The sequence below is a fragment of the Ovis aries genome, chromosome 6 (genome assembly GCF_016772045.2).
Source record: "Ovis aries strain OAR_USU_Benz2616 breed Rambouillet chromosome 6, ARS-UI_Ramb_v3.0, whole genome shotgun sequence".
NCBI classification, from domain to species: domain Eukaryota; kingdom Metazoa; phylum Chordata; class Mammalia; order Artiodactyla; family Bovidae; genus Ovis; species Ovis aries.
In genome coordinates this window covers 113,979,079-114,100,974 of record NC_056059.1, presented here as the reverse complement: position 1 = coordinate 114,100,974, position 121,896 = coordinate 113,979,079, and the positions used below count along the sequence as shown (strand labels likewise).

Sequence of the window (121,896 nt, the reverse complement as noted above, 5' to 3'; positions counted from 1 at the left end):
CCCCCTGCGTTGGCAGCGAGTAGCCGCTGGACCATCAGGGAAGTCTTTGGTAGAAGAGTCCTTTGTCTCTTTTACTCTGAAGGGCTCTCCCTTGGTTTTTCCTGAGCCATGTATTTGTTGATGACCTTGCATTATCTGTCTTGCAGAATTTTCTGAAGTATGGATTAGTGGATTTTGTACGTGTGGTGGTGTTCAACAAGCTCCTCCTCTAGCCCCAGGATTCCCTTTCAACTTGGTTTTCATCTCAAGCAGCGGTTCTCAATTTTGCCCCCAGGGGAACATTTAGCAGTGTCCTCCAAAGAGGGTCCCTTAGGAGGCACTGAGCTGGAGACGGGGGCAGGCCCAGGGGAAGGGTCACTTCTAGGGGTCACTCCCAGCATCCCCACGTGGGCACTGGATACAGGTCCATCAGGAGTGGATGGCTCATCCCCTGTCTTGGTGATGATGTCACCTGGGACCAGTCAGTCCCGGTGCTGAGCACGTGAGCTGATGAATCTGCAGCCATTGGTCATCGTGGTCTTGATCAGCCATGAGGGTTGCAGAACGGTGAGGCCTATTGCTTTGTGTGTGTGTGTGTGTGTGTGTGTGTGTGTAAGATAAAAGGAGAAGGGGACGACAGAGGATGAGATGGTTGGATGGCATCGCTGACTCAATGGACCCGAATTTAAGCAAACTCAGGGAGACGGTAAAGGACAGAGAAGCCTTGCGTGCTGCCGTCCCTGGGGTTGCAAAGAGTCGGACACAGCTGAGCGACTCAACAACAACCATTATGACTTTAACACTTTCTCATGTACAGTTTGCAAAGGGCTTTCCCATCCAGGATGGAAAAACCAGGCTCTGCTGGAGGGAGGTCTGATATTCCTCTAATAGCTTTCTGCAGACAAGGAGACAGCTCAGAGGAAGGAAGCGACACAGGACCCTACGGCTTAGTAAGAGCACTAGGCTGAGCCTGAGCGGGACCACCCAGAGGGCCACTCTCAGACATGTACTCAGCTCACCCAGCAGCAGGGTATGGAGGAAGTGGTCTGTGATCTTTTTTTCTATTTTTTTGCCAAGCCTCATGGCATATAGGATCTCCTGTGTGATTTTCTTTAAAAAAAAAAAAAAAAAAGCTACAAAAGTTCTAAGAGATTCTCTAAAATCCCTCTCCAACCTCGGAGACCACCGCTCACCCAGGACACAGTGGTGCCCGAATCACCCCTCTTCAGGCTCCCTGCCGCCTCCAGGCTGAGTCCAGACCCTCTCAAGGGATGCTCAAGGCCCTCTCCCCACTGTCTCTCACCTCACTGCCCCCACCCCAGCCAAACCCACTGGGACAGGGAACTTGGGTTCTTGTTCTGACCCTGTGGGCCCTAAGGAGGGGATTAGCCCCTGTTCAGCACCCACAGGTGCAGGCACGTTATTCTTTTTAATTCTGGGATGTGGATTTCACCTTTCCACTTTTTTCAGACGAGAAAACTGAGGCTTAGAGAGAGTGAGTGTCTCTTCAAAGGCCACACGGTGGAGGCCGGGGCTCTGGGGGAGATGGGCGGGCTGGCCCCACCCTGGGCTCCCCTGACGGCCCCAGAAGGCCATCCTGCCCAGGGCTGGGAGGGAGGCAGAGGCCCCCCCGCAACATACTCGTATCGGACCTCCCAGGGAGGCGCCTCTGTTTCCTGTGATCCGCAGAGGCCCTGGAGGGCAGATCACCACCAAGCAGGAAACCCCGTTGTTAACGGCCAGTCTGCAGAGTCCCGGGGTGGAAACGGAGCCCCGAATGTTTCTTCCAGATCAAATGGGACCGTGGGAAGGCCCTTTGAGGGTGTCAAGCTGAGGACTGTACCTCCTTCCTCCCCAGCCTGCCCTGCTCAGGGACACCACGTGGCCTTGCTAAGGCCATCGGACCATTCAGGGCAGAACTGGGTCCTGATGCTTCACCCAACACCCCCGACCCACCAACTTCCGAGGCCGCTGAGTGGGGTGGAGTTTGGGGGCTGCCAGGCAGGGAAATTGAGGGGCAAGATGAAGAAGAACCAGGCTTCTAATGGCACGGCTGCCTGGGCTTGGTGTCTTCCCCACTTTCTTTCAAACTGCTGAAAAATTCTAGATGTTTAGAGCTCAGGCAGGCTGGAAAGACCCTCAGAAGTTTATCTTGGAGAGATGGAAGAGGAAACTCTGGTCTCCTTATCATTGCACAGGTAGGGCCGAGGGAGGCTGACTGGCTTAGGAAAATGAAATTTATTTCCAGCATCAGGTTCAGGGTCTGGCACATCGTATGCTCTAAACTGGAGAAGGAAACAGCAACCCACTCCAGTATTCTTGCCTGGAGAATCCCTTGGACATAGGAGCCTGGAGGGCCACAGTCCATGGGGGTCTCAAGAGTCGGACACGACTTAGCAACTAAACCACCACCACCACGCTCTAAACATGTTTGTCGAATGAATGAATGCAAGTTTCCAAACCAAGACCCCGAGATGTTCCTTTCTTCCTAATTGGTAGCTTAATGCCTACATGAAAAGACAGTGGCCCCCAGAAGGCCCCAGATTGTCCCTCCTTCCATGTGACAACTCAGCAAGGTCCAGGTGTGGACTCCAGGGTCCTTTGCTCACCAGGCTCATCCAGTTAACAAAAGGCCCTCCGAGCATGATGCCACCAGGCCTGGGAAAAGCGTTTTCGAGTGAGGACCAGAGTTCAGCATGAGGACAAGACTCAGAGGCTCAGATCTCCCCACTTCCTCCCCAGTTCAGGAAGGGGAGGTCTACGTGAGGGATGACCCTGGAGAAGTGAGGAGCCCAGAAGGATCCTTGAGATGCTACAAATACCTGCATCCTGGGAGAGAGGCCAGACTCACCCAGCACCCTGGTAGGGCCTTACTGGGGCAGGGGAAGGTAGCCAGCTGGAGGGAGCGCCTGGCAATCTTAGGCTCCCGAGGCTGGGCATGGAGATAGGAACAGATGTGTGTGTGTGTGTGTGTGTGTGTGTGTGTGTGTGTGTGTGTGTTGGGGGGGTGACCGGTGCAGTGCAGAGAACCACGGTCTGCCACAATGAGGGCGTCTCTCCAGGGTCCCCAATCCCTCTAAGCCAGCCACCCTGGGGCCTGGACGGCTGCTGGGGGGAAGCCAAGGGTCCAGGTGAGTGTTGGCTGAGCAGGGCTGCCTGCGATCGCTGGGGAGCAGCTTTTGGGGTGTGGGAGCATGCCGCGGTCACATCTGACGTGTGTGACAGGCAGGAGCTGGGTCCTGAGCGGGGCCGTGGGAGGGGCCCCAGGCCTGGGAGGAGAAGAGCTGGGAGGCAGGCCCAGAGGAGCGGATGTACTTGACCCTCAGTTAGCCTGGGGGGCTCAGCACACAGCCAAGCATCCTCTTGGGCAGAGGGAGGGCCTGCCCCGAAGTTGGGCACCTGGCTTGGACCTGTGCTGCCTGCCCGGTCTCACAGCCTGCGGCCCCCAGGCCTCCCTGAGCCCACGGCTCAGCAGTCAGTTCAGCTCCCCCTCTGGGGGGATGGGTTGGGAGGGGGGCGGTGCAAAGGATGCTGAGGGTAGGGAGGGGACCCCACCCGGGGGTGACCTCACAGGTCTGCTCACTCAGGCGAGTGGGTGATGCTGCAGGCCAGGTCCCTGGATTTCCTGGGCCTTCCCAAGGCTGGAGGGGGCGGCTCAGAACAGGAGCCCCACCCCCAGGAAGAGAGGAGCAGAGGGGAGGAGCTCAGGTAGGCTTGGGGCCTGTCCCCCCGCCCACACCGGGGGTGGGGTGGGGAGGACACAGGGTTACCTGCCCGTCAGCGGGGTGGCCCAGCCTGGCCCTGGGAGCCTGGGGAAGGGGGGTGTCCTCAATCCGTGGTCAGGGAGAGGGTACCCAGCCCAGGGTCACAGGCTAGCCAGGCACCTTCTTGGGTGGGCAAGCAGAAGGGAGGTCCACCCCCTCATGTAGTCCCCTCTGGGACGAGGCTGGGGGTGGTCCAGGGCAGCCAGGAGCTGTTAGGGTGGCAGCCCAGAGGGTGGGGCCTCCTTGGTTCCCCCTGAAACAGACCTCTCCTGCTTGGGGGGCCCCCACATGACCCCTGGGCTGTGGCAGGAAGTGGCCAGCTCCGGGTCTGAGCGGAAGAGGGCCGGGTGCCTGGAGCCCTCCTGCCCGCCTGGTGGCCCTGAACCAAAGGGCACACTCGGTCCTGCTGCTACCCACGGATCCCCTACCACCAGGAGGGGCACGGGGGTCTCGTGACGGGTGAGGAGGGCTAAGGCGCCGCCTAAAGGCCGCGTGACCACGCTGAGCACCCAGCCCCCCGTGCTCTGCAGGGCCTGACCCTGAGGCAGGGCTGGGCAGCCACTAGGTGGAGGGAGGGCAGGAGGGGTACCCGGCCGTCCCAGGCTGGGCATGCCAGCTTCCACTGGCAGCCAGGGCGGTGAGGCGTGGACGCTCACCCAGGAGTGCGCGGGCAGTGAGGGCGGGAGGGGTGGGGGGCTGGGCTGGGACCTGGCCCCTGACGGCCTCACTGCACAGCTCACGAGGACCAGCAAGAGACTGTTGCTGGAAGCGGCTGGCCCCACACGCTTTGTAAAGCGAGACACAGGCTTTCTTTGGGATGGGTTCTGTGGTCAGCGTCCACTTGGAATGCTGGCTCCACCGTCCGCCAGGTGTGAAGAGAGGGAAAAGAAAATGTTAAGCCGCTCGGTTGCATCAGACTCTTTGTGACACCATGGGCTGTGGCCCACCAAGGCTCCTCCATCCGTGGAATTCTCCAGGCCAAGAATGCTGGAAGCCATTCCCTTCTCCGGGGAGCTTCCTGACCCAGGGATTGAATCCAGAGTCTCCTGCAATGCAGGCAGATTCTTTAATCATCTGAGCCGTGTCACAAGCTGTGAGACCTTAGCAAGTGATCGCTGTTTTCTCATCTGTAAAATGGGGCCACTCTACCTACCTCACAGGGTTAAACCCTGCTTAGACAAGTGCCTGGCACGTGGCATGCCCCCAGCACTGGCTGGTAGTGTTCCTGGCATGGACAGGGTGATCCCTGAGCCCCACCACATGGCCAGGTGCTGCCGCTAGTTCGGTAAACCAAGGCAACAGCCCCTGAAAAAGCTGTTAACTCCCCACCGGCGATGAAGGCCAGCTGCAGTCTCTAAAAGCAGCACCTCACGTCCTGGTCTCTGTGTTTCTTACAGCTCAGCCAGGGAAGCTGGGCCCCGCCTGCTGGCCCCCTAGACCACTGTGCAGACAAGCTGGCCTCCAGGCCCCAGCCTCAGCCACTCAGCCCACGTGCCCAGGCTGCTGGGTGGCACCTGTAGTGGTACCAACTGAACCCCAGCTCTGCAGGCACACACCCACACAGGGGCCACCACATCTTTGCCGTCCACTTGGCTGTGACGCCTCAATTCCTGGGAACAGAAAGTCTCCAGGTGACTAGTTACTGTGCCCAGGGCACCTCCTCCCCAACCCTGCTTCGGCAGGTGGGTGCCCTTGTGAAGCTCACGGTACTTTGTGAAAAGGTGGAGCTGATGGCTGGTGTGGCCGTAAGGCACACACCTGTGCCGGGAGATGATCGATGAGAGAAGCCCTGGACACAGCAGAGGGCGCGCTCCCAGGATACCGCCCGTCTCCCCTGATACACGGCCCCTGCCGCACTGACCACCCAGCCGGTGCTGGGGCCACACGGAGGAAGAGTTATGGTCCAGCCGGCGAAGGTGATGAGAGCACGCCAAAACAATGCCACCCGGTGCTGGGCCTGCAAGTTGGCATACTTGGGGGCTCACCTGGTACCAGAAGCTGGCCCCTAGGCATCCCCTCACAGATGTGCTGTCAGATCGGGCTGCCTACAGACTTCACAGAAAGCGGGGTTGAGGCGGGCTGGGAAAAGTGAGGCTGACCCCTTTGGCTTGTCTACAAGATGCATGCTTCAGAGATCTACCCTCCATAAATATGGGGAGCAGCTCTACCCTCTTCAGAGGGACATGTACGTGTGTATGCTAAGTCGCTTCAGTTGTGTCCGACTTGTTGCAACCCCATGGACCGTAGGCTCCTCTGTCCATGGGATTCTCCAGGCAAGAACACTGGAGTGGGTTGCCATTTCTTACTCCAGGGGGTCTTCCTGCCCCAGGCCTCTGACCTGAGTCATCGGTGTCTCCTGCACTGGCAGGCAGGTCCTTGACCGCTGCACTACTTGGGAAGCGTGTAGGAACATGCCTGCACATCCCAGAAGCCAGGACAGGCTGAACACAACTCGAATCCTCTGTGCCGACAGAAGGCGAGTGCTCAGCGTCCGGATGGTGACAGAAAAGGACGTCTGGGCTCACACGTGTCCACAGGACCTCGCGTCTGTGTGGATGTCCGTCCAGCGGCAGGCGTCCTAAGGGCTGGAACTGGCCTTCCAGAGCCACTGCCCGAGAAGGCCCATGGTTAAAGGTCGTCAACAGAGAAATGTGACTTAGGGTACTGAACAAACATGAGGGGAACTTTCTCCATGTTGGCAGAACTTATTAAATCCATGTACTAGAATGATAAGCTGTAAAAGTGATGCAGGTCGTTACTGACAATGAGAAGATCTCTTGAAGAAAAACCTATTTCTGAAGCTACAGAAGAGCAAGCGTAGTGCCACCCTGTACTGTGAATGTCTCTCTATACATACATCCACATACCCACTCAGCTGTCTAGGAAGGTGTTCACACAAAGCTTAGAAGCTACCCTCTCAGGGTGATGGAGGTATGGATGAGTTTTCTTTTATACTTTTAAAATAATATATTGCTTTCTTGAAATGTACAGTCATTATGTTAATATAAATACACATTCCCCGCCCCCCCCGCCCCCAACCCACAAAGAAAAAGACTAAGCTTTTTCTACCACCACAGGACAAAAAGGTGTTTTTCTTTGCAAGATTCAGGCAGTAGTTCCTACGGGTGGGAATGGGGAGGCGGGGGTAGGCTCTTTTCTCAGCAGGATTCAGGCAGTAGTTCCCAGGGGTGGGAATGGGGGGTGGAGGGCGGGGTAGGTTCTTTTCTCAGCAAGGCCCCAGCCACTTTCTTCTCCAGCAAAGCAGACGCCAGCACTTTCAACAGTGCCCATCTTCAGTTCAGTTGCTCAGTCGTGTCTGACTCTTTGTGACCCCATGAATCGCAGCACACCAGGCCTCCCTGTCCATCACCAACTCCAGGAAGAGCTAAATAACCTTCACCTGGAATTTAACACATTATTAACTCAGGGTGATCTCTGCGGAAATTAACACCTGTGGGCGTTAAGTCAGTGGGGGTTACGTAACGGGATTTGTTACATAAGGGAATATGGACTTGGTTTCTGGTCAGTAAGTTGCTAAGAGGAGGCTGGTGTTCTTTAATAAAAGAATCTTTGCTGCGATAAACAAAGACAACCAATGGCTTTTTAACTTTTTTATTTGGTGTTAACTCCACAAGAAAACAAAACAAAACAAAAAATCGGTTACTCTGGTGTACGTGAAATCAGAACGATACAACCACGGGAAAAGAATCTCAGCCCAGGAATGGGAAACTGGTGCTTCAGTGCTAAGATGTGCAACGCGCTTCATACCACAGTACGTTTCAGCGTTTTGCCAACTTTTTAAAGAGATGCTTTTTCTTTGTGATCACTCACTTACAAAACTGAAAACCACAACTTTCAACTCTGTCGCTGAGAGCCTCCGGGCTTCAGCCACTTAGCTACGAAAACAAATAAATACGTAATCTGTTCACTCCCTCGCCCACTTGTAATCCCTTCCCGTTCCCGTGGGAGGTGCGTCGCCTTCCCACCAGCGTGAGGAAGTCTGCACGTGACCACCTGGAGCCTTTTCATGATAAAAAAAAAAAGCAGCTGTCCGAAATCACCGAGCTAAAGGTTGTGTCTGAAATCTATTTATTTGGTCTCGGCTACATGAGCAACGATTTCTAGAATGATCGTCACTGTAGTGATTTTTTTTTAGGAATTTTACAACTTCCAATTCTTTTTTTGCCTTTGCTGTTAAAAATTATATTTCAGTGCAGATGCTAATCAATTTTTAGGAAGCTCTGGAAGAAAGAAAAATACATAAACCCTTATAAAGTCTATAAATAAATAACAGCAACATAAAAACCTTACACACGCACACACACACACACACACAAACCCACTTTAAAGTGTCAAAGATGTGCTGTATAAAAACAAACCCTGACGTGTGGTGAGACCAAACCCCACGGCCCATCAGGTTTCCCACAGTGAGGACAGAGAGTGCCGGGGGAGGGGGTGACTCCACGGCCCTGGAGGGAGTTTCCTGTGTCATCATGAAGGCAAGGCAATGAAACCCAATGCTTGAAGCAAACCACGTATTCTTGGCCAGCTCAGCTCCCAGCTAGTACATGTTACGGGTCTAGTGCCCGCCAGAATCAGTGGTGGAGCTGTCTCATCCAGTTAAGACTTCCCGACGTTACAGACACGCTCAACTGATCTCACACGTCGGTTAAAAGAAGAAAAGTAATTTTAAACATTTAGGTTTTGCAAATATTGCTCCTTCTAACTTCAGCCTGTTGCCTGGCGGCGTGAAAAGCTTGAGGAAGTGACCGTTGTGAAACGGATGGGCCTGGACGAGACGGACCGAGCCCTGGCTTCTGCATGCCACTGGCGGGTGGGCCCCGTGGAGCCGCCACAGCGGTACGGGAGAAACCAGGACTCTGCCCCCGGCCCGCCACACACACAACTTGCCCAGAACATTCTCTCAAACACAAAAGGAGATCTAAGCTATGCTAAGTCAGAGCCAGGAGCGCAGCCAGCTGCTGCAGCCAAGGTCTCTTTGGGGTCGTGAGGTGGCCTACGTTTCAGGTCAGACGTTTACAATCTCAAGTTCTGGGGCGGAGGTGGGAACGGGGGGTGGGGGGCGGCTTGGATTCCATGTCGGTCACTGCAAGAATCTCACCCGCAACTCAGGTCCTCACCGAGTATTGCCAAGACTCACCGCAAACAACCCTGACTGGTGTCTGCGGGGGTCAAAGAGACTGCGACGAGAGCGGGCTAGGGTGCCCCGCCCCGCCCTCCGCCCCACCTGGCCTCACATGCCACCCCACACCTCCAAGTCCTTGGCTGCCTCAGCTAGCGAGGAGGTCCCCGACCATGGCACTGTCCATGGTACATACTCTAGGGGAAGATCCTAAGATAGAAAACACAGTATTTTTGTTAAGTCTCTAAAAGCACACCCTTGCAGTTCCTACGTTAAATGTACATGAGATTTTTTTTACTGAATGGAGACCGGGGATGAGTCACCCGGGCTGCCCTCTGGCCTCCGGAGACAGGCACTGACTCGCTGCGGGGGTATGCGTTCACACCCCAGTTCGGAGAGGACAGAGCCTGCGTGTCCCCGAAGCTAGAGTCTCTGAGGAGTGAACGTGGGCGCTGACGCTGCGGTGCTAGCAAGGGGGGGGCGGTGACGGACTGCGGCTGGAAGTGGGGAGGGCTGCGGCAGCGAGAGGACGCGGAAGGCAGTGATGCTTCAAGACGAGCACATGCACACCGGTTCTAGTCTAGTTCAGAGAGCCAAGAATTTTAACAGCTTGGAAGAAGAAAAAAAAAGAAAGAAAGAAAATCTTCAACAGGACAGCTGTCCTCAACTCTAAAATAAGCAAGAGAAAGAGAATTACTGATCTGAACCAGTTAATTGAAGAAGAAACCTAAGTTGTTGTTTTAGATTAACAGGCCTCACAAAAGGGTACTTTCCCCCCTCACATAGCAATTAAAAAAAAAATAACTTGTACTGCTCTGCGGGGGGGCGGGGTTAGAGATGAGTTCGGGAGAAGAGCGCCTCCTCGCCGGGGTCCGCCCACTCGCCTCCACCTTCCGAGCCTGAGTCCTCCGCGGCGGAGCCGGCGCTGGAGCACGGCGTGCGGTGGAAGCCGTTGGGCTGGGCTCCGGCGTCCCGCTCTGCTGTGCACCTCGCTTCATAAACAGAAGACACCTGAGGGGAGAGGGACAAGGAACGAGTTTTCGAAAGGTCACAGAAGGGCCGGGGGAGGCGCTTTTTTTCACATACAGAGGTTAAGGAACACACTATTGGTGGATATTTTCCGGTGGAGAGTTACCAGACTGAAGTTTTCCTGTTTGAAAGCAAAACGAACAAGCTCTCCCTCCTGACCTATAAAGGACCCCGGACCCTGATTCTCCACGTTCCCGCCTTCTGGAGTCTCAGCGCCGCCTTGCCCTCCTGGGGCTTCTGTTCCAGGGGCGGACAGCAAGCAGACCGATCGGCCCACACCTCTGCCAGCTTCCTGCTGCGCTGACCAGCTGGGGTGGGCAGGGGAGCGCTGATGGGGGTCCAGACAGGAGTGGCGGGGACAGCGGTTCTTTTGAGGAGATGCTGAGAAGAGAGCTGGGCCACAGAAAAAGCAGAGCTGGCAGGGACCCTGGGGGCGGTGCTTCTGAACCGGGGGCCCACTGGCATGAGGGGCGTTTTAGAGAAACTCTTGGTTGTGTGGGGCTGCCCCCCGCCCAGCAGACAGGCAGCTTCCTGGCCCTCGGGACACTAGCTGCAAGTGGTGGTCCCTGCCCAGTCACAGTACCCAGCAATGCTTCCCTGCACCCGTCATGGTTAATTAGCCACGCCACCCTCCCCTGACAGTGGCTGGGTAGTTCTTCCCGTTCCCCCCGTGATGAGCAATGCCCCTCATTCATAGTAACTAACAAGCCGCTCCCCCCTCCAGTGGCTAGCAAAAAGCCCCTCCCTCGCGGTGACCAGCACCCCCTACTTACTACAGTAACTACCCATGCCCCGCCAGTCATAGTGGCTTAGCAACACCCACCCCCTGCCCCCACCCCCACCTCCAGATGGCAGTACTGTCCCTGGTTCAGAGCCCCCCCACCCCCTACCCCGAGGAAGGAGCACAGAAAGACTGCCACACCAACGGGGGAGCAGAGGCGCGCGAGGGCAGACACACAGGCCTGGCAGGGAGAGCGCATCCACTCCGTGCACAAGGGCGGAAGGACGTGGGGCTGAGGGCGCGGCTCGATCGACACGCAGGCTCTGGCTGTGCGACTTCAGAGGCGTGTTTGGAAAATCTGTGCTCATGTGTGCTCGGCCGTGTTGGACTCTCTGTGACCCCATGGACTGAAGCCCCCCACCCCCGCCCCGCTCCTCTGTCCAAGGGATTCTTCAGGCAAGGATACTGGAGTGGGCTGCCCTGCCCTCCTGCGGGGGGAAATCTTCCTGACCCAGGATCGAACCTGCGTCTCCTGCCTGGCAGGGGGGTTCTTTACCCCCTGAGCCAGCGGGGAAGCCCCTCGGAATCTTTCCGGGCCTTCTGTTCTCTGCAGGCTGGCAGAGCAGCACCCGCCTCCTGGGCGACCGAGGTAACAGAGCGGGGGTGCTGTGCCTTGTGGTGGGAGAGAGCGGGGGTGCTGTGCCTTGTGGTGGGAGAGAGCCGGGCTGGAGGGGCAGGTGGGAGCAGGAAGCCCGCTCGCGAAGCGCAGGCAGCGGGCGGCAAAGGGGGGCGGGGGAGTGTGAACGCGGAGGCGGGAGAGCCCGGAGGCCTGGGGTCGGCTGAGAGGAGGGCGGGCGGCGTGCGGACGGGCTGGGGACTGAAGCTGGGGCGGCGGTCGAGGGCAGAACGGCCACGGAGCTGGATGCAGAGAATGCTGGGGACGCCCCAGACGCCTGTCTTGATGCGTTAAGTCCAGCAGGTCCACGGACACAAAGACCACGGGGGCGCTGGGGGCGGGGGCGCTGGGGGCGGGGGCGGGGGAAGGACGACTTCCACGAGACTTCGACTGACACTGACAAATCACGCCGAGAAGCCAGAGGGGCTCCTTTGGACTCATTCAGCTGCCTGCCTAACCAGGCGAGATCCGGGCCCTCCCTGAGCTGGCGCCCCAAAGAGCTCGGGCAGGGCAGAAGGCAGGGGCGGCAGACACACGGGGCCTGCCTTCAGCTGCGGCAGGGCCACAGCGGCGCTCTATGGGGGCGGGGGGCGGGGGGCGGAGGGCAGGTGTGAGTGGAGGGGCTCCTTTCTGCTGTGCATTTTGAAAGATGGAAAGGGTGTCCACCCGAGCATCTTAAGGGGGAACCACGGGGTCAGACGTGTGTGGGGCAAACACGCTCTGGCAGGAGTGAGGGATGGACTGCAAGGAGAAGGGGGCCGGGGGGAGGCCTTGGCAGTGAGTGGGAGGCAAGGCAGACCAAAGGGTCGCAGCCGCAGAGCTCGGGGCCGGGAGAGGCAGCCGCGAGACTACCGGTTGTGCATGGCGCTGGCGGCTACTGCGAGTTAGTAGTAAGGAGGAGGACAGTCCACTTACCCTATTAAAATCTAACAGACGCTCTTCATTACTGGGCATTTCTTTAACATCTGGATACTCTTCTATACCATTCTCTCCCTTGGCATTTGTATAACATTCTTAAATCATTTTGAATGGAGAAGGGAAAAGAGGGAAAGGGGGGGAGATTGCATTAAGACACAGTCATGAAACATACCATTCTTGTTTCATTTTTTTTTGCTGAGCAGTCAGATCACGAAAAGCAGACATGGTCAGCATCAGCTAGCCAGGTGTGCGCCAGGAAAACGTTAGGCCAGTTTAAAAAAAATGTTTCTAATGAGTTGTTCATGGAGTAAAAAAAAAAAAAAAAAAAAAAAGAGGCCAACATAACCTCACAGTCTTGTTAATCCCACCACGAGACACTCTCTCAACAACATACTCACACCTCTCAAGTGACAGGCCCTGGTAACACAGGATTAAAAAGGCCCGCAAGGCCCCGGGGGTGGACATGGTGTGGAGGGAGACGGATGACGCGCCATGAACACGCTGCTGGACAAGGGGACAAATGCATCTCAGACGAGACGAGGGGTGACGGGAGAACACAGAGCGGGCAACAGCCTGTCTGTCCCTCCTCAGCTCAGCACAGCCTAAGCCATCTGACAGGGAGGGGCAGGAGGAGGGGGCTCGCAGGCTGACTGGGGGGCTTGGGACTGCATGCTGGGACTCGAAGGCATCAAGTGCCAGTCACCTGGTCCCATGGTTCTCAACCCTGCTTTCCCGTGCAGATCACCTGGGGAGCCTTAAGACCAGCCTGGAAGCCCCAGGCCCCGCCTGAGACTTCGCACTTGATCTGGGGCAGGCTCTGGTTTCAGCTGTTTCCGGCGGGGCTCCCCGGTGATCCTGATGCATGGCCAGGGCTGAGGCCCACCTTAACTCAGATCAGCCCCCAGGCACCTTCGCTGTGTGGGAAGGGTGCAGAGGAGGAGACCTGACCTCCTGTGAGTCAGCATCCTGCCGGCTGGCTGGCAGTCACTGCGTGGCGCAAGATGAGACATCCCCGATGAGATGGGGACCCGCAGGGCCCATGGCGGCAGGGCCAGCTCGAGGACTGCGCCCTCCCACCACCCCCGGGGGAGGGCCTGTGCACCCTGTTTGGCCTCCCCAGGAAAGGCTGCACTCTCCGCAACCTTCAGTTCTGACAGCCTGGGGCCCTCAACCTCCCTGGTGCACATTCATGAGAAACCCCAGGCTCTGATGAGACAGGCTGTCAGCTGACTCGGGGAGATTCTACTTAACTGTGCTGTAACTAGGGGCTAATTACTGAAAGAGCCCCAGTGCTCTCATCTCTAGAGAAATTTCTATGCAAGTTAAGACAGGTGCGCGGCCTCAAGTGCAAGGCTGGTACACACGGTAAACGTCTTCTCGAGTGCTGCTACCCAAAGCCTGGCTTTGGGCCCACCTGCCTTGGGACAGCTGGTTAAGACGCTCCACCGAGGCAGGAACCCAGCACCCAGCCCAGGCCATCAGCTTTTCTCAGCTCGCCTGCCAAGCTCTACCATCCCGACGCCCCACGGCACTCAGCTGCCCCTTGGATGAGGTGGGAAGGTGACTATGTCCTTGGCTGGAACGCGCCAGGAGGTGGAGTGGGTCCCCCCCAACCCACCGGCGTCCCGTTCTCTTCCTGCTTTAGGGTTCTATGCGGACACAAGGGGTCAGTGGATGCCCCAGGCATCAGGAAAGGGCAATGCTGACTGTTGTCAGGGTTCTTCATGGTCTCCATGGCCCTGGTGACCACAGGCCAGGCCAGTTCTGGGCATTTCAGTCTTTACAACTATTCTCTAAGAAAGCCATCTCTTTCAGCCTCTTTTTACAAATACAGACTGTGGAGCACAGAAAGGCTTGTCATCACCTGAGGTCTAGCAGCTGGAGAAGGGAAGCACTGGGTTCCAGCCCAGCTCTGTCTGCTGAACCCTTAACCGTCACCTGCACTGAGTCCCTGCAGGGCCCTCTCTCTAAGACCAAAAGAACATGCACACTTTTCGAACTGAGTGTGTGAGCCCTGCAGGCGGAAGCTCAGGACAGCCCAGGGGAGGCACACAGTCCGCTTGGCCCTCGTGGCCAGGGGCCCTGGGCGCAGCAAGTGCGCTCCTGCTCCCCGCGGCGGGCGCCCCGGTGGGCACCTCTGTCCACAAATGGTCTCGGCTGTCACACGCCACCTGCCCCGGCCCCTGTGTGGACTGCGCCTGCAGGTAGTCCCGGCTTGGGCCCTGATTCCCTGGGGTCCCTGCATTTCCAGCGCCCAGAACAGCGCCTGGCATGAGATGAGTGTGCAAGAAGGCTTTACCAAAGGAGCGTGTGTGTGGATGCACAGCAGGGCAAGGGAGGGGGTTCCCTCACTGCCCTCCGGGGTCGTGCTGCTGCCCTCCGGGGTCTCCGTCTCCCGACTCGCTCGGAAAAAGGGACACTCCTCCTCCCCCACAGGGAAGCTGGGGCTGCCTGGTCAGGCCCTGACTCAGAGCTGCATGGGCTTCTTATGAGGCATGAGCGGCGTCAGAAGCTTCAGGAGCGAGGGGAGTCGGCAGGCCTGGCTGCTGAGCAGGTGAGAGGCCACTTGCTCTCCGGGCTGAGCTCCTCCTCAGACTGTGCCCTGCCCGCCCCCACCCCCCCCAACCCCGCCGGGCTGGAAGAACCGGGCTTCATGACATCACCACCAGGGGTAGCTGGGAGTGGCAGGTCATCTGAAAGCCTGGCTACCATGCTTTGTCCACTGAACATTCCTGCACGCCACACCGCAATTACAAAGAGCTCTGTGTGCCTCAAGCCGCGTGCAGCACCTACAACGCACGGCACGGAAAACCACAGGCCAAGAGCTGGAGCGGCTGCCTCGCTAGTGACAGGAAACCAGGCCGAGGCCACCAAGACGTCCCCGTGGCCCAGGGAAGCCCACCCGGGGTGCTTAGGGGTCACCCTGTGCAGGCCCCCGCCCACCCCCCGCTCCGGGCAGGCGCGTCCTGGGGCGGGGCCCCCTGGCCCTCCTCATCTGCATTCCCCACGACTGCAGCTGGGACTCGCTCAGCCAGGGCAGCCACTGGACTCCGGTCAGCATCCAGTCTGCACTCCTATTGTCCCTGTGTCTCCCGGGCGCCGCGTGTGGAGGCCGCTGGAGAGCACGCTTGGACCTCAGGGCTACAGCCAGCACTCAGGCCTGGGCTGAACAGCTGGAGCCATTCAGACGGATGCACCATCTGAGGCAAAACCAGGCTTTCTGTGGGGGCTATAAAGACTGAAGCACCTTGGAAATAATGAAGAGTGGCTACATATTAGCTAATGGCAGAGGAGCCAGCCTTCAGTAGAGGCTGTTAAATAAAAAAGATGCTGGAAATGAAGACTCTGCTGCCCTCATGACCCTGGGGAGGCAGGGGTGGGGAGCCACTTCTGTGCCCACAGGACAAAGAGAAGACGCGGACAACCTCAGGTCCCCCGGTCGGCTGAGGCCAGGCTGCGAGGGCACTGCCCCGCGGGCGGGGAGGGGAGACGGGACGCACAGGCGAACACGCGAATACCAACTGGAGCCCGGCCTCCTCCCAGGGCCCTGAGTGGAAAGACCTCGAGACCAGTGCTGCAGCTGGCGGGGCCTAGGCGACCACAGCAGGCCGCACAGGCTCAGCCCCGAGCTGACTGCTCGGCCGCTGCCTCGGTTCTCTCCTCCCTGAGAATGGCAGGCCCGGGCTGTTTATCGCTTCCGAGGAGGCGCCCCCGCCGGGAGGTTCATGGATGAGAAGCCCTTTCCCAGTCTGCCCCCACGTCCCTCTCCCTGGTCTGCCCAAGCGCCCTCCCACGGCTCGCGGTCACAGAAAGTCACTCAGCAAACTCTGGCCTCTGCCACACAGCCCCCTGGGGCTGCTCTCTGCTCTCCTTCCCCCCCAGGGGCCTTTATCTTGTCATACCAGACCGTGACAAGAGGCCAGGAGCCCAGCAGGTGCCCTCCAGTCCTTCCCCACTCCGATTCTCTTGCTAGAATTGCTTTAGGAAAAAAACGCACCCGACCTGACACCCTCCAACATGAGCTCTTGCAAGCAGCCCTCTCCTTCCTGTTCAAACTCCACCTAACTCGGCAGAACTCATGAGCCTGCTGACCAACTCGGCTCATCCCCTGCTGGTCTCTCCAGCCTCGGCTGGGCCCGGGGGCAACTCTGATTCCCACCCTGACTGGCCACCGACCCTCCCACCTTTGCCCCCCTCCCTGGGGGCTTACGTGTCTCCACGGCCCACCCCGCCCTAGGCTGCTGGTGGGTATAAGAGTGGGGTCCAGCCCACGCTCACCTCTTGTGTCCCCAGTTGCCCATGACCAATGCCTGTCACACAAAATGCTTCCGGACCGATATTCACAGCGAAAGGAACAGACTGCTCTTTAAGGAGCTAAGAGATCTGAGCTGGTGAAGGGTCCCGCCAGGTCTCCTTACCTTCACACTCCGAGGCGGGGAAAAGAGGCGAGTACAAGGCTTTCTCCCACCAGGTTTGTTTCTCTTGACTCCGGTTCATTCCATGCACATCAGTGTTCAATACAGGGAACTGCTTAGATTAAACCAAATACAGACCAAGTTTATAAACTTTCAAGATAAAAGGGAAAATTCAAACATTATTAACTAGTGACTGCAAACCCAGGATTTTTTTAATTGATGATTTTATTTTTTACTATTTTACTGGCGTCCCTGATAGCTCAGTTGGTAAAGAATCTGCCTGCAATGCAGGAGACCCTGGTTCTGATTTCTGGGTTGGGAAGATCCCCTGGAGAAGGGAAAGGCTACCCACTCCAGTATTCTGGCCTGGAGAACTCCACAGACTGTATAGTCTCTGAAGTCGCAGAGTCAGACACGACTGAGCGACTTTCACTTTCACTGTTCTACTAGACAAGGTGAACAAAAAAGCCACGTTCACAGCACATAAAGGAAGTTTTTCTTAAAAAAAGCACTGATACTGGAAATGGAATACGAAAAATACAACAAGGTTATCACAAGACAAAAACAGCAGGAAATAGCCTTGAGGAGAGCAAGTTTCCAGATCTTGGAACAGCAGAGCTAGTGGGGGTTGGGGGTGTGTGTGTGTGGCCCTGAGCCCCTTCTCCCCATTCAAGTGTGGGGAGGACTCTCTTCTCCTTCACACACTCAGGCAGGAGGGAGTCAAAGAAGCAATACCAACCTAATGGTCTTTACAGTAATGATCTGCTTCAGTGAGAACCAGAAGGAAGCTGAGACTAAAACCAAATAACCAAACGGACAGTAATTCAGCTTCAAAACAGGAAACGTACATGGAAACGAGAGGAAAGTGGGACTCTGGAGCACGGGAGAGACCCCACATCCTCTGCAGGCCCCAGGCCCTGGCACAGCGGAAGCTGCCCAAGCCGGGGAGGGGGACCAAGTCCAAGCCCAGGCCCCACCCTTCACTGGCAGAGCTCTTGAGCTCCAGCAGGACCTGCCTACCATCCTGGGCGGGGCCAGCCGCGGCCACCACGGGTGCACCCTGGGATGCTGGGGACAGGGCAACCCCCCATCCCTGCTCCTTTCCTGCTCAGCCTGACACCAGGCCCTCCAGGGTGAGGCCCGCTTTGGGCATCTCCGCACCTCCCGTCGCCCCTCACAGCCTCAACCAGGGCCTGCTGGGTCGATGCGCATGCTCTGTGAACACTCCACAGGCCTTTGTTTCAGAAGACGCTTCATCACAAGTTTAGGCCCTGATCTGTTTCAGCAACCGATGATTTTCAATTCTGATAGGATTTATTCTGAACAAACAACGTAAATCACTTTATCAAAACCTTTTTGGACTCAGGAATGTGTGTTTATTAAGCTAAAGGGGAAATATATGTCAGCTCCTAATTTTCGTTTAACTTCTCAGAAACACTCTTCAATCAGAAACTGAAGAGGATTTCGTTCTGTCCACCCAGAGCAGCCACTCAACTGCCACCATTCTCTCTTGAAGTGTATTCCAACAATAACGATTAGAAAGCTATTAGACAAGCAGACACCAAGGTGAACTGCACCGATGAGGCCGGGGCTAATGCAAATAAAGCCAGCAATGTGCCAGGGCTGCGGTTAATTCGAGGTGATGATTCCTGCATTGGGCACGCAGCTCACAGGACCGGAAGGCCTCGCTGGAAAGCCTCAGCCTTCTCTGCAGGGCACACCTGTCTGCATGCAGATCCTCAGCGCTAAGGATGGCTCCCTGGACAAACGTGTCTCCATCACCCAAGACACTACCGAGAGGCAATGGATTCAAAGGTAACCAGCTCCTACCTGTGAAAGAAAAACACCTGGGGCGGGCCATGGAACGATCGAGTGTTTATTCAGGTGGGCGCAGCTGGACTACTTCTCCTTTAATCCCTTCTCGGATTCAGGGCGTGGGGTAAAGAGCAGGAAAAGGGACAGGACCCGTCAGGACAGACAGGACAGGTGGGGAAGAGCAGGCTGGGGGCGCCAAGGGGCAGACAGGTGACTGGGCAGCAAGGACAGGAGGAGATGAGACAGACATAAGCCGACCGGACAGCGAGTGCAAGGGCAGGAGCTGCATCTCGCTGACGGGCACCCCTCTGGGAGAAGGGCTGGCACAGAGCGGGGACGCCACGGCCGCTGGCCTTGAGAAAAGCTCCCCGCCCGGCCGGAGGCCCTGATGGTCCAGCACGCCGCTCCCGCGGCCCTGATGAGACCACCGTTAGTTGCGTTGTTCAGTTTCTGCCATCGTCTTTAAGTTTTTTTTTCTGCATCCTTCCTTCGAGTATCAATTCCAATGGCGAGGACTTATTTCTCCTGTTTTGTTTACACTGAATACGTGGTCAGTGAATATGCATTACGTTATGACATTTTTCCACTTAGCTATTTCCAGCGTTGAAGCCTGCACGCCAAAGATGACCAGGAGGCCTTGCTTGACTAATGTCTGCTTAATGTACTAATTCACCTTCTGCAGTGGCTGAGCATGAAAAGGATGAAGACAGGCTGAAGGAGACGGAGAACAGAATGGGGCACGGCCCTGGGCGCTCCCGGCAGCTCTGTCTCAGCTCCGCTCCCTCCCCTCCAGGCTCACTGGCTACCTGGACCCCTCTGACTCTGGGGTCCACTGTGGCACACTGAGCACCCCCATCCTGCCACACACGTATCCGCCCTGCCTTCCCGTGGCACAAGTGCTCTAACGTACGTGTAGCTTCACGCTGCTTATGGAATGTACCTCCAAGGATGCAGACCTCTCTCTCTCTGGTCCTTTATACCCGGCACCCAGAGCAGTGCCCAGACAGAGTGGCTCTTAACAAATGTGCGACGGATGAAGGACAGTAAAGAGGGAAGACGCGAACACTACCCAGAAAGCCTAATCGAAAACATCTGTAGCAGGAGATGTAACGGTCAGTACTTCTTCAGGAGATCAAAGCTGGGTAAATGCTCGCTGCTTTAAATCTGCACTGAACACCCCTGCATCTGGTGACCAGACTGGAGTCCGGGGCCCTGCCCTGGGTTCTGTTCTGCGAACAGAGTGCTGAATGGTGCCCTGGGTCCCAGCCAGCTCCCCTTATTCACATCACGAAAGGAAGAGGAAGTGAAGAGACGCCCTGCGCCAGAGCGCCCAGCAGGGCCACGGCTGTCCTAGTCCTCCTTGCTGGCCGGGAAGTGCGTGGCGGTAGAAGGAACTCCGGCTCTCCCTCACGCAGGGATCCGGGGCAGGTGGCCCACCCTCCGCACCCACGTGCCCTGAGCCGTCCCGGGGAGGGGTGGGGAACGTCACTGCTGGCGTTCGGTAGGGGGGTGGTGGCAATGGAGGGCACAGCATCTGGCGCAGGTGGGCTGGGCCCTCACGCCCTCCGCTCGTCAGAGCCCCTGACCCCCACGGCACTGCTGTCTGTCCCAAGGAATGCCTTCCCCTGCTGGACTGCAAACTCCTGGAGGCACGATGAAGCCTCTTGCTGCTGCTCTGGGCCTTCGAGGGCACGACAGGGAGTCAGCCATCGAGCAGACAACAGAGCGGACACTCCTGCCACAAGGCCACGCAGAGCTGGGCACTGAGGCACACGGCTCCTCACCTGTCCTCACCTTTCCCTCACACCTCAGCTGCCACGACCACGTGCTGGCTGCCACCCTGCACAGGTGAGATGCTCACCTGTGTGACTGCTGCTGCTTCTGCCTGGCCTGCCCCGCCTCCTCCCTTCCGCCCTGGACATTCAGGTCTGTGCACCAGCCTCCTCCACACTCGCAGGCTGGGTCGGTCCTCCTTGGGTTCCCACGCCTCCTGTGTTCACCCTCCACAGGCCGTCACCCCTGCCACCTCAAATTATGTGGGCCCGAACACCCTCAAAGGACTTCCTTGTAGCTCAATCAGTAAAGAATCTGCCTGCAATGCAGGAGACCAGGGTTCGATCCCCGGGTTGGGAAGTTCCTCTGGAGAAGGGAATTGCAATCCACTCCAGTATTCTTGCCTGGTAATTCCATGGACAGAGAAGCCCAGTGGGCCACAGTCCGTGAGATCGCAAAGAGTTGGACACGACTGAGTGACTCACACACGTAAACACCCTCAAATGTAAGGAACCAGCTAGGAAATTATAGTACCTCCAAATGATGGAGAAAATGCAGAATATGCAGAAATAATATGCAGAAAATAAAGAAGGGTGATTCTAAATAAAGTGTCATTTCAGTCAAAAAAGAAAAAAGGTCAGACAAAAAAAAAAGTAGAACATACGTGAACACGTATGTGCTTCCACAAGCATGCAGGGTCCTCAGAGGCAACACGCTGGGACTCACACTCGCAGCTAGGAGGGGACTGGTCCGCCACAGACACGCCCTCCTGGAGCGCCCGAATTGGAACCACGGCAGAGAATGCCCTGCGCGACGGAGAACAAGTCAGCTGCTCGCAGACTGGTCTTCAGGACCAGGCTGAATTCTCCCAGGACAAGGACAGCCTCTGGTTCACTCAGGGCACCTGCCGCAGGGATGCACCCAGGACGGGCGAGTGTTTAATAAATGTTTGCTGAACTGAACTCAACTAACCTTTTGAAAAGGATCGTTAAGTCATGCTCCTGGGTACCAGTTCTATCAGAAATCCTACATTCTAGACCACCTGTGCTCTAAAACAGATGGACAACTAGTGACTTTAAAAAAACACAGAGCCCTGCCCTCTGCAAAGACTGCCCTCACTCAGGGAAGTGGGGGGAAGATGACCTGGCTGGAGATCTCCGAGATGGACAGGCAGCATGAGAGTGAAGAGGCAAGATCCTGGCCCCAAACTGGGGCCTTTCGGGCCACCCTCAACCTTTCTGCAGCTCAGATGAAGCTACGGGGTGGGAGCTGTAGGCAACGATGCTGAGAGATCAGGGCTGAGAGGACTGGCGACGGCAAGGGTCCTCCGAGGACTTAGCTGGCGCCCCAGACCTGTCAGGTTTGCTGGGAAAGATCGAAGGCAGGAGGAGAAGGCAGGACGACAGAGGATGAGAGGGTTGGATGGCATCACCGACCCAACGGACATGAGTTTGAGTAAACTCCGGGAGTTGGTGATGGACAGGGAGGCCTAGCATGCTGCAGTCCATGGGGTTGCAAAGAGTCAGACACGACTGAGCGACTGACCTGAACGGACGTGTCAGACAAGCCAGAGCTCTGGTAACACAGAGACGCCGACACTCCAGGAGGTGGAGGCCTGTGGAGGTGGCTGTGGCGCAGACTCGCTGTCTCTTTTTCTTCCTTCTCCATCTGGTGCCAAGCGAGACACCAAGTACATGAGGGAACTTTTCAGGATGAAAAGCGGGGTGACCAGCAAACAGATGAAGGCTGACAGCGTTATACTCTTTTGCCGTCCTGAGCAGCTCAGATGTCAGGGTTTCGGCGGGATTTAATTCGTGGCTAAAGATCGCCAGGCAAGAGCCTCAGAGAGATTCTTGGGTTGCTGTGGGGACTTCCCACCACTACCTGCACTTACGGCCTCACCTAGGCACTGACCGGACACAAATGAGATGTCATCTGAATCCATGAGGAGCTCACAGCTTAACAAAGAAAGGACACCGCTGACTCAGGAAAAATGGCAAAAGCAACTAAGAGGAAAGGCATCAAGCACGTGAAAATTAAAAGGAAGGAGAAATGGTTTCTGCTGTGGGTGGAGCAGCGAGGAATGGGGGATGTGGGAGGGAGGGGCGCCTCGTGGGTTCAGCTGGACGGAGCCGCGTGAAGGCAGGCGGGCGGAGCATGCAGGACGACAGAGGCGAGGAAGGGATGAGCCAGCTGCTCTCCAGCCACAGGTGGCCTGACTTATTGACACCTCCACCTGACTTTTTAAGAAGCTGCCCCTGGAAAAGGGCCGGGGGGGCAGAGCCACAGGCTTCTCCTTGGAACCTTCACTGTTACTTCTTGTACAGTTTAACCTCAGATAACTTCTCAGCAATAACAAATGGTACAATGACTCCATTAACAAAACTATTCCTATTAACCTCATTTGATAGCCTGACCCATACAGTTCAGGTAACTTCAGGAATACATACTTCATAATAAGCAAGCGTACACCTGCAGGGGTTCTATGCAAGTTATTTTGTAACATTTGTATAGAGGGTTCATTGCTACATGTACCACAAAAAAATTCAGAGAATTCTACAGAGATGTAATTTATCTTACATGTAAAATGTAACTTTTAATAAACTAATCAGTGTTGCAGAGACAGTCAGACAGGCTTCCTACTTCAAGAAATCCTTCACCGCCATTTCTGAGGAGCAAGGGGCCTTCCGAAGAGTGAACAGCCATTTCTGGATTCATCAGTTGTGAAAGCTTTGCTTTAAGCATAGCACACGCATGTTAAGGCCACTCAGAAACACCTCATACTCTGATTTATTTAAAAATGTCAACTGTCTAGTTCAAATTGATAAACATCAAATCCAAGGATGCTAAGTTTTAAGACATTCCAGGTAAATTCCCAATAATTTAACCCTATCTTTTCTTTGCCTGAAATGGCTGTTCTTAAAAGTCTGATCAAATCCTTTCACCAAGTACTGATCCCCACTGACACATACCTCTTCCAGCTGTCCTGAAGAAACTGGATTATCTTCATAAGCAGGGAGCTGGCAGCCTGCTCTGCAGCTGCAGGGATGGTTAGTCTCTTCCTCACACTGTGCCATTATTTTACAGTTCGCTTCTGGGCTTTCCAGGCCTGTCTCGAGAGGCCCGCTCATGCTGCACTCCAGACACGGGCTCCGCTCTCCTGCCGGCAGGACCCCGGCCGACTCCTCCTGGGAATCCAGGGACGTCTGGGCACTCTTCTCCATCCCAGACTTCTTTAGCCTGGGGAGGAACTTCCCAGACTCAAGCTCGGACTTCCCATAGTAATGGCCTTCTTTCTCTGCGTCCTCTTCCAGCGGTTTGAGATCTGCCTGTGGATCTTCGAATGCGTCGACTTGAGAAGCAATGGGAACATTTGCTTCGTCTCTCTCGGATTCAAATTCTGACTCGCTTCCTCCTCCGGGGGAGAGTTCAGATGCAGAGATGGGGCGGAAGTGAGTCCTGGGGGAGATCCGGATAGCCCGGTACTGCGTTCTGTCGACGTCGCATATCCTGGGGTGGAAAGCTTCACTGTCGGAATCGGAGCAGAGGATCGATTTCGGTTTGAAGCTTGGACTGAAAGACGCAATCCCTTCGGGTTCAAAGGAACACTCTACGTGGAGAACCTGTGAAAATGGATTGCTTAAGTCAAAGGAAGAGAAGGGATACTCGAGTCCAGGGTCTTCAACTTGAAAGTTGCCACAAGCTCCTAGTAAGTCTTCATGGAAGATGAAGGAAAATCCCTTATTCAATCCGTTTTCCCCGCTCTTCGGCTGGTCGCTCTGTTCGAAGGACACAAAGGGCTTCCATAACTGCCTGTGGCCAGGAGCGAAGCTGTTTCCGGGGGTCATGAAGACATCTGTCCCTGCTATGGTCACCACGTCGGAAGCGGCACACTGCAGCAAGCTCCCTTTGGCGTGACTGGGCGGTACAACTGCCCACCCCCCATCGCTGTTAAAGGTTTTGAGCTCCCCATAAACTCCTCCCAGGATGAATGAGTTCTCTTTGTCTTGGGCCACGTCCCAAGGTTTCGAGGGGGTGGTGTAGTCCCCGCCATCCACCTTGGACAGCTCGCCGGACACAAAGGCTCTCTTCTCCAGGGTCTCTTTCTGGCCCTCCCACAGATGGTATTCTGATCTCTGCACGGCCTTGCTCGGCTCCTGGAGGGGCTCCATTGGAGCCTCAGCATCCAAACAGCAGCAGTAGTTATTTACATCTGTCGGAAACAACTCATCATCAACGCTTTCTATTTCTAGCAGAGCTGCAGAATTTCTATCTGCCATCTTTGTCCAAATGTCTTTCATAACCCCTGAGCTGTAGCCATCTCCACGCGGACTGCCTTCACCACACACTTGCGTAGTTTCGAAGGCTTTGTTCTCTGTTTTTTGTTCTAGCTGAATACCACAGATAGATTCTAGTTTAGATTTTTTTTGGAAAACTAACGTTGGGATTTCTCCTAAAGTCCTACTGTTTTGCTGGCAAGTTTCATCCTGCAAAAAATCTAGGAGTTCTTCATCTACATAATTGGACGAGACTCTAGGAACTACATAATTAATATCCTCTGCGTTAAACTGTGTGGACTCTTCAAACTGGATATTTAACGTCTCATTGTCTGAACGTGTTTCTTCTGAATGGGACCATGGACTGCAAGTTCTTGTTGAAAGATTAGAACAGTGTTCATTTTCTTCAAAGGCACTATTTTTGGTCCATATTAGTAATCTAGACTGTGTTTTCCCAAGCATGTTAGCACTAGAATCTGTATTTTCATTTCCCAAGTTGAGTGTTTCAAAAGAAAATGGTAAAACAGAATTACTGCATTGCACTTCAAACACTGAAAAACAGGAGTTTATACCAGATCCTTCATTAATATCTGAAAAGAGCTCTTGATTGCCGGCCAGCAAATGCGGATTGAGCACTGTGCTGTCTAAGGTCGGGGAGAGTCGAACCGGGGAGTCTCCCGCAAAACTCTCCCCGTCGGCATCGCCAGAGCTGGACGAACAGCACTCCCAGAACTGGGCCAGGCTGCCAAGGTCTTGCAGGAGAAAGCCCTCAGCGCCCACAGAGCTGGTACAGTCTGCCCATATTGCACGTTCCCCTTGCAACTCCATTCCATCTAACACTATGCAACATTCTGCCTCAAAATCTGTCTTCTCTTTGCTTTTTTGTCGAATCATATTTAAAATCCGACTTTCTCCTTGCGTGGTTTCTGAGGCACCAGGATCCAACATGGATTGGTCAATATCCACTTCGTAGAAGTGTGTTAATTCTGACAGATGAATATCATCCAAGTATTTGTCGTCCTCTGGCAGAGGACAGAATGAGGTCCCAGCGAGGTCGATATCCTCATTTATGACTGCAGGCATTTCTACAAAATGGCCATCGATGAAAGTACCTGCTGCGAGGTATGTTTTATGAATATTATTGTTGCTGATGCAGAGGCCGTGCACTGACTCGGACAGCTCCTCCACAGCCGCTGAGGTTGCGTCGCCGGCGTCTTGCCTGTTGCGGTACGTGGTCTCCAGCTTGCTTTTTCTGCTCAGAGGGACGAAGTACTCGGCGATGGGCTCGGTGTACCACAGCGGCTCCTCCTTGTACTCCCTGTCCGTCCTGCTCTCCAGGAACAGGTCTCTGCCCTCGGCGCCCCCCGCCTCCTTCCTGCCCAGCTCCTTCAGCGGCCGCTTGCCCCGCTTGCACAGCTGTCGGAAGGAGCCGCCGCCGCCGCTGCTGCTGCTGCTCCCGGCGGCGTGCGGGCTTCTCTCTGCCTTCTCGCCGCGCCTCAGCGAGAGCCGGCTCTGCCCGCTGCGCGCACCTTTCTTGTTCCGGATCTCCCGCACCTTGTGCCTCAGCCTCACGCACTTCGCGGACGCCTTGGGCTCCCCCTGGTTCCCGCTGGAGCTCGAGCCGGCTTCGCTGGAGCCGGATGACCAGGAGCGCGGGCGCGGCTTCCCGTCTGGCCGGTGCCGGCTCTGCTTCTTGGGCGGCGGCGGCGGCGCGGGCCGCTCTTCGCCGGGCCCGTTCCTGAACCTGTTCTCCTTCTCGCTGTGGCTGCGGCCGCTCTGCGTTCTCTCGTGCAGGCTGGCGGGCGGCGCGTCGCCGCTCCTCTCCCGGATGACCTCGCCTTCGCTGTTGCAGTCCTTGGGGGAGGGCGTGTCTGTGCTGGCTGGAGGGGCTGTGGACGAGGAGGACGAGCTCGAGTAGGAGCCGACTGCGGACTTGTTCCACACGGTCATGATTTCCTGCAGGCAAACTGGCTTCTCCGACAGCGGTGGAAACGCTTCATAGTACCTGAAAAAAACAAGAGATTTCAAAAGTGGGCGCTCAAGACGTCATCCAGTGTAGTAACACAGCATCACCCACCTGAGAAATGGGGCATTTCATTTCAACTGAGTCAGTGTTTTTACACGCCATCCATGAGTTAGCAACTTAAAACACTGACAATACAGTAAAACCTTTAAACTTAGGTCCGTGGATCAAGCACCTTCAAAGCTCAACACCGAGATAAGCACTCCAGGAGTACTTAGAGAATATGTTAAGCTGACGACTGTAAACTCTGGATTTTCATAAAGTCACAAAGTACAAATGGGACGCTGTGGGAAGAATGCTAATATTCTGATAAGGAATGTCTGGACGTGAATCTTGGCTCACTTCCTCTGCTTGTGAGGTTAGGCTACTCGTGCAGGGCCACGGGCCCTTCCTCACCTGGAAAATGGGGGTACCGTGGCTTCTCTTGCAAGGCTGGCGCACGCGCTAGAAACAGATGCAGGTGAAGAGCTGGAGAGCAGAGTAGTTGCGAGCAGGCGCTCTGAAGCCACACTCCCTGAGCCTGAGTCCTCACTCTGCTATCTGCCAGCTCCGTGACCTTAGGCACAGGTCCTAAACCTGCGGCCTAGAAAACGGGCTGACCACAGCACCCACCTCACAGAGCTGTGGAGAGGGGAGGAATTAACATGCACCACGAATCGCTGACTGTCACTGTGCCTCCTTCTCAGAAGCCACTGCCACGCCCAGCTGGCGAAGCAGGCCGTCAGAAATGGCAGCGATCGTGGGATTCAAGGGTTCGGGAAAGGGGATGGATGCTGGCGAGGCCCGGAACAATCAGATGAGGTGGACCACACCTGAGCCTGATGCTCCAGGCACGCTGCAGTCTCATGAGCGCCGGCTGTGCGGCGTGGGAACCGGGGTGAGGATACGAAGACACCCGCCCCATGCCTTGGGAGAGCAGTCGCTCCTGCAGCACGGGGTGGGAAACCAGGAGGCTGGCGTCGGAGGGCTTGGAAACAGGGCTTCGGTGTGCTAGGAAACTGGTAGCCCTGGAAGGTTTCAGAGCGAGACGGACTAGACTGGCCAAGGAAGACTCGGGAGAGCCAGACTGGCTGCCAGAGCGAGGACTGTCACTGCGGAGGCCAGTCAAGGTCACACACGGAGTGATGCAGGGCCAGGTTCTCAAGGGCCTGCGCTGGACTCTCCTCCTCAGCCTACACCACGCTGTCTGACGGGAGCCTACTGTGGGCTCTGTAAATCATTCTTAACGTTCTCGGAATCCCGTTAGAAGCGTAAGAAGAAACAAGTAAAATTAAGTTCCACAGTGTATTTTACTTAGCCGAATATATCCACATGATCATTTTACATATACTCAATAGTAAAAACGCTAATGTAATGCTTTACATTCTTTTTTACATGAAATCTTTGGACTCTGGGGGTCAGGATGCAACCCACACCAGATAGCGCATGCTGCCACTCTGGACAGCACACGCCACACAACCAATGACATCCTGCTTTCCGCTTAAGATTTACAAGTTTGGAAGATTCCAATGACACATATGATAAGGAAGTCTGCTTACAATGCGGCCAATTTAAATACAAACCATTTTATGAAGAAAGCGGAAAAGCATCTTCAGGAAACAAGTCTGACACGGGTTCACGGCTTGCCCACTTTCCCTCGGTAATCAGCAGTGGGAAGCTGGCGTCCTTATGTGTAAAACAAAGACAATCCTAATTCTCACAGCTGGCTCAGAGGACTGGCACTGAATTTCAAAGGTCGTGTATGAACAGACCATAAATAATAAACTTGTTCGTTTTATCAGTTTCACAAATATTGATTCAATGTGTGTGAAAAAAAGATAAGACCATCTTATTCACCTTTGAGTTCTCTGTGTCAGGCACAAAGTAAGCGCTCAATAGATTCCTGAGTTACAAAATAGCAAACTAAACCGCAGATGGCAAACTAAACCTGTAAACCATGCAGCAGGGCAGTCATTACTGCGACTTGATCATGGAACACAGTCTGACGTACATTTCCACTTGATCCTTCGCTGTGGGTGATAATTCTGCCTCTGGAGAGGGAGACCCCTCTAACTTCTTGTGAATCTTCTCTTCTGTTAAGGAAACAAGAATTCAGAATGATTTGTCTTGTATCAAGTTGGTAAATGCTTGTGTTTTTAAAAGTTTCTCAAGTAAATTTAATCAGAAATTACACAGGCTTCTGTGGCTTAAAAAGAACTCTACACCAGTTTATCTTTTTAATAGAAATCTATTTCTTCAGGGACTTCCCTAGTGGTCCAGGGGTTAAGACTCCATGCTTCCAATGCAAAGGGTGTGGGTTCGATCCCTGGCCAAGGAACTAAGATCCCAAATGCTCCGTGGCACGGCCAAAAAGAAAGAAACCTCTTTCTTCAGTGAGCCAGGGCAAACTCTGCTCAGCCACATTAACACTGGGCTGAGATCTCTGACCTCATCACTGACAGAGCACGCTAGAGGCACTTAGTTAGGAGACTGAAATCCCCTGGGTGCTTATTAATTACACCGCAAGGACAGAACATCTGTTTGGATTCCAAAAATACTTTCTCACATGATTCCGCACTCACGGACTTTATATCGCCTCTTCCCGATTAAAACTGATATGTAAAGGAAGTTCCTACAATTAGCTCTGTTACTTAGCATGTAGGGGAGCAAGGGCTGTGTTTCAACTCTTAGCTCACGAGCCTGCTCTCAGATTAGAAACAAACTGTGCCTTTAAAAAGGCTCAAGACTTGGGGGCACGCAGCAAGATGACCATGAAGGGCACAAGCAAGAGAAAGACCCTTAACAGGTAATCCTCACTCTACGGGCCTGCAGAAACGCTGGGGGAAGAAGCTGTGAGAGTCCACAGATGACAACGACTCGGTGGGCCTGTCGAGTCTGCCTTCCCAAAACAGTCAAGACTCACGGCAGAAGTTCCTGTGGCAACCCTGAAATGGCAGGCCACACACCTCTGCAGGCCTCGCTGCCACATGGGCGAGTGTTAGCGTGGGAATGATGGGAAGCAGGGGGAGGGTGGAAAGACAAGAGATGATTGCTCCAGATCCAGAGCTTCATCTCCTCTCCAGGAGTGCTCCGGCAGATGAAGCCACTCCTCTGAGAGCAGGGACCTCTCTGCAGAGGATGGCCATGGGCTGACCAGCAGCCTTCCACAGCCAAAGACGGGGCAGGACACCGGCCTGGCGACACGCTGGGCATGAAGACTGTGGTTCCGTGCTCTTTCTTTCCGATCGGTTCTAAAACCTGTGCCCTGCGTGGTAGACGTGGACAGCCCACAGGGACAGCACTCTCACCTTGCTGGCTCTGCAGGTCCTTCAGCCTGGAGCAGAGCTCCTCCACTAAAGTCTCAATGCCAGAGCTCTGCGGGGACAGAAACACACACAGTGAGTGCCAGGTATGGAAGAGTCAAGCTGTTTGTACGCTGTTGTCTTAACAGGAAAGCTTTACAAATCTTTCATGTTTCAAAAGAAATACATTTTCCATATTTAAATGAACATAAGAGTAGATTCAATCCAGTAGACATAGCTTACTAATAAAGCATATTTACCAGCACTTGCTGATAGAATGTAAAAACACTTATGAGACTCCTAGAGTGGCTCTGTCTTCCTGGGGGTACAGCAGCTTGCTCATGGGGGAGCCTCAGGACCTAAATGCCTGTCTTACAGCTAAGAGTCTGTCACTATCAAAAAAACATTATTCAACATCTGTAACATCTGTGTGAGCAAAGGGCTTGAACCAGGCTCAATACAAATTAAAATCACAAAAACTGCCTTCTGGTCCTCTTAGCAGTTCACGGTCTAAAGAAAACAGGTGATTTCTTTTTCTTTTTTTCTCTTTTAAAGTGAACACTCATGACTGGAACAGAAAGAGCAGATGGAAAACATATGTCATCACTGTGAACAGATGTGAAAGCTGCACTGCACGGGTCATGGATAGGGTAGTGGCCTCTGGACAGAATCAGGGCAAAATTTAAGGAGAGGGCGTGGAAGAGTCGGAAATTGGTGGGAGGGTGGGGGGAGAATAAGAGCCTCACTCGTCGGAAAAATGGATGATGCAAACAGACACGAGCAAACCTTTCACTGCGCAGACTTTCAAACTTTTAAAATTCTCTTTCTCAAGGGAGGAAAAGGCAACAACCTTTTACAAGGTACCGGAAAACTGAACACATTTCCCAGGAGCTCCGCGTTTACTCAGCAGCTGAAAAGTCCTACTTAAACTGGAACCGAGTCCCTCTAGGTGGGCATGACCTGAGCGGACGCACAGGACTCCACTGCCCTTCGCCCCCGCGGGGCCTTGAGGAGCTAAAAATAGAACGTTACCCCATTTGCTTCCCTCAAAATGACTCAGCACGAGCATTAGAGATATCCTAAAGGAGAAACCGCATAGTCACACAGTCCGAGCAGCGAGAAGGATCACAATGAGAACGGCTAATTGTACACACTGATTAAGTTACACGCTATCCACATCACAGCACAGCTTTTGACGGGAGACAGGACAGAAGGAGAAAAGGAAAACGGGCCAGGACAGAGCTGACCTTTCCTGAAAAAGCCCTAGAAACTACGGCAGGGACTAAGTCATAATATACACAGCCCCAGCTACACAATTCCACCGGGGGACTCGCTTACCATAGTGTTCAAGGTGGGGTGAGTATGGCCGCTTTATTCCATTTCCTCCGGACCATGAACCTAACACCAGTGTCAGCTGACCGCCGGCGGCACGCTGCTCTTCAGAACAGCAAGCCTGTGTCGCCGTTTCTAAACCCAGCGCCAGCCTCCAGTGCCGAACACCGAGCCCAAGGGATCGCTTATTCCACTCCAGTCAGGGCTCTGAGCCGGCGGGCATGTACTGTCCTCCACGGGCCAGCCGTGACAACAGTCACCGGACGCTGCTCGCTTTTTTGCTTTGTCTTGGAAAGTCCTTCCAAGCAACTGTAAAATCCAGTTGCTCTGGACAGTAATGCAGCTTAGGAGTATTTCCATTTGCTCTCATGTGCAAATGGGAGAGAAGCAACATGCGTGCTCCACAAGGTACAGGCACTCCCATCAGGCCTGTCTTCCTTCCTTGATTCCTGCAGCATCCTAACTACACTTTCACACACACACACACGCATGCACACGCACACACACACACAATCATAAGACCACTGGATTATCACATGAGCACACTGAGAGACATAAAGGGTGTCAAAAGCCGTACTGGACCCTGTCATCTCCCAGCAGGAGATTCTGAAGCGTGGATTTGGTGCTGCTAATGAGAAATCTTACCCTTCTTCCCAATTATATTAACTAGATAATTTTAATTATCATATTTTAATAGCATAGCATATCCACAAGGGCATTCAAGAACACCTAGAGCCTACAGCATTTTAAGAAAGAAGTATATTATATTCATGCTTTAGGGATAACTCAAAGGGAGAAAAATGCTGTAGATGAAAAACAAAACACTAACATTCTACCATGTAACTCAAGAACCACTTTTCCAGCTGCAAGATGGATAATACCCGTTTACCTCCCAGTATCAAACCAACATGAAAAATTTCTCTGCAGACCATAGGATCACTCTAAAATGCAAGTTACAGTATCCAAATCTTTACACTGGGAAACCACACACACAGCCTGGTGCTTTCCAGGAGAGGTCCGGGAGGCCGTCTTCCATAACGACCGTTCACTCGTTTATTCCTCCCTCCCTCAGAACAGCCTGCAAGATGAGCCCCTCAGCCCTGTGGAGCTTACACTCCACTAACTCCCACGTCTCAGGAAACAGCCCAGAGCACTGGGCCTGGGCCTGGGTCCCCGAGTGCAGGCCCGCTCCTTGTCTCTGAACACCCCCATCTCAAGGTTCCCGAGAGGAAACCAAGGTGGGCGTGCCTGTCACGCCAAGCCACACAAACACTGGTGCCATCAGACAGTGGATCTGACTTTCATTTCTCAGAGTCTCATTTTTGGATTCATCGCTTTTTCCAGCACCTTGGGGTTTTTGCTCTGAGTTTGAGGTTGGGCGATTAAGAAAGATAAACACACCTGATCCAGAGAACGCAAGGTCCTATGGGTCCTGCCTGGACCGCACAGTGCGACCCCTGCTGCCTTCACTCCCCCCAGGCTACAGGGTGGACCCGGGGCACTTCCCGGATGACGGAGCTCCCGGCCAGACCCTCAGCGACGTACCATCCCCGCTTCTGGGAAAGCTGCTCCGTTGGTTTCGATCATCTCCCACCCCACAGCACGGTGCTTCTTCCTCCTCTCCTCCCATCCTTCTTAGCTAAGGATTTTAATCTTTAGCATCAAGAAAACAAAGGTGGCCTTGACTTGTCCTGCCTGGTTATCCCTCCTCTCCACAAAGGTTTCTGTGGCTATTCTAATCATCTCAAAGGCTAACCTTTTACAGAGAACCTTTTTAGACTGGACAGCCCCTAAGTGCTGGACGGACAGCCCCACACCGACCGTGTTCACTGACAGGCGTGACATGCAGGACACTCAACTGCCTGTTCCACGCAGGACCAGGGGCTGGCGGGTGGAGTCAGACAGATGCGGGTCTGAAGTTCACCCCAGGATTAGCCACATGACCGCCCGTAAGTTATGCTCCTACTGAAGCCTTACTTTCCACATCTGGAAAGTGGTAAGAACACTGCTTCCAAATAGCTGGGATTTTGACTTCATACGTGTTAGTTGCTCAGCTGTGTCTGACTCTGCGATTCCATGGACTGTAACCCACCAGGCTCCTCTGTCAGCAGAATTCTCCAGACAAGAATACTGGATTGGGTAGCCATTGCCTTCTCAAGGAGAACTTCCCAACCTAGGGATTGAACCTGGGTCTCCTGCATTGCAGGCGGATTCTTTCTGAGCCACCAGGGAAGCTGACTTCTTGTGCTGATCCCCTAACTTCTCTTTTCTATTTACCGCTGCTTCATTTTTGGGTCTACTTCCTGGGAGACTTCCTCAGCTATACCTTCCCACCCTTCTTCCAGCCTTTCGTTTCCATCATCACGTTTAGGATTTTCAGGAGACCATCTTGCCAGTTGACTGTTTCTCCTCTGCAGCAACCTTCTCCTCAGGAAGGAACTCCCCAGGCTTCAGAGCTGCGGCAGCCAGGGAGAAGAGAGCCACGCGGATCCACCCCTCAGGCTCCAGGTTTCAACGTGGGATCGCATACTTTCCCGCAGAGGAGCTGGCTGCTGCACTCCTGCCTGGCTCCCACCTCTCCAGAAGTACCGACGGGACGGGGAAGCCGCTCGCTATGTGCTCTGGGGACTGGGTCTCGGGCACTCGCCCCATGGGTCTGCAGGGACTCCTCGGCAAGACACTGGCAGGGGCAACACCTGTCCTCTGGGGGTGCTGACTCCTGGCTCCATCTGCCATCAGCAGAGCCTCAGCCTCGTGCAGAGGGGGTCTCGGCTCCGAGCCGGCCCCCCGGAGGCACCGGACAAGCCAGGAGGGCAAGCCCGGATGGTCCGGTCCCCGCTCCGTGGGCGGCAACGGGCTGACCCCTCACACAGGGCCGGCACGGGGCCGCCCAGCGGGGCCCAGCCTGGCCCACAGCACCGTTCAGGAAGAAACAGACAGGAGAGCAAGGAGAGTGCCGAGAGTGTACACCAGGGCTCACAGACTCAGGCCTTCCGGTGGCCGGGGAGTCATACAAGCACATGGTGAGTGTCACATAGACGGTGCCACAGGAAGCAGCGGGACACGTGGTCACGACGATGAGAACACACCCAGGGGTAAGTAACTTTAGAAGAAAACACAAACACACAAGGCTGTCTCTGCCTTCCCGTGAGGGCTCTGAGTCCCATCCCTGAACACAGGGGCGTCAACACACACCTGCCCACGGCCTCGTCCCCGGCTCTCACTGCTGTGTGCTCTCTAGTCCGCGTTACAGAGGAGGAGACAAGAGCCTGCCACGGGCCAAGGAGGCGTGTAAGAGAAGACGATCTTTCCGGTGAGGTCCACAGCTTTCATCAGATACTCAGCCTGTGATGCCAAAATATGGTGAAAAAACAGCCGACTTGAGTTCAGCAGGCTGACGATGTCGTACATCCTTGCGGAAAAGCGCTGCCCAGGATGGGGACTCAGAACCAGTGCCTGCTGTGGTCTTTACCACGGCCAGAACTGGGAAACCCCTGACAGGGCCACGACCCAGAGAACAAACAGCTTTAAGTGTTACAGTGGACAGTGAGCAGTGAAAAGAAGTAAGGTCATACTATCAACATAGATAAAATCTTTCAAAACGTTAACTAAAAACAAATTATAAAATACAAACAGGACGATACCGTTCATTTAAAGTTTACAAGCAGAACAGTCCCGTGTTTGGTTACCATCTCACAGAACATTCAGTAGGAGGATACGGACGTGCACAGGAGAGGAACAACAGGTTCTGCGTGGCGGCACCCACAGAGGGAGACAGAGAGGGCGTGCCCAGGGAGGGGAGGTGGGGGCTCAAGCCCTGCTCACAGCTCCGTGTTTCCCCGGCCGCGTCCACAGGGGCTCAACACTGCTCTGGGCTCCACACCGTAGCCCCCCTACGCCTCTTTTCATGCCCTCACTCTCAGATGGTTAGGGGGGCACCTCCCATTTGTTTCCTTTTTCACACCCTCGCTTAGAGTGCTTAAGAGTTCAGGAATTTCCTATAAACACCCCCACCTTTTCCTAAAGAGAGAAGAAGACCTGGCATCCCCAGGACGGCACTCCCCAACGTCTCCCTCTGCCAGCAGCCGGCTCAGCCCCTGGAGACGTGTGAGACCACAGACTCAATCCCTGGCCAGACCAGCATCAGGTGGGCTGTTACGTGATCTCCCGGCCCAGACCACCAGCCCCTGCACCCCAGACACCCGTACCCAATTGCGTTTTCAAGATCTCTGTCGGCTCGCTCCCAGGCACCTCACATTCAAGGCTTAATTCATACCCGTCCGCTCAGAGCTAGTGTTCCCTAGCTAGTGTTCCCGAACTCCCTTTCCTTGGTAAGGGAAGCGTCCACTCCTGCAGTCGCTCAGGGCTGTCTTCCTTGATTCTGCCCTCCTTGCAGGGGTTGCACCCCCCCCGGGGGCTGGGGCCGCACAGCAGGAGGTGGCAGGGGGCGGGGGGGGGGGGCGGCGAAGCTTCATCTGCCCTTCCCGTGGCTCACAGGACGGCCTGAACCATTCCCCCTGCCCCGCATCCCATCAGGGGGAAAAACTGTCTTCCGCTAAACCGTTCCCTGGTACCAAAAAGGCTGGGGGCCGCGGCTCCACCCCAAACCCGAGCTTGTCAGCTCTGCTTCTGAATATATTTAGAATCCAACCAGGCCTTACCGTCGTGGGCCTTCTGGACGCCTATAATAGCCTCTCGCCTGCTTTCCGGGTCCACCTCTGCCCGGCAGCCTCCCCGGCCTCACCCGGCCCCTGCACTCTTCATGTAGCAGCCAGCAGCATGCTATCAGCAGGTAAGTCCAGTCGCATTACTCCTCTGCTCCAAGCTCTCCAACATTCGAGGCTTCTCCGAGGAAAAGCCGGAGCCCTCATAAGGGCCTATAGGCTTCCTTGAAGGCCCAGCTCCATCTCTGCCCAAGGAGATAAGGCCTGGGCTTCCGTGGGTAGGGCTGGCTTTGAAACACAGAGACTGGGACTATCTCAGCTTTAAAACCCGCTGGCTTCTTGGGGGTCTGGCCTGTAGAGGGAGCACGGCGTCACCTCTCGCAGGGCACACAGAGTGCCCAGACAGGCCTTGCACATGTTGAAGGCTCGGTAAGTATCAGCTATCATTGGAGGCTCTGTAATCCAGAATGAATTAGGTTCAAACGTTGGCAAGCAAAGGAACAATGTACCTGGTCAAAATTAACCCTGACAGTAAACCGCCATGAACAATCTTACGTGTTTTTTAATACACATCTCTGTAGAGCATATAGATAATACATATGTGAAATATTGAGATGTATTGCGAACTTTTACTGGCAAAAAGAATGTCACTGGTGAACTCAGCTCACTGAGAAAACATGAGCAACTGCAATGAGACTCCACTGCACCAAAGACATGGATTCTTTACAAGGCTCTTCTCTTTAAATAACCAGATCGAGGCAGGGACCCGGGGTAAGCAGCATGCTGTTACTTTTAAAATTAAGTTAACTGAAGTAACTTACCATAAGTGATCATTGCATCCTAATTTTATTTCTTCCCCAAACAGGGCCCTTGCTGAGTTTCTAATATCCTAGTTCAGTTCAGTTCAGTTGCTCAGTCATGTCTGACTCTTTGTGACCCCATGAATCGCAGCACGCCAGGCCTCCCTGTCCATCACCAGCTCCCGGAGTTCACTCAGACTCATGTCCATCGAGTCAGTGATGCCATCCGGCCATCTCATCCTCTGTCGTCCCCTTCTCCTCCTGCCCCCAATCCCTCCCAGCATCAAAGTCTTTTCCAATGAGTCAACTCTGCACATGAGGTAGCCAAAGTACTGGAGCTTCAGCTTTAGCATCATCCCTTCAAAACATATCCCAGGGTTGATCTCCTTCAGAATGGACTGGTTGGATCTCCTTGCAGTCCAAGGGACTCTCAACAGTCTTCTCCAACACCACAGTTCAAAAGCATCAATTCTTCTGCGCTCAGCCTTCTTCACAGTCCAACTCCCACATCCATACATGACCACAGGAAAAACCATAGCCTTGACTAGACGGACCTTAGTCGGCAAAGTAATGTCTCTGCTTTTGAATATGCTATCTAGGTTGGTCATAACTTTTCTTCCAAGGAGTAAGCGTCTTTTAATTTCATGGCTGCAATCACCATCTGCAGTGATTTTGGAGCCCAAGAAAATAAAGTCTGACACTGTTTCCACCGTTTCTCCATCTATTTCCCATGGAGTGATGGGACCAGATGCCATGATCTTCGTTTACTGAATGTTGAGCTTTAAGCCAACTTTTTCACTCTCCTCTTTCACTTTCATCAAGAGGCTTTTAGTTCCTCTTCACTTTCTGTTATAAGGGTGGTGTCATTGGCATATCTGAGGTTATTGATATTTCTCCCCGCAATCTTGATTCCAGCTTGTGTTTCTTCCAGCCCAGTGTTTCTCATGATGTACTCTGCATATAAATTAAATAAGCAGGGTGACAATATACGGCCTTGATGTACTCCTTTTCCTATTTGGAACCAGTCTGTTGTTCCATGTCCAGTTCTAACTGTTGCTTTCTGGCCTGCATACAGATTTCTCAAGAGGCAGGTCAGGTGGTCTGGGATTCCCATGTCTTTCAGAATTTTCCACAGTTTCTTGTGATCCACACAGTCAAAGGCTTTGGCACAGTCACTAAAGCAGAAATAGATGTTTTTCTGGAACTCTCTTGCTTTTTCCATGATCCAGCGGATGTTGGCAATTTGATCTCTGGTTCCTCTGCCTTTTCTAAAACCAGCTTGAACATCAGGAACTTCACGGTTCACGTATTGCTGAAGCCTGGCTTGCAGGATTTTGAGCATTACTTTACTAGTGTGTGAGATGAGAGCAATTGTGCGGTAGTTTGAGCATTCTTTGGCATTGCCTTTCTTAGGGATTGGAATGAAAACTGACCTTTTCCAGTCCTGTGGCCACTGCTGAGTTTTCCAAATTTGCTGGCATAGTGACTGCAGCACTTTCACAGCATCATCTTTCAGGATTTGAAATAGCTCACCTGGAATTCCATCACCTCCACTAGCTTTGTTCGTAGTGATGCTTTCTAAGGCCCACTTGACTTCACATTCCAGGATGTCTGGCTCTAGATGAGTGATCACACCATCGTGATTATCCAGGTCGTGAAGATCCTTTTTGAACAGTTCTTCTGTGTATTCTTGCCATCTCTTCTTAATATCTTCTGCTTGTGTTAGGTCCATACCATTTCTGTCCTTTATCGAGCCCATCTTTGCATGAAATGTTCCCTTGGTATCTCCTAATGATTCCCCAAATGGGAGATGAAATACTAGCTTTGATTCAGTTTTAAGTAGCTCAATAAAAATGAAACAGAATTATAATTATTAAAGACAAGTGATACGAAAAGTTCTAACTCTGCAGAGAGAAAACAAAACCAAGCAAACTTGAGGATTCAAGAAACAATCACTGGCACAGTTCAACTTTCTGTTTTATGTTCTTGAAAGGGGGAAAGGGGGTCCATGTCCACTTAACCACAGCAGGCACGTGCCCTTGTCCACAGCAGCTCAGGCTGACATCCCGTGTGAGAGATGCCCACTGGGGGACGTCCAGTGGCCACCACCGAGTCACAGCACCATTCCTCTCTACGGCCCAGGGACCAGCCGCACTCGAAGCGAATGCAAAATGTTATAGCCAACAATGAGTAGCCAGAATTCCATGCTCTCTGCATGTGTGAATGAAGAGTGTAGCAAAGGCAGTTTCAGGATGGACCTGACAAACAACAAGGTCCATTACAGAGCAGGGTCCCCTGGAGGAGCAAGCAACGGCTCACGCATCTTCACGGTGCGGCGAAACCGCAACCCACGTACACAGTTCTGACATGACTGAACTCGCACACGGCTTTAAACTCTTCTCAGACGCCTACACAGCGGAGCAGGTCCAGGGGCCTGCTCTAGCGTGGGTGCACCCTGATGCCAGGACTAAATGAGGACAAGCATCACATCACAGGGATGCAAAGTGCAGTCAGAGAAGGCCGCCGTTCTGCGTAAACCACGATGCAGTTGAGAGTCTGAGGATGGTGCGTGCTTTTACAGGAACAGCCAGCGTTGCAGCTGCAGCGGTCACATGTGCACACAGGCAAGAAACGAGAACTCATCTCACATGTAACACGTGACGTCACCACTACCTATCTACCTACCTAACAGAGCGAGAGCATCACCTACGTCCCTGTCTCACAACTACGTCACTAACACTGCAATCGATCAGACTGTAAACTTTTCAGTGGCTCTGGCTCTCATCAGCTTGCAGTGACCACACAGAGCTGCACGGAGAAGGGCGTGAAGCTGGTATTAGACCCGCGTGGGAGCGAGCAAAGCGCAGAACCGCAAATATCACCGTCCTCGGTACTTGGGGAAGAACAACACACCCGCTACAACAGACACTGTGGCCGAAATAGAAGACGTCTGTGCGGAAACTCCCCACACAGGGCCTTCTCTGCTCTCTTCTTTTCAATGAGGCAGATTCTAGAAAGAAAAACCAGGGGACTTGCAAACGGCCTACACCAAGCTCCTGGTGAATGCCTGACACTTCCACTTCCTCAGCCAACTTTCATTTGAAAAAAAAAAAAAAAACCTTGTTAGGAAAAAGCAATGCAACAGTTTTTAATACAAGAAGGAAAGAAGACATATATGCTTCATTGGTTTTGAAAACAAAAACCCCACCTTCGACAGCCAGGCTAAAGCAACAGTGCTAAAGCACTGTCTTCTCTGCCGGACCGTGGGCACCCCCAACCCCCCACCGGCTCCTCGCTGCAGGAGGACAGGGTTCTGTCCTGCACATCAGCTGTGTCTACTCCCCCTTCTCCCACTGACCTCAGCTCCTATCTTTTGCTCCACTTCACCATGAGTTAAAGGCTAGAGTCATTTCTCAGCAACTTTGGTCCAAAGCAGAAATAAGATCCTTTCCCAGATTGAAACTCCCTACTCAGATGTTCCTCCCAGCCATGACTCAGCAGTAGTGTCTTTGGATTTTGCCCAGAGAACTTACCTGAACTAACCTCTCACTTTTAAAAGCCATTTGCATTTTGAATTCCTTTTAAAACTCTGAATTCCTTTCCCAATCTACTACCCCCTTCAGGGTCACACAGGAAACACTTTTTGGGTAACTGTCCAACCACCCCTTTTCTCTGAGGACTTCCTATCACTCAGCCCCTGCTCCAGGTGGCTCTGTCCCCCTGATGCAGATTTTCAAACCAAAGGTGGACAACTGGCCCAAGTCCAGCCAATCGGATTCTCCCTCTAACTGAACGGGCTTGGGTACCAGACTTCAGGTAGAGGAGGAATGACCCGGAAACAGGGAGCGGAGCAGATGAGATTCTGTAGGCCATTAGACACAGTAACTCTGCCTGTCAGTCACTGGGCTCCCAGCTCAGGCGGCGGCATTTTCAGTGAGAGACCCTTGTCTCCTTCACAAGTATGTCCACTTTGTCTTAAACGAGGTTCATTACGTTTCTTCGCTCTGTAACAAAAAGGTTCCTAAGACAGCCACCTGAGCGGCAATTTCCAACCTCCTAGGCCACAGTCTATGGGGCCACAGCTTCAAGAAACCTGAAGTTAACCAAGTCGAAGCGGGGAGGGAGAGGAAAGAGGAGGACAGGGTGAACGCAGAACTCTTCCTTCAGAGACTGGGGTTCACTGAGCTCGAGAGACAGTCAGTACCTTCCCGTCTGCTGGCGCCAGAAGATGCAAAGCAGGGGGATGCAACAGTCCCGACCCAGCTGAGAAGGGAAGACGGGAACGCACAGACAAGGCTCCCACAGACCGCTCCCAGTGACACGAGAACACACAGCTGGGGAGTGCCGGACAAGCTTGGAAAGACACGTATGGTAGGCGGCAGTCAGACAGAATATGCGGATTATCAAGTGCAGCGAAGCTGGCTACCCCAACATCAGACCACGAGATAGTTTAGGGAGGAAGCTTCTGAAGCCCAGAAGCCTCTCTATAATAGACACGCTGCAGGAATCTTCTCACTTTAACTCTGTATTATAAAGGCACCTAGAGCGCCTAGGTCAAATGGCATGGTAAAAGCAAAACAATTTTCTAAGCAGTTATGATCTTAGAGATTACATCTTATAATGAGGAATAAAGTAAGAATTCGTAGCACAAATTTAAATAGGCGATTATACTCTAAAATGATTCTATTTCAGGTTGCTGAAGGACAGGAGAAATATTTCACATGAGATGTTAAAAGAGCAATAGCAGCATCCTACAGTAAAGCAACCAAACAGTTATGAATCGAGCAAACACAGTGATCTTAAATGTTAGAGTCGTTATCACACTTTTAGCAACGTGTCCAAAGGAAATGATAGAGCCACGGCAACAGCACACATGAAAATATTCCAGACAGTGTAGCAAACAGTTAAGAGCAATCTAAACATCCAGGAACCAAGAGCATACCAGATGGCTACTGGAATATTACTGGGGAATGTGACTTAGCCACTAAAAGGTAATGCGATAACAAAATGAAATGTATGTTGAGTGGGGAGAAGATATAAAATGAGGCATTCTCTAATCACAATAGTTCTTAAAACTCAATACATACAGAAAGATGCTACAAAGGAAAACATGATAATATGCACGTAACAGTGGTAAGATAATGAGTACTTTATTTTTCTAAGTTTTTGTTTTGTTTTGTTTTTTGGTCAAGATGTATTATTTATAAACTTTAAAGAAACACCTCCCCCCTTTTTCTCCCGAGTATTAGAAACCAGACGTAAACTCACTTCATCAGAAGCAGATCGAAGACACTGGACAGCAGCCTGCTTTTTCATTTCTTCAAGAGTTAGATCTGAGCACTTTTTCTTACTCTTTCCCCATTTCTTATAAGCTCCTTTTTCCCAGCCCAGGAAGATGTCATTCTCCTGAAATAAAATTAAGACCAGTTTCAGTGATCAACATAAAGTTTCAAACACTTATTATTTCCCACATACTTACACACACATTTCCTCTACAAATATCTTCATTCACAAGTTGGTACACATTAATAAATTATAATAATATTATTTTATGATTATATTATATTAATAAATTATATTATCCAGCCATAGAACGCTGTCAATCAGAACAGTAATCAATAATCAACCAGACTATTCAGGATAATCCATCATTTTAATACCTATTACTGAGATTACTCAGAGAATGCAATGGCACCCCACTCCAGTACTCTTGCCTGGAAAATCCCATGGATGGAGGAGCCTGGTAGGCTGCAGTCCATGGGGTCGCTAAGAGTCGGACATGACTGATCGACTTCCCTTTCACTTTCATGCATTGGAGAAGGAAATGGCAACCCACTCCAGTGTTCTTGCCTGGAGAATCCCAGGGACGGGGGAGCCTGGTGGGCTTCCGTCTATGGGGTCGCATAGAGTCAGACACGACTGAAGCGACTTAGCAGCAGCACTGAGATTACTATTAGATTATTATTTAGGATTTATGATCTCAATAAATCTCACCCATTTATGTTTGTAGGAAATGCTAATAACTCAGCCATTCATATAAAAAATTATACACACAAATGTCCTCTTTTCCGTACTTCCCACCTGTCAATAGCAAGTATTCATATTACTAGCTTTTTTTTTCTGGCCATGCCAGGTGACATGCGGGATCTCCAAACCCATGGCCCCCTGCAGTGGAAGGGCAAAGTCCTAACCCCTGGGCAGCCAGGGAAGTCCTTTACTAATAGATTTTAACATTTAACAGTTGGATGGTTCATTCCTATTTCTATATCTTGCAGTCCAGAAAGCAACAGATATAAAATATTCTATGTTAGTATTCTCAGCTTATTTTCCCCTTGATTATATATGCCTGTTATAAAAACTAAGGAAAATTTGAAAAATAGGAAGAAAGCAAATCTTCCATGATTCTACCACCAGCGAAAATTAGAACAATTTTCACACACGTAAAAAAAAGAAAAAAACATGATTGAATTCACACTATCTGTATAATTTTGCACTTAACTTATATTGTAAACATTACCTGCATGTTACTACAAATTCTTTGGCTACATAATATTTCAATAGGTTTACTTCACTTCCCTAAACTGGGACTTGAATATTTTTAATTGCTCGGCTACTTCACTTTGCCTTTCATTTGGTAAGTTACTATTAAAACCAATGGACATACAACAAGAGTTAGGGGGAAAAAAAAGAAAGATTAGAAAGAAAGACTAAGGCAAATTAAGAAAACTACTCCAAAGAATATCTGGCCTAGAGTAAGCCCTCAGGAAATGGATATGAATTAATGAATGAGCTGGAATAAACAAAGAAAAGCACAATAATAATTAATTCAAAAGATCTTTAAGGATCAAATTCATAAACCATCAACTGTCTATCTAGTCTTTACTTTGATCAAATATATAAAAATTACTTTTCTAACACCAGGTAAAGAGTGGGAGGACCCTTCTCTCCATACTCATCGTAATTAACATACTTTTAACATAATTTCTTGGGCACGTCTGATGATCTCATGATCCCAAAAACCATTTTCTGCCTGAGAGGTGTTGATTCCATTTGCCAAGGGAAAATGTGCCTGATGGCCAAGTGAGAGCTCTCAGTCTGTTCCCGCTTATCTAATGTTTGGCTACATGACAGCTGAAGCCTGACACTGACATTTCTTATCAGTGATATCTTCTGGAGATAGAGCTTGTCCTTTCACAGGATGGGAGCGGACCCATGACCAAGTAGAGCCAAAGCTTCTGAAGGCGGAGAGCCGTCGTAATCTGGCTCTGCTGCTCACAGTGTGTAAAATAAAGATAGGAAAGCTCTGTGTAATTACTCAGAACAGGGCTCCTTTCTGTTTCAGTTGCTGAGACTGGCTTTCCCTTTACCGAGCATTATGAACACGTTTCTCTACTGAAGCCATATTTAAGCTCAGCAGGATTAATAACACATTAAAGGTCCAAATAAAAGTGTTCATAGACAGGCAGAGGAACTTTCAAAATTCACATGGACACACAGTCCTCCTGGAGGGCAGTTTGACAATACACATCCAATATCTTAAACACATATATGTACTTCTGATCAATAACTCTACTTCTGGAAATTTAGCCTAAAAAAAAAAAGAATCACCAAAATGTGCACAGATTTTGCTATAGTGATGTTCATCATATAGTTCTCAACAGCAAACATGGACAAACAAGTTAAATGTCAGGAGAGGAGGACTTCGTGAAAAAGTTGTAACTGACCAGGCAGTAAGACACAGCCGTTAAGGAGATTATGAACACACCTATTGACACGAGAAGCTATTCCCAACGTATAGAAGAGAAGCAGTTCATACAACAGTATGATTTCACTTTTGGTTCAAGGACACACGCACATCTGTTAATGTGCATTCAAATGTCTGAAAGAAGTGTACAGAGAGACCACCAAGGAGCCTGACTCTTGGTGAGCAGGAAGTTTTCTTGTAACTAGGGCAGACTCCCTGAACAGTCAAAAGTTGTTGCTTTTTTTTTAATGGAAAATTTGTAAGTCAAGACTAGAGAAACAAAAAGAGTTCCTATAGCTTCATCTAGAACAAGTGTCTGGTACTTGCTTTGTCTGTCACATACCACAGACAATTTACTTTTAAAATATACAATTTTAAATATACAATTCAGGGGGTTTTGGTATAATTCACAGGGTAATGTGAAATCATCAGTATTTTAAAACATTTTCCATCACCCCAATTGGAAGCCCTGCGCCCCCCAGCAGTCACGTCCCATTTCCTTTCTCCCCCAGCTCACTGGTAACTACTAACCTGCTGTCTCTATGGATTTTCCTGTGCTGGGTACTTCGTATAAATGAAATTACACAATCGACTTCTTTTCCCGCCTGGTTTCTCTTGCTCAGTGTAATACTTGAAAGGCTCATGCATGTTGTGGCGTATTACCAGTACTTCATCGTCTTTTATGACTAATGTTTCAGTGCATGGATGTACCGTATTTCGTTTATCCATTCATCCACTGAGGGACATTGAATTCTTCTCGCCTTTTGGCTACTGTGAATAATACAGCTATGAACACTCAAATACAAGTTTTCCTATGGACATGTATTTCCAGTCTTGCTGGGGATATACCTAGGAGTGGAACTGCTGGATCACATGGTTAACTCTAGGGTTCAACCTTCTGAAGAGACACCAGGCTTGTCCATTCACTTTCTTTGATGCTGTCCTTTTACGTATAAAAGCTTTTCACTGTGATCAAGGCAATTTACTGATGTCCTCTTTGGCTGTTTGTGCTTTGGTACCTTCTCTAGAGAATCACTGCTTAACCCAAGTCATGAAGATTTATGTTTTCTCCTAAGTTTTACAGTTTCATTTCTTACATTTAAGCCTGTAGCCCATTTTGAGTTAATATTTATATGTGGTATGAGACTGGAGTCCAACTTCATTCTTTACACATGGTCGCCCTGTTGTCCCAGCACCTTTTACTGAAGGCATTTCTTTCCCCACTGAAGGGTCTAGTTGGAAATTACAAAGGTTTATTTTTGAACTCTCAGTTCCGTTATGTACAGCCAGTCACATGTAGGCCAGGAACAAACCGTCTTGCTTATAGGGGCTGTGCAGTAGGTTTTAAAATTGGAAGTGTGAGTCCTCCAACTTTGTTCTTTTTAAAATTCTTTTGGCTATTCTGGGTCCCTTGCATTTTGCATGAATTTCAGGATCGGCTTGCCAATTTCTCCAACAAAGGCAGCTGGGATTCTGACAGGGGTTGCCTTGAACCTGCAGATGAGTTTAGGGAGCAATGAGACTTTACTGATACTAAGTTTTCTGACTATGAACATGGAATGCTTTTCTATTTATCAGGTTTTCTTTGATTTCTGTCAATGATGTTTGTAACTTTTACTGTGCAAGTCTTGACTTCTTTTGTTAAACTTATTCCTAGTAATTTAATTCTTTTTGATTCTACTGTAAATGGAATTTTCCTAATCTCCTGCCTTAGGATTTTCTATTATAACACTATATCATGTCATTAGAAAGAGTTTTTGTTTCTCCTTTCCAACCTGATGACTTTTTTCCCCTTACCTAACTGTCCTGTTAATGCTGATTTGTAAGATTTTATGTATCTCATCTTTGAAAATGTCTTTTCACACAGATACTGCCGAATTACGGGTATTAACCAACAGGCATGGGTTTAATGGTAACTATTTGTTGCTTAGAAGGCATTTATAAAATTCTGCTCGCTTCCTCTCTTGATATGTGCCTTTTCAACATGTTATCACATTGCAGATCAATCACTTCCAAGTGAAAGTGAAGTGGGAGCTTTGCATTGAACTGTTACACAGATTCCAAGATAAGACATTTTCCTCTGCACCGTGTTAAGGCGTGAAAGATGCTGCTGGAACTGCACAACATACCCAGTGCAGATTTGTTTGGGAATGGAAGTTTTGCTTCTTGTTTTAACTTCTAACATAATGACGCAACCTGACATTAACTGTGACTCAAGCACCGTTAGCTGTTAGAGTGAGTCTACCTTATTACAAATTTTCATTTAAGTGCTATTTTGCCTTGTGACTTTAGGCTGAATTCATGAAGAAACAGCACCAAGTCTATAGGTAAAGCTATACACACACTAGCATATGTGATACCTGTTATGTATTCTGCTCTTTCCATCTACTATATTTGAGAGCTCCCTTTTTCTATTTTCGGGCTTAGTGTACTGTGTGAATGTATTATGACTTATTAACCTTTAGAATTAAACTAGCAATCAGGTTTTAAAAGAACACAGTATAAAAAAATCTCTATACTTCTATTATTATATTTTCTATGCTGCAAACTCATTAAAAGTCCACTTAGACATGAACATAGAACATTAAGCGTGTGCAGAATATGCTCTAGGTAAACTCAGGAAGGCCTGGCATGCTGCAGTCCATGAGGTCGCCAAAGAACCGCACACGACTGAGCGACTGATCAACAATGAATTCACTAAATCAAGTTATGATTTTTCAAAGTCATAACCTCGAAGATAAAACGCAATTATCAAGTCCCCAAAGAAGCTATGGCTGAGAACCTATTATTGGGTACTTCTCCGGACACTATAGCGAGGGAACTTAAGGCTAGAGTTTTGATTGACTTTGTCTGGCTGTCATCTACCACAAAGGCAATTGAGAGCTGGAGGAAGAAAAAGAACACAACATTCTGAAACACAGCTGGGATCAGTGACGTCTGCTGTCCGCCCACTCCTTCCCCTTAGCAGTCCTGGAATACCAGAACCACCAGCGCTTGAATGGGACTAAGGCTTCTCCCAGCTCTGGGCCCTGATTGGCTGAATAGCAATCAGCACGATTCATGCATCCTGCCATAGGATTGGCTGAGAGAAAGGCATGTGACCAATCAGAAGTGAGCAGTTCAACTAAAGCACCTCCCTTGCCCCGAAGGTTTCTGCTGGGAATGCAGGAACCACACCCTCTGGAGCGTGTGGTTCAGCTCAGTCGCTTAGTCCTGTCAGACTCTTTGCGACCCCCTGGACTGCAGCACGCCAGGCCTCCCTGTCCATCACCATCTCCCGGAGTTTACTCAAACTTATGTCCATTGAGTCAGTGATGCCATTCAACCATCTCATCCTCTGTCGTCCCCTTCTCCTCCTTCCTTCAATCTTTCCCACCATCAGGGTCTTTTCAAATGAGTCAGCTCTTCGCATCAGGTGGCCAAAGTATTGGAGTTTCAGCTTCAGCATCAGTCCTTCCAATGAATATTCAGGACTGATTTCCTTTAGGATGGACTGGTTGGATCGCCTTGCTGTCCATGGGATTCTCAAGAGTCTTCTCCACCACCACAGCTCAAAAGCATCAATTATTCGGTGCTCAGCTTTCTTTATAGTCCAATTTGCACATCTATAATGACCACTGGAAAAACCATAGCAGGTGGACAGGACGTTGGCCAAACGTGATGCTCACCTTCTTATGCCCTCCAGCCCCAGGGAGTAGCTGCAGAACCAAGCTTATGGGGAGGCAGGGCTGGGGAGAGGGGGCCAAGCAGACACCCTGAGGATACCCAGGGAAGCTCTGCTGAACCAGGCAGGGGCGGTCCTGATTCCAGACTTCTAGATATACGACATTCCTTCCCAATTAAGCCAACGTATGCCAGATTTTTGACTGCGTGTGAATGAAAGATTCAGTTAGAATTTGAAGAGAGGCCTCAGTAATAAATTCACTTCTAACAGCTCAAAGGAACTGTAAATTGCCTCTAAGTGAGTAGCACAAATTAAATGAGCATAATGTCACCTTAAGTACATCCATTTTTCCTACTAGGTCATCAGCCAGCATGTTCCTCATTGGCCTTCCTGCTTTCAGTTGCCCAACCCAGCTCACCCACCACAACGCTGCCATTTGGCACTGCTGACTAAATACAGCAGCGGGTCTTCTTGTCTCTGGGACTAAAATATCAATCCCCCAGTGGAGCACAATGACAGGTTCTTGCGAACTGGCTTCCTGCTCACCCTTCCCAGGGCAATCTCCTCCCTCCCCTCACTGCACCCCCCTGGCTCCCAGCATCAGGCCCTCCTGCCTCTGTGACCACTCGTTTGTCTCCTTTCAAGGCTGTTCTGCCCCAGACTCTGCAGTCAGAGCACAGCAGGGACCCCTAGCCTGGCAGCTGTCTCCCAGGGCCCATCCCCAGTCATCTCCACCATCCTGCCGCGATCAATGCCCAGCATGTCATGGGCACTCACGTGGTGAGTAAAAGCCTATACATGTGCCCTAGATGCAGTACTTCTACTCAGACCATTTTCTCTATTGCATGAAAAGATTTTACTGAAGAAAACCCCACCCTTTTTACTATGGTATCTGAGGGAGTTTTTGGACATGAACTTGTGTACCCACCACTATTACTAACTCCTACTCCTCATGTATCAAGTTAATTTAATGTCTGTTAAGTGAATGGTTGTTGAAATACAGTATATGCAGCAAGAAGCCTGAGGAACATAGGATGGGTCAGTGGCTATCATTACGGATTATGGTAAAGGAAAACACTGCAAATACTGGCCTTTCCAAGCCATGAAATGCTAAGCTAACAGGGATATACCGCAAAGTACTTTACAAGTGGGCTAAAAGAACAAACAAGTTCTGCTGAATACAGAAATGATCCATCTCAACAGGCAATTAGTACTAGGATTCTTCTTTCTTAACCTGTAGGCAAAAACAGAAAATGCAAAAATCCAGCTACATTTGTAGAATGATGGACTCTGAGGCAGAAGATACAATTAAGGGATTTAAAAGAAACTGAAACTGGGGCTCTCCTGGTAGTCCAGTCGTCTTCTGTACTTCCAATGCAGATGGCTGGAGCTTTATCCCTGGTCAGCGAACTAAGATCCCACATGGCACATGGAGCGGCCAAAAAAGAGACAAGAAACTGTGACAAAGCAACAGAAATCGAGACAGTGAGGTACTGGTGTAAAGACAGACATACAGACCAATGACTAGAACAGCCAGCCGAGTAACACACCCTTACCGTCATTCTCAAAATGTTTTTCACAAGGGTGTCAAGGCCATTCAATGAGGAAAGGGCAGTCTTGTCAACAAATGATGCTGGGAAAACTAGGTATCCACATGCAAAAGAAGGAACTTTGACTCTTAGCACACAACATACATAAAAGTCAATTCAAAATGGATCAAAGACCTATACGTAAAAGCTAAAACTTAGAAATGTTGGGCAAAGATTTCTTGGATGTGACACCAAAGACACAGGTAACAAAAGAAAAAACAAACTGGGCTCATGAGGTTTTTTAAATTTAGTGCAATGAAAGACACTATGAACAGAGTGAAAAGGCAAACCCCACAGAAGGAGGGGGAAATAGCCACAAATCACATATCTGGTAAGGGGTTAGTATCCAAAACCTGCAGAGAATACCTAAAACTCAACAACCACCAAGAGAGATTCAAAAATGGGAAGAAGACTCGAGAGTCTCCAAAAAAGATACACGTAAACGGCCAATAAACACGTGAAGAGATGCTCAACGTCATCACTCATCAGGGAAAGTGTAAGTGAAACTGCAAGATGCCGATTAGGATGACTACTGTGAGAAACTAACAAACCGACAGGACAGAACAAGCGTTGGTGAGGATGTGGAGAAATGGAACCCTATTCACTACCGGTGGGAGTGCACCAGAGTGCAGCTCACGTAAAAGCAGAATAACCACAGGTCCAGCAGTTCCACTTCCGGACAACACCTCTCAAAGCTGAAAGCAGCGTCTTGATGAGATATTTGCCCACCTGTGTTCATACAATAGTACTGCTCATAGCAGCTTACACGTGCGAAAAACCCGAGTGTCCACTGTTGGATGGATGGCTAAGCACAATGCGGCGTATCCGTATGACAGACTACTACGCGGCTTTAAACAGGAAGGAAATTCTGGCACCTGCTGCAATACGGATGAACCCTGAAGACGTGCTGCACAGTGAAGTAAGTCACAAAAAACCAAGCAAACAGCATACAATCCCACTGATAAGAGGTCCTTAAGAGGGGCTTCCCTGGTGGCTCAGAGGTTAAAGCGCCTGCCTGGAATGCGGCAGACCCAGGTTCGATCCCTGGGTTGGGAAGATCCCCTGGAGAATGGTGACCCACTCCAGTACTCTTGCCTGGAGAATCCCATGGAGGGAGGAGCCTTGTAGGCTACAGTCCTTGGGGTTGCAAAGAGCTGGACACGACTGAGCAACTTTACTTACTTACTTAAGAGCAGTCAAAAATCATAAAGACAGAAAGCACTGGGTTGGCTAAAAAGTTCACTTGGGTTTACGTTAACATTTTTTGGGGAAAATCCCTCAACAAACCTTTTGGCCAACCGATAGGATGGTGGTTGCCTGGGGCTGGGGGGAGGGGGCATTTTATAAAGCTTCCATTTTATGAGATGAAAAGGGTTCGGAGACGGATGATGGCTGCACAACATTACCACGGAAATGTGTACACTTCAAGACGGGAGAGATGGCAGCGGTGAGGAGGGAAGAAACTTCAGTAACTTCTCTGAAGGACAGGCCCCAGTGTGCAGCTACAGACTCTGCACTCACCTCCACCATGCTCCCCCCACCACCCACACACAAGTCACACGCCCGAGAAAGAAGCACACGTCTGTTCATTTCTTTTAATAAATATCTGAGCCTCTCCTACATCCCATGAATTGTCTTAAGGGCTACAAATACAGCAGAAGACACGGCAGGCAAGGTCCCTAACTCCGTGAACTGTATATCCCGGCGGAGGAGACTTACAGATAGACAGAAAACACGGCAAACAATCCTACAACTCTGGGCAGTAACAAGAGTCATGGGCCTCCCTGGTGGCTCGGACGGCAAAGCGTCTGCCTGTAATGCGGGAGACCTGGGTTCGATCCCTGGGTCAGGAAGATCCCCTGGAGAAGGAAATGGCAACCCATTCCAGTACTCTTGCCTGGAAAATTCCATGGATGGAAGAGCCTGGTGGGCTACAGTCCATGGGGTCGCAAAGAGTCTGACACAACTGAGCAAGTTCACTGGTTAAACAAGTGTTATGAAGGAAAATAAGGGAGAAAAGACTGAGAAGGGAAGGTTTCTTTTTAAATATGGTGGTCAAAGAAAGACTGAGGCTAAGACAAGCCAAATAAATGCCAAACTAAACAGGTAAACAAACAAAGACCCTCTTTTAAAAAGTAAAGCCGTTTAAGGCGTGGCAGGAAGCGGCTGGCGGCACTGCGCCTGGCCTGCAGTCCGCTCTCTACACACAGGAACACGAACGCCAACAAGATGAAGGCACTTGCAAGCAGGACATCGACGACCGAAGGAGCAGGGCATAACTGAGTCAGGAAAGAACTGCCATTTCGTGACCGTCAGAGTGACAACAGATCCAGGTGGCAGCCATCCCTGGTGGAGAGCTCATAAAGTCTCCCTTGGACAGGCGATCTGGAAACCACACAGCGAGGTGCTCAGCTTCGTTGTGCAGAAACCCGGCGGCCACCAGCAGAGCCAAAGTCAGCGTCCGCCAGAGCGAGACAGGCTGGTGTCGCGTGCTGTCCGCCGGGACGCACCAAGAAGGAAGCTCCCCGCCTGCGCAATGCCACTGCCCCGAGGCATGAGCGGACTCTAAACGGGAGGAAGCAGACGCACCCATACTAGGGGACACTCTGCAAGATAACTGGCCTGTACGCTTCAGATGTCAGCGTCATGAGACACAAAGGAAAGACGAGGAACCATTCCAGATTAAAAGAAATTATACAGAGATGCAACCCCGAAAGTCAACGCGTGACCCTAGGCAAGGAAAAAAATTACAATGGAGGACATCGATGAACATCAACAGTATACTAGGTCATAATGTGTTGGAGTTAATTTCCTCGATCCTGTGGCAATCAACAAATAATATGCTGGTTCATGTCGGAGAGATGGGCATCAAAAGGAGAGGGGAGAAATAAGCAGAAGTGGGGAAATGTTAGCAGTAAGGGGCTGACTGAAATTCTTTGCCCTATTCTTCTAATTCTTCTGATGTTTCCAATTATTTCAAAAAATAAGTTAAAAAATTTTAAGATGATTATATGATTTCTGCCATTAAACACCTTATAAATTACTGGGAGAGACACTCAAATAACCATAAGGAAGAGCAGAAATACGCTCAGGTTTGGAAGACGACGACATCGTTTTCGTCAGGAGCTGTCTTAGTGCATTCACAGAGAAAGGTGACCTGGGTTTGAAGGATGGATTAGAAAAGTGCTTTATATTCACAGCTAAAAGTAGTTTATAGTGAATACCTGGTTTATCTAAGCATACGTTTATCCGAATATGGTAATCTTAACCAAAAAGGAAAAAAACGGAAGAAAACTTTGTGGAAGTAAAATTGCTGTGACCCAACTACAGTGTCTACATATCAGAAGGCGGTTGCCGTCCAGGACTACACAGGCATCAGCTGATGCCACAGCGGTACTCCCCGCCCCGCCCAGATCAGAGGCTCACACTTAACTGTGGCTGCCTGTCAGCCTCGACCTACGTGAGGGCCTGATTGGCTGCACTTCCTACCCCGTGGTCCAGGGATGCTGGGACAAGTACAGACCTTTTTCTTAGACCTCAGGAGCTCTCTATTTCTTTTAACCAAAACTGGGAAAAACCAAGAATTGATTATGACAATTAAGGCCAGTAGTTGGAGCCATGACCTTAAAACTAGTCATTTTCAAGGTCAGGCTAATTCAAGGACTGAGGGATGAGAAAAGATGTGAGGAAACAAACATCCCCAAAGTGGAGTCATCTGACATCCAATGGATGGGGGTGTGTGTGTGGGGGGGGGGGCGCAGTGAGGCCACCCTGGGTGTGACCCAGGGACCAGGGAGGTGGCACGCCTCCTCGCCTACAGCGGGCTCCCGAGCACACCTGGCCGCAGTCTGAGCCACAGGAGGTCAGCTCAGCACCTTCCGTGGTTCCCTGCCCTAACTCTGAGCATATCCTCCTCCCCCTTGAGGCTCAGAAAAGTTACCGAGGGGCTGGCTGACCCTTGCATCCCCTCCTATGAAAGGCCATTTCCAATATGACCTTCCCCATCAGCATGAGACTGATTGGCACTGTGCTAGCCTGGGATGAGCAGAAAAGGGTTTCAGGATCCTTCTGGTTCCCAGTGGATTCTCCTTGTGATTCTAGACATGCTCTGTTTCCACTGGACTTCATCTGTCCTGTGTCCTAAACATGAACCAGAACAGCGAGGCGCAAACACAGAGCGTGCTGACAGCAGCCAGGACCCCTGTCCCCAGCTCCCTACAGCGAAGAACGAACTCAGGGGTTCACAAACAAGTCTGATCACGTAAGTGTTCAACTGGAATCTTAGCAGCAGTCCTATGCTTTTTCCCCTTTCAGTGTCCTATAGCATCTAACACTTAAATACTTCTGGCTTGTTTCATATGAGCATATATTTACAACTGAAGTATATGATTTCTGAGTTAACAGAAACACCTTTCTCATTTCTGGAAATAATAACTCTTGTACTTTGGTTGTTGCTCATTGTTCAGTCGCTCAGTCAGTTCTGACTCTTTGTGACTCTACAGACAGCAGCACGCCAGGCTTCCCTGTCCTTCACTGTCTCCAGGAGTTTGCCCAAACTCGTGTCCATTGAGTCGATAATGTCATCCAACCATATCATTCTCTGTCAGCCCCTTCTCCTCCTGCCTTCAATCTTTCCCAGCATCAGGGTCTTTTCCAGTAAGCTGATTCTTCATATCAAGTGGCCAAAGTATTGGAGCTTCAGCATCAGCATCAGTCCTACCAATGAATATTCAGGGTTAATTTCCTTTAGAATTGACTGGTTTGATCTCCTTGCCATACAAGGGACTCTCGAGAGTCTTCTCCAACACCATTGTTAGAAAGCATCAATTCTTTGGTGCTCAGCCTTTTTGATGGTCCAACTCTCACCTACATGCCTACTGAAAAAACCATAGCTTTGACTAGACGGACCTTTGTCAGCAAAGCAATGTCTCTGCTTTCTAATGTGCTGCCTAGGTTTGTCATAGCTTTTTCTCCCAAGGAGCAAGCATCTTTTAATTTCATGGCTGCAGTCACCATCTGCAGTGATTCTGGAGCCCAAGAATATAAAGCCTCTCACTATTTCCACTGTTTCCACATCTATTTGTCATGAAGTGATAGGACCAGATGCCATGATTTTAGTTTTCTGAATATTGAGTTTTAAGCCAGCTTTTTCACTCTCTTCTTTTACCTTCATCAAGAGGCTCTTTAGTTCCTCTTCACTTTCTGCCATAAGGGTGGTGTCATCTGGGGTTATTGATATTTCTCCCAGCAATCTTGATTCCAGCTTCTGCTTCATCCAGCCCAGCGTTTTGCATGATGTACTCTGCATACAAGTTAAATAAGTAGGGTGACAATATATAGCCACGATGTGCTCCTTTCCCAATTATGAACCAGTCTGTCCATTCTGTCGTTCCATGTCTGGTTCTGCCTGTTGCTTCTTGACCTACATACAAGTTTCTCAGGAGGCAAGTAAGGTGGTCTGGTATTCCCATCTCTTCAAGAATTTTCCACAGTTTGTTGTGATCTATACAGTCAAAGGCTTTAGTGAAGTCAATGAAGCAGAAGTAGATGTTTCTCTGGAATTATCTAGTTTTTTTCTATGATCCAACAGATGTTGGCAATTTAATCTCTGGTTCCTCTGCCTTTTTTATATCAAGTTTGTACATCCAGAAGTTCTTGGTTCACATACTGTTGAATCCTAGCTTGAAGGATTTTGAGCATTACCTTGTTAGCATGTGAAATATGTACAATTGTGCAGTGCTTTTTGGGACTGGGATGAAAACTGATCTTTTCCAGTCCTGTGGCCACTGCCAAGTTTTCCAAATTTGCTGGCATATTGAGTGCAGCACTTTCACAGCATCATCTTTTAGGATTTAAAATTGCTCAGCTGGAATTTCACCACCTCCACTAGCTTTGTTCATAGCCATGCTTCCTAAGGCCCACTTGACTTCACATTGCAAGATGTCTGGCTCTAGGTGAGTGATCACACTATCACAGTTACCCAGGTCATTAGGACCATTTTGGTACAGTTCTTCTGTGTATTCTTGCCACATCGTAATACCTTCTGCTTTTGTTAGACTCATACCGTTTCTGTCCTTTATTGTGCTCACCTTTGCATGAAATGTTCCCTTGGTATTTCTAACTTTCTTGAACAGATCTCTAGTCTATTTGGCAGATTTAACATTTTGCTTGCCCCTAAAAAAGTATATTTATATTTACTGGAAAGATGATGGAAAATAATAGAGCTTTGGCAAGAAAATTATACAAACTATTGACCACCAAAATAACACATTTTCTGATGATTAGGTTTTTACACGTCAAATCCTTCAAAACCTTACTTGACCCAGTTGTCACCAGGTAGGCCAGGAACCAATCTGGAAGCAAGGAAAATGTAGAAAGAACGAGAGAACACCAGCAGTGAAGAACACTTTGCACAACTAATGCGTGGCGAGCGTCGGGCTTGCTGTGAACCCCCTGTATTTATAAGACTCCTCTGGGGTTTGGAACATCAAAGCCAGTTTCTTCTGTCAGTGAAACTCTGTTCCTGCTTTCAGTGTTCCCAACAATGGTTTAAAACAACAACTAAAAACTGCCCACAAAACAGTCAACTCTCCTTTTCGGCTTGTCTGCGCCTTGCCACATGTGGGATCTTAGTTCCCCAACCAGGGATTGAACCTGTGGCCCCTGCAATGGAAGCGCAGAGTCCTAGCCACCGGAGCACCAGGGAAGTCCCAACCACTCCCTTTCAGGTGAAATCTGTGCCCCGCAGTCACTCAGAAACCACCCGCCCGGTGCTGAGAGCTCTGCTTCCCTTTCAGCAAGCCTCGCGCTCAACAGCTTCTCCTGGTGAGTGAGACCAAAGTTGAGATCTTTGTCAAGAACACAGATTTGTTTGCTTTATTCACCTAGGCACCTAAGTCAAGTAATACGTATAATGGCTCATTTAAGGTGCTTTTGTTATCGTTCAGTCGCAAAGTTGGGTCCAACTCTTTGCGACTCCATGGACTGCAGCATGCCAGGCTCCTTTGTCCTCCACTATCTCCCAGAGTTTGCTCAAATTTATATCCACTGAGTATTCAAGGTTATATGCTTTATCAAAATTTTAAGTCTCCTGATTCAAAACACACACTTGGATTGATAAGCAGCTTATCGTCACTGTTGGAGATGAAATATTAAAGTTTGAAACGTTAAGGAGTGTTAATAGACACAATGATTAAAACTTGTAATCATGTCTCATTTTCCTAAACCAACATTCTGGAGCAGTGCTACTCCAAGGCAATAGGTCACCTAACTACTACCGTCCGTGACAAGATCCAGAGTCTGCCAGAACATGGAGAAAGTCTCAGAGACAGTGACCGCACCAGACGGTGTGCTCGGTGACTTGGCTCGTCAGCTTAGAAGTTTCTGGACCACAGCCGTCTACCTGCTCCGGAGTACGAAAGCACTCTTGGGAGGAAAGATGCACACACACAGACACAATCGTGAGCTTTCACAGAACATTTACAGAACGCAAATACCTGTTCCTGCAGGTCGTAGTCACAGCTGTCATGCAGCAGAAGACTGAGGACGTATCGAGTATAAATCATGGCATCAATGCCACATTTCTCCAGCTCTTGTCCCAGCCAGGTCTGCACGGGACCCAGAGCATGAAGCAGAGACATTTCAGAGACAGAGACGGGGCCTGGGTAAGAGCTGGAGGAGCTTTCAGATGGTAAACCGTCCACAGCAACTGTACAGACAGGGCGCATGAACTTAGGTGGCTGACATCCTTAAAATGCGAAGCATTTTCTGCAGTGACGTTGTGTTGGTGTCTGGAGGGGATTTTCACTCCAGTAAAAAGGAGAGATGCTGGACATCTAGGGTAAGCATTTATTTCTGCTGGCAGTCAGCCGTCTACAACTGAATTTCCCTCTGCAGGCATGACCAATGAATCAACATCCTGATATTAACATACATGTAGATACGATTTTCTACTTTAATTTCACATCGAGGCCAAATGTAAGTCTCCAGCAGAACCTACAAAAACAAGAGAGAAAAAAAGGGAGCATTATGTATAGATATAAATTATTGATCTTTTGAAAAAAAATCCAAATGAACCATTCCCCTTTGACTCTGATCACTTGCGATACATGCCACTCTTTTAATAGCTTTTCCCACTAGATTAACACTTTCAACATGTCAAACTAATAATGGCTTTATTTAGTCATAATATTCTTTATGCTAGAGTTTTGATTGATTTATGCCACTAGAAAATGAAAACTAACAGTAATAGGTAAATCTCATTGGATCAGCTTTTATATGAATCTTGGTAGATAATCAGAGGGCTACCAAAAATGACTTTTAAAAAATGTATGAACAGTTATTTCTAGTAAGACCATCAAGCCAGAAAGACAGACATTCCTTACCAAAAATTTAAGACTCAGCTTCCTGCATTTCATCTAGAATTACACATTAGATGTTACATACAAGTTTAAATCCACCACAGGACGATGTTACCAGATTAATGCGTCACTAGGTTACTATATTCCAGGCTTCCCAGGTGGCACGGTGGTAAAGAATCCACCTGCCAACACAGGAGACACAAGAGATGTGGGTTTGATCTCTGGGTCGGGAAGATCCTCTAGAGTAGGAAATGATAACCCACGCCAGTATTCTTCCCTGGAAATTCCATGGACAGAGGAGCCTCGCAGGCTACAGTCCATGGGGTCAGAAAGAGCTGGACACGACTGACCATGCACACAGTCATACGGCTTCTGCCACTTTCTAAAATCTTCCTTACCATACCATCTTTTCTGAATTATAAAAACTAGAAAAATCAAAGCAAAGATTTTCTATGTTTTACTTGCTAAACTTTTCCAGCTGACTCTCAAAACATCTTCCAAAATTCTTTTAACATCTTTGGATCTCAAGATGCCAGGCGGATCATCAATTAAACAGTACATTCAATTCGGGACACCACCTGAAGCAGGAGCACAAGTCGGTACTCATCCAACGAAGGTCCCCCAGGACGATGTGGGGACGCAAAGCAGTGGCTCTAGGAGGTAGGCGAGAGAAGGTAAGGCAGCTGAAGATCACAGAGAAAATGCACCAGCGAGGGGAAAGCTGCCCAGAGGACATCACCAGACACTAGCAAAGGGCTGCTTCTGCACCTCCAGCAGAGTGTTAATTGGGGCATGCAGGCGAGGACCCAGCCAGTGCACAGGGAAGGATCATGGTGCAGGAAAGGCGGAGCCAGGCCCAGGGCTCAGGGACGCTGCTTGCTGCCGCCAGTCGGGGCTGGAAAACCTCACAGTTCCGGCCACATCAGGCAGAGGGCTCAGCGGATCTCAACTCTGTAAGGGGGAGTCACTAGCCTCACAGTAAACACTGTTCTGGACTCGCCTAGTACATCTTAAAATTCAAGGCCCCACAGGCCACAGTGCTTCCAACTATTTTCACTAAGGCCCCCGAAAAAAGTTCAAGAAATTTACAGGCATGCAAAAATATCCACCACCCAAGAAGAGAAAATTTACCACATTTGGCACCTAATCAAAATTAGCAGACATGTGGGAATTCCCTGGCAGTCCAGGGGTTAGGGCTGTGCACTCTCACTGCTGAGGGTCTAGGTTCAATCCCTGGTCAGGGAACTAAGATCCAACAAGCTGCACAGTGTGGCCAAAGACTAAACAATTAGGAGGCGTGCAGAGAGATGGAGCACAGAGGGGGTGGAGACGAGGAGGAAACAAGCTGAAACCAACCCAAAACTGACACAGAAGTTAGGAGAAAAAGGCTAAAACAGCAATTATGACTACATTCCATAAGTTCAAAAAGATAATAAAAATCAAATGTCTAAAGATGAAAACTGCAACGTCTGAGATTAAAAATATAGGATACAACTATGGGCATACCCAGACCACCTGACCTGCCTCTTGAGAAATCTGTATGCAGGTCAGGAAGCAACAGTTAGAACTGGACATGGAACAACAGACTGGTTCCAAATAGGAAAAGGAGTACGTCAAGGCTGTATATTGTCACCCTGCTTATTTAACTTATATGCAGAGTGCATCATGAGAAACACTGGGCTGGAAGAAGCACAAGCTGGAATCAAGATTGCTGGGAGAAATATCAATAACCTCAGATATGCAGATGACACCACCCTTATGGCAGAAAGTGAAGGGGAACTAAAGAGCCTCTTGATGAAAGTGAAAGAGGAGAGTGAAAAAGTTGGCTTAAAGCTCAACATTCAGTAAACGAAGATCATGGCATCTGGTCCCGTCACTTTATGGGAAATAGATGGGGAAACAGTGTCAGACTTTATTTTTCTGGGCTCCAAAATCACTGCAGATGGTGACTGCAGCCATGAAATTAAACGATGCTTACTCCTTGGAAGGAAAATTATGACCAACCTAGATAGCACATTCAAAAGCACAGACATTACTTTGCCAACAAAGGTCTGTCTAGTCAAAGCTATGGTTTTTCCAGTGGTCATGTATGGATGTGAGAGTTGGACTGTGAAGAAAGCTGAGTGCCAAAGAATTGATGCTTTTGAACTGTGGTGCTGGAGAAGACTCTTGAGAGTCCCTTGGACTGCAAGGAGATCCAACCAGTCCATCCTAAAGGAGATCAGTCCTGGGTGTTCACTGGAAGGACTGATGCTGAAGCTGAAACTCCAATACTTTGGCCACCTCATGTGAAGAGTTGACTCATTGGAAAAGACTCTGATGCTGGGAGGGATTGGGGGCAGGAGGAGAAAGGGACGACTGAGGATGAGATGGCTGGATGGCATCACAGAGTCGATGGACGCGAGTCTGAGTGAACTCCGGGAGTTGGTGATGGACAGGGAGGCCTGGAGTGCTGTGCTTCACGGGGTTGCAAAGAGTCGGACATGACTGAGCGACTGAACTGAACTGAATGGCAGATTAGAGAAGAAAAGATTACTGAATCTTGAACCACACACACACACAAAAACTACATAAAACAAAATATGGAGAGGAAAAGAATTTTTTAAAACTAACAGTTTTAATGAGCTGTGTGATAACTTTAAGAAAACTACATATTGGAAGACAGAATTGTTACATATTACAATTACTTAGTGGAAGAGAGAGGAGGATAGAAAAAAATATTTTGAAGAAATAATGGCCAAAATTTTTCCAAAATTGATCAAAACTGAAACATACAGATCCACAAAGCTCAGTGAACTCTACGCACAGGAAACACGCAATGAAACTATTCAAGCCAGTGATGAAGATCTCAGCTGCGGAGGGCGCAGAGCCCGCTCGCTCGGGAGAACAGAACAAAGATAAGAACGACATCAGATTGTTGGACACAATGCAAGTGAGAAGATAACCGGGCAGAAACTTTTAAAGTACTGAAACAAGAACAGCAACAAAAAACCTGTCAACTGAGAATTCTCGCCAAAAGCGCATTTCAAAGTGAGGTTGAAAAATAAAACTTCTTCAGACATGAAAAAGAAGCAAGCAAGCATTACCAGCAATCTTGCCCTAAGACAAATGCTAAAGGAAGTCTCTTAGGCAGAAGGAAAATGAACAGAACAAAACGTGAATGCACACAAAGGAACAAAGAGCACCAGAGACAGGAGCTTAAAGTTTTCTTGCTAGTTAAAGATCTTTAAAGGATACTTAAAGATTGGTGGCTCAGAGGTTCAAGCATCTGCCTGGAATGCTGGAGACCCAGGTTCGATCCCTGGGTCGGGAAGATCCCCTGGAGAAGGAAATGGCAACCCACTCCAGTACTCTTGCCTGGAGAATCCCATGGAGGGAGGAGCCTGGTAGGCTACAGTCCATGGGGTCGCAAAGAGTCGGACACGACTGAGCGGCTTCACTCACTCAAGATATTATTAGTGCCAGAATTTATTTTGGGGGGCTCCAAAATCACTGCAGATGGTGACTGCAGCCATGAAATTAAAAGATGCTTAATCCTTGGAAGGAAAGTTATGACCAACCTAGAGAGCATATTCAAAAGCACAGACATTACTTTGCCGACTAAGGTCTGTCTAGTCAAGGCTATGGTTTTTCCTGTGGTCATGTATGGATGTGAGAGTTGGACTGTGAAGAAGGCTGAGCGCCAAAGAATTGATGCTTTTGAACTGTGGTGCTGGAGAAGACTCTTGAGAGTCCCATGGACTGCAAGGAGATCCAACCAGTCCATTCTGAAGGAGATCAGCCCTGAGTGTTCTTTGGAAGGACTGATGCCAAAGCTGAAACTCCAGTACTTTGGCCACCTCATGAGAAGAGTTGACTCATTGGAAAAACCCTGATGCTGGGAGGGCTTGGGAGCAGGAGGAGAAAGGGATGACTGAGGATGAGATGGCTGGATGGCATCACTGACTCAATGGACGTGAGTCTGAGTGAACTCCGGGAGCTGGTGATGGACAGGGAGGCCTGGTGTGCTGCGAATCATGGGGTCACAAAGAGTCAGACACGACTGAGCAACTGAACTGATGAACACAGAAGCAAAAAATTCTAAACAAAAGTTTAGGAAATTGAATCCAACAATATACATCCAGAGTACAGTGGAATCAGAAAAACATCATTAATGAAGGGTATGTTAATTGTCTTGGCCAGAGAACTCCTAAAAATCTGTTTCACTGTGAACAACTTAGTGGAAGGCTTTTCTCCATCATTTAAACGCATAAAGACTTTAAAAATTCACACAACAGACTCAGTTCACTGTAAAGACTGATTAAAACCAACAAACAAAAAAACTGCTTTAGTGCACTACGTTTATTTTAGAACATGTTGTGGGACTCTCTCTGTTGTCATTAAGAGATTTAGCCAAGGGAAAGGATCCAAGAAATAGGTGAGAGACAAAATAAAGCAAAACACATTGAATGCCCATAGTCTCATCAAAGCCAGTTAACACCTTGCATCATTACCCCTAAGAGATTCTTGCTGTAACGTGGTCAGTAGTCGACTTCATATAAATTTTGAATCGCCCATCTCCTTACAGTCATTAGGGGCTACAGTTTGTTTTTACTGTCTACGCAGAACACTCAGAAGACTGGAGGAAAGAGAGGAAAGGCCGCCATGTCGGGGAGGAGGGGCATCGGGCTATGTGGTCAGCTGGGCAGCACCAGGGAGAGGACCCTAACAACAAAGGTCTGAGACAGAAGCACTCCAGTACCACAACAACAGGTCTAAATGTTCCTGAAGCTCCTTGCTGTGAACCTCAACTGTTAACAGGTGACCCAGGTTTAAATAGTGGGCCGTTAACTAAGCTTCCCTTCTCCTAAGCTGCAAGCCTTTGGCAGAGGAGCAAACATTTGACCCAATGGAAGCCGTTATATTCTAGTTCTGAACTGAAAGTTACCTGTTTAACCACTTGGCCAAAACAATGCTGGGATCTAACAAGCATATCGGAGAAGGTGATGGCACCCCACTCCAGTACTCTTGCCTGGAAAATCCCATGGGCGGAGGAGCCTGGTAGGCTGCAGTCCATGGAGTCGCAAAGAGTCGGACACGACTGAGCGGCTTCACTTTCACTTTTCACTTTCATGCACTGGAGAAGGAAATGGCAACCCACTCCAGTGTTCTTGCCTGGAGAATCCCAGGGATGGGGGAGCCTGGTGGGCTGCCGTCTGGGGTTGCACAGAGTCGGACAAGACTGAAGCGACTTAGCAGCAGCAGCAACAAGCATATGCAAAACCCACTTATCATTCACCTGGCAAGTTCAAGAGCACAGCTGGCAAACACCAAAATGCCAAACTCTGTCTATTTGCCTTCACACTCATTTCAGAACATGAAGTTGAGTTAGCATGAAGGTAAACTGTATTTAGTTAAAATTCTCTAAGAAAAAGAAAAAGCACAACCGTATATATTCAAAGGCTGTTTTGTCCCATTTTTCCAACTTCTTCTTCTACAAAGGTTTACATTGAGAAGAAAAGAACCTTCAAATTATCTTGAGCATCCTTCTCCCACACAAAATTAACCCAAACCATCCTAAAGAGTGGGCTGCATAAATGATAATTTTAAAGGTCCAACAATAATACTCTCATTTTAGAATTTCTTTTGTCTTTTTTACTTTAAATTTTAAGTGGTTTGAAACCAAAAAATACATATATAGCTAATCAAATGCCCATGGAAGGATGCACCTTCTTTAATTCATGAAGACAAGACAGACGAGTGGAAAGCACACCAACCTAGGTTTGGTACCCATAACTTATCTGTAAAAGAGAATAGTAAATCCTTGCTCTCCCGACCTCTCGACTTCTCACAAGGTTGCTGCAAATGAGCAAGTGAGAAATGCCTCCAACTATTTGTGGCCTCTGCATGTCACGAAATGTCATACCAGTGGAAGGAGGTATTATTATAAACTCCCCTTGTCAACTGTCCACTTACTCTTACAGGATTCTTCACTAATAAGATTATCTGAAGAACAGCAATTATGTAAAATACGTTAAGCTTTTAGTACAAAAAATACTCAATTACCTCACTATCCTTAAAAAAAAAAAAAACTATGAAATCACCTTCGTTTACAATAACCTAGTTCTAGTCATAGCAGCCTTTGCTTTTGTGAGGAATAGTCTGGTCTCTAGCACAAGTTCCAATGGGACTGCAAAGAGCTTCAGTGGTGGAGTGCAGAGGATGGATGCAGAAGCGCCATAGACCAGTCTGCCCTGTTTCCCGTGTTCTGGCCTGTGCGCATCTGCATAAGTACCATGGACCCATCTGCCCCGTTTCCCATGTTCTAGGCCGCGCGCATTTGCAGAAGCGCCATGGACCCCTCAGCCCCGTTTCCCGTGTTCCGGGTTGTGCGCATCCGCAGGAGCACCAAAGACTTGTCTGCCCCGTTTTCCGTGCTCTGGACTGCGCACGTCCGCAGGAGCACCTAAGACCCCTTGGCCCCGTTTCCCGTGTTCTGGGCTGTGCGCACCCGCAGAAGCGCCATGGACCCCTTGGATCTGTTTCCCGTGTTCTGGACCGAGCGCATCCGCAGGAGCACCGAGGACCCCTCGGCCCGGTTTCCGTGGTCTGGACCGTGCACAGATGCACTATTAGGCCACACTGTCCCCAACAATACAGGCGCAGGCGCTCAGCACACACGACTTTCCTTGTGCAGCCCACTGTACCGTTTCCACGTGTTTCAAGGGCTCTAGAATTAAAAATAGTCCTGGGAGTGAACGAACATCAGCCCCCAAAGACTTCGGGGTTGAAGAGAGCCTCCAGGCCAAGTTATTACTGTGAGCCCAGTGGAGTGGGGGGTGGGGGGGGGCGGGGAATCGTCCGTCAAGCCTTGCTCACTCCCACGCCCCAGCCGCCCCCCCCCCCCCACAAGAAACCCCACGTCACCCTCCGTCTCCAGCAGTCAGTCAGGGCCCTGGGGCCTGTGACAGCTACGATCAGACCGGGAACCAGAACAACAAACTGAATCCTAAAAATGAAAGCATTTAATTCTGTAATTATCTGGTCCACATGTTTTCAGAGTGATATAATTAGTCCCAAATGATTCCTCTATCTAGGAGAAAAGAAAACCCATCCTAAGGACCTAAGTCATTACATAAGAGCTTTTCCAGCAAACTGCCAGACAAAACATGGCAAAGCCACCGTCTTCAAATGAGCCATTTGAAGATGAAGCAGTCTTTTTCTTTCCGGCAGGTCTGGGGGTGCTAATGGGGGGTTCTGAAGAAGTCCACTGACCTTTCAGATTTTCCTCCCCTATGTAACAGTGTTGTAAGAAACACAGTGCCCTGGCCTTACACTCTTTGTGACACCACAAACAGTGATGGAAACAATCCAAACGGCAGCTCCCATCAGTGTTCTCAAACAGCTACAGGAGACACTCAGCTCAGCTTCCTTAGTGCTCAAGTGGAAAAGACAGGCAGCAGAAACGAAAACATACCAAGGTACTCCCCTCCACTTCTTTTTTGGTGACATACGTATTTTTAGGTTTGCACAAAAACTCATAAAAATTATTTCAAAAAGCACATTCTCTAACACGGAACATACGTGTTACTTGTGGGCTTTCTCAACTCACCTGTGTCACAGCACAGCTGATCACAAAGAGCACCAGGCCGTGAACAGTCGTAAACCTGGCTTCTCTGGGCAAAGTGAAAATCTTGCACAGCCCTGCTCAAGCAAATATTCACTTGCTGAAGCTTTCTTTCAGGGTCTCAGAGCCCTTTTCTTTATGCACAAGTTTATAATACACATTTTTACTGTAAAGGCTTTTTAAAGGATTTTTTTAAAATATGGAAGCAGAAGGGCAGACATACACAATTTCTCCACTCTAGTTCACTGTTAGTATACTGGTATGACTGTCAGTGTCTGTGTGACTATTTTCACACAGGACTTACAAGCTTTCATTACTTCTACTTATTAAATATGAATATATACTTTCATATCCTGCATTTTTCACCTAAACATTATGTCACCCCAGTGTTGCTCCAGAGCCTTACTACATTGTCTAATACAGTGGCCCCTAGTCACACTGGCTATTTAAATAAAAACATCAGTTCCTCAGCCACATTTCAAGTGCTCTTACAGCCAATGTGGCTAGCAGCGGCCCTACAAACATGAAACACAGGACATTTCTCTCATCACAGAAGTTCTACTTGACAAGGCTGGCTTTGACGCTCTCCAGCAGATGACTGTGTTGGGCTAAATGAGAACCGTCAGCTCTTTTTCCTAGAGTTCCCACGCCCCTCACGTGCCTGCAAACTGCACAGACACTCCTCCTCGTACCAAAAGATGGGGGGCCTGCCTGCGTCCCAGAGGAAGTGTGTGAGGGACCTGGCAAAGCGCCGCCCTCAGGCCTGAGAGGCCTCACCCGTCTCAAGTAGTCAGATCCCACTGCAGCAGAACATACTCACAGTTAAGACCGTGGAAGAACGAAGCCAGGCTGTAGAGAGCGGTCAGAGACGCAGTGGACTGCGGTGCTGGTGAGGGCTCTCGAGGGGCCCCTGGACTGCAAGGCGATCCAACCAGTCCATCCTAAAGGAGATCAGTCCTGAATACTCATTGGAAGGACTGATGCTGAAGCTGAAACTCCAATACTCTGGCCACCTGATGTGAAAAACCCACTCACTGGGAAAGACCCTGATGCTGGGACAGACTGAAGGCGGGAGGAGAAGGGGACGAGAGGATGAGACAGTTGGATGAGACAGTTGGATGGCATCAGGGACGTGATGCACATGCGCTTGAGTAGGCTCTGGGATGCGGTCCCTGGGGTCGCGGAGAGTCGGACACAACTGAGCGACTGAGCCGAACAGAGCAAAAAGACAAGACAGAAGAAAGCTGACAATAAACAGGACAGGGGGCCAAGGGCAACATCTGGGAGGAAGGTTATTTAGTCCAAGGGAGTGGGTGTGCTGCAGAAACCACTCCCAATCGCTGGAGATGAACACCAATGCCAGTATCTTGCTCATGCTCCATGTCCGTCCTGGACGGACAGGGGCGCCTGGCACAATCACTGAGCAGAACCACTCTGGGCCATAGGATGACCCTGGCCGTCAGCCCTGCACCCTGCCAATCCAGAAGTGAGAGGAAAAAAAGAAGAGACTATCTGAACCCAAGTGTGTACCTGAGCTCTGAACGCTTCTCCTGGAGTGAGTCACTCCCCCATCATCAACCAAACCAAGTCTCAGGGGCTCACTTCATTTACACAAGGGGTGTGTGTGTGTTGGGGGGGGGCAGGGAGGAGAAGGGCGGGCAGCAACAGGCGTCAACAGCCCCAGGCCTCACTGTGGCTTCAAGGGGCAACAAATAGGGGGCTCAACAGGAAACAACTCTACAGTCTGACATGGTAAGTCTAACGCTGACCCAGCCATCTGGTAAACTCAGATGGAACATTCAAAGCCACGGATGAATTAAAACACTGCAAAAAGAAAAAGAATCCATACAAAAGAGACTCATTTTAATGCTCAAAAAGGTTTCTGGCAGGCACGAACGCTGCAGAGATAAGAGTGGCTAGGTGGAAATGGGGCGGAGTCCCGCCCTGGGCCCCTAAGCAGCCTTCTCCGCACAGGGCGATCTGTGCTCTCCGGCGACACTGAGGCCTCTCGCTGTCCTCAGCAGCCGCGTCCTTCAGTGACCCCCCATTCACATGCTTCTCCAAGCGCCTCCGGTGCGGGGGTTCCCTCCAAATGAGGCTGGTCTTCAGGGCCTAGCCTGACATGGTCCAGGTGCTATACGGCAGAGTGCTGAGCCCTTTGGCAGGTGATCAAAACTGTCTGGCCAAATACTCCCCAATCTAACAGGGGGAATGAATTCTGAAGGAGAGAGTCTGGGAGAGAAAACAATATCCATACACTGGCATGGGAGGGGGGTGTTGGGGGGGAGGGCACCTGGGAAGCCCCAAACACACACACGCCTCCCAGAGGCTTCCTGCGTCCTAGGCACAATACAGACTTCTTCCCACTGAACCCACTGCCCTGTGACCTAGTATGGGATAACTTATGCCTTCACTCTATTTTTAACTTGTGCTTCTTCACTACCAGTTTCATCAAAAAATTGTTAAAAAGTACTCTGCTGCTGTTGCTAAGTCGCCTCAGTCGTGTCTGACTCCGTGCGACCCCATAGACGGCAGCCTACAAGGCTCCCCCGTCCCTGGGATTCTCCAGGCGAGAACACTGGAGTGGGGTGCCATTTCCTTCTCCAATGCATGAAAGTGAGGAGTGAAAGTGAAAGCGCTCAGTCGTGTCCGACTCAGTATTCACCAAAGGGGCCTACATTACCTGCGACTATCTTTTCATAATTTTTCCATTTGGGTGTCCATAGGATTTTCACATAAAGAAAAGCCTTTGAAGAGGAAGGGTAAAGGGTATAAAACAGAAAAAACAACACAGAAACGAGAATAAAGAGACAGATGTCTGAAACACTATGATTCTTCATATTCTACTACTTTCACAAAATTCCTGAATAACTTTTGCCAGGAAACCAGAGAGGGCACTCACATAATGAGGGAGTTAAGCATATACATGCAATCCTTGCCAATCATTTTCAGATCTCAGCGCACCGATTTGGAACACAAGGTACTGCTTATTCTCGTTAGTAGGTAGCCTGGCTCCAGAGCCAATGTATGGCTGGAAGGGAAAACCCACAGAGAACCTATGGATTCTCCCCCACAGTTCTATCACTGAGGACAGGATCAGGGGCTAAAAGCTGGTCATGCACACCTGTTTAGCCATGTAACTGGAAAACTACATAGAAATGGACAATCAGATCTACAGTCTCTTCCCCATCTAGAAGTGTGTCCAGACCTAGGAAACGAATAAGGCTCCATTATAAAATAATAAAATCAACAAATCAAGTGCAGGACATGAGTTCCTTCTGTGCAAGCAGGAAGCACTGCGTAACAGACCAAGAAATCCCACTTTCACTGGCCAGGAAACCAGCAATGATCAGTGTATATTCTTCAGGGACAAACAAAATGAATTTTTTTCACGAAGGTAGGATAGTTCTCATAGATAAATAAGAACTAGTAACTAGCAAATGCCTTAATAAACTGCTGCCATGTAACAGACCTTGGTTAATATCTATGTTTAAAAGGAAGAGCCAACTATATGAAGGTAAAGTACAGGTGAAAGCGCTCAGTTCTACTAAGAATCAGAAGTACCGAACAGTCTCCCATTAAAGCGAAACAAATCAGACGCAGATCAAGTGTGAGATGAGAATGAATAAAAGGGAAGAACTGTCCAACTCAGAGGAATTCTCCTCTACTGACCGTGCTGTTGTCAAATGCTTACAGGAATCAAAGTCCAGACCAGCCTTTACGTTCTGACAGCTGTAACTGGGCTACACACGGAGATGAACTGCTCACGTCAAGTAGCCCTGCTTTATTTCTAAGTTTTTCCTGACTAGCAGTTACTTGCTGATTCACTACTCACCACTCAATACTTCCGGTCTGAAAAGCTGAACTGCTTTTTCAAAGACTGTAATTTATTTGCAGGTTGTCACAGTACAGTAACCAATGAGGTGTTTAGCTTAGACCTCAGAACTCTTTAGCAGGGCTATAAAATAGTAGTTTTTATGCCTTTAAAAAAGTCTTTACAGAGATTTAGAAAAATCTCCCCTTTTCTCCTAAAAGGGGCAAATTTCATGTCATACAGTTTGCAGGATTAAAAAACATACATGAAGCCATCTGGGTCCAAAGGAAAGTGAAGTTGCTCAGTCGTGTCCGACTCTTTGCAACCCCGCGGACTGTAGCCCACCAGGCTCCTGTCCATGGGATTTTCCAGGCAAGAGTACTGGAGTGGGTTGCCATTTCCTTCTCCAGGAGATTTTCCCAACCCAGGGATTGAACCCGGGTCTCCCCCATTGCAGGCAGACACTTTACTGTCTGAGCCACCAGGGAAGGGAGATGGAAATGTATATACCTGTATATGAAGTGAAGTAGTAGTCTCAAAGATTACAAAGCAGCTATCAAAGAAAACCCAAAAATTCAAACAAAGTTCACTACCATGAAATTCTAGACAGCTTTTAGAAAAAATGTTGGAAAAGAGAAGGAGCAACTCAATTTTAGGAACCTAGAAACTTCAGTTAGGAGCAAGTTACACTGATCCTACTCTAAGAAACGCACATTTTCACAAACCCAAAGTGATTTTGTTAGTTTTGTTCTCACAGAGGTCTTCCCTGACCAGGGATGGCAACTGTGCCCCTGCAGTGGAGTGCGGATTCCTAACCACTGGACCACCGGGGAAGTTTAAAAGCAAGTTTATTTGGAAACGAAACGAAACAAAAAGAACAGGCAGATTTTTGGAATTTTTGAAAATGCAAAAAACTCCAACATAATGAAAACTACTCTGTCAAGGATGAAACATTCTATCAAGTGAAAGAGTAGATCACTGTGTATTACAGTAAGTTTTAAAAGTGATACTGCTGCTTTGTCAAAATGTCTATGTACAAAAACTTTACAGCTTTCAACTACTCATCTCAAAACTACAAAGTAATCTATCTTCTGAGTTTCCCTGAGTGGGAGAAAAATGGCCGGAAATCCTACAACTCACTAAGAGTAAGACAGTGAGCCAATTTGTTAGTAGTTACTATTAAAAGCCGCTGTATTACTTAACACATATTGTTGTTGTTCGGTCACTAAGTCATATCCAACTCTCTGTGACCCCGTGGAATGCAGCATGCCAGGCTCCCCTGTCATGGATCACAGACTTGTTATGGAAGAAGGGCTTGTGTTAACTCAACAAAGCTATGAAATACGCCGTGCAGGACCACCCAAGATGGACCAGTCACAGTGAAGAGTTCTGACAAAATGTGGTCCACTGGAGGAGGAAATGGCAAATCACCCCAGTATTCTTGCCTCGAGAACCCCATGAACAGTAGTATTAATACATATTACAGTTCTCTAAAATAAACCTAGGTAAGAAGCAATATTTGGGTAATGTTTCAGGTCTGTCAACGAAGGATACCTAATTCAGTATAAAAATTTTATACAGATTATCTGACTCTTATCTTACTAGTAAGAAATTTTAAAGCATCAAAATAAAATTGTCTATTTGATTTTGCAAAATGATACAGATTTGAGAGCTCAGAACAGGTTTGCTGTACATATTTTCATTCTGCATCCACTAATTACATGCTTCAGAGATTAAATCACGTTTTTAGATGCAACTCTTAAGATAGCCACAGTATAGCCCCTAGGAAGCTATTTAAATGAACAGTGTCAAGGTTTAAAAGAGAGCCTGCTAGGTGACAAAAAAATGTATCACTTCTATTATAGAACTACCTCCTTTTTGCATGAGTTAGGAAAATACCAGGGCTGAAATAAAAGCAGTTTTTCTTTTTTAATTTTAGGACACCTTGAAACTTTTAATATGGTAGTAATATGCCTGTGGCACCTCCAGGAAAGAGACAAAGTAGCATCTCCATACTCGCTAAAGACCTGTTTTGTGTTTCTCAGAATATGCTTTGGTAAATATAATCTTCTAACCACGAAGAATTAACATTTTCTCTAAGGCCCACATTGTAAGCAAGATCTAGACCACCTAAGGCCCTCAGAGCCTCAATTTCCGCAGGACTGAAATGTTAACCTGGGACTTCCCTGGTGGTCCAGCGGTTAAGACTCCACCTGCCAATGGAGGGAAAAGGGTTCGATCCCTGGTCTGGGAAGGTCTCACATGCTGCGGGACAATTAAGTCCGTGCACAACCGCTGAAGCCCGAGTGCTCCAGGGCCTATGCTCTGCCACAGGAGAAGCCCCGCGCCACACAAGTGCAGCGTAGTCCCCGCCTTCTGCAACCAGAGGAAGCAGCCACAAGACTCAGTGCGGCCAAAACAACAACCTTCAAAAGCTTCTAATTAAAAAAATTTTTTAAAAGAAAACTGAAGATTTAGGAATGAGATCATTAGTTGTATCCTTCTCCTTTTCTATAAATCATCTGCGTAAATTGTACTATTCTATTTAGTAAAATCAATCAGTACTCCTCTGTGGCATCGGAAACTTCCAGAGTCTCCCTTTTCCCCAGGCATGCCCGGGTCCTCATCTGTTATCTTTGATGACATACACGGAAAGGCTGCTGGCTGATGCCCGCGTCCTCCGTGCTGTGACGATCTCCCAGCGCCCGAGACAAGCACAGCGGGAAGGTAGGCACCCAAACACCGTGGGGAGCCTACAGCCACTGAGGCGGGCTCAGGCGTGTTTCTGCTTCACACAGCATCCAAGCTGTATTTTAGGGGATCAAGGCAGACACCTGGAGGTGCAAACACAGGAGGTTAAGGGCAGAACCACTGCCAAGAGTGAATCCAGCTGGCCAGTGGATCCACACTGGAGGGAAAAGGATCATTCTCAGGGGGTACACTCTGGGGCTGGTGGAGACGCAGGCTAGAAGTACGGTACCTGATCTAACATATGTGCTGAAAACCTCAGAAATTCTACTAAGGAAATGGCAACCCACTCCAGTATTCTTGCCTGGAGAATCCCATGGATGAGGAACCTGGCAGGCTATAGTCCATGGGGTCGCACAGAGTCAGACACAACTGAGCTACTTCAAGTGTACTTTGAGGCATTCCTGAATTTGGGAAACACACTAAGAGGCCCTATGATATTTGGAGCCCAAGTGACGACTTGTCTTATGTAATTCTCCTTAGATCAGTGAAACAGCTATACTTTTCCAAACCCCCCAAAATATAAGTACTTTAAAGACAGGCTAACAGTACAACATTCCTAAAAATATATATTTAAAATACTGTACTCAGCAAAGTGTGATACTCTACAAGGTGATACATTTTGGGTTGGAATTTTACAGTAATTAAAACTCTCCGGGATTTCCTTGGTGGTCCAGAGGTTAAGACTCATGCTTCCAATGCAGGGGGCGTGGGTTTGATCCTTGGTTGGAGAACTAAGATCCCACAAACCACAAGGCGCAGGCAAAAAAAAAAAAAAAAATTTATTAAAAAAACAAAACTAAGTAACTTCTTCCCTCAAAAGACAGAGTGAAATGATTACCTTTATATAAAGAGCCCCAGTACAGGTCAAAACTTTAAAATTTCATGGATGTGTCCAAATCGTTAAGTTTTTTACACGGACTGTGGCTGTGAGCTTTATTCCCAGATACCAGGTTCAGCTGCTCCTAGGTGCTCTCCACGGCCGTCATCTGCAACGGCCGACGGCTCTGTTCCCCGGATCCCGCCCCCACTGACGCACGGTCTGGGCTGCGGAGCGCCGGGAAGGGCAGCGGCACCAGCGGGGCGTCCTGCGTCGTGTACGCGATTATACAGGAAACGTTTCCACACTTCCTCACTAAGAAGGATGCCTCTCTAGGTTTTCCGCAGACATTCTTTATTGGTTAAGCACATTTCCTGCTACTTGACATCTAAGATCATAGATACAGCTCAGTCACCTGTATCCAGAATGAGTGAGCAAAGATCCTTTCTTCCTTGTATCAGAAGCTGTGGTTTTCTTCCAGCAACAGAAGCAGCTTATGCTTACTGAAGCCTTACCATCTAAGTGTTCCCTTTTTTACAGATGAGGAAACTGAAACTCAGGAAATGAATTTCCCCAAACAGAAAGAAAAGAGGAAGGGTTGGGATTTGAAAGCAGGCTGAGCTGACGCCAGAGTCGAGCTCCTCACCGTTGCAGACCATCCCGTAACGACTCACAACAACCCAGAAGGGTCCTTCTGGGCCCAAAGGGGACGACCTTAGCGGCACTGGTCTGCATCTAAGTCTGGCTTTCCAGGGATTCCGCCCTGCTTGAACACAGCATAACTGTACCACAGATTCTGTAAGAGATCCTATGATCATCAAAGCGGGATCAATCAGCAGGGGAAAGAGAGAGGCAGGATTAAATGAGATGAGAATTTAATTCACATTATACAGGGTTTCAAATTTTTGAGAAGCTGTGGCTCCAAGGATCTCCACGTGACTGATAAATATTTAAAAACACGCAGAAAATCAAGGAAGTCTAGACCACACCAAGAAAACAGCAGGTCAGCACAGATAACACGTGAAATAATGTAAGTTCCAGGAAGCCAGTGCGTTTAATCTGGGAAAGAAAAGCTTAATGTGCATCATCACTCTGCTCACCACCCAACCCCCCCCCCATGTGCACACTACACACGTGGAGGTGGGAGCCACCCCACACACATGCACACGTTATACACATGCACATGCTATACACACGGTGAGGGGAGTCCCCCCCACACATACATGTTACACACACGGTGGGGGTGTGAACCCCCCCCACATGTGCACACTACACACGGTGAGGGGAGTCACCCCCCACATACATGTTACACACACGGTGGGGGTGTGAACCCCCCCACATGTGCACACTACACACGGTGAGGGGAGTCACCCCCCCCACGTGCACATTTTACACACACGGTGAGGGGAGTCACCCCCCCCACATGCACATTTTACACACATGGGGGGGAGTCACCCCACACACATGCACATGCTATACACACGGTGAGGGGAGTCACCCCACACACATACATGTTACACACACGGTGGGGGTGTCAACCCCCCACATGTGCACACTACACACGGTGAGGGGAGTCACCCCCCCCACACGTGCACATTTTACACACATGGTGGGGGGAGTCACCTCACACGTACATGTTACATACATGGGGGGAGTCACCACACACACACACGTTACACACATGGGGCTGTCTACCCCCCGACACACGTACATGTTACATACACGGTAGGAGTGCCAACGCCCCCCACATGTGCACATTACACACATGGTGAGGGGAGTCACCACACACATGTACATGTTACCTGTCTCCCCATACACATATGTACATGTTACACACATGGTGAGGGGAGACACACACACATTACATACACGGTGGGATGTCACCCAGACACGTATGTACATGTTACATACATGGTAGGGTATAGCCCCTCTCACACATGTACATGTTACAGTGTACATATGTACGTGTTACATATACAGTGGGGGTATCACCCTTGCACACACATATGTACACATTACATGCACAAGGGGTGTCACCCCCCTACACACATATGTACATGTTACATAGACGGTGAAGGGGGTGTTGAGTGGAGTCAGAGACAAAGGGGAACAGCCCTATCCTGTATTTCTCCAGAAGGTCAACCGGTAAACCAAGTCACTCAAAAGCACTCTAAGAAAAATGCCACCCTACTGGCCGCACTGTGCCCCTTCCCAGGACTGCCCCACGTGCAGCGACTGACTGGAGCGCATACGCGGCTCCAATCTGGGGCAACTGGAGCTCCACAGCTCCCCGTGGCGGGAGGGGAGCAAGGTTGGGCTGGGCCTGCCAGGCAGCCCGACGGCCCGAGGCTCTGTTCCGCGTGCAGGTGCGGCCCCCTCAGGCAGGTCCGAATCCCCACTCTGCATGCTAACCTGTCTGCACCTGCTTTCCAGAGCACCCGCCCACCAAAGGACTCACAAAGGAACCGAAGGCCCCATCAAAGTCACAGGCCCCTCAGCTGAAACATCAGAAACAGCCGCCACTTGGGGTAAGCTACTTCATGCAAGACACCATGGGGGCACAGGCAGCTTCAGCTGGAAGGCAGTGGTGGTGTGCTATCCAGTAATTTAAAAAGCTATGAGAACGTGACTTCGGCACATGCATGAAATGATCATGCTCACACATCATTCGCTCTGCAGAAAAGGCAGAATCCACGATTCCGCTCTATGTAAACGCTGTTTTATGTTTAAGAACACGAGTATGCTAACCAGAGTTCTAGGCAATGTAATCACTTTCAGTTAGTAACTCCTCTTCATTCTCTTACAACCACCATTCGTTTTTCTATCTACCTCGGTTTAGACGCTGTGTCAGTGACTGATGTCCTCGGAAGAGGAAATCTGGGCAGAGACACTCAAGGACATCACATGAAGGCAGAGGCAGAGACCAGACTGGTGTGCCTGCAGACCGAGAAACGCAGTCCCAGAGGTTAGGAGAGGGGCACGCAGCGGCTCCTCCCGCAGAACCTCCAGGAGCCAGCCCTGCCGACGACAGGGGACTGCTGACCCCAGGACCGAGCAGGAGCGTCTGTGGCTTGCAGCCGCTGGGGCGGTGGGGCCCTATTTCAGCTGCGCCAGGAGACACGGCCCGTCTGCGGCACGGCCCCCACTGCGCATGACGCCAACTGCGCTTCTGCTCCTGCAGCTTGTCCTGGTAAAAGGTGTCCAGGGCGGTGACAGGGGAAGCCTTGGAAGCACCCCATCTTCATGTTCAGAGAGGGGTCACCTGATCTAGGGCTGTTCAAACATTTCCCCAAGTGGTAGAAAGTGAAAGCAAGAGTCGCTCAGTTGTGCCCGACTCTTTGCAACTCCACGGACTATACAGTCCATGGGATTCTCCAGGCCAGAATACTGGAGTGGGGGACCCTTTCCCTTCTTCAGGGGATCTTCCCAACCCAGGAATCGAACCCAGCTCTCCCACATTGCAGGCGGATTCTCTACCAGCTGAGCCACCAGGGAAGCCCAAGAATACTGGAGTGGGTAGCCTAGCCCCTCTCCAGTGGAATCTTCCCAACCCAGGAATCGAACTGGAGTCGCCTGCATTGCAGGTGGATTCTTTACCACGAGTTATCAAGCAGTAGATCCCAGGACTAAATCTGACAGGGGCTGAAGGGGCACAGCCGAGGGAGGGGTGGGGGGCCTGCCCATCACCCCAGCCCCTGCCTCACGCAGTAAGTCACCTGGGCTAAGAATTCTACCCATTCATTCATTCAGCAAACGTTTGAGCCCCTAAGTTGTGCAGATCCTGCCTTCACAGCACCAACAAGCACCGAGTTCAGCCCAACCTCGTCTTATGGGTTAAGAAACTGAAGTGAGCCCTCAAAGGTTAGGATTGGGGTCACTGTGGGCCTAGGTCCAAAGCTGTGTCTCTCCGCAGCACCGTTCACCCCTCATTTGACTTGCAGCCTTGCCGGCATAAGATTTTGGAGAGTCAAAGACAAGCCATTTCACTTCGCATCTAGCACGTCCTTTTTATTAGCCTCTTATCTGGTTGTGCTGGGTCTTCACTGCTGTGCCCAGGCTTTCTCTAAGGTGAGGCCAGCGAGGGCGCCTCTCTAGCTGCAGTGCCCAGGTTCCCCACTACAGCGGCTTCTCCCGTCGCAGGGCACAGGCTCTGGGGCTGCGGCTTAGGCAGTGGCGGTGAACAGGCTTGCTTGCTTCAAGGCATGTGCACCTTCCCGGACCAGGGATCGAGCCTGTGGCGCCTGTGTTGGTAACCAATGCTCACCCCACCCCATCCTCCAGCACATCTTTCTTAATCGTGGTTTCTGGATACGCTTCACTGTCCCCACAGGTCTGGAGGCATCTTGAGAAGCTGGGTGACCTGAGGCCAAGCCAGAGAGAAAGCGAGATGGGCGCTGCTCCAGTGCAGCCGTACAGACGGCAGGGCGCTCCCTGAGCCCTTTCTAGGCTACGGCCCGCCTGCACAGGCAGGGCCTGAATATATTCCACTTAAGACGCATTTTGCTTCTGTGACAGTGTCTATCGCATGGTCAGTGAAAAAGCTTAGAAACACTGTTCTCTGATTTGCACATGTGCTTTTCTGGAAACAAGAGAATGAAATGAAGGGGGCGGGGGGAGAGTATAACATCTAAGAGCAAAAACACTCGCCTGATGTAAGCTGTTGTTTACTTGCTAAGCTGTGTCTGACTCTTGGTGGCCCCATGGACTGCAGCACACCGGGCCTCCCCGTCTTTCACCATCTCCCGGAGCTTGCTCAAACTCATGTTAATTCAGTTGGTGATGCCACCCAACCACCTCATCCTCTGTCGCCCCCTTCTCCTCCTGACCTCAATCTTTCCCCAAATCAGGATCTTTTCCAATGAACTGGCTCTTTGCACCAGGTGGCCAAAATATTGGAGCTGAAACATCAGTCCTTCTAATGAATATTCAGAGTTGATTTCTTCTGGATTGACTGGTTTGATCTCCTTGCAGTCCAAGGGGCTTTCAAGAGTCTTCTCTAGCACCACAGTTTGAAAGCATCAATTTTTCGGCTCTCAGCCTTCTTTAAGATCCAACTCTCACATCCATACATGACTACTGGTAAAACCATAGCTTAGACTATATGGCTGTCTCGGTTTGTCAATAACTTTCCTTCCAAGGAGCAAGTGTCTTTTAATCTCATGGCTGAAGTCACCGTTCACAGTGATTCTGGAGCTCAAGAAAATAAAATCTGTCACTGCTTCTCCTTTTTCCCCATCTATCTGCCACGAACTTCTGGGACCAGATGCCATCATCTTCGTTTTTTGAATGTTGAGTTTTAAGCCAGCTTTTTCTCTCCCCTTTCATCCTCATCAGGAGGCTCTTTAGTCTCTCTTCACTTGCTGCCATTAGAGTGGTATCATCTGTATTACCTGAAGTTGCAGACATCTCTCCAGGCAATCTTGATTCCTGCTTGTGAGTCATCTAGCTGGGCATTCTGCATGATGTACTCTGTATAGAAGTTAAATAAACAGGCTGCCAGTACACAGCTTTGAAGTACTTCTCTCCCAATCCTGAACCAGTCCACTGTTCCATGTCCAGTTCTAACTGTTGCTTCTTATCCTGCATACAGGTTTCTCAGTAGACAGGTAAGGTGGTCTAGTATTCCCATCTTTAAGAATTTTCCACAGTTTGTCATGATCTACACAGTCAAAGGCTTTAGCGGTCAGTGAAGCAGATGTTTTCCTGGAATTCCCTTGCTTTCTCTATGAACCAGTGGATGTTGGCAATTTGATCTCTGGTTCCTCTGCCTTTTCTAAACCCAGCCTGTTCATTTGGAAGCTCTCGGTCTACTAACTGTTGAAACCTAGCTTGAAGGATTTTGAACATAACCTTACTAACACGTGAAATGAGTGCAACTGTGCAGCAGTTTGAACATCCTTTGGCACTGCCCTTCTTTGGGACTGGGATGAAAACTGACATTTTCCAGTCCTTGCGGCCACTGCTGAGTTTTCCAAATTTGCTGGCATAGTGAGTGCAGTACTTTCAAAGCATCATCTTTTAGGATTTGAAATAGCTCAGCTGGAATTCTATCACTTCCACTAGCTGTGTTTGTAGTGATGCTTCCTAAGGCTCACTTGACTTCACAATCCAGGATGTCTGGCTCTAGGTGAGTGACCACACCATCGTGGTTATCTGGGTCACTAAGACGTTTTTTGTATAACTCTTCATGTATTCTTGCCACCTCTTCTTAACCTCTTCTGTTTCTGTTAGGTCCTTACTGTTTCTGTCCTTTATTATACCCATCTTTGCATGAACTCCCCTTGATACCTTCAATTTTCTTGAAGGGATCTCTAGTCTTTCCCATTCTATTGTTTTCCTCTATTTCTTTGCACTGTTCACTTAAGAAGGCTTTCTTATCTCTCCTTGCTCTTCTCTAGAACTCTGCATTTGGTTGGGTGTATCTTTCCCTTTCTCCCTTGCTTTTTGCTTCTCTTTTCTCAACTATTTGTAAAGCCTCCTCACTGCAGTCCAGTTGCTCAGTTGTGCCCGACTCCTCAGAACACCACTTTACCTTCTTGCGTGTTTTTCTTCCTTCCTGATGGTTTTGGTCACTGCCTCCTGCACAATGTTACAAGCCAGGCTCCTCCGTCCATGGGATTCTCCAGGCAGCAACACTGGAGTGGGTTGCCACTCCCTTCTCCAGGGGATCTACCTGACCCAAGGATTGAACCCAGGTCTCCTGCATCTGCAGGCAGACTCTTTACTCTCTGAGTCACCAGGGAAGCCTGGTACACTTACTGACATATTGAAAAGAAGCCCCCAAGTGGCACCGGGAAATCCTCAGACCGCCTGCTGCCAGTGAAGGCCCAGGCATGCTCCTCAGCTCCAGAGCCCTGGGCAGGCCAGAAGTGGACTTGGGGGTGGGGAATGGGGGTGGGTGGAAATCACGCCGAGGAGGTACCAACCACCTGAGCTACCTGTAAACCAGAAAACCAAATTAGAGGTTTAGGCAGCAGATGGTAACGTGGTAGCGAGGTTCACTCCGGGGCTGAGAACGGGAAAAGGAAGGCAACGAATTCTCACGGTCATTTCATCAGGGGAAGATTGCAAGATGAAGAGGAAGCCTCGGGAGCAAGGCTTTGAGGGTTACAGCCACTTGCCTGCGTGAACTGCGTCCAGTCCTCTGAATGTGGGCTCCTCCCTACTGCCGAGGGCTGGGTCCGCAGAGGCTATGTTATAACTCTTGTGGGAAAGGCTGCCTTCTTGTCCTGATGAGACGCACTTAAAACACAAAAGCAAAACAGGGTAGGGAGACAGCCCACTCAACAGCCCAGCTCCAAGCCTTGCTCACTCCTGGAATCATGCCCATCTGGGAGAGGGGCTCAGGGCGCCCTGCTCCCTGGCACTTTTCTTTCCCTCAAGCTGCAGAGACTACAACCATGCCCGCCCCCACGCTGCCCCTCCTCTGCCCTGGCCTCACTGGGACTTCTTTATTTACACTCACTTCCTCCTATGGCACGATCCAGCAGCAAAACCCAAGTCACACCAATGTAATCTAAAAGTTGCTAGCAGCCATATTAAAGAAGAAAAACAGATGAAATTCATTTTAGTAATATATTTATAACTCGAGAGACCCCAAATATTATCACTCCAAATATAATCAAGGTAAAAGTCATTAGTGACCTATTATACGTTGTTTCCCCCCATACTAAGTCTTTGAAATCTGGTGCATATTTGACACAGAACATCTCAAGTCACTCTAGCCCCATTTCACGCACTCCGAAGCTACATGTGGCTCAGGCGGCTGGCTTACTGAACAGCCAGGCCGAGCTGATCTCCACTCCCGCGACTGTAAATATGTCTACACAGAGGCCACTCCACACTTCCTCTCAACTCCTCCTCTCTCTTGAATCCCAATATTATAAAGCCATCAAGCTACCAGACAGGTGTCTAATCGGTATCTCAACTCACAACATCTCTTACAAAAAAAACAAAAAAACACAAATTCTTCACCACCACCACCAGCATCCTTGCCATGACCTTCCCACCGTCAATCAAGGGCAAGTCCATATGTTCCTGCTACTCAAGCCAAAGGCTCTGGAATCAGCCTTGACTCCTCCGGTCCCTCTCCCATTCCACATCACCCAACCCATCAGCAAGTCCTCCCGGTCCTGCCTTCACGATGACCCAGGATGGGGGTCTTCCGCTTGCTCTGCCCTCCCGAGCGCTGCTCTGCCTCTCAGATGGCTCCCCATCTGTCTCCCTGGTTTCCCCCAGGCCTCTGCTCGAGGGTCTTCTCACCAGGGAGCTGTTCCCTGTCCACCCTAAACCCAACAGCAGCCCTCTGGCCTTACGTCTTCCCGTGGCCTGTGTGTCCCTCTGCTGACTCTCCCCCACCCCCACCCACCGGCACAGGATGGTGTGGGGGGACCATGGGTGGTCAGACAGCCCCCCGAGACCACCTGCCGTGGGGAGCCCAGCTGACCAGAGCCTGCGGCCGCCGCACAGGCAATGTCACGAGGGCCAAGACATGAGGCCACGTGTCCCTCGGGCTGCTTGCTCCCAGCAGTGCTGACCAGGAGGGGGTGCCAGCCCTCATCTTCCAACAGAGCCTGAAGCCTGGCCAAGGCTGACTCTAGACTGCCCAGCCCTCCGCCACCTCTCCTTCCTTCGCGAGCAGGATCGCACTGTGGGGAAGCCGAGGGCTCCTCCCAGCACCCCTGCTCCCTCCCTCGTCCCCTCGTGGAAGTCTCCCACACGTCTAACCATCTTGGCATCTACGCCTGGGACACTGTGAGCGCAGCCAAGTGCTGTGGAAACGAATGACTCTCCAGGAAGAGCCAGGCCGTGGAGAGGACGTCCATTTTTAAGTTACCAAGACACTCGCGGGGGCTCCTGCTCTGCCATGCATCATGTGCTAACTTTAGGGAAGTGTCCTGAGACCTCTGCGCTCCAGCTTCCTCATCTGTAAAATGAAGACACCACCACCTCTCTCAAGAGCTGTCAGGAGGAGTACAACGGACAGTTCACCTAAGGTCCCCAACAAGAGGCCTCACGTGGAGGAAGTGCTTTAACAAGCGTGAGTTCACTCTCCTCTGTAGCTGCTTCTAAGAATCCCTTCAACTCTGACCACCTGTCAACTAAATAAAGCCCCAAATGACCCTAAGCACCCTAAGGACTGTCACCCTCAGCGACAGACTTTATTTTCTTGGGCTCCAAAATCATTGCAGATGGTGACTACAGCCATGAAATAAAAAGATGCTTGCTGCTTGGAAGAAAAGCTATGACCAACCTAAACAGCAGAGATATTACTTTGCCAACAAAAGTCCATCTACTCGAAGCTATGGTTTTTCCAGTAGTCATGCATGGATGTGAGAGTTGGACTATAAAGAAAGCTGAGCGCCAAAGAATTGATGCTTTTGAACTGTGGTTTTGGAAAAGACTCTTGAGAGTCCCTCAGACTGCAAGGAGATCCAACCAGTCCATCCTAAAGGAAATCAGTCCTGAATATTCATTGGAAGGACTGATGGTGAAGCTGAAGGTCCAATACTTTGGCCACCTGATGTGAAGAACTGACTCACTGGAAAAGACCCTGATGCTGAGAAAGACTGAAGGTGGGAGGAGAAGGGGGTGACAGAGGATGAGATGGTTGGATGGCATCATGGACTCAATGGACATGAGTTTGAGCAAGCTCCGGAAGTTGGTGATGGATAGGGAAGCCTGGCATGCTGCAGTCCCTGGGATTGCAAAGAGTCAGACACCACTGACAGAATGAACTGAATTGAATCCTCACAACTACTTCAAAGAAGAAAATGCCCAGGCTGACGTCTAAAATTATTAAAACTAATAAAGCCACCAAGAAAATGTTTAATATGATAATTTAATTGATCATATTATTTATTAATGATCACAATCATTAATACTATATGATTATGACAATTAATATGATCATAATCATTAATATTATCAATGATAATTTAAAGAAATTAGAAGCTTGCTGGTTCGTTTTTCTTTTTTTAGGCTGCCTAGAGTAAGGGGGGTTTTTCAAGAGAGTTCACCAAAACATTATGTACAAAAATGTTCACTGTGTTACAGAAACAACTTGGAAGTCCACTCCATCAACTAAATTCTGGCACATCCACAGCACAGAAAACCAGGCACAGCAAAGAAACCACAGTGAAGTGGGTCTACACAAGCGGTAAAGATACAGATGCTGACACGGAAAGCACTCCAGATGCCAGTGCACGTCACACTCTCCACGACGACTCCACAAGTCACAAGTACAGACGTAATTTTTTTCCTATGACATCCAATAAGTTTATCAATCGTTTTTCAAGATGAGTACAGGATGGGCAGGGAGTGAAAGAGGAGATTTTTCTAATCAACTTAAACTTACTGCTTTTTTAGATTTAACATGTACTTAAAAAAAAAAAGGCTTAAAAAAATAAATAAACAGGTTTTAAAAGAGTTGTCTGTATTCAAAACAGGGGCTTCCCAGGTGGCTCAGTGAGTAAAGAATCCACCTGCAAGGCAGGATAAGCAGGAGACTTAGGTTCGATCCCTGGGTCTGGAAGATCTGGAGGAGGGCATGGCAATCCACTCCAGTACTCTTGCCTGCAGAATCCCATGGACAGGGGAGCCTGGCAGGCTACAGTCATGGGGTCGCAAAGAGTCGGACACAACTTAGCGACTGAGCACATGCACATATTCAAAAAATGTTTTGGTAAATCACACAAAATACAGTTTTAATAAATTAAGTTTTATATTTTACAAAAATAAGAAACAGCTCTGATGATACTAACAAAAAATTAACAGTATGATCAGTAATCATTATCTAGGGTGGTGATCAAAGGAAGTAGTGGCAAGTTACCGTCACCACCACCACCACCACCACCACCAGCCCAGAAATGCGTCTCTTCAATTTCAGCTTTCTCCTGGTGACATTCTGTCGATGTGTAAAAATAACTGAACCTCTAGTCGTGCGACCAAACCTAATCCAGTTTTGTAAGCTGACTATACGTCAATGAAGTACTGTTTTCAACTTTCTCACCATTAATATCTTCAAGGAAGATGCTAACGAGGAGCAAAAGGTTATCAGACACCTAAGAAAAGGCTAGTAACTGAAGGAAAAATAAATAAAGAGCTTGACCAAATGCCCAAACTTGGGCAAACAATTTTGCAGTAGTCCTGCGTCCTGGCTCTTAAGACGCCACAGGCACTTTGGGGAATGCGCTAGGGCTAGAAACGGACTCCTGGCTGGAGGGGAGACAAATCCCTGCCCGCCTTCCACCTCTCCCTGGTACTGAGGTGAGCAAGCGTTATCACCGGAAAGGAAATCTGAAGACAGGCCGAGGCCGCCGCCGCCGCCTCCACACACAGGCTCGGGCGTGCACTGGGCGCTGAGTGACCACTCCCTGTGCTGCACTACAGAGACCACACACACGCGCCCCCACCCACCCACCCACACACACAGTGCCTGGCCTTGCTTCCTGTCACATAACCACATACAGACACGCACACGCGCACACACACAGAGCCCGCACTCACAGGATGCACATTCTCTCATCACTCCATTGACGAAGGACACAGACACAAAGCCACACGCCTGCAGTTCTGCAATTATGCGTCTTCTAAACTGTCCTACCGCTTTCAGTTCTAACTCACACCAGGCTCATCCCCTGGGACAGGCCTATCACCCTCAGCTCTCTGGGTGGGTTTTAAGAGAGACTGATTAGGAATATATAGATTTCCAATGATTTTTTTTGTAAGTTCATAATCAGAAGTAAGGTCAACGTAAGCAAAGTAGCAATCGACACACACACTTATGCTGCTGCAAGTTTAGGGAATTTCTTATTACAGAATCAAAGGTACCACAGTGGATACAACCTGTCAAGCAGTAATGTGTATAATCTTAAAAATAGTAACTAAATGTTTAATTAAAAGTTTCAGAGTTACAGCTGGCTTTCAGCACCAAGCTTCTCCCTCTCCAGCCTGGGAGCAAGACTGCTGAGCAGACTCGGGAAGAGACAGAGAGCTATGGAGAAGGCCAGGGGACAGGAAGGAGCTTCGGAGATGATGTCAGAAACAGCTGTGATGACAGATACTGCATGAGGGTGGCCCTCTGGCTCAGTGGTTAAGAAGCTGCCCGTCAGCGCAGGGGCCGTGGGTTCAACCCCTGGTCTGCGAAGAGTCCGCACACTGAGGGGCAGATAAACCCAGGCGCTCCACAGGCCGAAGCCGCAGTCCTCAAGCCCACGCTCCACAGCCGGAGGAGCCCCCGCGGTGATGCGCCTGGGCACTGCGACCAGAGCGGCCCGCACGCGCTGCAACCAGACCCCGCGCAGCCAGAAAGGAAAGCAGAAACATAGATGTAAGATTCTACTACCAGACTACAACAAAAACACGTGCTCTACTAAAAAACAACAGAGGAAAAAACATGGCAATCCCTTTTCCACTTTCTTAAGCTCACTTACAGAAAGACTTACTTGGTCTTCAGAGTAATTCTGTGCAAAAGCTCCCTCCAACCCAACACTCACTTTTTCGCTTATTCCCAAAACCAATGGAAGAGTGAAGGTGGGGAGACCAGATGATTATTTTTCCTTTACACAGGAGCCAGAAATAAATCTGGGAACACTATTACAGCAACCAACGCATACACTCAGTCGACATACCTGCCCAACCACTAGTGGTCCCTACACCTGCCGCGATTAACAGGTGGAGGCTGCCACCCCCCGAGCACTGGCTGCGCGCTGGGCCCTGCTCTGAGTGTCCCGTGGACTCATGAAGCTCGCACACACAGCCATCCCAACCCTACTCCCCTTCTGCCTAGGTCAGAGAACGGAGACTGCGCGAGTTCACTCAGCCCAGCAGGTACACCGGTAAGAAGCATGTGAGACGCCGTACGACACGCTAGAGGGAGGCCAAGAACCTCCTCTCTCCCCTTAAGGAGTTTATGATCCACGGAACGAATAAACTAAAGTCAGAAAGGAAAAGCAGCTGAGTGGGGGCAGCCTCAAGCACCGTGTGGGCGGATACTGAGGAGTTGATTCTGAAAGTCAGAGGAAGCTTCTTTCATAGACGCAGCAGCACTGAAGTCAAGCCTTCAGTATTAAGGATTCTGCTAAGAAGAAAAAAAAAAGGCAAAAAAAACCATTCCAGAGTAAAGTGAAAGCCATTCCAAATAACCATGGAAGTGGCCAGAGGTCTAAGTGTCGAAATACCAGGTGGTGAGAGATGAAGCTTAAAGTTACAGTGATGCCAGATGGCATAGGTCTCAATGATTTCCTAACCCTTTAACACTAATTCTCAGCTGGCCAGGTGGTGATGCCTCCGAGGTGAAAATCTTTGTGGGAGTAAGCCTACCAACAGAACTAGGTCATACCCCTCAGGTGTGATGGAGTGGAGGGAGATGTTGAGAACCTCTGCTACACACCTGGGGCGGGGGGGGGGGGGCGGGCAGGTGTGCTATGACCTGATTTTACACATTGAATAATTCTGCTAACAGAACACAGGAGGACTCAGGAAAGGGAGGCCAGTCAGCAGGCCTACCTACAGGAACAACCTCCGCAAGGACAGACAAGAGCCAGGGAGGGCAGGGACAGAGGGACTGCTGGGGGAAGGAAACAAACAAAAAGAGGCTGATGGAAAAGACACACGGAGGCAGACTCGGTAAAAATCTCGTCGAGAAAAAGCAGACTCAAGAAAGTTTCCAGCCCGGGGGACGAGGAGGACGGACGTTCTGAGAAGTTATGCAATCCTTCTTACCTTTTATCTGAACGAGGCCACACAGTACACAAAGAGCAGCCACTTTAAGTGACACCGAAAAGCAAAAATAGCACAGACTTCTCACAAAATAAAGAAACAGAAGTTCAAGAGAGATTTAGCTAACTTGCCCACGGTGACCCAGGGGTGAGGGATGAGCCGAGACACAAACCTGAGTCTTCCAAATCCGGACCTGACAGACTCTAAACAGGCACCCTCAAAAGCAGTTTACTTTTTATGAGTATAAAAATCTCCAAAAAATAAACCCACCAAAAAAGTTTTAAACAAAAAGCTGGTAATCTGCTGGGAATGTAATTATATTTCAAAGGTAAGGAATGTTTTAAAACGTGTGCTCCAATCCCCTCTCCCAAGAGACTGACTTCAGTCAGCAGTGCTGGCTTTGTGAACCCTGAAACTTTCAACACACAGGGCAGACGTGGTTGTTATTTTTGTATAAAAATACCACTTGGTGTTTTATGAGAGATCAAAAATAATTGAAAAGAAATATGCTCAGTATCTTCAACATCCTAAAACCTCATTCCCAGATTCCCAGTGCTGTGGTTGGTACTGATATTTGTTATTAAAATACTTTATAATAATAATATTCTTCATAAGGTGGATTACAGACTTTGGCTTCATTCAGCAAACATTTACACATTTTCATGTTGGGGATAAAACAATGACATGGTCACCACAGCCAGAGTTTAACAAGCACAACGCGTGATACAGGCAATAATGAAAGTAAAAATAGAGGACTGTGACTGCAGAAATGAATAATTCACTTTGATAGGGTTTCCAAAGGGCTCCAGAGAGGACCTAAAATCAGATGTGGACTTTTAAAAAAGTGGAGTGGGTGGAAGTGAGACAGGGCATTCCAACTGGAGAAAAAGATTACAAAAGGGATGAAGCAGCTAGGCTGATCCGAGAACCGAGAGCCCTCTCGCGGGGCAGTGTGAGAAGGGAACCAGGACGACAGGTGAGGTTCAGAGCGGCTGGGGCCAGACTGCAGGGGGCCTTAAACGCGATGCTGCCGGCTCTGGATTCCGGTCTCCACACAACAGGCAGGCTTAGAAGCTTTCTGAGCCAGAGACTGACAAGATCCAATCTGTGTTTAGGAAAGATGGCCTGACAGCCGGGCAAAGTGCAGGTAGGAAGGGTCGGGGAGGAGCCTAAGAAAGCTGTAAGCCAGGAGAGGAATGGGAAGCTTTGACACATTAGCACTAGCTAATATTTTAAACGGGACTGAATCTTGACACGACTTCACATCTCCCCTCACCTAATCATTCCAACCATCCTGTGAAACAGGTATCATTACTCTCCCCATTTTACAGATGAGAAAACTGGCTCAGAGGGCCATTAACTGCTCCAAGTCAAATGCTGCTACAACAGGGAGAACCTAGGCTCCGCAATGCTCCACACAAAGCAAAATAAAAACAATCTTACTGCTTCCCAAACTGCTACTGCAAAATAAAGCACAGAGTGATCTTTGACATCTTTGAAAGAGTTGCTAAAATTCCATTTACTTTTCTTAAATGGTTGCAACTTGTGTAGCAAATAAGCTAATTATCCTTAAAATAGTTACAGATTTGCCTTGTGTTAGCCTCACAGTAAAGACCTGTACTTTTCCTGAAAAACAAGGCACCTGTACCTCTACTTCCATCTTCTGCAATGTTAAATATTTAAGAGTAATATTTTCTACTTCCTTCAATGTTTCAGTGGCCAAACTAGATGACACAGGCTTATGTAAAAACTTACATGTGCCCAAACTGAAACAGTAAATATTTTTTGAATTACTAAAAATTAATTATTTAGCAAGTACAGTAACTGAATATAGAACACAATAAGTATTCATTGCAAGAAGCTTACATGTAAGTATAAATGTTAGTCGTTCAATCGGGTCCAACTCTTGGGGACCTCAAGGACTGTAGCCCTCCATGCTCCTCTTGTCCACGGGATTCTCCAGGCAAGAATACTGGAGTGGGTAGCCATTACCTTCTCCAGGGGATCTTCCCAACCCAGGGGATCAAACCAGATCTCCTGCATTGCAGGCAGATTCTTTACCACTGAGCCACCAGGGAAACCCCAATAGTGTATTCCTACGCACACATATAGGTATGTAAAGACACAATTTCAGGAATCATTTCTGTCACAAAGAAATGTCATCAAGAACCTAAAAACCACTTATGAATGGATTAACCCAAAATAACCGATGGAAGAATATGTGACCTTCAGGCTGCAAAGTGGGAGAACTCCCCATGTCGGATTCAGGCTTATGAAATGGTCAAGATGCTCTGGCACCTAGCTAGCTCTAGGATTTGACTGTATAGTTAGTTTTACCCAGGACATTACCTATTATCAAAACTGCTTGCACCCAACTAACTCTACACCGATCTTCTACCACTGTTTTGTTTTGTTTTGTTTTAAGAAGCAAAGACCCAGACACGTAAACCTCCCTCTTAGGAACCTGGACGGAGTATCAAATATCCAAGTATCCTAGACATCCAGGGGGATTCGCTGGTGGCTCAGTCGGTAAAGAATCGCCCTGCAATGCGGGAGACCCGGGTTCGATCCCTGGGTCGGGAAGATCTCCTGGAGGAGGGCATGTCAACGCCACCCCAGCATTCTCGCCTGCAAAAACCCCATGGACAGAGGAGCCTGGAGGGCTACAGTCCACGGGGGGGGGGGGGTCGCAAAGAGTCGGACACACGGCTGAGCACAGCACACACGCACGGGCTAACATCCAAGCATCCACTCGCAAGTGATGAGCAGAAACCATATTTAGTTCTGTCCCCCCAACCCGCTAAATCTCCTACAGTTTTTTTTTTTTTTTTGCTAGGTTGGCTTTCCTGAGCTTGTCTCTAGAGGACAAAAACTGAAAGGCGGCCAAGTAGAGAAATCGAAAACCCGGGTTCTGCCACGATTTTGGTGGTCTGCCCCAGGAGCCGGGGCAGGCCCGAGTACAAGCGCGCGCCGCCCCGCTCCGTCCCGAGGCTCAGGCATCTATCTCTCCGGTGACCATCCCGCTGCTCCGGGCGCCGGGGTTCCCGGGGCGCAGGCATCTCTCCCCGGCGACCACCCCGCTCCTCGGTGGCGCCGGGGGGTACGCTCGCGCTGGCGGCCAGCGCAGGAGGCCGGCTCCGGCCCTCCGGAGCGCGCGCGCGCGCGGCCGCATAACCTTCGCCGGACCTGGCGCCGCAGGGCCCGCCCCGCACGCGCAGAGAGCCACAGGCCCGCGCGCCCGCCCGCCCCCGCCGGCCGCTTCCCTTCCCCGGGGTCGGCGGGGAGCCCGTAAAGGACAATGCAGGACGGGAGGGGGCCAGCGCCGCCGCGAGCGCCCACCCCGGCGGCCCGGCCCGGCCCTCGGGGCCCCGCGCGCCCCGCCTCGCCTCCCCGGAGAGCCGCTCCCAGCGCGGCCCATTGTGCGCACTCATCGTCCGGCCCGCGCGCCGCCGCCGCCCGCGCCCCCCCAGGCGCCGGGGTCCCGCGCCCGGAGCGCACCGCACGCTGGGGGCCTGGCCCCGCCCGCCCCGGCCCAGCCCCGGCCCAGCCCCGGCCCAGCCCGCGGTACCTGCCGAGCGAGCGGCCGGGCGGCGCGGCGGCCGCGGCGGGGGCGCCTCCTCGCTCCGCGGGCTCCGAGCGGCTGCCGAGCGCCGGGCGGGCCGGGGCGGGCGCCTGACGTAAAGCGGCGGCGGCGGTGGCGGCGGCGGCGGCGGCGGCGGCAGCGGCGCCACTCGGCGGAGGGCGGGGGGGGGCGGTGCACCGCGGCCGCTCCGCTCCGTTACCCGGCAACCGGCCTCAGCGCCCCGCCAGCCGGCCGCGCTCCATATCCTTCCGCCCAGGCGCCGGGATTACATCAGCGCCGCCGCCCCGCCCCGGCCCCGCCCCTCCGGCCGACTCCGGGGCGCCTCCGGGGGCGCGCGCGCGCACGCCAGGGAGGCCTGCTCTTGGTGCGAGCGATGCGGCCGCGGGTGGGTGCTGGGGTCGCAGGCGGGGAGGGCGTTGGAGGCCTGCAGGCGGGAGCCCCACCACCACCACCCCCGGTGTACGGGGCGTCGGGGCGGAGATGCACACCCCCTCCCCCGCCGCCGGGTGCAGGGGCGCGTGGGGCTCCCGAACTCCGTCACCGCCCCTCCCCGCCCCCGGGCCGCCGCCGCCCGGGTCCCCGCCTTCGCGGGCACACGCTCCACCTGTCTGTGCACCGCCCGCTCTTCCCCACCTCCTCGCCGCGTCCTGGGATGGCTGCAGTGGGCGGTTTAAAATACCGGTTTAAAAAAAAGAAAAAATCCAGAAGACAAGCTAAGGAAATGCGACAGGGCTCTTTTTATTAAGGAGGCAAAAATAAATTCTGGAAGATTCGGAAGTGGGAACCAAAAATAGGCACTAACCTTTGAAGCAGAGTCTCTTCACACCCACCTACTTTTCCTAAATGTGATTCCTAGACCTGTCCTGAAAAAAGGCACCAGACAGGAAGGAGCCTGAGAGGTTACCTGCTTAACTTCGGAGGGAGGGTGACCTGCCTAGACGTTATGGTGCCATGTTGGATTTGTTGAGCGCCTATTGGGTGCCGGGCTCTGAGCTTTGCTGTTCAGAACTTGCAAAGGCAGTTTCCCGAAGCAGCTCCTGGTGGGGGAGAAGCTGACCTGCGGGCTGAGATGGGGAAAACTGGACACTATGAGCTGCAGGTGCTGGAGAAACGACCATGAGCTATTGATACCTGCACAGTCTCTGCCAAGTCCTTCTCTGTGCACCTGTGTGTGCTCTTGAGAAGAATGCTGGATTAAGGCATGATCATCCCTCCACCTGAGGCTCTGAGAAAGTAAAGGATTCCACCTAAACCTCTGGCTTCCCTGATAGCTCAGTTGGTAAAGAGTCTGCCTGCAATGCAGGAGACCCCGGTTGCGTTTCCTGGATTGGGAAGATCCGCTGAAGAAGGGATGGGTTACCCACTCCAGGTTCTTGGGCTTTCTTGGTGGCTCAGCTGGTAACCAATCCACCAGCAATGTGGGAGAGCTGGGTTTGATCCCTGGGTTGGGAAGATCCCCTGGAGAAGGGAAAGGCTACCCACTCCAGTATTCTGGCCTGGAGAGTTCCATGGACTGTATAATCCATGGGGTCGCAAAGAGTCAGACACGGCTGAGCAACTCTCACTTTTACTGTTCCTGACTAGGTGAGGTTTTCTGGCTCCCCTGAACTGCACTCTCTTACAGGATTTGAACCCAGGCATCTGGCTCTAAGGTCTGGGGTCTGTCTGCTCCTTTACACAGCTCCCTCCCTTCATCAGCTTGCTCCCCCTTTTATTTCAGTTGAGTGTGTCAACGTGAATCACAGTGCATTCAGCCAGTATCTTCTGAGCACCTATTCTGGGTCTGGCTGGAGGCCAACCCTGGGTGGCTCTGCCCTCTTGGAAATCAAACTCTGGAAAGAGGGAGAGGATGAAAGGGTGTGGGAAATCCAGGATGACTTGGGTGCAAAGAAGGGGCAAATAATGGAGTCTAGTTTTTAGGTGTCCCCAGACCTGGGATTTCACAGACCTCTGAAATTCCCTACCAATATAAGGGATTGGCAAAGAGTGGTCAGCTTTTAATTTTTGCCACACTGTTAACTTTGTTGTCATCTATACTGATTATCATCGACTCAGTGGACATGAATCTGAGCATACTCTGGGAGATAGTGGAGGACAGGGGAGCCTGGCATGCTGCAGTCCATGGGGTCGCAGAATTGGACATGACTCAGCAACTGAACAACAACGACATGCTCAGTATTTAGTGAAAAGGACTTGTTAACAGTAAAAAATAAAAGTACAGTCGGCCCTCTGTATCCGTGGGTCTGCCTCTACAGATTTAACCAACCATGGGTCAAAAATATTGGGGGGGGGGGAAATTCCAAAAAGTTTCATAAAGCAAGATTTGAATTTGCCACAACAATTTACATAACATTTACACTGTAGTAACTACATTGCATTAAGGATTATAGGTAATCTAGAGATGATTTAAAGTATGGAGGAGGGGAATATGCACGGGTTATATGCAAATACTGTGCCATTTTGTATAAGGAACTTGAGTATCCTCCAGTTTGGGTATCAAAAGTGTCCTGGAACCAACCGTGGCTGAACAGAGGGATGACTGTAGTAACAATAAATCTCAGAGAGTCTCAGAAGAGAGGGAACATGGTTGGCAACTTTGTACACACACACACATACACACACACACAGGGTTTACTGACTTTTTTCTCGTTTTGCCACAGACACGTTTTTATAAACCATGAACTAGTAGAACCAGAAGTCTTCTTTGGTGGAAGAGGTATTTAAGCTGAGTAGGAAAGAACTAGGACCAAGTATGATTTTGAGGTGGCGGGGGAAGATTACAGGTGAGAGAATGAAAGCATCTTGTTTACTGTTTCCTTAATAGAAGTGCCCCCTTGCCTTCAGATTATTTGTTTTAATAAAAGTCATAGAAGACTTGGGTGACTCTAGCCTCGGACCTTAACACTTGCTGATTCCTCTTCACAGAACCCTCTCTCCCCAGATGTTTGCACAGCTGGCTCCTCCTTGCTCAAGGCTCAGCTACAGTGTCACTCACGTGGGCCTTTATACTTGCTGATTCCTCTTCAAAAATCTGTCCTCTCTCCTCCTTGCTCAAGGCTCAGCTACAATGGCACCTGCTCAGAAACACCTTCCCTGTTCCCCACTTTAGAGAACCCAGCTTCCCAGTCACAATGTTTCATTTCGGCTTTTTTTCACAGCTCTGGTCAGTATCTGAAACTATCTTGGTTATATGTGTGTTTAGTCCTTAGGCTCAGCCTCCCTTCCACCCAAGACCCGTATCCTCGGAGAGCAGTCTGCTCACTGACCCGCCACTGGCTCTGCCAGTTTGTAGACGAAGGACTGAATGATTATCTGTAAAGTGGTCCAAGCGGACACGCGTGAGAAAACAGCTCTGTGTTCGTGGACGTGGTCGGGAACAGCGTTCCCAAGCACGAACCCACATTCTTTAGTGTGCCAGCCCACCCTGGACATTCCTTACAGCCCCTGGGTAGAAATCAGCTTGGACAGACTGGGGATTACCGTGGCTTCTCTGCTCTTGTGGGGCTGAGGTCCCCAAGGAGTGCAGAGGGGGCCCAAGGTCTCTGGTATTAATGCACAGTTGGTGTGGAGTCAGAGGGGTCCTGCTGCAGGCCTCTGTGTCTGGCTGCCATCATTCATTTCGCCAGCCTCAAAACCTCCAGCCTGGGCTCTCTGACCCCTGTGTGAGGACAACGCAGCAAGAGTGCAATGTGACAACTCCAAGTGCCCTCTGACTTGGATGTTCGGGATGCCAGTGAGGATTCCCGCGGATGCCAGCTGGAGCGGCGCTTCTGCAGCCTGCGTGGGGACCAGGCTGAGTGCAGAATACTTGGTGATGCTCCACTGCCCCATGCTGACAGAGAGCAGGGGCCGGTCCTCCTTGGATCTGTGACCTTGGGTGTGTAATCTCCTGCTCTGGGCCTCAGTTTCCCCTTCCAAGGGACTTATGCAAGATTTCAAAAGTCTCCTTTATTTTTTTTTATTTTTTTTTACTTTTTCCTGTGAACTTTGGAAACAAGGGCTTCCCTCATGGCTCAGCTGGTAAAGAATCCACCTGCAACACGGGAGACCTGGGTTCAATTCCTGGGCTACGGAGATTCCCCTGGAGAAGGGAAAGGCTACCCACTCCAGTATTCTGGCCTGGAGAAGTCCATGGACTGTATAGTCCACGGGGTTGCAAAGAGTCGAACAGGACTGAGCGACTTTCACTTTTGGAAACAAAATTTCATCGAAGCTACTCTTTGATGAAAGCGGGAGGCTGGGGAGGAGTAACTGGAGGTGTATGGGATATTTCTGACCTTCCCACTCAATTTTGCTCTGAACCTTAAATTGCTCTAGGAAATAAACCCTGGTTTGAAAAGTAAAAGAATGTGTACACTCTTCAGCTGGGTGCAACCCTGACACCACCAGTCCCTTTGCTAACAAGCCTCCCCACGCCCAGCCGAGTGTCAGGTACCTTTCTCACAGCATTCCGACCCCCACCCCAGCCAGCAGAGGAAGACACAGCTAGAGCCACATGGGCTGTGGAGGGATTAGGTGGCCCCAGGCCATGCTGCTGCTATGTGGTGGGCACCGGAATTTGACTAGCCTGCTCTTTGCCTTGTGCTTCACTCTGTCCTGTGAGTCCATCCCAAGCCAGCTTTTATTAATTTTTTAAATTCAATTTCTTAGTTGCAACATCCAGGATCTAGTTCCCTGACAAGGGATCAAACCTGGGGCCTCCTGCATTGGGAGTGCTGAGTCTTAGCCACTGGACCACTAGGGAAGTCCGAACAGTCCGCTTTTGACTGAATGATCTCTGACCAGAGAAGCTCCCCCTTGTGTTCCTTCGCTTCCTATAAGATTCTCAGCTCGGACGCTGTGAGTCAAGGAGGCCTGCTGGGCCTACAGCCCCTCCCCATCAGCCGTCCCTCCTCTGAGTGGTCCTGCATTCCTCTTAGGGGTGGCAGACACGCTTCCAGCCTCTGAAGAGTTGAGATTAAGCCTCTGATGCAGCCTTCTGGTACGATCTTGAGGAGCCCACGGACTTCACAGGGCTTCCCTTTCTGTGAGAAGATGGAGGGGTCGTGGACCTGCCCTGCTCAGCTGTTGGTTGTGTTCAAAGCCAAACAGAATCCATGATGTGGTGTCCTCTGCAGACTCTAAGATACCGTACAAATGTCAAGTCCATTATGCTTCCAGATTTGGTCCGATGGCTGCTGGCTTTTCCCTCATTCCCGCCCCTCTGCCCCAATCCACAGGGAACCTCAGCAGCGGTACCAGGGACCGTCCAGTGTAGATGTCGGGGACCACAATGGTTAAGCTGACTGGGTTGAAGCCGTGATCCATCGCTCCACCGTGGAGTTTTCTGACATGCACGAGCTGTTCAGCCTCACCAGTTTGCTCATCTGCAAAATGGTCTCGTAATAAAATACCCAGTTGAGAGGGCTGTCGTGTGGGGGATGTGCGAATCCATGGAGAGGGTCAGGATAGTGCCCGGAGCACAGGAAACACTCTGTCCACACCAGCCCTTTTACTTGCTGCCTGCCTGTTCCAGCTCTGGCCTCTTCTTTCTTTGCCCTTCCTGCCCCCCGCCCCCGCCCCACCTACTGCTTCACCCCATTGCTCAGCACACCCCTGGGGCAGTTTTATGCAGATGAAGGACTCGTGTGTCTCTCTGCTCACCCTGATCTCTGCCTGAGGCCTCAGACTTGCACCCCCACTTGTCACCTTGCTGGTGGGGCCCCCACTGCAGCGTGTCCACGGCTGACTCATTGCCTTCCCCAGTCAACCAGTGCTTCTTCCCCCCGCCCATCATGGTCCTATTAAATTTGCTCTGGCGATGCCCTTGCAGTCCAGCTCCAAGGTCCAGCAGACCAGAGTGGGAGCCCAATGCTGCCGTTTGGCCACGGTGCAACCCTGAGCGAGTTACTTCCTCTCTCCGAGCTGGCTTTCAAACCTCAAAAATAGAAGCACCCTCCAGGAGCAAGCACCGGTCTCTTGATGGGGCTGCCTGGGATCTGAAGCCCGTCCTGAGATTGGGGAACCCCCCAGCCTTGTGAGTCTGGGTGGAAAGAAAGGCTGATATCCCTCTCCAGCCACCTAGAGGCTAGACATTGACTGCACTCCCAGCCTCAGCGCTGACAGTGTATTGTTATTAATGATGGGGGCTTCCTCTGCACCGGTTAGCTCTTCCATGCTCAGCAGGACCCTGCATCTGGGCGCCTGAGATGCAAAGAGCTTGGGGGTGATTCTTAATCAAGGGATTATCTCAGCAGTTAGGAATCCACCAGCAATGCAGGAGACCTGAGTTCGATCCCTGCGTCAAGAAGCTCCCCAGGGAAATTGGCCACCCACTTCAGCATTCACGCCTGAATTCCATGGACAGAGGAGCCTGGCGGGCTACAGGCCATGAGGTTGCAGAGAATCAGACACGACTTGCCGACTAAACAGCAATTAAACTGTGAGTATAGCCTACCAGCGGAGAAGGCAATGGCACTCCACTCCAGTACTCTTGCCTGGAAAGTCCCATGGATGGAGGAGCCTGGTGGGCTGCAGTCCATGGGGTCTCGAAGAGTTGGACATGGCTTGAGCGACTTCACTTTCACTTTTCACTTTCATGAATTGGAGAAGGCAATGGTAACCCACTCCAGTGTTCTTGCCTGGAGAATCCCAGGGACGGGATTTTCCTGGTAGGCTGCCCTCTATGGGGTCACACAGAGTCAGACACGACTGAAGCGACAGCAGCAACAGCAGCAGCCTAGCCTACCAGCAGCTTGCCAGCACCCAGGCTTTCTATAGGAGAGGATGCTCCATCCAGGTGATATTTAAGAGCCTGGAGCAGGTGAGCAGGAAAGTAGTCATCTCATCAGAGGGGCTCCCCAGCTGCTGTCCCGGGGGGAGAGGCTGGGAAGTCATAAAGAGGACGCTGTTCAGAAGAGCAGGTCCCAGCCCTGGGAAGTCTGGGCAAACCCAAATTTTCCCCATTTACCTCCAGGTCTTGGGCCGGCCCAGCTCTGCCCCGTTCTTGTCAGTGCACAACAGGGAGGTGGTTCCCAGCCAGGCAAGCCCGACAGGATGTGGGCCCTTGACCTCCCAGTGCTCAGGGCACAGGGCCCTTACGAGGGCACCCTTGTGCTTGACTCCCACTTCCTGACTCGGGTCAGAGCCTTGTGACGAGGATCAGACCCTAAGGCGCTTTGAGGACTGCACCCTCCCCCTGGGCCTCCGTGTATGTAACAGAACACGACAGAGCGAAAAAGGAGGAAGGCACGCTGACCTGACACTGGGTGAGCGCCTACTGCATCCATTTCCTAGCGCTGCTGTAAAAAGGACAGCAGAGATCTGTGGTCTTGCAGCAGCGGAAGCTGAAGTCTGAAATTGAGGTGTCAGCAGGCCTGTGTCCCTCCAAAGTCCCTGGGGGAGAACCCTCTCTTGCCTCCTCCAGCCGCTGTTGTTTTCCAGCCATCCTTGGTGTTCCATGGCTTGCAGACCCATCAATCCAGTGTCTGCTTTGGCCATCACGCGGCCATCTTCTCCACGTCCCTCTCTTCTTATAAGGATGCCAATTGTATTAGAGTAGGGCCCCAGCCTGCTCCAGTATGAGCTCATCTTTACTAATTATATCTGCAAAGACTACCTCCAAATAAGGTCACTGAGGGGCTGAGGATTAGGGTCTCGACCTGTCTTTTTTAGGGAACACACTTCAACCCGTAACATGGGTTTGCATATTCCACACACTGGGCACATGTGCACGCTCAGTCGAGTCCGACTCTTTGTGACCCCGTGGACTGTAGCCCACGAGGCTCCTCTGTCCATGGGATTTCCCAGGCAAGAATACTGGAGTGGGTTGCCATTTCCTTCTTCAGGGGATCTTCCCGACCCAGGGATGGAACCCACATCTCCTGTGGCTCCTGCATTGCAGGCGAATTCTCTACCACTGGGCCCCCTGGAAAGCTCATTACACACACTATCTCATTTAATTCTCATAAGAAAGGAGAAACTATTATTATCTTTGTTTTATAGATGGGGAAACTGAGGCTCAGGGAACTGAAGTAATTCTCACAAGGTTACTGGCCTGCTGGTTCAGATTCTGGACCAGGAAACAGTAGGTCCTTATCCTCCCAAATCTAGTTCTCTTCCTTTTCATCTTTCTGTCTACTGAGTCAGCAAACCTGGCAGGCATTGATGGTAGTCACTGGTAAGTAAAGCGAGCATGGCTCCATGAAGCCTGCAATCTAAGGATGGAGATAAACCAACTATTAAAAAAAATATATATATACCATTACTAACTTGGACAATAGAAAAGGCTGAGGGCTGAAGAATTGATGCCTTCAAACTGTGGTGCTGGAGAAGACTCTTGAAAGTCCCTTGAACAGCAAGGAGATCAAACCAGTCAGTCCTAAAGGAAATCAATCCTGAATGTTCATTGGAAGGACTGATGCTGAAGCCAAAGCTCCAATACTTTGTTTGGCCACTTGATGTGAAGAGCCAACTCATTGGAAAAGACACTGATGCTGGAAAGATTGAGGGCAGGAGGAGAAGGGGACGACAGAGGATGGGACGGTTAGATAGCATCACCGACTCAATGGACATGAGTTTGAGCAAGCTCTGGGAGGTGGTGGAAGGACAGGGAAGCCTGGTGTGCTGCAGTCCATGAGGTCACAAAGAGTCAGACATGACTAAGTGACTGAACAACAACAACAACATGATAAACGCGACAAGAAGACATCAATAGGGGGAATCTACTTAGCCTTTTATCAGCAAAAGGCTTCTATGAGGAAGTGATATATACCTTGAGGTTTGGAAAATGAAGAGAACCCTTGTCTTTCTTTGCGATCAGTATGGGAAGGTAGGTTGAAGAGAGCATTCCAGGAAGAGAAATAGCAAATACAAAGGTCATTAAGCAGGGCAGGTCATAGTGCAATGAGAGAGTGAAAGCAGTTTGGCACGGCTGGAGGATTCTAGAAGCCACTGGAGGTGTGTGTGTGTGTGTGTGTGTGCCTGTGTGTGTATGAAGGGAGTGCAGGTCAAACCTGGCCTTGTAAGCTATGGCAAAGAGTTTGGAATTTATTCATAGTGCATGACTCTGTGATGAGTGTGCTAGGGAATAATTCATTCACCTTTTCAGTGCATTCAGATTGAGCCCATATTATATGCTTCATGCTATGGTTGGTTTAAAGCAGAGAAAGACTAGTTCTTGGGTTTGTGAGGAGTTTCCGGTCTCCCAGATGCCAGTTCAAGTATCAGTTCAAAAATGCCCCCAAAACAAGGCCACCATTCAGGAGCTGTGCAGAGAAGAAATCTGGAGAAAGAGCCAGGTTTCCGAGTCTCACCAGCTGGTGATCCTGGGTGAGTTATGTCCCTTCCTGGGGCTCCTGCCTCCTCCCTTGCAGAGCTGTTTGTGGGGTGTGTTCCTGGAACCTCTGAAAGAGAAAGAAAAGCTTCCTCTCAGTGATCCTCTGCCCTTGACTTCTAACCGTATCTCAGACTCCTGTGACGTAGCAAGTGTGTATCGTGCCAAGGGCCAGACTGTGGCCAATGCTGTCTGGGTGACCACTGAGCCTCAGTTTCCTCTTCTGTAAGAGAGGCTTAATAATATGTGCCTGGTGCAGAGAATGAGCATTCAGAACGTTTGCTACGCCTGGAATTACCTCCAGGAAGGCTGTACATATTTGGACTGTTGGCAATGGATGCTTTTACTGAGCCTACTATGTGCACGGTCTGTGCAAAGACCGTTTGACTATACTATTTCCCTTCAGTCTCGCCCACTGCCCCACGAAAGTCCCATTTTGCAGGAGAGGACACTGAGGCTCAGAAAGATGAAGTGACTGGTCCCAGGTGACTGGACCAAGCATCATAACCCATCTTCCCCCTCTTGGTGCTCCATTCACTTTAAATAGCCACGGGGGACTTCCCTGGTGGTCCAATGGCTAAAACTCCAGGCTCCCAGTGCAGGGGGCCCCGGTTTGATTCCTGGCCAGGGAACTAGATCCTGCGTACCACAGCCAAAGATGCTGCGTGCTGCGCCTCAGACCCAGCACAGCCAAAAAACAAAACAGAAAATACAGCGTGGGTGTCCCAAGATGGGCCTGAGCTTCTGAGGGTTGGTGAGAAGCTTCTAAGTGGAGTGTCTGTATGCGGTCTGATCATTCAGCTGAGATCCTACAGGAGGAGCTACTGAAGCACTTGGTGTGGGGTCTGGGCTGAATAAGCCCCAAGGGCTCCTTCAGTCCTGCAAGTTTGGGACAATAGGGTTGAAGACTGGCTAAAGAGAGCACCAATTAAGCTACAGCCTGCGGAGGAGGCAGAGAGGGTTGCGGTTACAGCTGGAGTCTGGAGGCCTGGGTCCCAGTCAGTTAGGATATAGCCAGAGGCCTGGAAACTTCTGACACCAGAGAGGACACTGTAGAGTCTCCCGGCTGCACTTGGTCACTTCCAAGGCCACGTGAAAACTCAGTGAAAAGGGTGATGGGCAGACGCCTTTGCCAGCTCACGCCTGTGCAAATACTTATCGACGCTTCCCCACCTCTGTCCAGTTGAAGCTAAATTGACACTCTCACCCAAGTTCAAAGGACTGACTCCTCTCTTTGTCAGATGCATGGCCTTGGGCAGAGTCCCTGCCCCTCTCCAAGCCTTAGCTTTCTCATAAAACAGGTATGAGGGTTGTCGTTTCCACTTCCTAAGATGTTATGAGTTTGGAGGGAGACAGATAATCTACCTAACTGCCTGCTCACGGTCTGGCTCCCCGTCTGAACCATAAGCAGATAATGTGGACAATGATAAGCAGGAAGGCTGGAGTCATTTCCCAGGGTTTGCAGGAGGCTTTGTTTGGCCGTAAGAGACTTGGGAGAGAAGGAGATCCAGTAGTCTGTCAGGGAAGCTCAGAAAGGAACTGAGAAGCATAAGGAGGAAAGCAGGGGCCTTGCTGGGCACTGTGCCGCGTAACTGCCCTCTGTTTTCCCGTCAAACCTTCCATAAGCCATAAGGCCTTGCGATGCTTTTAGAGTTGTGTTTGACTCGGAGCTCACGTCAAGGGGGGCTTCCACAGCCCCACTCCCTCAGTCTACTCTCATCTCAGCTGCCAGAGCGGTCTGATTACAAATCACACCAGCTCATGTTACCCCTCCTACCCCGAACTCCCCAGCAGCTTCTCATGTCACACAGTAAATCTCAGTCCTTTCCCCACCAGGCCACTTCTGATCGTCTCTGACGTCTCCCCCCGCACCCCCCACACCCTCTGCTGTGGCCGTATCAGCTTTTTGCTGTTCCCTGATTCTGCACAGTCAGCCTCAGGGCCTTTGCGCTTGCTATTCCTTTGACCTGTAATACTTTTCTTCCACACACTTGCATGATTACTTCCTCATTGCTTCTGAGCCTCAGTTAGAAATTATGCGTGTCCCTCTGCTGTGTTTGAAGTGGATAACCAACAAGGTCCTACTGTACAGCCCCGGGAACTCTGCTCAGTGTCATAGCCTGGATGGGAGGGGAGTTTGGGGTAGAATGGATGCATGTATGTGTATGGCTGAGACCCTTTGCTGTTCATCTGAAGCTATCACAACACGGTTAATCAGCTAAATGCCAATATTAAATAAAAGGTTAAAAAAAAGGGAGTTAATTACATCAAGATCATACGCACATACACACGAGTGTATATAGCTGAATCGCTTTGCTCTGCACCGGAAACTAACAAAACTTTACAAATCAGCTACCGCTCAATAAAGAAAAAAATTTTAAGGAAAAGAAAAGAAATGATGTGTGTTTATTTCCTGTGGCTGCTGTGACAAATGATCACAAACGGGGTGGCTTTAAACAGCAGAAATTGGTTCTCCCACAGTTCCGGAAGCCAGAAGTCCAAAGTCAAGGTGTCATCAGGGGCCATGCCCCCTCCAAGGCCTCTGAGGACAAGTGCCTTGTCTCTTCAGCTTCTGGGGGCTCCAGGCATCCCTTGGCCTGTGGCCACATTGCTCCAATCTCTGCCTTTGTGGTCACATGGGGCCTTTACATGGCCTTCTCTGTCTTCTCTTCTTCTTATAAGGACACTTGTCATTAGCTTTAGGGCCCACCTGGATAAGCCAGGATGAACTCATCTTGAGATTTGTATTACCAATTTAATTCCATTGGCAAAGACCCTTTTTCCAAATACGGTCGTATTCACAGTTTCCAGATGGACGTACCTTTGGGGGGCACCATCAGACTCATTACACTATGGCCCTAAAAATCCTTCATGGTCACAAAATGGCACAGCCCCTTTTCCTCCCAGGTGTGTTGTCTGGTTTTGTTCTTCACAGCGCTAATCATATGTGCTTTCCCGCATATGGATACGTGCATCTCTTGTTTTTTTTTTCTGTTTTGTTTTTAAAATTTTGGCCGGCTCACGGGGATCTTAGTTCCCTGACCAGGGGTTGAACCCATGCCCCTGCAGGGGCCACGTGGAGCCCTTACCACGGTACCTCCAGGGAAGTCCCCAGGGCTCTGTCTATGCTGAGCAGGGCTGCGTTCCCAGCCCCTAGCAAAGGGCCTCCCACACAGCAGGTGCTCACAATAAATACCAGTTGAGCGAATAAATAAAGATCAGAGGATGCCAAAGATTTACAGTCCAGTTCGGGTCAATCCTAAGAGACAGAGCTGTCCCTCACAGCCCATGTGTTTACAGGGGAAACGAGTGTAATTGATGCCTGTTAAAATGGATATGATATTACAGCTTGTGTGCCATAATTATGTCACAGTCTGATGACAATGCTTAAGTACTCTTAGCAGAAGCTGGCATCTTCCAGAAAGTGGTGACCTGAGGTGAGAAGACATGTCAGGTAAGGCGCTTGGCACACAGCCTGCTGCAGAGGAAGCCGCCAGAGGCAGGGGTCTCCACGTCTCGGAGCCTCTGCTTCCCACGTGGACAAGCTGGACTGGGCGGCAGATCCCCGAGGCCCCTTCCATTCAGCCTGGTAGACCTCTAACCCTGCCTGTCCTGACCCCAAGCCTTTGGGGAGGCGGGCACTTCTCAGCTCTGATGAGCACATCCATCCTCCAAACCTTGGCTCACGTGTCTGTTTGCCCAGGAAGCTCTCCCATCAGACTGTCTGCCGCCTCCCCCCGTTCCCGCCCTCAGTTCTGCAGCAATGCGTTTGTTGCCGTGTCTGTCTGCCCCGAAAGACTGGGCCCCCGACGTCTTTATCTCTCGCACGTCCGGTTGGCTGGCACAGTCTGTGCTCAGTACAGGCTTGCGGAACCAGGTTTAAAGTTGGGGGCCCAAATGCCATCTCCTCCTGAACGCCTCCCTGGGGCCCCAGGGAGGGCCGCTTCCCTCCCCAGGAGCTCTGCTGGCCCTGCCAATGAAGACACCCTGCCGTCTTATTCATCTTTGTTTTTCATAGACCCGATTTCTGTTTATTTGTTTATCTAGCATCTGTTCTCCCCAATAGGACACCAGCCCCAGGGCAGGGACCTGGCGCAGAATGGTGCTTGGTATTAATGCATGGCAGGTTCCCGCGGGGGGAGGGCAGTCTCCAGCACCCAGCAAGGACCTTCAGGTGGGGTGGGCACTCAGGCCTGCTGTATCTGTCAGCACGTCCCTGGGTGTCTCACCTCACTCCTCCCTAGACCTTAGAGCTGGACACATCCGGATGCCCTCTGACCTAACCCTCATCCAGAAGTGCGGAGAGGGTGAGTGGTGTGCCCAAGCTCACGCAGAAGAAGTCGCCTGACACTCCACCCTCCTCATGTCATGCCCCCTGACTGCTCCTCTCTCCCAGGTCACCTTTTGTGTGTCTTTCCTCAGTAATATATTCAGCAGTCTGTCTTGGCCCCACCCTCTTCCCCTGAATTGTACCCACTAATCAGACATACGGCAGGGAGGTTTTGTGTTGGGGAGCCACTGGCTGGGTAGGGTGTCACTCTGTCCTGAGTCCAAACCCTGCCTCTCACACTTCTCAGCAGAGGAAGGGACCTGGGCAAGTTGGGTCATTTCTTTTTCTTTTTTTTTTTTTTAAAGTCTGGAGGCTCAGATGGTAAAAGAATCTGCTTGCAATGTGGGAGACCTGGGTTCAATCCCTGGGTCGGGGAGGTCCTCTGGAGGAGGGAATGGCAACCCACTCCAGTATTAGTGCCAGAGAAATCCCATGGACAGAGGAGCCAGGCGAGCTACAGTTCTACAAATATTTTTAACTGTAGTAAAATACACATAACATACTGTCTTAACCATTTCTAAATACACAGTTCGGTGGTATTAAACACACTCATAATGTTGTGCAACCATCGCCACCAACCAGCTCCGTAATCTTCACCTTGCAAAACCGGAACTGTATGTATTAAACAATAACTTCCACCCCTCGCCCCTGGCCCCTGAGCCCTTGGCAACCATCCCACTTTCCGTTTCTATGAGGGTGACTGCTCTAGGGACCTCGCGGAAGTGAAATCATACAGAGTTTCTCTTTGGGGAACTGGATTATTTCAGTTAGCAAAATGGTCTCAAGGTCCATCCGTGGAGCTAGTGTCGGAATTTTCCTCCTTTTTAAGGTTCTGTAACATTCCATTGTACGGATCCACTTTGTTTATCCATTCATCCTCAACGGACTGTTGATGGGGTTCTCCTTGGCAGGAAAGTTATGACAATTCTAGAGAGCCTATTAAAAAACAAAGACATCACTCTGCTGACAAAGGTCCGTACAGTCAAGGCTATGGTTTTCCAGTAGTCATGTACAGATGTGAGAGCTGGACCATAGAGAAGGCTGAGAGCTGAAGAATTGATGCTTTTGAACTGTGGTGTTAGAGAAGACGTTTGAGAGTCCCTTGGACTGCAAGGAGATCCAACCAGCCCATCCTAAAGGAAATCAACCTTGAATATTCATTGGAAGGACTGATGCTGTAGCTCTAATATTTTGCCCTCCTAATGCGAAGAACTGATTCATTGGAAAAGACCCTGATGCTGGGAAAGATTGAAGGCTGGAGGAGAAGGGGAGGACAGAGAATGAGATGGTTGGATGGCATCAACAACTCAATGGACATGAGCTTGAGCAAATTCTGGGAGATAGTGAAGGACAGGGAAGCCTGGAGTGCTGCAGTCCATGGGGTTGCAAAGAGTCAGACACAACTGAGCAACTGAACAACAAGCAACTCAATGGACCCTTGGGTTGCTCCCCACTTTTGGTTACTATGAGTAGTGGTTCATTTCTTTTTAAGCCTCTTTCCTTATTTGGAAAATGGTGTCCCTGTCCTGATATTTTAGATGAATTAATTTCCTCGACATTTGCTTAATAAGCCACGGAAGTCTCATAAACGGGGTAAAAATGCTTGTATTTGCCGAGTACTCTCTGCCTGCCCGGTGCCCTTCTGGACTTCACGTGTGTTGACTCATCAAATTCACACAACCCTGCAAGGCAGGTGCCATTGTTATCCCATTTTACTGAAGCAGAGAGAAGCAGTGACCTTGCCCAAGGTCGCAGCAGGGAAGTGGCAGAACTGAGACAGAAAGTCACGGGCTCCAAAGTCCAGTATCTGTCAATTACATATTCTCCCACATGATTAGGTTTTTCCTGTCCATGGTGCCTAAAGGCAGTGTGTCCACAAATTCACAGGGAACTGTCCTTATGACCCCTGGCTGCTGACTCCCTGGCTCATCCCAAGCATTCCTGGTGGTGGGGAGCAAGTCACTGAGGGGGTCAGTCCTGGAAAGGAAGATGGAGAAAAGCACCAGGGGTCTCTGTGGACAATCTAGTCGGCAGAAACGTACCGAGATGTTCCGAAAAGTAGAAGTGGTATGGAGCTAACAGAAGCAGAAGATATTAAGATATTCTTTTAACCCAACTTTTCTTTTAATTTAAAATTAAAAAGAATTTTTTTTTGCCATGCCACGTGGCATGTGGGATCTCAATTCCCCCACGAGGGGTTGAACCTTCCCCCCTTGTGTTGGCAGTGCAGGGTCTTAGCCACTGGACCACCAGGGAAGTCCCTCAACCCAGCTTTTGGAAAGCAAAAGAACAACAAAACGCATTCCAGAATCCCGTAGAAACTCCTATTTCACGCATCTCCTTTGAATAAGAGGCTAAAAACCCATTCCATCTAGTTGACATCATCAAGGGGAATATCTAAGAATATTCTTAGGGAATAGCACATTAATTTAATGCCAAGAAACATAATACTCCATCATCTAACTTTATTTCCACTGTCAAATGGAAGGAAGAGTACACGTTTCCAGGGACGACTCACCTGAAGGGGAAAGTTGATGTACAGTCAGACATCCTTCCCATCTGGGGCTTCAAGAAGAGGCTTGGGATTTCTCCTTCAACACCATCTGGCCTAATTACTCTGCTGGCTGGCACAGGGCCCACTTTTAGGACAAAGGTGCCTGTGAGTCCTCTGAAGAGCCCTCTCCTTCTCCTGTGTTGGCCCAACATTTCAGCTACCTTCTGACCTGTTCTGGGATAACTGTCAGTTGCACCAAGCTTGGAGAAGTCAGCTGGTTCTTGGCATCCAGGAAACTAACATGCTTCTTCTTCCCTGGTGGCTCAGAGGTTAAAGCGTCTGCCTGGAATGCTGGAGACCCGGGTTCAATCCCTGGGTAGGGAAGATCCCCTGGAGAAGGAAATGGCAACCCACTCCAGTACTCTTGCCTGGAGAATCCCATGGAGGGAGGAGCACGGTAGGCTTCAGTCCATACGGTCGCAAAGAGTCGGACAGGACTGAGCGACTTCACTTTCACTTTCAGCCCCCTAAGCGGATTGGCAGTTCAGGGTGGTAGCAAAGCAGTTGTTTTTTTATCATTGCTATTTTCTGGAGAGGAGATAGTAACCACCTAGGGCTAGAACCACCTGGTCCCTGACAACAGCTCCTGTTTCCTGAGAGCCCTCTGCGCCCTAGGCACTTTCCACTCTCTAATCTACTTAGTGACCCCTTGAGACCCCTCCCTCCTTTGCCTGGTGAGGACAGGCAAAGGGCAAGGAAGCTGCAGAGGCAGAATTTGAACCCAGCTCTGGCAGTGGGAAAGAATCCACCGGCAATTCAGGGACATGGGTTTAAGCTCTGGGTCGGGAAGACGCCCTGGAGGAGGAAATAGCAACCCCGCTCCAGTATTCTTGCCAGGGAAATCCCATGGACAGAGGAGCCTGGAGGGCTACAGACCATGGGGTTGCAAAAGAGTCGGGCACGACTTAGCCACTACACAACAGCTGGCAGTGACCAACCCTGAGCCCTTTTCTCATCCCAGGTGTGACTCCAATTCTCTGCCTGGCTTTTCACCTTGGTTGTCCTAGATTAAGAGAGACTTCAAGGGCTGTGGGCGAGGCCTTGGTCAGGGGGTGTGGACTTGGAGGAGGCAATTCATGGTGAAAGGTCAGCTAAACCCAGTGTCTGTTGGAGCTGAACTGCCAAGATTCTCAGAGAAGGGGGAGCAATGCCGACTAGAGCTGGGGTATGAAGAAGGGGGCCAGATGCCCTCAAGTAAAGTTTGGCATCTTTAGTTTAGGGCCCCCATTTCAGACCTTGGGGCAGGGGTTTAAGCGCAAGTGGCTTAGTATCGAGATGGGTCAGTAGAATAATGGCTCCCAAAGGTGTCCACTTGCTCCTCCCGGGAACCTGCGAATGTGTTAGGTTACAGGACAAAAGGGACTTTGCAGATGTGAATAAAGTGTGGACCTTGAGAGGGGGAGATTATCCTGAATTATCTGGCCAATAACCTAATCACATGAGTCCTAATATATTGACAGAGGGAGGGGGCTTCCCCGGCGGTCCCGTGTTTAAGACTCCCGAGCTCCCAATGCAGGGGGCCTGGGTTCAATCTCTGGTCAGGGAACTGGATCCCACATGCCACAACCAAGCATTTGCATGCTACAAAGAAAGATCCCGTGTGCTGCAACGAAGCTGGAAGATTCTGCATGCTGCAGCTAGGACCCCGCGGCAGCCAAAGAAATAAATAAAAATGAATCTTTCCTTTAAAAAGTGGAAGAGGGAGGACAGAAGAGTGGGTCAGTGAGAGGAACTTGACCTGCTGGCTTTGAAGACGGAGGGAGGGGCCACCGAGGCAAGGATTCAGGAAGCCTCTGGAAGAAAGTGAAAGTGTTAGTGGCTCAGTTGTGTCAGACTCTGCGTCCCCATGGACTGCAGTCCGCCAGGCTCCTCTGTCCGCAGCATTTCCCAGCAAGAACACTGGAGGGGTTTGCCATGCCCTCCTCCAGGGGATCTTCCCAACCCGGGGACTGAACCCGCGTCTGTCTCTTGCATTGGCAGGCGGGTTCTTTTCGGCTGGTCCCACCCGGGAAGCCTCAAGAGCTGCAGGTGCTGAGAACCAGAAGAGGCCTCCGCAGCGCCTGGGGCAGGTACACCAGGGACGGGTAGGGGACGGTGGAGTCTCAGCCTCCGAGAGGCTGCCTCACGGAACGCGGGAGCCCACAGCCTTTCTAAGATGCTGATCCGACGTCTCCTCCCCTGGTTGCACGTCCTCTCGAGGCTCCCTACTCCCCACAGTCCACCCCCAGCAGGCCCCCCACCCTCTAGATCTCGTGGCTGAGAGCACTTCTGGCCTTTGCAGGCGCTGTTCCCGCTGCCTGGAACGTGCCCCACCCCCCTCCCCGCCTCCCCGTCCACACACCTCTCCTTAATCCCCGCGTTCACCCACATGACCTACTTCTGGAAACCTTCCCGCCCCACCCCCGGGGCTGGGCCAGAGGCCTCTCTTGCACAGTCTGCTGCACCCGGCCAATGCGGCCCCTCCCGGCCCCCGCCCCACCGCAGGGCGCTGCCCCGGACGTGGCCCGCCCCCGGGCAGCTGGGCCTGACTCAGCGCGGGCCCTGGGGCCTGGCACGCAGCAGCCTTGGGGAAGGACTCTGCTCTGCAGAACCCAAGTCATGGGAAAGGCATGCCTTGCTGCCCGCAGCCCGGTGGCTGGCCGCTCGGCCCGGCTATTTTTACTTCTTCCCCTGCAGAGCTGAGGCCGGCGGGGCAGGTTCTCAAACAGAACCCGCGAGACCTGCCAGACCCAGCGAAGACACTGCCCCCTCCACCGGGGAGGCCCCTCCTCGGGACGGAGCGACCGCAAGCAACCCGGAGAGCTGAAGGCTCCGAGCCGCCAACCCGAGGCCCCAGGAGAGTCCTGTAATATGGAGCTGGGTTCGGGGCCTGGATTAGCCATGTCTTCCCTGAGTGACCTTGAGCAAGTCATGGCACCGCCCTCCTCTGCCAGGTGGGCGGGAGCCTAGCCCGCCCGCGCTCTCTCTCTCTCTTGCAGGTTATCCCGAGGACAGAATGATCAGAATGATAAACAGATCCGTCTAATTTGAATGAGACTTTAAATAAGCAAGTAGAGTCTTCCCTGGAGGCTCCGATGGTAAAGTCTGCCTGCAATGTGGGAGACCTGGGTTCAACCCCTGGGCTGGGAAGATCTCCTGGAGAAGGAAATGGCAACCCACTCCAAGAATCCCAGGGACGGAGGAGCCTGGTAGGCTACAGTCCATGGGGTCGCAAAGAGTCGGACAGGACTGAGCAACTTCACTTTAAACAGGCAAAATGGTCACATGATTCAAAATTCAGAATACAGAAGGGCTATTTACTCCCAAGTCCAGACCTTGTGCCCAGACACACAGCTACCCTCCCTAGAGTCCTCTTTCCCTGCCTCCCTCTCTCCTTTTCTCTCTGTCTCTCTATAGATATACAGATGTAGTTAGATAGAGAAATATAGATAGGTACATAGATAGAAAGGCTCAGAGAGGGGTCTCCTTGGTGGTCCAGTGGTTAAGACTCTGCACTTCCACTGCAGGGTTCAAGGGTTCGATCCTCGGTTGCGGAAATAAGATCCCACATGTTGCACCATGTGGCCTAAAAGAGGGGGAAAAAAGGGACAGAGTCAGTCAGAGGTTGTTATGAGAATCCGTGTGTTTATGTTTATACACAGGTAAACAAGCCCCAACTGGGGTGCTAGAGAAGACTCTTAAGAGTCCCTTGGAATGCAAGGAGATCCAACCAGTCAGTCCTAAAGGAAATCAATCCTGAGTATTCACTGGAAGGACTGATGCTGAAGCTGAAGCTCCAATACTTTGGCCACCTGATGCGAAGAACTGACTCCTTAGAAAAGACCCTGATGCTGGGAAGGATTGAGGGCAGGAGGAGAAGGGGACGATAGAGGATGACGTGGTTGGATGGCATCACTGACTTCATGGACCTGTGTTTGAGCAAGCTCTGAGAGATGGGGAAGGTCTGGGAAGTCTGGTGTGCTGCAGTCCTTGGGGTCACAGAGTTGAGCACGACTGATTGGCTGAACAACAGCGACGCGCACGCCTCGTTACTGGGGCAGCTATTCTGTGCCACGCGCTTTGGCACGCAGTTGTGCTCATAAATGTCAGCTTTGATGCTTCACCCTCTGACATCACCAGCTCATAACTGTCAGTGTTGACTACTGTTTATTTACTGAGCACCTACCAGACACTGTGCTGGGCTCCCTGAAAATATTCCCATTTTATGGAGGAGGAAACGGAGGTTCAGGGAGGCTGGGTGACTTGACAAAGTCACATAGCTGGCTGATGGCAGAGCCAGGAATCAGCCCTGGTTTTTGATTCCAAAACCTAGTGCTCAGAGCCACTTGGCTTCTGATGACCGGGCTCCAGGCAAGTGTCCCAGGCTCCAAGAGTGTCAGGCACACCCAGGCTGTCCCTGTGAGGGCCCCACGTCTCTGGACAAGCTTTAGGGAGGAATGTGTCTGCCCAGCCACCCACACATCCAGTGGGGCCCCACCTTCCTCCTGAAGTCACCAGGGTCAGGCTGGAGGGCCCCGTGCCAGGCAGCCCACACCCTTGTGGTGCCCAAAAGTCCAGAGATGACAAAACCTCGCCCCAAGTCACATAGCAAGGGAATGACAAGCCCAGAACTAGGTTACAGGGCAGGCCCTGAACAGCCCTGTCATACGGGAAGTGTTTAATCAACACCAGTATGGAAAGGTGTTCACCCATGCCTTATCAGAGCACCCCCAAAGCATCACTGGGACTCTGGTTCCCATCTAAGGTGCCCTCATTAAACCCTGAACTTCTGGAAGGCAGGGCCACCCACAGCTTATTCCTCATGGTGGGTGCCCATCTCCACCCTGCCCATGCCAGGACTCCTGGGACAGGGCCTAGAACCAGGCTGGATGGGTGCACGAAAGAATTCTACTCCCCAGACATTAGGTATCGCTGATTTGAATCTTAAACTCAAAAAATAAGAACTCTCAGCATGTTTAAATCCTGTAACATCGTGTTCCCTCCACAATAGGATGTCCTAGACGTCTATGAATTCAAGTTGTCCCATTTACCAGCTGTGTGACATTGGGCAAGCTGCTTAACCTCTCTGAGTCTCAGTTCCTCACCTGCAAGATGCAGTTAATAAAATCTACTATATGGGTTGTGGGGAGGGCAAAATCAGATAGTACAGGTAAAAGCACCCGGCAGATAAGGCTAAAATCATATTAACCACAACAACCCTAATACACTTTGGGCCCCATTTCTGAGCAGATATTGTGGTGGGCTCTCGATATCCTTTCTGTGGAGGATGAGGTCATTCATAGAAACTTTGCGGTTTGCTCTGATGCTTTCTAACTGTGGTGCTGTAGAAGACTCTTGAGAGTGCCTTGGGCAGCAAGGAGATCAAACCAGTCAGTCCTGAAGGAAGCCAACCCTGAACGTTCATTGAAAGGACTGAAGCTCCAATATTTTGGCCACCTAATGTGGAGAGCCAGACTCATTGGAAAAGACCCTGATGGTAGGAAAGAGTGAAGCCAGGAGGAGAAGGGGGTTGACAGAGGATGGGATGGTGGGATGACATCCCGGACTCAGTGGAGGTGAATTTGTGCAAATTCCAGGAGATGGTGAAGGACAGGGGAGCCTGGAGTGCTGCAGTCCATGGGGTCACAAAGAGTCAGACGTGACTTATTGACTGAACAACAACAATGAGTATTTGCACCACAGACATTATCAGATGCTGCAAATCAGGGCTTCTCCCATCCCGCCCCTATCCTGCCTGCTCACTGGTGTACCGCTGGCTGTAAGAATACAACAAGGGACCAACTTAGATTAGGGGCTGAGGGGACTCAAGGAAGGCTTCTCAGAGTGACTGGCATCTGAGTGAGGCCCGAAGACGAATTGGGACTGAACTAGGTGGGGAGTGAAGGGAAGGGCAACTGGGCAGAGGGAACAGCATGTGAGGAGACCCTGAGACGAGAAAGAGCTTCCTTGTCTCGTCACCATCTCTCTCATCTGCATTTTCCTCCAGACTGGAGGCTCCTGGCACGGGCAGGGAACCTGTGGTGCCCGGCAGAGCTATGCTAAGCTAGGTGACCTTGGTCTCATCATCACACCCAGGTTCCTCGTCTGAAACCTGGAGGAGTGGCAGGAGCTGAGGGTGGAAAGATCAGCTTGAAAGAAAGAAAGTGAAAGTCGCTCAGTCATGTCTGACTCTTTGTGACTCCATGGACTATACAGTCCATGAAATTCTCCAGGCCAGAACACTGGAGTGGGTTGCCTTTCTCCAGAGGATCTTCCCAACCCAGGGATTGAACCCAGGTCTCCCGCATTGTGGGAGGATTCTTTACCAGCTGAGCCACCAGGGAAGCCTGAGGTCAGCTTGAGGTCAAGGAAGGCGTGCAGGTTCTTTCCCAAGGTCAGCGGGAAGTCACAAGGCGGAGACACGATCTGATTAATGTTTGTAAAGCAGCACTGAGGCTGCCGGGAGGGAAGCGGAAGCCAGGGGAGCAGCTAAGAGACCTGTCGCATCCCGGGGGGAGGAGCAGCGACTTGGTCAGATGAACAATGACGGGAAAGAGGAGAAGTGGTTGCATCAGGGATTTATTAACAGGACTGCTTGTGGGGCTCACAGATGAGAAAGGGCAGGTGGAGGATGTCACCCGTTTCTGGCATAAGAAACTGAGGGATGCTGGTAGGTTAACAGAGATGGGGAGGGTATGAGGGGATATGGGATTGGCATCAAGAGTTCTGAATAAGCTGGGCAAAGCTGAATGCTTTATGCTTGAGGTAGATAAAGGTTAAGCCACCAGTCTGCCTGACAGCCTTGGACTGCTGGCCACTGGCTTGGGATCAGGAACAACTGACCTATCTCTTTGCTCTGCTTGCTTGAGTGCTGGCCTCTAGCCTGGGTGTCACTTCAGGGTCCCAAAGAGCTGTTGGAGCGCCAACCATCATGTCTTCATCCCAAGTGTGAAGCAGGAGAAAGAGGAGATGGGCAAAATAAGCCTTTACCAGCTCTCTGTCCCCTTTTCAATGAGCTTTCTGCAGAGTCCTACCAAATTCTCCTATGGCTCACTGGTCAGAACTAGGTCACAGGCCATACACCTGGATGCAAGGGAGGCTGGGAAATGTAGTCTTTGGTGGGACAGATTTAAATCAGGGTTTCACTGGAAGGGAGAAGAAGGATGCAGCCATCTCTGCAACACTGTCTTTCTCCCACAGCCCTCCCACTCCCTGGCTGAAGCATCCCCTCTGCCCCTCATGTGGACACGTAAAATTCAGACTTCTTGCTCAGAGCAGCAAGCTCTTCACTATCGAGCTTCTACTGCCATGCCCCACCTCTCCCTAGGACTTTCCTTTCCTTGTCCCCGGGCCTGATTTTCATCCCCAGGTGAAAGTCCCATGGCGGTCACTCCATGTTATCTTCAGTGTTCTGGCCCGGCACTGGAAGCAGGCCAAGGCCAAGGTATACAGAAGGAACAGTGTGGAGGTGCTTTCCAGGGCACTGCGTGCTCCCGGGGTTATTGGTGACGTGGAAGAAGCCGTTCTGTTCACTGTGGGGGAGTTGTCACCACGTCCCCTTGGGGTCCCCCCCCCCACCCCTTGCAGATGGAAGCAGCCGGAGGACTGTGAGAGATGGGGATGGAAGACCGAGCCACGAGCCCTGGAGCGAGGAGGAGCTGCCGACTGCACGGTCCCAGGAGCTGAACACGGCTCAGCTGCGGATAGCTGTGAACTGCAACGCACACGTGGAGCGCAAACAAGGACCGTTCTCCGGGTCGATGTGGCCGGGGCAGGCGGCGCGATCCAAGGCTGGTTTGGGGCAGATGATCCTTGCGGAGCCCACGGGGGCCTCTCTTAGCTGCCATCAGCCCCTCGTCCCCATTCACGGTGAGGAGGGTGTGGTTCAGAGAGGAGGGGAGGGAGAAGCCAGAAGGGCCCTGGGCACCAGGCTCTGTGCAGGGATCAGGTCTTACGGATGTAGCAGCTGGGGTTCAGAGAGACTAAACGGCCTAGCTGAGGTCACTTGAGGCCGACTCCTTCCATTTCTTTCTCTTTTATTTGTTTTTCTATTTTTGGCTGTGCTGGGTCTTTGTTGCTGCCTGAACCGTCCTCTAGCTGGAGAGAAGCGGGGCGGCTCCCCGGCTGCGGTGCGCAGGCTTCTCACCGTGGTGGCCTCTCTTGCTGTGGCGCGCAGGCTCTAGGCTCTCGGGCGTTAGTAGTCGGGGTGCGTGGACTCGGTATCTGAGGCTCCCGGGCTCTGGGACGCGGGCTCAATAGTTGTGGCCCACGGCCTTAGGTGCTCCATTATCTCACTGCCTTTTTCTTCCCTCCCTCCCACTTTCCGTCTCTCTTTCCTTTCTTTCTCCCATCCTTCGCCCTCTCCCCTTCCATCTCTCTCCCTCTTATTTTGCTTTTAATTAATTCATTTTTACTTGGAGGAGAGTTGCTTTATACTATTGTGTTGATTTCTGCCGTACAGCAACAAGATTCAGCCATCGGCGTACATGTGGCCCCTCCCTCCTGAACCTCCTCCCCACCTCCCGCCCCGCGTTCCTTTTTGTAGGAATAATTTTATGCAGTAAAATGAACAGAACTTAGCTATTTGACAAGTCTCTCCAAACATATGCACTCTGTAACCTCCGCTCCCAAGAGAAAGAGTGTTTCCACCACCCGAATGACTCCATTGCCCTCACACCCCTCCTAGTGGACTCCCCTCCTTTTCCAAAAGCCACCCCTGTTCCGATTCCTGCCCCATGGGTTTGGTTTTGTCTGTTTCTGAACTTCATACGCATGGATGCAGACTGGCTCTTCTTTTGTTTCCTGGCCAAAGCCGTGGGGAATAGCAGGGTTTCTGCAGAAGGGCCGTGGTCAGGGATGGTCAGCTAAAGGCACCGTGTGGTCTGCCCAGAGCATCCTTCAGGCCCGGCTCCCCCAGGACTGCGCGTCCACATCACGCCTCTGCCTCCCTGCCAGCCGGGCTCCTGGCCTCCACAAACACACTGCCCCACTTTCTCTCTGGGAAGCTTCCCTGACCGCCCGCCCGCTGCTGTTTGCTCCCCTCACCCAGAAATTTCCTTCAGGGCCCTCGGCACAATCGTGATAATATCACTGTGTTCATTTTTTTTGAACACCTGTGTCCCCCACGTGAGGTCAGATGTGTGCTGGTCAGATGTGCCTAGGTGGAGTTGCCCCAGTGCTCACACACGCTCAGTGAAGATTCATCGAGCAGTTGATTGTAGGAGAAGGTGTGTATGTGTGTAAGGGGCGTTCCTGTGTTGTTGTCGTTGTTCAGTCTCTCGGTCGTGTCCGTCTGTGACCCCACGGACTGCAGCCTGCTAGGCCTCCCTGCCCATCACCAACTCCCAGAGTCTACTCAAACTCATGTCCATTGAGTCGGTGATGCCATCCAACCATCTCATCCTCTATAGTCCCCTTCTCCTCCCACCGCCAATACACTTTACCCTCTGAGCCACCAGGGAGGCCCTACTGTATATCAGATTGCTGAAAAAATGTCTAAAACTGTATTGCCTGCTCACTCAGAGGCAGGCTCTGGGCTAAATCTACTTGCACAGATCATGTGATATAAAATGTACATTTATATTTGACATTTAAAATGAATAAATGCAATTAGGGTAAAATCTGCAAAAATACTGAATCACTACGCTGCACGCCTGAAATTAATATTGCTGTACCCTTGAAATTAGTATAATACTATAAATCAACTATACTTTAAAAAAAGTAAACAAATATGGAAGTAAAATCACGCATATAACACTTACAGGAGCTGGGCTTCCCTGGTGGCTCGGTGGTAAAGAATCCACCTGCTGATGCAGGCGCCTCGGGAGACGTGGGCTCCCTGGTTTGGGAGGAAGCCACGTGCGGAGGAGCCGCTAAGCTCGTGAGCCACAACTTCTGAGCCTGCGCTCCCCAGCAAGAGCAGCCACTGCAGTGAGCAGCCAGCTCAGCGCCACCGGAGAGCAGGCCCCGCTCCCCACGGCCAGCGAGAAGCCCAGGAAGCAGCGAAGACCCAGCGGCGCAGCCAGAAATCCACAAACGAGTACAGTTACTTCTGAAAAATGACAGGAACTGCTCTTCCTCTACTGGACATGCTGGTCATGGGGACATAGTGTTTGGGGAACCTTCTGGTCCCCACATGTGCCTGTGTCCAGGGTGGCCCAGCTCAGCTCAGCCCAGCCCAGCCCTGCCCTGCAGGACACTCTATTTCAGGTGGGCTGCCCAGCTCTTGATGAATCAGAGCCTCAAGCCCCCAGCCTGCATGTCCCCCTCCTGGCCCCTCTCCCCGCTGACTGCCAGGCCCGGCTTGGGGAAACTCTGAAGGCTCTTGGTGCATTCCTGATGCCGGAAATGGATCAGCTGCCTGAGTTCGAGGCTCACCCCAGCCTCGAGGCCCGGAGGTGGGAACCGGGGGCTGGGTGGTGAGAGGTCAGGGCTGCACAGTGAAGCCGAGTAGCCACTGGGCTGGGGGACAGAGCTGCCTGTGTCCTTGGCCTGCCAGGAGGTGCCGCCCCTTGGAGGCTGGAGGACAGGGTGCACGTCAGGGTGGAGTTTCCCTGTCCCCAAAGTGGAGAGGGTGGGGACAGTGGGGTGGCAAGAACCACAGGGAGGTTACAGGCCACTAACACTAGCCACAGGGAGTTACCTAGTCACAGGCAGGTCAGTGAGTAGAAGGTGTCACGGCCATCTGGGCGTGCCTAGGAGTGGGTGTGGGTAGAGAACACTTGAGCCATACTTAGGTATATCCAGCATCATCTACCCCAGCCTCCCTACTTAGCCATGAAATTTAAAGATGCTTGCCTTTTGGAAGAAAAGCAATGACAAACCTAGAGAGTATATTAAAAAGCAGAGACATCACTTTGCTAACAAAGGTCTGTCTCATCAAGGCTATAGTTTTTCCAGTGGCCATGTATGGATGTGAGAGTTGGACTATAAAGAAAGCTGAGTGCCAAAGAATTGATGCTTTTGAACTGTGGTGTTGGAGAAGACTCTTGAGGGTCCCTTGAACTGCAAGGAGATCAAACCAGTTAATCCTAAAGGAAATCAGTCCTGAATATTCATTGGAAAGACTGATGCTGAAGCGCCAATATTTTGGCCACCTGATGCGAAGGGCTGACTCATTAGAAAAGACCCTGACGCTGGGAAAGATTGAGGGCAGGAGGAGAAGGGGGCGACAGAGGATGAGATGGTTGGATGGCATCACTGACTCAATGGACATGAGTTTGAGCAAAGTCTGGGAGTTAGTAAAGGACAAGGAAGCCTGGCATGCTGCAGTTCATGGTGTTGAAGAGTCAGGCACAACTGAGTGACTGAACCGCAATCATTCTGCTTTTGAAAAGGGGAAGCTGAGGTCCCCCGAGAGAAAAGTCTTTTCTGGGCTCACACACCAGTGGTTTCCGGGATCCAGTCCAGGCTGCCGTACACTGGGTCTGGTCTACCCCTCAGCGACCCGGTGCTGTGTGAATTGCCTCCCTTTTCAACAGCCCACCCCTTCAAGGCTCCAAGCAGGGGTTGGTAGGGTGGGGAGGAGGAAGTGAACTCTGACCAGGGGGTTCTTTGTCTCCCAGCAATCTGAGAAGTGAAAGTGAACGTGGAAGTCGCTCAGTCATGTCCGACTCTGCGACCCCGTGGACTATAAAGTCCATAGAATTCTCCAGGCCAGAATACTGGAGTGGGTAGCCGTTCCCTTCTCCAGGGGATCTTCCCAACCCAGGGACCGAACCCAGGTCTCCCACATTGCAGGCGGATTCTTTAGCAGCTGAGCCACCAGGGAAGCCCAAGAACACTGGAGTGGGTAGCCTATCCCTTCTCCAGTGGATCTTCCTGATCCAGGAATCAAACCGGGGTCCCCTGCATTGCAGGCAGACTCTTTACCAGGTGAGCTACCGGGGAAGCACTGTGGGCATGTACTCAATTCTTTAGAAAGGAAAAATATATACATTTATTTCGCTGCACTGGGTCTTAGTTGAGGCACTGGGGTCTTTGGTTGCAACAGGCAGAATTCCTAGTTGCGGCACGTGAGATCTAGTTCCCTGACCAGGGATCGAACCCAGGCCCCTTGCATTGGGAACAGAGTCTTAGCTGCTGGACCACCAGGGAGGTCCCACTTACTCAGCTCTAACAGCCACCTGACGATGGAATGGGCGCATGTGCTCTCACCCCGTTTTACAGATGCAGCCTGAGGGTGAGCTCCGATCACCCAGGGGCAGGGAGTGTGCAGCGCGGGGCAGGAGCTGGGGGCAGGCAGGACCAGAGCACAGATGGCGGCTGCTGTTCAGTCGCTCAGTCGTGTCCGACTCTGCGACCCCATGGACTGCAGCACGCCAGTCCATCTCCTGACTTTCCTCACACTCATGTCCATTGAGCTAGTGATGCCACCCAACCATCTCATCCTCTGTCGCCCCCTTCTCCTGCCCTCAATCTTTCACCGCATCAGGGTCTTTTCCAATAAGTTGACTCTTCCCACTAGGTGGCCAAAGTATTGGCGCTCCAGCTCCAGCATCAGTCTTCCCAATGAATATTCAGGACTGATTTCTTTTAGGATTGACTGGTTTGATTTCCTTGCAGTTCAAGGGATTCTCAAGAGTCTTCTCCAACACCACAGTTTGAAAGCACCAAGTCTTTGGCGCTCAGCTTTCTTTGCAGTCCAGCTCTCACATCCATACATGACTACTGGAAAGACCATAGTTATGACTCTATGGGCCTTTGTTGGCAAAGTGATGTCTTTGCTTTTTAATACACTGTCTAGATTTGCCACAGCTTTCCCCAATTCTAGGCTTTTATCTCTAAATTCAAAAAAGAGAAATAAAACCTACCTTAAACCTCACTTTAACTGTAAACAATATTCACCCATGGATATCATGAGCTAATTCAGCCTTAGCAAATTTAAAGCAAAATTTTACTTTTATGTTCAGTAATTATTTATCAAAATGTATCACATATGACATTTTTATTAAGCATTTTGGTGTTGATAACTCACCCCATAAGCAAGTTTTTTTTTAAGCCCGTAGAGTTTTGAAGTGAAATGAAATTAATTTCAATTTATATAAGGATTTTTTGTTAGAGGAAAAAATAATGATTGGATAACTGTAAATTACTCTAAACATGCAAATATCTTCTATTAAATTAGAATAAAATTCTGGAGGGAATAGGATGAAAATATAAAGTTACAGAGGAAAAGAAACAAATCTATATATTTGATTGTCAAAGAGCTTGTCGCAAATTTTTAAGTGGATGATAAGTGGGTATCAAAGAGCTATGGAATTTAGAGTGCATGGATTATATTTGAGTGATGTAACAATTTTATTTTAAAATGTCAATATTGCCAATACTTTGGAAGTTACATTATTTGTAAATTGAGGACTAGAAAATTGAGAGAGTCATGTTTACAAAGGAGGATATTGAAGGGAGCGGGGTCCCTCCTCCAAATTTTTTAAGGCTTTATATGAGCAAAAAGAAAAAAAAATTGAATCACGACTCAAAAGGATAACTCTTCAAAAGTCAACCACAGAAGGATGAGCTTATTTCCTTGAAATCTCTTCAGTCCAGATTGTGACCCGTGCTTCGTGGGTCTCCGTTTTAAAGCACCCAGATAAGGGACTTCCCTGGCGGTCCAGTGGCTAAGATTCTGTGCTCCCAATGCAGGGGACCCGGGTTTGATCCCTGATCGGGGAACTAAACCCCACACACAGCAACTGAGTTCTCATGGCGCCAACTAAAAATCTGAATGCCTTAACTTAGACCCAGAGCAGCCAAATAAAAAAAAGTCGGGGCGGTCAGGGGAGACAGTCAGCTGAAAACACGTTTGCTAAGCACAGTGGGAGGCTGAAGTCAGCCTGCTCTGGATAGGCCTGGCTCTCCGGCAGCGCTGATGGACCAGGGGCCAGCTGTTGGCCTTTGGGCAGGCAGGCCAGTCGCCAGCAGGACCAAAGGGCAGCAGCCAGGCCAGGTGCTGCTCCTGAGATGGGCAGAGCTCCTGGAGGCCCCCGGCCCTTCTGGGCAGAGTTGGAGGCTGGTGTGGCTCAGCTGGTAAGGAATCTGCCTGCAATTCAGGAGACCTGGGTTCGATCCCTGGGTTTGGGAAGATCCCCTGGAGAAGAGAAGGGCTACCCACTCCAGTATTCTGGCCTGGAGAATTCCATGGACTGTACAGTCCTTGGGGTTGAAAAGAGTCGGACATGACTGAGTGACTTTCACTTTCCCAACTCTCTCTGCGATGGCGGGGTGGGGGTGGGGGGGGGCGGTGAGATGTCAATTTTCCCACAGGGCAGATGAGCAGATGCTGCGAAGATCACCAGGAAGGACACACGGACCCCAAGCTGCTGTCTCTGTGCCCATAGCCACCAGCTTCCTCTGAGCCGGGCACTGGGTGGGGTGCTTGTGCCAAATCCTCCCACAGCCTGTAAGTGAGAAGTGATTGGAGACCCAGGCAGCCCAACTCCAGGAACATTGTGTAGCAGGTGCCAGCGTGAACCCAGACATGTTCTGGACTCCGAAGGGTCTTTACTCCTCTACTTACAACTCTGTGATCTGCAAGTGAGGCATTAACCCTCTCTGCCTCAGTTTCCTCATCAGCAAAATGGTCCAGGCTAGGGCAACGTCTCTGCCTGGGAAGCGAAAGGGAAAAAGTGAGGTGAAAGTGTTAGTCGCTCAGTCATGTCCGACTCTGTGATCCCATGGACCGTAGCCCGCCAGTGTCATCTGTCCATGGGGATTCTCCAGGCAAGAATACTGGAGTGAGTTGCCATTCCCTTCTCCAGGGGGATCTTCCTGGCCCAGGGATCAGACCCAGGGATCAATCCCAGGTCTCCTGCATTGCAGTCAGATGTTTTACCAACTGAGCCACCAGGGAAACCCAAGGAAGGACTCTGCCAAGTCAGAAAAGCTTGAGCTGAGACTTCCCTGGTGGTCCAGTGGCTAAGACTCTGCACTCCAGTGCAGGGGGCCTGGGTCCGATCCCTGGTTGGGATCCCACGTGCCACACCTAAGAGTTCGTAGGCCACCACCAAAGATCTACATTGCCATAAGCAAAGATCCTGCATGCTGCAACTAAGACCCAGCACAGCCAGGTAAACAAACACAAATAAACATAAAAAAATAAAAGAATGAAAAGTTTGTGCCTAAATTTAGAAGGCTGAAATCTCAGTTTTGAAGTGTCAGATAATACAACATAGGAGGACAGACCACCCTTGTTCCTGTGGCTTTTCTACTCGGCTCTGCTGGGAGCAAAGTCTGGCATTTTCCATGCCCGGGGCATCCCCAGGTGCCTCTCAGGGCCTGAGCAACCTTTCCTCCCAAATCCCAAATCCTGTAGCAGCTGCACCAGGGCTGGCAGCCATTTGGATGATTCTCAGGCGTCCTCTTTGGGAAATTTATGGTAAGTGGGCAGGAACTGTGTTCCTACAACCTGGAGGATGAGGCCTATCCCAGGGACATGAGGGTGTGTGTGTGGGGGAGGGCGGTG

General features: G+C 50.4%; 1 protein-coding gene, 1 long non-coding RNA gene and 1 other non-coding gene across 11 annotated transcripts in view; 2 read left to right on the top strand and 1 right to left on the bottom strand.

Annotated features, from left to right (window-relative positions):
• Positions 1-7,339: 7,339 nt before the first annotated feature.
• On the bottom strand, positions 7,340-90,361 carry KIAA0232 (KIAA0232 ortholog). 8 transcript variants are annotated; one of them, XM_027971226.3, is made up of 9 exons: positions 90,246-90,361; positions 57,104-57,602; positions 41,879-42,016; positions 29,821-29,887; positions 28,524-28,605; positions 23,206-26,515; positions 16,649-16,760; positions 12,228-12,325; positions 7,340-9,897 (listed from the first exon to the last, which is right to left on the bottom strand). In XM_027971226.3, exons 2-9 carry the CDS (start codon positions 57,332-57,334, stop codon positions 9,718-9,720), a joined length of 4,218 nt encoding a protein of 1,405 aa, XP_027827027.1. In that variant the 5' UTR covers positions 57,335-57,602; positions 90,246-90,361; the 3' UTR covers positions 7,340-9,717. The 8 variants fall into 8 exon arrangements, with proteins under 8 accessions (XP_027827027.1, XP_014952139.2, XP_042107601.1 ...); XM_015096653.4 differs by having other exon boundaries at positions 16,649-16,757; XM_042251667.2 differs by lacking the exon at positions 90,246-90,361 and adding an exon at positions 66,394-84,365.
• A 16,348-nt stretch (positions 90,362-106,709) lies between these two features.
• Positions 106,710-106,781, top strand: TRNAS-GGA (transfer RNA serine (anticodon GGA)). The gene has a single exon. It is a non-coding gene; the product is annotated as a tRNA-Ser (tRNA).
• A 1,451-nt stretch (positions 106,782-108,232) lies between these two features.
• Positions 108,233-121,896, top strand: part of LOC105608279 (uncharacterized) — a 14,027-nt gene continuing 363 nt past the window's right edge. The window contains exons 1-4 of one of the 2 annotated variants that reach the window (XR_009601178.1): positions 108,233-108,526; positions 109,134-109,645; positions 110,099-114,305; positions 116,200-121,896. The exon at positions 116,200-121,896 is cut by the window's right edge and continues 363 nt beyond it. This is a non-coding gene — a long non-coding RNA (uncharacterized LOC105608279). Of the gene's footprint in view, positions 108,527-109,133; positions 109,646-110,098; positions 114,306-116,199 lie in introns of those variants that run through there. The other variant, XR_006060210.2, reaches the window with a different exon arrangement.

Excerpts from the sequence above, each read along its gene's own strand:
- KIAA0232 (XM_027971226.3), bottom strand. The coding sequence starts at position 57,334 with ATGCGCCCTGTCTGTACAGTTGCTGTGGACGGTTTACCATCTGAAAGC. Across the intron at positions 29,888-41,878 it reads TTCGATCTGCTTCTGATGAA|AGCTCTGGCATTGAGACTTT; the intron begins GTGAGTTTACGT and ends CTGTCCCCGCAG. Across the intron at positions 16,761-23,205 it reads CTTCAGGACAGCTGGAAGAG|CAGTTCCCTGTATTGAACAC; the intron begins GTATGTGTCAGT and ends GTTTAATCTAAG.